The following is a 116,560-nucleotide window of genomic DNA, read 5'->3' as shown; positions in this document are numbered from 1 at the left end:
TTCTGAGCTCATCTGATCACCTACTATGTTAGATGTCCTTTACCTCTATATTCATATCTTTCCTGCCAGGTCATGCACTGCCTGCTAAAATGTGCAGCTACAATTTGGTGCCCTCTTTATTTTACGTGCCGTGCCCTGTGGTAGATATTATTATTATTGGAGACGTGGGCACTAGAATTGGTGCAGGGGCTCTTGAAAGCCTCGTTGCAATCAATGTAGAATGACAGTGAGGCTTTTGGTGTTTTGTTTTATGATTATCTTTCTAGGGTGCGCATGCCAACTTAAGCAGAAACCTTTCTCTAACTGTATTAATCAATAAATGAGATGTTGCCAGTAGAAATCTAAGGGGAACATTAGATTTACCCTTAGATTTAGCATTATCTATTTAAAGTGAAAGGTTAATTGAAAAACAATTAAGCTCTCTTTGCTCACTACCATCCTCAGGGTAGATGTTTTGGACTCTAATAGACAGCGACTGATATCTCTTTAAGTCTTGACTGGCTTTCTCCAAGTTGAGTTGTGTGCATCATTGAGCTTTTGAGATCAATACTGTCTGATTGAAAAAAGAAATACAGATAAAAAGATGGAGTCACATCCCAAACAATAGCGGTTATCTATTTTTTCCCACTGTTGCAGATTGAGGGGTGGTGGTGGTGGTAGACATTTGCTTAATATTTTAATAATGAAGAGGACTTTGGCTCTCCTCTCCCAGAGGCAATGGACTTATGTTCTTTCTCTCTTTTTCTTTCTTCATTCTCTTTCCTCTTCCCCAAGGCAAAAACAGATATTTATTTAGTTAGTGAGGAGAAAAGCCTGACAATCGAAAGGCCACTGGGTTAATGGTGCTGGGGCTGAGCCCTTACTTAAAGTCCTCCTGGACCCCCCCACCCACCCTCCCGGCTCCCCCTCACTCCCCATCCCCTGCCCGAGCATTGTGGGTTCACTGTGCTTCCTGGTTCCAATTTAGTAAACTGGCAGGTGTTGTTAGGCCTCCCACAGATCCCAACAGGCCTCAGTTCTCTCACAACCAGCTTCTTACCCTGCTACTGGGTGGAAACGTCAGGTTGGCTGTTCATATCACTGTTTACCTTCAATTGATGGAGCGTAGGGCAAAGCAAGAGCTAGGGGAGAGGCCTCAGGAAAAACTGTTTTCCTTTAAACCTAGTTTTACCGCTCATAAAGTTGAGGATCAACCCATCTTCTGTCTCCTTGGGTCTATTTCTGAGAGCCGGAAAAAAGCTTGACTGACTTATGAAAGTGTGTTTGGCTCCGTCCTGTTCCCTTCCTGGCAGCATTGCCCAGTTCAGACGACACATACATGATGTGGTTCACAGCGTTCTCTGTTTTTTGCCTCATCCTCTCTGTATATGCCTTCAAGACTAGATTCCCTCCTCTCTCCCCTAATCCTTAACTATTGAGATACTTTGTAAAAAGGCTGATTGTTACACAAGCATTAGCTGAGCCTTGCAGAAAGCAAAGGAAGGAAAGCATAAGTAAAAGAAACAGTAAATGTCAAGGTAGAAAATGCTGATTTGAAAGTAGTTACAGTCTGATCACATGATACTAATGTGAGAATCTATCTCAGCATTTTTCCTAAGTGGTGGATTAATGTGACTCAGGAAAAGGATGACCCACTGAGCCACGGTACTTAATGCCAGCAAATCTGGTTTGTTTCAGAAGGAGATGCCTACTGCTTGTATTTATTGAGTTAAAACACACAATATTTTTATGGCATGCATTTTTCTCTTCACACTGTATATTCTCCGTGATCAGGATTGTACCAATAGTGGTTTTGCCAGCCACAGTACTTTTTAAGAATTTAACCTTCATAATTGATAAAGGATTAACACATTGCTTTATGTTTGTCAGAAATTTTTATTAAGTTAAAAAGATAAAAATTAAATGACCTGGTTGAAAATCATGGGCTTTCAAATTCTATTATTTCTTGAAATTTGCCTCAGATATTGAAAAACAGATCAAGAGCAACCTAAAAGAGACTTTATCCTTCTCATGTTTAAAATTCCATGATTAGTGAGCTGGAGGCACGAAGTCAGATGAGGTCCTCTGAGAACTCAGGAGTTTTCAGTTTTATTATAAGTTTATTACCTGTAAGTATATGTGAAAAATCCTGAATCTGCCTAGTCGAACTTTCACTGAGGAGAGTGGAAGAATTCTGGTGCATGAGATTACAGAAGCCCTAGCCCTGACAGAAAGTTTGCAGGCCTTCTCTGCTCTAACATCTGCTCTAACATTGCCCTTGACTTTGTAATTGCAGTCTTTTCTCTGATTGAAACCTAGTAATACTTCCCCATATAATTCACTTGAATAAAAAGTTTGAATTAGTTACTGTGTACAGTGTAGACTTTCATATCAGAACAGTTAAAAATCTCAGATTTATGAGCTTCAAGCTTTGCCACCCTCTTAACTTTCTTAAATTCTACTAGTGAGATCCTGTTTGAATGGACACAGAGTCCATTCACCCAAGTGTCCTAGAAGATATTTTTTCCAAACCTCAACATTGCAAATGAATTTGTTGCTAATTTCACCTAAAAATTATGCTTTAATAATTGCAAGTCTAAATTATTAGATCAATATTGCATAGAGCTTTAGGCAGGACTATTTCACGCTTAACCTGTTATACTGTGTCAGTGTCTTTATACTGAAATCAATTGAAATATGACGATTGTTGACAGTTTACACTGGCCATTTGTGGACCTTGAACGAAGGACTCACCTGTTCCAGCGTAACATAGGTCCTAGCTGTTGACACTTTTACAAAACCTTCACCTCGGTGAACAAGAATGATTTCCTGACAGGTATTTCACGTAATGTCAAAACAAAATTCTAAGTCACCTATAATCCTTGTGCATCTTTAAATTGTCTCTCTTTTTCTAAACTTGTCTATTTATTTCTACTCTGCACCACTGATGCTTTAAAAATATTTGGCTCTTGAAATTGTGTTCTTCACAACCTCAAATCATGATGTGGGGAAGGGTGAACGTGAGCCACCTAAGAGGTAGTCTGTCTAGAAAGATGGTTGGCTGAGATTTAAAAAGCACTGGTTTAGGAACCAGAAAACCTGGTTCTGCCAAACAGCTCAATAACTGTGAGCAAGTTAGTTTATCTTTCTGGTTTTTAGTTTCCTCATCTGTAAAATGACCCAGTTGCTGGATAGTCTCTATAAACCCCTTCCAACTCTGAATACTTGAATGTATACTGTTTTAAAATACTCTGGAATTTCTTATAAAGCCCTTTCCTATACACTTTATCATTTTATCCTCCAAAAAATCCTTAAAGAACACAAGGGAGATCTTTAGAGGATAGAGATGTGGTTGGCAAAGATAACCTATCTGATAAATAGCAGGACCGGAACACGAACTCAGGTCTTCTGATCTCAGCAAATTCCTGTGTAAACCACAAAAAGACACAAGAGAAAGCAAAACTGTTTGGAATCACTAATTATGCATGCGTTACTTCTACTGGTGATATTTCCTTTCATTACTCAATCCACATTAAACTCAAACTAAAAGTAAATAACAAATGAAAGTAACAAAATGACCAGTGCTCTTGTTGTGATATGAATAGAAGGATAATCATGAGAGATTGAAAGATAACAACCGAGCTCTGGGAAGGTAAATTTGAGGCCAAAATGTAGAGCCAAGTTATGATTCAGTTATGGCCACTCCTTACCAGAAATGTAGGTAAAAGTTACAGGGGAGAGTAGGGGAACAAAGCCATGAGGAAAGACAAAGAATTGGGAAACTTTCACTACTTAGGTGAAATGAGAAATCCATAGACTAAAAATATTTGAAAAGGAATAGCATACAAAAAGCATAAATATGTACCATGTTGGAAAGAATTAGGAGTGGGAAAGGATATAAACTAGATGATTAGATTTCAATAAAAAAGTGTTTCTGACTGCAAAATTACACACCAAAAGGAGTGATAGGATTTAGCAAATATGCACTGAAATATTAAAGGGTAAAAGGCACGATGTATGGAACCCATTCCCAAATAGTTCAGAAAAAAAATGTGTATGTATGTATGTATGTATGTGTGTGGCAAAATGTTAAAAATTTATGAATCTGGATAAAGGATAGTTCCTTCTACTATATATATATATATATATATATATATATGAAAGTACCATCTACTATTTTTACAACTTTTCTGTATACCTAAAATTATTTGAAAATTAAAAATTAATTAAAACGGGGTAATAGAAACACAGTCACTTAGGAATCATACAATGTAGTAGGACTCTTAATAGGGCCGAATCAGACTTCACATTATATTTCATAAACAGATCAATGGATCTGAAGTATAGTCTACATTTGTCCTCTAAGTAGCTAAGCCATCTTGGACGACTCTTTGGAAAATTGTAGTTTTGGAATAAATCAGTGATTTTAAGCCTGTTGTGTGGAGTCTAGAAAAGTAGTGCAGGCCCAAAAGAGCAAAGCAGTTGGTACTCTCGGCCTGCCTTGCATCTCTACCCGTTCAACCAGAGCAGCTTCCCTTTTTTTGGATGTACTGTGTAGTTGTATTTGAAGAAAAGTTTCCACTGCTTCAAAACAATTTTTTCCCCCAAAGCCACCAAACTAGGTGACTTTTAAGAGTGATCTCAATTATGAATTCATGGGCTTCAATTATTTGCGGGGTAAACTGTTATTTAAGAGGTAGGCAAAGCAGGGCCTATGGGCCAAATCCAACCTACATATATATTTTTTTTTAGCACCCACGAGCTAAAAAATGGTTTTTACGTTTTTAAATGGTTGGAAAAATAAAAGAATATTTTTGACTCATAAAGATTATATGAAATTTAAATTTCAGTGTCTGTAAATAAAGTTTGATTGGAACACAGCCATGGCTATTTGTTTATGTTTTGTGTATGGCTGCTTTCACTTACAAGGGCAGAGTTAAATCGTGAGACATCAAGAGAACTTACGTCTAAGGAGCCTAGATATTTATTATTGTATCCTTATAGAAAAAATTTGCCAACTCCTGTGTTGTATCCAAACCAATGTAAATTATAAATTTCAGAAAACCCTGTGACTTCTATGTAGATAGTCAGTTCAAAAGGAAAGTGACCTTTTAGGAAAGTTCGGAATTAACTAAGGTAACCCTTGAATCAAATAATGAGGTGACCATGAGCTGCATGTACTCATTGTAGCATTATAGGTTTCATTTTGGAAGTTAGTCGTGATTAGATGGTTAATCTTCGCCCCTTCCCATAAGATCTTTGGCTCTTCCCATAGAATTGTCAAAAGGAACTCGGTATCTCCTCGAAGGGATATTTGTACTGTAGAAGAGCTCTACAAGAACCCTTTTCCAGGGGTGGGAATTTCAGGCATTTTGGCAGGACTGTGAAGTCTCGGGAGAGCGTGATATCCCTGGCGTGTCCGTCAGATCTCCCCTTTTCCATATAAGGTTGGCCTTAGGTCCACCTCTCCCTTGACAGCCAATTAATGTACAAACCAGAATAGATACTTTCTGCTTTCTGTTGGTATCTGATGCAATTATTCCTGATTGTGGAATAAACCCCTCCCTCCCACAACCCCCATTTCCACAAGAATAAAGGAGATCAGCAGAGGTAACAGACGGAAGGTATTAGTGATGTTTCTGTCCTTGTACTTGGTCCCATACTTGAGGGTGATATAGGCTAATCTCCTGTCTGGCTCAAGGTTTCTGTGAAGATCAACAGAGTTAATGAATGAGAAAGTACTTCCTAATGACAATGAAATAACACAAGTAAAAATGTTCCTCAATTGTGGCAATATGACTATAAAGTATACACAGTTATTAAGTTAAAAGCAACACAAAGTTGGCATTGAAAAAAACTCATCAAATCAATAATGTTGTTTTTTTATACTATAAATACATAATGGAGAGTTTAACTGCCCTAATCCTGCTAGATACTACATCCCCTGCTGTTTTCTTTTCCTAATGATTCATGAAGTGGATTACTTTGCTAGGACTGCCCTAACCAAGTATCACGAGTTCTGTGGCTTAAACAGAAATGTATTGTCTCACAGTTCTTGAGGCAAGAAGTCCAAAATCAATGTCAGCAGGGTTTGGTTCCTTCAGTGAGGCAAGGATCTGTCCCAGGCCTTTTACCTTGACTTGTATGTAAATGGCTGTCTTCTCCCTGTGTCTCTTCACATTGTCTTTCCACTACGAGTGTCTATGTCCAAACTCCCTCTTCTTATAAGGACACCAGTCACATTGGATTATGACACACCCTAGTGACCTCTTTTCAACTTGATTACTTCTCTAAAGACCCCATCTCCAAATAAGGTCACATTCTGAGGTATTGGGGGTTAGGACTTCAGCATATGAATTTAAGGGTGACACAATTCAACCTGTAACGTGAAGGATAGTTTATATTGTGAATTTAGGTATAAAGCCCTTTTCTTGAAGACCTAATTCTTCAATGACCCATTGATTTTAGTGAACGATGCTTTTTCTTTTCTTTCTCAATTTCAAGCAAGGAATGTCTCATTTTCTTTGCTGAATCTATCTCATTGAAATGGAGAAGAATAAGCTTGCCCTCCACAATATTGCAAAGAATGGTCAGTAAATTCAAAGACCTACCACGTGGACTTCCAGTCCTACCCAACTCGGTATTCTACTCTTTCAAAATACAGATTTTCCCCAAGAACTTAGGAACAATAAGACAGAACACACCTTACCACTTTCTCAGCATAGAAAATGAGAGAGGTGGGGCTGGGGTTGAAGTCAGACTGCTGGCTTAGCTACAGAATACAGTGTATATAACCAAAAAGCCTCCAAGAATTGGAAAATCAAAAAGAATATACATATTTTAATACATTTTTTAAAAAAGTTATTTTATTATTTTTTTTGAAGGAAGGCGCAGCTCACAGTGGCCCATGCTGGGATCGAACCGGCAACCTTGGTGCTACCAGCACCACATTCTCACCAACTGAGCCAACCAGCCACCTGCGAAAAGAATATTTTTATAAGGAACATATCAGTGATGGAACACTTACAAATACCAGATGTCACTAAGTTCTGCTGGGGAGTACACTGTTTAAGAAACACAAGACATTGGAGGAATCTCTCTTTTTGTGGCTGGAATATCTATAAATCTGAGAATTCGATTATAAAGTGTAAGGATAATAAAATCTTAGAATTAGATTAAAAGTTATAAAGTTAAATTAGAGTTATAAATTCTATTTATAAGAATAAATTATTACTTTTAAACATTAAACTAAACTTATGTGCTGTTTTAATAAAAGCATCCCAGCTAAAATGTTAATTGCAGCAGCCAGCATTTTCCATTATTCCCTGAGTGCACCCTCAAAGTTTAAAATATATAGTCTTCATTTTCATTTGTCATGTACTAACATGTGCTGTACACATCTTAATGCTGGCAATTACTGAAAATGTCTTTGATGCAGTAAGACAGGTTCTGCCTAATTCTCCTCTTCTGACTCTGCAGGGTTCAATAATAAACTCTGGAAGTGAAAAGAAAAAAAAAAAGAAAAACCTGTTTATGAAACCGAACACAAATTTTGATTCATGCATTGACCAATTGAGTTATGGGCTGTAGGCCTCTGCTGCTACCCACAATTGCTAAATGGTAGTGAAAGCTGTGTAGGAAACTGTCAGCGACATGTACCAGCTCAGAAATAATCATTAGAGAAGACTGAAAAATGTGTGCTGTCTTCTTCATGCCTGTGGCAGTGTGTGGGAGCAAAGGCCTGAACGTGAAATCCTGTTACCTTTGCAGGAGCTCGATTTCCAGACCATGCGTTTGTTTATTTATGAATGCCTTTCCACTGTGCACGAGCTAAAAGTGTACCTGATGTCCTTAAACCAACAGTAAGAAATGATGGTGACAGTCACTGTGTCCCAGCTGAATTGAATTATTAGTACGATGAATGTAATGAAAAGGGAAGAATCTAGCGTTTCCTGAACACTTATTCTTTGACCAGGTCAGCACTTTGACAATTTTACTATGCATACAACTCACCCAGGACATCTTTTGGGGGAGGGGAATTACTTTGCCATTTTTTTCTTTATTGAGGTTTAAGTGACATATAACATTATGTTAGTTTCAGGTGTACAACGTAATGATTCAATATTTGTATATATTGTGAAATGATCACCACAATAAGTTTAGTTAACATTCATCACCATACATAGTTACACAAAAAATTTTTTTACTCTAACAAGCCTTTTCAGATTGAGCAGAGATTCTGTATTTTTAACAAGTTCTCAATGACTGCTAGTTTCTGGTCCCAGACCATATGTTGTGTAGCAAAAGACTAGATCCATCATATTTAATATACAGAGGGTTCCAAAAAATGTATACACATTTTGAGAAAGGAAAACTGTATTAAAATTGTAATATTCAATATATACTGATAACAAAAGATGGAATACTAGTCACATTTGACTTCTGCAATTACAAGAGGTATTCAAAATGGTTGCCATCAGCGTCCAGACACTTCTGATTACAGTGAACTACTGATTGAGCAACGTTGACCAAAGTGTCAGCTTGTATGCATTTTTTTGGTACCCCGGTATACAATAAATTTGAGAGTTGGATATTATTATTACACTTAAAACAGGCATTGAAGGACAGGTCAAAAAATTCATAAATGAGGAAGCCGGAAATGTGTCTAATAGCAAAGTTCCTGCTTTTTCCAGTACGCTAATAACACCCCTTAGGAATAACAGATGCTTTACTTTATTTTTTAAACGCGTGTCTCAAATATGCCTGACCACCTGTGACATTTATCTAAAATTCAGATCCTCAGGCTCTACCCCAATCTAGATGACATGCCTAAGAAGAGGTATTTTAAATGGGTACCTAGATGATTTTTGTGGTCAGGAAAGTTTAGGAAACAATGGTCATCTAGGTCACACTATAGTTTTGAAAACTTAAGTAAGGAGTATTGATGTGCTGTATTTATTAGGGAGCTTGGGAGAACATTGTCTGCTCAGGCAAAGAGAATCTCGAAACCCCTGTAATGCATTTCAGCTTCAATGAAAAGGTCTGCTGGGACACATGGAATGAAACTTGTTGGTTTCATGACGTAAGGGATAGGTTTAAACCTGCATCTTATAACAGGGTGCTAAAGTACAGTGTCTAATTATGTCACTTTTAATTATTAGGTGAAAGCAACAACACCACAGAGTTTTCTTGCCTTCTTTATCAAGTAAATGATCTTTGTCTACCAATCCAATTATACAGCATCTGTATTCAAGAATCAAAGCTCATCTGAATAATATTTTCCATATCCAAAGTCCATAATTAAATTTTTTAGTTGGAACTGTCAATGATATCAGATTAAGGTTGGTTATTTATCTCTGTTTTGAAAGGAAAACTTTGCACCAAGGACATTATCATAGATTTTCACTATAGTTCTGAATGGTAAATAAAGAGCCAAAGAAGTAGACTTCTTAAAGTAAACATTGAGTAGTTCTTTCAGATTACTGATATTTTTCTGGCTGAAAAAAAACACATTTAGTGTATGGCAATAGTATACATTATTAAAAGGTACTGTAGGATCTTGATATAGTTAAGTTAATGTACTTATGAAATATATAATTTATTAGTTTGATGCATTCTGTTACTAACAAAACCTAATAACGTAATAGACTTTGGATTTTCTTTTATATTTCTATATTTTGAAGGTAATATAATTATATATGCTCATTTTCAAATGAAATATCACACTTCCTCTTAAAATTAGCAGGATATTTCAAATATGTCAAAAGACTTGTGTACTGAAATCTCAGTATGACATAATTCACTAAGGGTAGAATTCGTTGCAGAGTAGGTCAACCAATATAAATAGTTAGAAATTTGGAGACAGCCCAATCAGAGTTTGAAGCCTAGATCCAGCCAGCTACTTAACTTTTCTGAACCTCCATTTCCTCATCTTTAAAAGACTAAAATAATATTGAATGTCAACTGTAACTGAAAAAATAATTAATTAAAAATAAAATAAATAAAATAGGGACATTTCCTTGTTGAATTATGTATTAGAGTAGGGATGGATGACTGGGCAAGTGTGTGGTAGATGATTACTGAATGAATGGTAATTACAAAACAGGGTAAAATTGTTGAACTGACGAAAGGACCTCCTTTTAATGATTATCACTCATAAGGTAATCTCAAAGAATGAATTAACTCCCCCATCACCTGTTTAGCAAAGTTCCTGCATATTTACTTCCTCCATTGAATTACAGTGAAGTCACATGACATCTACATTTTGCTTATTCAAATTCAACTTCATGCGCTTGATGAGAAAGAAAAATAATGGAAAGAGGAAGAAAATTCAACACTTTAAAATTATGTAGGCATGTTAGCCCAATGTTCCACTGAATGAACAAATACTCTGGGCATAATATGAGAAATGTGACTCTCTCCATTGGCCTCGATTCCAATGGGCCTCTCAAAGGATAAACATTGTGCTGTATAAAGTATAATTCTGGTATCTTAAAATATATATTTCTGTACAAAATATTCCTAAAGCACAAGCCAACAACTACACTTGATCTGCTGCTCAACTAAAGAAACAATGCTCTGTTTCAAAGCTAGAGGAAAAACTGGCTCTGTTGGCCTTATTGAGAAATATTATCTCTCTCTCTGAAGTAACAACTTCCTGAGGAATTTTCCAATGCAATTTTTAAAAATATTTATTTTGAAATAATTTTAGACTTGCAAAAGTAGCAAAATAGTTGCAAAAATCATCCAGAAAGTTGTCTACCCTTTACCCAGTCTCTCTAATGTGAACAACTTACATAACCATAATATAATTATACAAAGCAGGAGATAAACACTAGTGCAACATTATTAAACTACAAACCTTATTCAGATTTCACCAATTTCCCCCCAATGTCTCTTTTCTGTCCCAGTATCTGATCCAGGATCCTACCTTTCATTTATTACTATAGTTACATTTTCTTAAGTCTCTTTCAACCTGTGACAGTTCTTTGTCTTTCATGACTGATCTGTGACTCCATGAAAGTAAAGCAAAATATATCAAGTCAACATTAAAAAAAACATCTTAAGTAGATATTGCTTTGTTAGGTAATTGTGTGTAAATCCAAAACAAAGATATTTTCTACAGTGGATGATTTATTAATTTGTCATTACAAGTCACTACAAGTGAATGTAGCATATGCCATTATCCGAATGAACATAAACTGCCCGAGTGACAACAAAAAGAACAAACTGCTCTTGCTTTTGGTTGGTTACTATCTTATAGTAGGAGCAATTTCACACACTGGTGGAATGTTCTGTTGTACTTCATTTCTAACACCGTAGATGGATTGGATATTCAACAATTCTGACTTCAGATGTCATTACCATTGATTTCTTAATAATCTTTCTGACTTTATTCAAAAGAAAAATAAGCTAAAACGTCTACAAGTAAACGAGTAAGAATCACCTCATATAGAAACATTTTTAAGGGGTGATGAGTTAAACAGCAGTAATTATCTTTTTGGTACCAGTGTGTTAAAAAATATCCTTCGATTATAACCATTAAATGGGCATTAACTGCAAAGATAGCATCTTTTAAGGATTTTAAAGTATGGTAACTAAAATGGAAAATAATAGTTGAGACCTGGGAGGCTTAAAAATTTTAACACAATTCAAAGAGTAATAGTTATCAATAGCTACCTATCTACCTATCTATCTACCTATCTATCTATCTACTGATAGATGTATTAGAGTAGAGATGGATGACTGGGCAAGTGTGTGGTAGATGATTACTGAATGGTAATTACAAAACAGGGTAAAATTGCTGAACTGACGAAAGGACCTCCTTGTAATGATTATCACTCATAAGGTAATCTCAAAGAATGAATTAACTCCCCCATCACCTGTTTAACAAAGTTCCTGCATATTTACTTCCTCCATTGAATTACAGTGAAGTCACATGACATCTACATTTTGCTTATTCAAATTCAACTTCATGCACTTGATGAGAAAGAAAAATAATGGAAAGAGGAAGAAAATTCAACACTTTAAAATTATGTAGGCATGTTAGTCCTAAAAATGTATACACATTTTAAGAAAGGAAAAAACTGTATTAAAATGGTAATACTCAATGTATACCGATAACAAAAGATGAATACAAGTCATGTGCGTACATTTTTTTGGCACCCTCAGTATAGATAGACACACATACTTGTTAATTAATAAAAAGGCAGAATTTTCATTGCACTTTTGAATATCAGTAGTAACATTTAAGTTCCCCCCCCCAGCTTTTTTAAGGTATAATTGCAAATAAAAATTAGATATATTTAGGGTGTACAGTATGATAGTTTAATATACGTATACATTGTGAAATGATTACCTCAATCAAGTTAATAAGTTCATCACCTCACATAGTTACCTTTCTGTGTGTGGAGGTTAAGTCTAGAGGACTTCCTGCTTTTAGTTTTTTGTTATTTTATTTGTGAAGATTAGAAAAAATATTGCAGTTTATTTAGATTCTGAGTTGTGTGATTACCTATTTTTTAAAAAATAAACCTTTTATTTTGGAATAAATTTATTTTTACAGAAAAGTTGCAAAGCTAATAAGAGTTCTCACATACCCCTCACCAGTTTTCCCTGTTGTTAACATCTTACATTACCATGGTATTTTGGTCAAAACAAGGAATCAAAATTGATACATTTCTATAAACTTTACATGATTTTTTTGGATGCCACCAGTTTTCCTGTTAATATCCTCTTTCTGTTTTGGAATCCAATTCAGGGCTCCACATTGCATTTAGTTATCACGTCTCCTTAGTCTCTTTCAACATGTGACGGTTCCTTTACCTTGTCTTTCATGACCTTGACACTTTTGATAAGTACTGGTTAACTGTTTTGTAAAACACCTCTCCATTTGATTGTTTGCTTTTTAATTAAAATTTATTGGAGTGACAATGATTAGTAAAATTACTTAGATTTCAAGTGTACAATTCTGTAATACATCATCTATTTATCACATTGTGTGTTCACCACCGAGAGTCAGTTCTTCCATCACCATATATTTGACCCCATTAACCGTCATCTACCATCCCTTACCCTCTGGTAACCACTAAACTGTTGTCTGGGTCTATGAGTTTTTGTTTCTTTGTTTGTCTTCTTCTTTTGTTGAGAACCATATGATTTCACTTTATATGTGGGATCAGTTTGGTTTTGTCTGAGGTTTTCTCATGATTACATTGAGGTTATCCATTTTTGGCAAGAATTCCACAGACACGATGCTGTGCCATGTCTCAGGTGGTTTCAGGTGGTTGCTGTGCCCTTCTGAATGCATCCTATCAGGGACACATGATATCCATATACTCATTTGGTTAAGACAGTGATTGCCAAGTTTCTCCAATGTAAACTTACTATTTCTCTCTTTCCACCTTCTATTCTTTGAAAGCAAGTCAGTATCTACTCCACCTGCAAGAGGAGTCTGATTAAGCTTTACCTCCTGGAGTGGGGCTTATTTACGTATATCATTTGAATTCTTCTATAAGGAAGATTTGTCTATATAGGACTTTTAAAATCTAACAAGTTATCCAGTTGATGTTGAAATAATGCTATTTATTTATTGCACGTTTTCAGTAGATACCAATAAAGTACAAGGCATACTAGGTCCCTGCCCTAGTGCAATTTATGTTCTAGTAGGAGAGAGAGATTAAAAACAAACAGCAAATAAAACATTGTATGTTGGGATATGTGTTTCAAAGATACTCAGTATGTCATGAGAGAATGTGGTGGTTCTGGGGGAGGCCATCTGGGCGAGTGTTGTTTGGGAAGGTCAGTTAGAGGTGTTGACATATGAATTGAGAACCGGAGAAAGAGAACAAACTAGTTCCGAGAAAAACCTTACGAACAACAAAATGAAATCAGGAAATCATCCTGTGTTCGTTAATTTCATGTGTCATCTTGACTGGACCACAGGGTGCCCAAATATTTGGTTAAACATTACTCTACGTGTATCTGCGGGGATGTTTCTGGAGAGATTAACATTCATAGACTAAGTCAAGCAGATTGCCCTCCCCAACATGGGGAGGCCTCATCCAATCTCTTCATGGCCTGAATAGAACCAAAAGGCAGAATAAGGAAGAATTCACTCTCTTTGCCTGACTGTCTTTGAGCTGGGACATTGGTCTTCTCCCGCCTTCAGACTCCGGCTTGACTAGAATTGACATCATCAGCTCTCCTGGTTCTGCGGCCTTAGGCTCACACTCGAGCTACATCAGCTCTCCTGGGTATCCAGCTTGCTGCCTGCAGACAAAAATATATGTCCCCAGAACAGAAAGGGGGCTGGTGTCTGTTTGCTCAAGTGCAAAAATAAATTAAAAAATGATAAACTGCTATGAGAAGGAAGAAAGAAACGTGAAGCCTGCCCCAATGGGGCCTTGAGGACCATTGTGAGAGAGGAGTTTGAATTTTACTCTAACGGTTGTAGGAAGCCTTCAAAAGATTTTTAGCAGGAACATTAAGTGCTATATTCCATTATTAAAAAACCATTCTAGGGCCCACAGATGGTGAGGGGCTGACATTATGAGGCCACTGCTGTAGGCTAAACCAGAAATGACTGTGTGTGGTCTGGGTGAGTGTGTCAGCTCATGTGCACAGAAGTGGAGGGATTAGAGAAAGAACTGATAGGCCGCATGTATCATGGAGTGGTTTCATGTGGTTTTTTATTAATTTTAAAAGAAACAGACCACATTTTTAAAGAATTTATGTTCGAGTTGTCCTAGGTGCGGGTGGGATCAAACTTCTTAAGAAGGGCACAAAGGTATACAGTGTACAAGGATGTTCGCTGCAGCAAAAGATCAGGAATAATTCATGTCTATCAATATGGAATTGGTAAAACAATGCATCTGTTAAAAAAGAATGCAGTATATTTTTGTGCATGGAAGAGAAATGATGTTCAAGAGATACTGAGAGAAAATACCTGCTGCAGAAGAGTCTGCATAGTATGATCCCATTCAGGTGAATTAGAAATGATTATCACTATGTCCACCCGATATTAGTATTATAAGAAAAAGTCTGATGAAGTGTATCAATATACATGTATTGTTACCAGTGGTTAACCCTGTTAACCAGTGGTTATCTCAAGGTGCAATGGAGGTTATGGGGGATTTTCACGTTGTACCTGATACTTTTACGTCTTATTAAAATGTCTTAAACAATGGATGAGAAAAAAAGAATTTGTTTTATCCGAGTCACAAGCAGTAATTTTAGGATTAATAAGTACTTTAATGAAGTCTTTGAATCAGATTTAAGAAATAAATCCTATAAATATAATTTTCCTTTATAGAGAGTTTATATTAATTCAAACCAGGAAAATGGAGATTATTGATTAAATTGAAATTACTAACATTTCCAAGATGAGGTCAAGACTGTATTTATTCATTTCCTTCAAATTAACGACAAAAACAATTGTGTATAAAGTTTTTTCTATGTTATTTATTCAGGCAATGCATCTCACAGTGGTCTTTGTGGTTTGACAAAGAAATAGATACAGTAATTTGTGAAATAAAACAAAAACTTTCTTTTAAAATTGTGCTTTATGAAAAGGCTATTAAAGTGTGGTTATCTCTGAGCACCAGGATTATGGATTATTGTAACTATTTCCATTTCTTCATACCTCCTTTTCATATTTTCCAAATTCTTCATAATAATCACAAATTACTTTGGCAATCAGAAAAAGGTTTAATTGTTACATTGAAGTTAGGTGTCTATAAATTTAACACAGTATACCTGACCTAAGTTAATCTGCTTGCACTTTCTATATGACATCAAGTAGTTCTCTTTTTCTCAATGACTAAAGTTTGCAGACTTTATTTATAAACCGGGATCAAATGATTTGTATTGTGATCACATCGGTTCCCACCTCTCTCTATCCAAAATGACGAGACAAAGGCCAACCAGTACACCCTGAGAAGCAACATTTTAAATGTCATTACTAAAGTGACTATGCAGGCTTTTCATTAGAACTACAGAACCACAAAGAAAGGTCAAAGCAAAGAGAAGCTGACTGTTAGAAAAACTCCAGCTTCTTATACCTTCTCTTAGCCGCAGTCACATGGTATGCAGCAAGTATTTTTAGGTTACACTGAGAAAGCTTGAAAGTGTGTGTGTGAGAGAGAGAGAGAGCGAGAGAGAGAGAAAGAGAGAGGGTCTTTATGACAATTTAAGTTTTTATGCAAAAGGATTGAGATCCTTGGGTGAAAGTTATTAAATATTGCATGACAGGTATATTGTACAACAGTGTACCATAATTATAGTTTGCTTTCAACCATCTGAAGACTTTCTGTGTTTTCTGGTTTTAGCGTCTGAGCCTTGTAAATTATTTCTGACTCATTAGCTTTACACCCTAGGGGCAACTCACAAGCTCCATAAAAGTGTGCATATTTTTCTTAAATCTCTTTTCTAGCAAATGCATTCATTTGCTTTTTAGCCTCACAATGTAGATTCCCACAGTGAAAAGCAACTAAATGACATTTGTCTCCCTCTTATATCCTCCTTTCTCTAAAAAAATATCATTTATAATGAAAAGTACATATTTGAAGACCAATTCTTTATTATAACTGGAGACCTTAAGCTGAGGAGGGATTTGGGAGCAGGATGGTATAAACACTACTAGACCAAAGTACCCCAATTTTGGCCCAAATGACACTTTCGGGTGGATAATTCTTTATTGTGAAGGGCTGTGCACTGTAGAATGTGCAACAATATCTCTGGCCTTTACCCACGAGATCCTGACAGTGCAGAGCTCCAATTCCCTGATGCGACCACCAAAAGCATCTTCAAGATATTGCCAAATACCTCCCAGGGGACAAAACTGACTGCCGATTGAGAACCACTGCCTGAGGCCAAAGACCTTACAAAATCAAGCTCTTTGTGCCTTTGCCAATTCAAATTGTTCCTTTGACCCTATGGTCAACCTCTAAGTACATAGCCACCCACCAATATGAAATACAGGCAGTCATGTATACCCTCACACTCTTCATGTCGATGACCTTGAACCGTATGTGGCCCATTTGGGTAGGAGAGAAGCAGGCAATGATAACTTCCCTACCCTTCACTGACATGGGTGTTCATGCTTTAATACATGTAAGTTCATACAGTCTTGACCTTGGAAGCTCTAAAATGCCCTGAGTTTCTTTATCCACTAGCCACACTCTCTGCAACCCCACGCTCTTCCGTGAATATTGTTTCAAGCACAATTTTATTTCATTGAATATGTTTAGTCTGCCTTGCAACTGTTTTTGCACTTAAATATAAAATTATGATCCAGCCTCAAAATATTTATTTCCTGAAATCATCTTTGATTAAAACCTATTAATTAAAACTGAGGGAAGGTTATAGAATTAAAAAAAAAACAAGAAACAAAAAACCCTGCTTTCCCTAATTTATCTCACAACAAAATAACACATGAGTTTTATTTTTATGCCTCCTAATATATTGAAGGGATGTTTATTCTCCGTACACCACGTTGTCTTCGTGTTTGAAGCACCAAGGCAAATGGGCAGAAGGAATGATTTCCTCTGTGGAAGAAACATTATTAATGAATTCTTTTCTATGGAAAATTCTGAAAAGTGGATCTACCATTACTAGATTCATAATCTTAAGTAAGCACCTTAGTCTCTGCTGGCCTGTTTCATCTTTGGTAAAATGAGAATGATGATACCTACCCTTTAGAGCAGGGGTGACCAAACTTTTTTCAACGTTTTTCACCAAGGGCCGTATGCGGTAAAATACAAACAGCCGGGCCACTCACTTGAGGTGAAGTACATATTGCCTCACCAGGTTTATTTAAGTAAACTAAATATATTTTTGGAATTTGCTGCGGGCCAATAAAAAATGGATTGCGGGCCGCAGTTGGCCCGCGGGCCGCAGTTTGGACACCCCTGCTTTAGGGTATATTGAATGAGACCATCTGTTTTAAGCTCTTAGCCCTGTGTCTGACATACAAGTGTTTTATAAGTATCATTTTCTATGCCACTTCTCCTCTTTGTTCCCAGCACTGGCTAAATAATTTGTGAGATCTAGTGCAAAATGGGAATGCAGGCTCCCTTGTTCAAGTAAGAATTTCAAGATGACAATAACAGATCATCAAACCAAGCGTGGGGCTCTGTGTTGCTGCATAGGTGGCACACTAAAAAAGCCAGCTCTGCTTCCTCCCCTAAGGTTGTCAAGGTTCCACTTGTCTATTCTTCTACCAAATTAAAAGCCACTCTTCAATTTGACAATTGACAGGGAAATAAATGAAATAACTAAAGAGGGCTTTATTATGTGTGTTGCTTTTCAATGCTGGCTCACTTTTACTCAAGCTGTTGAGTGTAGTGAGCCTGTGGCTCTCATAAAGAAGCAGTTTTAATCTGCCACGGCATTTCCATGGTTTGTATCATTCTCAACATGGAGGAATAAAAAAAAAAAAAAATGGAAAAAAAACCCTATTAGTTTTCTATGAGTAATCGGACCCTTGATGATAGCCCAAGAGGCACTTAGTGGCCAATGAAGCACTTAATTCAAAAGCTCTTTAACTAGACTTATCAAATCGCATTCACAAAGAAAGCAGCATAGCTCTAAATCAGTGTCTTTGATCCAAAACTGGAGACTTTTAGGGAATTGGTCCAGATGTTTAAGAGTAAAGTACCCAAAGAGGAAGATTTGGTCTCCAAACCACGGAGCTCTGGTTCTCCTGTTATTCCTTCTCCTTTCTGGATGTATCAACGTGTCCTTGACAGGTTTTTTCAAGGTTCTCACATCCATATTTATTAATGTAAGAGCAGAATCTGTAAAAAAAACAAAGTATGTTTTTGAATATATGTATATATGGAGAGAGAGACAGAGAGAGAGACAGAGAGAGAGAGAGAGAGAGAGAGAGAGAGAGAGATTTCCTCTCTAGAAACACAGAAGGCATCTTAACAGAAGGCAAAGAGACAACATTTATTGAGCATCTTTTAAGTGCCAGGTGTGTTATATACATTGGAATATTCAAAGTATATGCTAGTTTTCGTTTATTCATTCACTTAATCTCAGGACATTTAAAAAAAAATTTTAACAGTGGAGAAACTGAGGCTCAGGGTAGTTATGTAGCCTGCCCAAAGTCACACAGTTAGCAAGTTGGTGGGTCTGGATTGGCGATTTGATCGGACTCCAAAGCTCACGTATTAAAATCCTATTCGGTTTAGGCGATTACAAATTCAGGGGTCCAATTTGGCACAGTCTCTTTGAATCAAACAACAAACTGAATGCAATAAACTTTAACATACTTGCTAATCATGTTAGTTTACATGGCCGCCTTGCTCTTACCATAGTTTTCACCCTTTCCCCCACCCGCATCACCATAAATCGTTTGGTGTCTAAAGGGTTAGCGATTTTACTAACAGTTGATGGGGAGAACAGGCTGGCTTCCGAGTAAAGATAAAGAATGAAAATATGTGTTGTGGGACAAACTCCCAAGGCCTAAAAAAACAAACAAACCATCTGCTTGGGATGACAATCCATCACTTCCGGCCTCGACTGGGCGAGAGGAAATCTCCGCACGTGCATCCAGGCGATTCCCAGCCCTCGCTGACCTCCGGGCAATTGGCTAGTCGGCCGCCCGGCCGGGATCCTGCCGACCGGAACGGCTGGGGGCGGTCGGCCCACGGTTTCCCTGGAGACCGGGCGGAAGCGGCCGGAAGCTGCGCTGCGGTAGGCCGCAGCGGGATGCAGAAGCTGGGGGTGGGGCTAGCGGAGGAAGGCTTCCGCGACGAGGAAGAGGACGCAGCTCGCGCCATGGAGCGGGAGGAGGCGGGGGCGGCAGTCGGCTCGTGGGGTGCGCCGGAGCCTGAGGAGCCTGGCCGCCTCCCTTGGTGTAAATGAGGAGGGCGGGGCGGGCGAACGCCCGGGGCGGTGGCGGCGGCCGTTGGGGTGCGACCGTCCCCGCCTCGCATGGTTCCTTTCGTTTTCCGGGCTCAGCCCAGAGGGCTGCCCTTCGCTGCCTGTTGTGGCCAAGGACCCCGAGAGGGATGGCAGCGCCTAGTGGGAGCAGGGTGGGCGCGTCACTTTGGCCGTCGAAGGTGCATTAGTAATCCCGCAATCAGCTTAATGACAGCCACAGAGGCCCCCGGGCGGTTAATGGTTGCAGAAGTAGAGGACCTCGTCCACTTGTTAGAGTTCGGGGCCTGGCCTGAGCCTGGGCTGCAAGGACTGGCTCGGCGCGGAACCGAGGGCAAGGCACGTCTGCAGCGGCCTGCTCGCTGGTGACCCACTCCCAGCCTCTGGGCTCTACCTTGCTTGTATCGCCATCCAGGGCCGGGGCCAGCGCTCACCTTCCCTGCCGTTTTTTTTTCCCCTCTCCTTTCAAACTTTTAAATTTTGGATTAAACTTTTAGATTTACAGAAGTTGCAGATATTTTTCCCTAACGTTAATATCATACGTCAGCGTGGTGCATTTGTCAAAGCTAAGAAGTTAACCTTGGCGTAATATTATTAACAAAAGTACAAGCTTTATTCACATTTTACCCTTTTTTTCCCCACTGTAAATTTCTGTTCCAGGATCCAGACCAGAATATCACTGCATGTAACCTACCTTGTTTTTAAACTGGTTTTAAGGGCTGAAATCTCGTCTGTTTTATCCTCTCCCACCCAATTCCCCATGACATGATCTATTTTTCAAATCCAAAAAATATTTACTTATTGTTTCAATTTAGCGAGTATCTATTGCTAGTCTGTTATATGCCAGGCACTGTTACAGGGATTCAGCACTGAACGAGATAATCCTGCTTTCATATGGGAGCTAAATATAATCCTGCCTTGTGCAGTTTTGTATTTATGAATTTTTGAAATTTAAGGATATGCCACTTAGAATAATTTTTAAATTGGTTGAAATCAGCGTTTACATTTTTCTGCTTCTTCCAATTTACTCTAAGTTTTACTCTAAACTTCCAAGTGGTAGGATTACCCATTGCTGATCAAGATTTCTTTCCATCAAATTTATTACTGTCTTGAGAAGTACAGTTCACAAACAAATGCTAAGTAAGTAAACAGGACTGAAGACCCTGCTGTAGATGGGGTTGCTCTCATGTCTAATTTTAAGATGCTTTGACAGACACAACAAAATCCAGGAAAAAACTTTTACAATTACTTTGCACTCTTTCTCAGTTACCGTATTTTAAGGAACAACCAATTGCTCAGAGATGATAAGCAGCTTGAATATATGTTTGTATTTCTTTGCATATTGTGCATCAGTTCATGATCAGGTGGTGCCAGCAGGAAGTCCTTCATCCAGAGTTATAGTACACGTGGATCTGGATTGCTTTTACGCACAAGTAGAAATGATCTCAAATCCGGAATTAAAGGGCAAACCTTTAGGTAATTATGGACTTTGATAATATGTTCATTGTATAATAGGATTAGCTACTCATTTATTAATGTCTATTGTGTTCTGATTTATTTATTAAAGATTTTTGAAGCAGTTCTTAAGGTGCTTTATAGATAAAATCTTTGCTTCACTACCAGGTGTAAATTTTATAAACTTCATTTAATAAATAGTGAATTTGACACAATATAGACAAATGAATAAATGAACAGAAAGACCATAATAAACTTTTAGTCTTTTTCTCAGTGTTTGAAATTTTACATTCCTTTTATCTCAGAAACAACCTCTTTTGTTACATTTTAATAGAAGATTTCATCTATCCTCCCCCCCCCCTTTTTTTTAAGATTTTTTATTGGGGAACAGTGTGTACTTCCAGGACTTTTTTCCAAGTCAAGTTGTCCTTTCAGTCTTAGCTGTGGAGGGCACGGCTCAGCTCCAGGTCCAGTTGCTGTTGCTAGTTGCAGGGAGCAGAGCCCACCATCCCTTGTGGGACTCGAGGAGTTGAACTGGCAACCTTGTGGTTGAGAGCCCACTGACCCATGTGGGAATTGAACCGGCAGCCTTTGGAGTTAGGAGCATGGAGCTATCCTCCCCTTTTTGAAATTAACTCTTGGTTTGTGACAAAATAGTTGCATTTTGAACAGAACCCTAAGTATTCAGGGATATAAAGCAAGCTTTCCATAAAAACACAAGTATAAATAAAAAGCAAAGAAATTCTACACTGATAATTTATTTTTAGTAATGTTGCCTTGTTTTAGCTTTATTATATCATAAATTGAAAAACTAAATTTCCAAAAATTTATTTTACATGTGTAGTAAGGATTTAAAGAGCAATTTTGGTTTACCTGCTGCTACCCTTTGCCTAGTTTGGTTTTGGTAAACCCTAATTCAATCTAGCTTAGTTGATTTACTAAAGAACCAAGTTTTTGGTATGCTAAGGTCAGTTTAGGATCTTTAAACTTTCCTAAGTGTGTCAAGGAATTAGGATTAGGGACCTAAATTTTCTCCTAAAAGCATTTCAGTTAGTTGCGTTGTAACACATGATGCTCTGTAGATAATGCTTAATAAAAAGATACTGTGTAGTTAAGACAGGGATGAATGATTTGGGAAAGTGAAGGATGTGATGTTGAGAGTTTCTAGGAGAAAGCAAAATAGATTTTCATTTATACTCAAATACATGACTACTTAACTTGGGCTGGTGACATATTAGTGTGAGTCCATATAATTTAGTTCTGCAATTAAAAAACTACTTTTTTGTTTAAGGGAGTTACCAATCTGATTTTGTAAATAGTTCACTGATGAATCTTAAATTATTAGGGGCATTATCTGACACATCAAAGATCTTTGTGTGAAATGTTTCTTTGTCTTGTTTATAGTATCAAAATTTAAGAAACAGTTGTCTTCCATTAGGGGAATGGACACAATCCTTTTTTTTCCCCACATGTTTGTGTTTTACATGTTTTAGATGGACGTTACTTTTACAGTGGTAAAATCAACTTGTGTAAAGAGGAAAGCAAATTTTAGCAATCTTAAACCACCAGTAAACTAGCATTTTTATACAGTCTGTAGATGATGATAATTTAATTATTTGGATAAGGAGAGGTCCTCATAAGTCCATCTCACCGTCTGATCTTTTCTGCAGGTGACTAGGAAGAATAATTCAATATTTAGAACATTTATTGAAGGGAGATCCTGATAATTGCTGTAGGTTGGCACTTAGAACATTGCTTTATATTCATTGGACAGTTACTCAGAAGATAAGAGATTTTCTAGCAGTAACAGTTCATTGTACTCAGTTGTTTTCATCTGCTCTATTTTTGGTGAAACATAGGCTTAGAGTAGAGTTAATTCAATATAAATTAATCTGGTTTTGTCTGAGAAAAATTCTAGAAGGATTTTATTTGTATCTTTTTATGCTGAAGACTCCATAGAATATATTGCTTTATGGTAATTTCTGTGTAATTTTACTTTATAGAGCTTTGATGAATGGAGGTTATATTTTTTAAACTGAGATAGACCTTTTTATTTTTATCAAAACATTGCATTACAATTTACAATTGTAATACGGCATTAGTAAACTACATTTTAAGATTTTTTTTCAGTTCTGCTCAGTTTTCTCACAAAATATTTATCTTTTATAGGGGTGCAGCAGAAATATTTGGTGGTTACCTGTAACTATGAAGCAAGGGAACTTGGAGTTAAGAAACTTATGAATGTTAGAGATGCAAAAGAAAAGTGTCCACAGCTGGTATTAGTTAATGGAGAAGACTTGACTCGTTACAGGGAGATGTCATATAAGGTTACAGGTACAGATTATGGGCAATATGCTTTTAGTATTAATTGTTATATAGGCTGCCTATTCATTACATGAATCTTTAATAAATGTAAAATGCCATAAGTCAGTACTTTTTTGCTAATAACTTTATTTTGGGTCTTGCCCATTTAAAAAAAAAATTTATATGAGGATGACTTTATATGTTATAAGAAATGTTGACCAAAAAAGTGTAAAGTTGGAAGGAGTTTGAAGTCTGTTGTGACTGCGTGTCATGTGAATATGAGAAAAAAATGTAAAACAAAATTTAAAAGTGAGAAAATGGGACGATATACCAAAGAAAGCCAAATATTTTAAATTTAAATGAATTATGATGAAATATGCTATACTCCCATGCATTAGTGTTAGTTGGGAGAGGCTTCTGTAATGTTTAACATAATTAAAAACTGATTTGTTAAAAACTATTAGCAAAAATAATGGGTATATTCTTTTTTTAATTTTTATATATACTGAATAGTATAGTGTAGGTAAACTCTTCCGTACTAAAGTTTGGGTTTGAATCTTAGTATTTCAGTAAATTATAGGAAAAATGAAAGCTTGTGTACTCGAAGATTGCAAATATATAATTTAAAAAATGTATAAGGATTAGCCTTTATCTTTTCTGCTACTGTTTTTATTTGTTCTTTTATTATTTGTAGCAGTTTTCAGATGAAAGTGTTAAATGTCATACATCCAAAAGCTCTTATAAATTAATAAGGAAAAAAATCTCAAAAATGGACAAAGGATATGAATGGGCAAATGACTAAAAAGGCAAACACAATGTCCAACAATTATGTGGAACAAGAAAGTGCAACTTCATTATTGGCTAAGGAAATTTGAATTAATAAGATGCTATTCTATGTCCATCATACTTGCAAAAAAATAATGTGAGAAAAAGTAGAAATAAAGTATTACAGCCTTTTAAAAAATCGAGAAACATTTTTTGATGTTAAAGATATGTATTATATCAAGTGATATAACCTCTGGGAATTTATCTAAGAAATAAAATCATAAGGAAAAAATGTGTATTGTAGCATGGTTCATAATTGGTAAAAATAGGGAATGAAAACAAATGTTCATCAGGATAGGAATAGCTAAATAAACTGACTTCTCTGCATTGGAATATTGAATAGCCATTAAAAAGAATGCACTGGTGCTACCATGTTTCCTGGAAAATAAGACCTAGCCAGACAATCAGCTCTAACGCGTCTTTTGGAGCAAAAATTAATATAAGACCTGGTCTTACAGTAAAATAAGACCGGGTGTTATGTTATGTTATGTTAAAGACCCAGTCTTATAGTAAAATACAATGTCCAACGGAAACATGGTATATTTTTGACGCATAAAGATAGATATACCTTGTTGAGTGAGTAAAAGGCAAGATGCAAAAAAGTGTATCACGTTTTCCAGATGTATAAAACAATAGCCCAAATCCCTCTCCCCCATGTATATATGAACAGGAAGAGAAACATGAGAGGATATGTACTAGGTTTTTAATATTAGTTGCCTTCTGGAGGGGAAGAGACAGTGCTGTAATGGGAGGGAAGGGGACGAAGGGATAGCAGAAAAGACACTGTACTCCCAAGTAGCACTTGTGCGTCTATGTAAAATTGTATGTGTGTCTGAATATTAAGAAGTTAACTTTTTATGTACACAGAAGAGGTTATATAATACATAAGAGTTGAGCATCTTGCCTTTGTTCTTGGTGATCTTTCATATTATTCATATAGTCCTTCCTTATTCTTTTTAATGCCTGCGCAGTATTTCCTTGTATTTTGTTCCATACTTTTTTAACCAGTCCTCTAGTGATATGAAGATAGCATGTCCCACTTTATGCCTATTATCCCTACATAATTATTAATAGCTCCTTTTATTTAAAAAAATGTCTTGTTTTGAATGATAAATCATATAGTTTCTCTGATAGTGATGAATTATTAGGCTGGTACCAACTTTTTTCTCTTACAAATATATGCTTCAGTAAACATTTTCATGTACAAATTTTGGCATACTTTTATGGGGGTATCCATAAGGTAAGTTCCTAGAGGTTAATTGCTAAATCAAAAGTAATTTGCATTTAAATTTTTGAATACTGCTGTATGTTGTACTTGAGGTTGTCCTGACATATTGCTAGTATGTATGAGAGTGTTAGATATTCTCATATTGTAAAGATTTTGCCTGATAGGTGGAAAAAATTGTGTTTTTCTCCATCCAGCTGGTATCAATAGGTGATTCAGAGAGAAGTGAAAATTCTTCTCAATGATTTCAAAGTTGTTAGTCTTAATCCTAAAAATGAAAATTGATACTGCTCTTAAATTTATATCAAATCTTGGTTCGGTTCAATTTAGTAAACATTTGACTTAAGAACTAGGTATTGTGCTAGATGCTGGACGTTCAAATAAACTTAAGTCGTGGTCCATCTCTGCCCTTAAAGAATAAGCCGGGGAATGGCTAATCAAAATAGTGAATTGGCGGTATATTTTGAAAATTAAGTGACTTCTCATTTTGACTCAATAGTAATTGGAAGTTATAAATTTTGTTTTGTTTTGCCTTTAAAAACTCCTATGGAAAATACAGTACATTATTGTTTTTACTTTTCTAGGCAGATTATAATTTATTCTTTGACACACTGTTCAAGATTATAATTAACTATAAGCATTGATGTTTAATGTGCTGTAGATTATAGGTTAGGAGATTGACTAATGTATTGTTATGAATATGTGCCCAGGGAATGTCAATTTTGGACTTACTTTTTTGTAAAAATACTGCCTTTACCCAAAATGTGGTGCAGAAAAAATAAAAAATCCCACTAACCTGAGGACTTTATTAAATATGTTGTAGAAATATAAATATATGCAAAACCTTTAACAACATATTTGATATAAACATAAAATAGTAAATTCATTCTAGTTATAACTTGTTACAGCTGTACTCCAATATTATTTTAGAATTGTTGGAAGAATTTAGTCCACTTGTTGAGAGACTTGGATTTGATGAAAATTTTGTGGATCTAACAGAAATGGTTGAGAAGAGACTACAGCAGCTTCACAGTGATGAACTTTCAGCGCTGACCGTGTCGGGTCATGTATACAATAATCAGTGTAAGTGGGTTCGTATTCATTCCATTTAGTAACTTTAAAGTACATACATTTCTTAATGTTCAGAGAGTTCAATGAGTTGACTTTCTGAAAGATTTTTGGCTTTTGTTGGAGGCATAGTCATATTTCAGTCATCTGTTTAAGATGATGAAAATTAGGTGTTGCTCATGTAGCTCAATGCTCTGTGCACTTTTCATTTCTCTGACAGTCTGTGCATTGCCATTTTTACACTTGATCTTAGCCAAAAGGCCGATAAGTGATTACATTACCCTTTTTAAGAGCCGTACCTCTTTGGGTCATCCTTAAGTTACAGGAGTTGGCTTGATAATACCGTGTTTCCCCAAATATAAGACCACGTCTTATATTAATTTTTGCTGCAAAAGACGCATTACGGCTTATGTTCAGGAGATGTCATCCTGAAAAATCATACTAGGGTTTATTTTCCGGTTAGGTCTTATTTTCAGGTAAACAGTATGCTATTTAGAATAATTTTTGATTGTCCTAAAACTATCTTTAAGCAAAATTTTGAGGTAGACTAAATTTGCCTTTGTTGACTGTTTCACTTGTTCCCTTCTGTTCCCCCAAAACCCTCATGTTGCCCCTTGACTTCCTGTGTTACCCCTTATGGAAGCTTGTCTAGGCTTATGTGACATCTTTTGCAAGCTCATATTTAATTAGTTCAGATAATCTTTGCCAACTCTTAGTGAGAAAGCAGAATGGTTCATCTCTTTCACTTATTAAAGTATAAAGGACTGTTGGTATTTCCAGAGATTTTGCATTTGAAAATACGCTGCAATAAGCTCTACTAAATATCTAATTAGACCTCTAAACATCTTGTGATGCTGCTTGTGACTTCCACATTATACCACACAGAAGACCAGCTACTCTGCTTTTCTGTAATACTTGCCCTGATGTTCTTGCTCCTGAGTCTCAACATGTGCTTCCTCGTATCCTCCTTTTCTGAGAGCTGTTGATTAATCTCCCTTTTAGTTTCCACCTCCCTAATATTAAAGAAAGGGGGGAGAGCTATGGTTCTCTTTTAGACATGAACTTTACCTGTGTCTTTTGTACCTGTGCGCTCCTCACTTACAAAGGCCAAGTAGCAAGAAGATTCCTAATGTGTCTATATAATTTTAAAGCAAACTCAGACTTCATTAGTTAAAACATATTACAGAGAGCTAGATTTCATACCCTAAAAAGAAAATGTCTAATTCTTCACGACTTCTTTCTCCTCCGCACAAGGTTTTGTTAAAAAAAATGTTTTAAACCTACAGAAAAGTTGACAGAATAGTATAATGAGAACACTCATTATGCCCTTCCTTGTAGGTACATCTGTTGTTATCATTTTTTCACATTTGCTTTATTTTGTTCTCTGTTTAATTGATTGGTTCAATGATCGGGGAGCCATTTAAAAATAAATTGCAGGCATCATGACGTTTCATTTGTAAATAGCCCTGAGGAAAAGGACTGTCTGATATAACTTATACTACTTTCACACCTAAGAAAATTTTGTTTCTGTATAATGTATCTACGCTTTTCATAAAAGATCACTTAAATATGTACAGATCTAGAATTATTTTCAGTAGCACATAAAGCTACTACATAAAGTTTAGGTTCAGATCTTTAAAACTGTAACGTTGGCTTTCTTATTAATGTAATACATTTACATTTACGCCTATTTACAGGCAAACATGAGGAAAAGTTTTACTAATATCAGGAATTTTTTGTGAGAGTTCACTTTTCATAATCACTCGCATTATGTATTCACTATCACAGGCCCTTGGAATTCACTCCAGCTGTAGTTAATGTGTTTCCCCGAAAATAATACTTAGCCAGACCATCAGTAATAATACTTAGCCAGACCATTTTTGGAGTAAAAATTAATATAAGACCCGGTCTTATATAAGTATAATAAGTAAAATAAGTTATAGTAAAATAAGACCGGGTCTTATATTAATTTTTGCTCCAAAAGACGCATTAGAGCTGATGGTCTGACTAGGTCTTATTTTCGGGGAAACACAGTGTTTACAGAATTCCTGTGAACATAACAGGTTAGGTGGGTCGCAGTGTGGTGGTGTGTGTGTCAGGGGGTGGATGCAGGTTAAATAAGTCCTGTACCCTTTTTGCACTCATTTGTAAAAAAAAAAAAAAAAAAAAAAGATTTTGTGGTGACTTTTAATGACATTGGCTGTTTTTGTAGCTATAAACCTGCATGACACCTTGCACCTCAGACTACTTGTTGGATCTCAGATTGCAGCAGAGATGCGAGAAGCTATGTATAATCAGCTGGGTCTCACTGGCTGTGCTGGAGTGGCTTCTAATAAATTATTGGCAAAATTAGTTTCTGGCATCTTTAAACCAAATCAACAAACAGTCTTATTACCTGAAAGTTCTCAAGATCTTATTCAGAGTTTGAACCACATAAAGGAAATGCCTGGTAAGTCAAATTGATATATATTGTTTTTATTGTATTTTTTTATTTTAAAAATTATAGCTACATATAATAAATTCTTAGAAACTGTGTACTTGGAGAAAACCAAAAAAACCTAATTTTTTTGGAGGAAATCTGTATTAGGGAATATATGAAAAGTACTTTTCTAGTTTCACTTACTTTTGTGTAGTTTGAAAGTTATAACCTGGAAGCATATGCTCTTTTATTTCCAGTTCCTGGTTCATATATTTATATGGTACATTGCATCTTGAGAGTGGTTTACATGTAAAATATTAGGGCTACACAAGACCTTCCAAAGCATCTAGGCCAAGTTTTTATTTTAAAGATGAGAAAACTTATTTTCTCATGGGGTTCAGTGACCTAATCAGGTCATGGGGCAAGTTTGTATCTTTGAAGATCAAATATGTTTTTATAGACCATCAATAATCAATATGTGAAACTTCATTTCTGTGACATTGCTGAGGAATAAGACCTTGTAATAGAATTCTGTGGAAGTGAATTTTTAAGACAACTGAAACTTTATGTATAGTATCATGTCATCTGCAAATAATGACAGTTTTGCTCTTCCTTTCCCATTTGGTTGCCTTTTATTTCCTTTTCTTGTCTGCTGTGGCTAGGACTTCTAGTACTATGTTGAATAAAAGTGGTAAAACTGGACATCCTTGTCTTGTTCCTGATCTTAAGGGGAATGCTTTTAGCTTTTCCCTATTGAGTATGATATTAACTGTGGGTTTGTCATATATGACCTTTATTATGTTGATATATATTCCCTCTAGTCCAACTTTGCTGAGAGTTTTTATCATAAACGGATGCTGGATTTTGTCAAATGCTTTTCCTGCATCTATGAATATGACTGTATGATTTTTATGTTTCATTTTGTTTATGTGATGTATCATGTTAATTGATTTGCAGAAATTGAACCAACCTTGTATACCAGGAATAAATCCCACTTGATCATTGTGTATGATCTTTTTAATGTATTGCCAAATTTGGTTTGCTAATACTTTGTTGACGATTTTGCATCTATGTTCATTAGAGATACTGGCCCTCTTCTCATTTTGTAATGTCTTTGTCTGGTTTTGGGATCAGGGTAATGTTGGCCTCGTAAAATGAGCTTGGGAGCCTTGCCTCCTCTTGAATTTTTCAAATAGTTTGAGGAGAATAGGTGTTAATTCTTTTTTGAGTGTTTGGTAAAATTCACCTGTGAAGCCATCTGGTCTATGACTTTTGTTTGTTGGGAGCTTATTGATTACTGATTCAATTTCATTAGTAGTAATTGGTCAGCTCAGATTTTCTGTTTTTTGTTGATTCAGCCTTGGAAGATTATATGCTTCTAGGAATTTAACCATTTCTTCCAGATTATCCAATTTGTTGGCATATGTGACAGTCTTTCTTTACATGAATAATAACCATGACTCTTAAATACTTCCACAGTATTATATAACAGGTGGTAAAAATTTAATTTTATCAAGACAGAATTTATTGGTTGCCTCTATATTCATTATATTATACTAGGGCTGTTAGGTTTTCAAAGTGGTTCATATAACTCAGAGGCCTTGAGCAGAAGAAGAACAACCTAGTTCTCAATAAAGTTTGATCTTAGCAAAATATTAATTATGAAATTTAAAGACATGGTTGATATATTTATAATATTTTTACCTAGCTTTATTTTAAAGAGAGAAGCTGTTGTAACACCATATACATTTCTTTTTGTTTAGGTATTGGCTATAAAACTACCAGACGTCTTGAAGCTTTGGGTGTCAGTAGTGTGCGTGATCTTCAAACCTTTCCATCCAAAACATTAGAAAAGGAATTAGGAATCTCAGTTGCTCAGCGTATTCAGAAGCTCAGTTTTGGAGAGGATAACTCTCCTGTAACACCCTCTGGACTACCTCAGGTGCGTGCTAATGATGTTTATTTTAATTGAGTAGTGGTTGTCACATTATTTGAGATAAAGATTTCTAGTTTTAATACTGTGGTTTTACTATTCTAGTTTGCTTGTTAGGTTAGTACATGATCCCTTTCCTATGAGATGGCTAATTTATATTAGATTAATAAATATTCTTAAATTCAATCTAAGAATTAGCATTTAACTCTGAAGTTAGCCTCTTTGATTGAATACTACTTAATTTTAATAGCCTGTATTACGTATATAAGGCAAAATATTATAATTTTTTAAAAGTCTTGTTTTTAGGGTTGTCTAGTAATTTATAAAATGGAGAAAGGTATAATCATCCAGTTCACATTGATTGATTTTCCTTCCTGTGTGACAGACACTTTCATTAAGTGCTTTATATACATTAGCCCATTATCTTCACATCAAACCTTCAAGGTAGGTAGTACTATTGTTTGTTTGTACCTTTTCCCTCCTTTTCTCCCTCCCACCCCCTTTTTTTTTTTAAGGAGGATACTGTACTTTAGGAACGTTAATAAGTTAGTGCCCAAGGTTAAACTTTCAAGTCTTAAGAGATAAAGAGCCTTGCTGTCATCATAGCGAAGCTTAGAGTTGGTACTAGAGCTTTATAATTTTCTTGACTTCCAATGCACTTTATAGTGGAGTACAGTAACTTGCAGATAAAAAGAGTTAATACAAAGGTGAACTAAATGGCTCAAAGCAGAAGAGGTAAAATTAGTAAAGAAGGTGTTGATTTATTTGACATATATTGATAACTGGATATGCTTCTTTGGGTTTACAATCCTTTATTTGTGCTTCTTTGGTAGTCCTTTAGTGAAGAAGACTCGTTTAAAAAATGTTCATCAGAAGTCGAAGCTAAAAATAAGATCGAAGAGTTACTTGCTAGTCTTTTGAACAGGTGATTTTCTACTTTGCCATATCATCCTATATCTTCTGTATGTAGTATATGGAAAGAATACTTGATGTTCTATCTTGGAACTCAGAAATTAACTGGAAAGTAATAGTGTAAAGATAGATCATTTATCACTGATTTTCTCTACATTATAAACTATTGGAAGGATAGTCATAGATGCTCTTAACTAAATTTAATCTGTCTGGTTCCATTGGTTTTTAGTAACATTGTGGTTATACAGTAGATCTTAAGCTACTGACATTTACCTAAAGAGGTTTTATGGATAACTCTAGAATCCCTATACCTATAAATTTGTGATGGTTGAGGATAGGAATTTATTAAGAGCAACAATGATAGAGAAAGCAGAAGAAGCCTTATATCTCCTTTGCCTCAGACATGAAAGAAAATGGAGTCAGACAAAAGAATAGCTAAGTGGGGCTGTGTGTGTGAAGCAGGGAGGATAGTTGTGGGTGTGTGCAGGGTTACTGGTCTATAAGTACATGAAAAATGTCAACTGGAATTATGAGTGTACAAATAGCATAAGCTAAACGAGACATTTAGTTTTCTGATGCTCCTTTGCCATCATATATCTATTTCTCAATACTCCATAGAAGAGTATTATCTCTTTTCCTCCCATTTCTTTGATTTCTCAAAATGGAATGTCAGGGGTCTAACAGTTTTGGGTAGGTGTGCTTCTGTAATGATGCTAAATGATGGCTAAGCTAACTGTGACTAGAGAACAAAGGTTTTCAGATGACTCTTCAGTCTCAGAAAACTGATGAAGTGAAATTTTCTATAACTGCTGTCCCATGAAGTGCGGTTCTTGTGCCTTGAGCAGTGCCATGCAGTTCATCATTTGCTGCATGCATCTGGGGCTGACTCTATGACCCAGCTCCAGTGATATGACTCAGGCTGGTCTCATGATATGCTAGTGAAACTGGGTCACCTGCTTTGCTTCTGCTAGATATAAGACTGTTGCGAAAGGCCTGGCCATTGGAAACAGTTCTGCACATAGAAAAACCACAAGGAGTATACATTTTGTAGGTTCTCTCATTTGAAGAATCAAGCCAGAAATGAGACTGCTCTACACCTGTGAAATAACTATTAACTATCCTTATCTCTGCTTGCCATTCCCTCTTCTATGTCATGGCCCCTTATTTCAGTGATTGAGGTGTAATACCATCTAAGTGACCGGCAAAAGAATAATTGAGTGTGTATGAGTGTATTTTCCTTCTAGAGTATCTGATGATTAATACTATAGGTATGTAAGAGGTACAAAATCTTCTAATTTTTTAAAACGTCTTCTAGACACTAGTTTAAGATTGCTTAGAATATAACCTTTTTTCTAGCATGTCTTAATTAGTTATAGGAACCAAATCATGCTCTTTGAATTGCATAATGACTTAATAGAACAAGTTTAACTGGAAGACATTTAAACTGGTAACTTGTTTACAGGAACCATTTAAGATAGTCATCATTTTAGCAAAGCAGCAACCAAGAAATTTTTTGATAAAGCAGTAAGAGAAAAAAATTATTTACCAAAAAAAATCTAAATTTTCCAATTTGAAATCTTCGATTTGAGTATGTTTAACAATATACAATATTTGTATTTTACATTTATGATTTTAAATGCATTGCCATACATATAAAAAGGAAAATATTATTCTGTAATGGTATATTTTCTCTGGTAATTAGATTGTCTGCTTTTTAAGTAAATTTTCTATATCATTAAAACTTGTTTTCAACACTAAAAGCAACACCATTTAGATATAACAGTTTTTAAGATGCATGCATATGTACTTATCTCCCCAAATATAGTATATAATTGATCTTTCAAGTTATTACTCTAATATGTCACATAATGGTGATATTATTACTGGCTCCCTTGGATGTTTTTTGGGAGTGCTCTTTGACAAAGTTAATCTCATTAAATTTTTTTCTTTTTGTAATCTTATATTTTAAACAAATGTGTAAAAATCTTGTCATTTTTCATGTCTTCTTCCATCAGTGAATAATTCAGTTTCTTAAATTTCATGCTGATTTTAATATGTTGCTTTTAGTTATATTTTGGACTTGGATTATAAAATGGCTTGTTACAATTATATCTTATTTCTGTTCTTTTTCCAATAGCACTCTCTTCTAAGTGAGGCCTGAATGCTGTACGTTTGAAATTTCAGATCTTTAGTGCAGAGACTTCACAAAATTTATTTGGGTTATTCAGGGACCTTTATTACTTACTGCCTAATTATCAACTGTATTAACAATTGTTATAGTTAGTAATCTGGCACCTTTAGATAAATGAGGTGTATTAGACAACTTAAAAAATCTTTAGGTAATACTGTTTCTAATTGCTTGTGTCCTCTTTATTTTTAGAGTATGCCAAGATGGAAGGAAGCCACATACAGTAAGATTAATAATCCGTCGGTATTCATCTGAGAAGCACTGTGGCCGTGAGAGCCGTCAGTGCCCTATTCCATCCCACATAATTCACAAGCTAGGGACAGGTATGGGCTAATTTTCTAATAATTTAATTGGCAAGTTAAACTCTTTAAAAAGCAAACTTTGAATTAGAAATATGATCCAAAGATGGAGGATCTTCACAGGGAGTTAATGAGCTATTAAATTTCTTTATTCCATCAGAAATTTTCACTAGAAAACTTTGTTGTTGTTTTTTTAATAGATTATAAAAGTAAAGACTCAGTTAAGAATGTTTCCCAAGTTCAGAGAAAACAAAAGTATGATAATTATATGGTATTGAGGTAACTTCTTTATGGGCATTTAGATTGTTTCCATTTATTTGGCTATTACAAAAAACGATGCTATGAACACTTGCTGGCAAGTCAGTGGGTGCATATATGCTTTTGTTTGTCTTGGGTAGATTACAAGGAGTGGAACCGCTGGCTTGTATGATAAGTTGAACTCTAAGACACTGCCAAACTTTTTTCCAAAGTAGGTGTAACAATTTACATTCTCACCAACAATGTATGAGGGTTCCTGTTTTTTCATATTCTCGCCTACGTTGGATATGGTCAGTTATTTTTATGATAGTCATTCTTGTTGTTGTGTATGCATAGTGGTATTTCATTGTGTTTGTTTTTCCTTTTATGGATAGTGCTTTTGGTGTCATATCTAAACTTTACCTAACCCAAAGGTGACAGATATTTTCCCCATGCTTTCTTTTAGAAATTTTAAAGTTTTAAGCTTTACACTTAAATTCACTTTGAGTAATTTTTATGTGTGGAGTAAGGTAAGGGTCTTAGTTCATTCTTTTGCACGTGGGTATGCAGTTGTTCCAGCAGATTTGTTGAAAAGACTATTCTTTCCCCCATCAAATTGTCATGGCACCTTTGTCAAAAACTAATTGACCATAAATGTAAGGATTTATTTCTTGACATTCTTATTCCATTAATCTGTGTTTATGCATATACCAATTCCAGCTTGTCTTGATACTTTGCTGTAAGTTTTGAAATTAGGTAATGTAAATTCTCCAGATTTACTTCTTTCAAAATCTTTTTGGCTATTCATGATCCTGGGATTTTGTTTCTATAAAGACTTGAAAATAAGAATTTGATTTCTTAATTTGTTATACGTTTATTCACATTTTCTATTTATTTTGAGTCAGTTTTGGTAATTTGTATCTTCTAGGAATGTATACATTTCATCCAAGTTGTCTAATTTGTTGTCATAAAGTTGTTAATATTTCCTTATAATTCTTCTAATTTTTGTAAGGTCTGTAGTGATGTTCCTCTTTCATACATGATTTTGGTGATTTGTGTATTCTCTTTTTTCCTTTATCATTCTAGCAAATGTTTTATCAGTTTTGTTGAGCTTTTCTAAGATCCAGCTTTTGTTGTAATTGTTTCTCCATTGTTTTTATACTTTGTGTTTTTTATTTCTGCTCTGATCTTTATTGTCTTCTTTCTATTTGCTTTAGGTTTAATTTGCTATTTCCCCCTTATTTCTTACGATGGAAGCTTATGTTATTATTTTATACTTCTTTTCTAATAATTCAAGTTTAAAATTACACATTTCCTTTTAAGAGTGCTTTAGCTGTATGCCATAAATTTTGTTGTATTTCTTTTTCATGAAGTTAAAACAGTTTCAAATATCCCATGTGATTTCTTCTTTGATCCTAAAATTATGTAGAAACTTGTTGCTTAATTTCCAGATATTTGGTGATTTCCAAAATTTCTTTCTGTTGTTAATTTCTACTTTAATTTCATGTTGATCAGAGAATATAATTTGAGTAATTTCAATCCTTCAAATTTATTAAGCCAAATTTTATTGTTTAGCATATGGTCTATCCTGGAGAATGTTCCGTTTGCATTTGAAAAGAAAAGTTAAGCAACACTATCAAACCATTTTACTTAACTAAAATTTATGGAATAGTCGACCAAAATAATATTTTTGAATGATGTTTGTCTGGATATATAATTCTTGACTGTTTTTTCCCCATACTTTGAATATACCATTCCATTGCCATCTGGTTTCCATTATTTCTGATGAGAAGTCAGCTGTTAATAGTTTTATCAGTCTCCTTCCAATCAGGAGAGAATAACCACACAGAAATTTGAACTGGGAAAGTTTAACATAATGATTAAACTGTGATAGGGGATTGACTATAAAGGTGTAAAGGGCTGAGGAAAAGTACCCAAGAAAGGACAAACTTGGAAAGAGGAGTTTTCCTACCCTTCAAAGAGAAGGTGTGGCTGCCGAACACTGGGTGATGCAATAATCCTTTGAGTTACCTGGCCTGTAGTTGGTTCATGGTTACTGGGCAAAGAGAAAACCACCCACTGACCCATGGATGAACTGAGGCTGGTTGGTGGGCACACAGGCGGAGTTGGATATTGGGAGTTTGCTCACGGGCAGGGTAGTGCATGGACTGGGATATGCAGTGGCCATGTTGGGAGGGCTTCTGGTAACAACCCTCCAAGATGCCTGCAAGCTGAGGCTGGTTATGCTAGTTATGCTGAAGTAATCTATATTCTTCTGCTAGCACATAGTTGAAGGATATGGTCCCTGCATAGGAAGAGCTGGAGGAAACAACTCTCTGGGGTGTAGGCAAGTCAAGGCTGTTAGGTGGGTGTGCAGAATGAGTTGACTGTTAGCTGGATGTGCAGAATGAGTTGGGGCACTATTTATGGCACTGGCCTGGGGTGTTCCCTGTTTGAATTGGTAGTGCCATAGTAACATGGTCATTAGGCTTGGGCTGGGGTTTGAGGTTGCTGAGAGACTGAGTGTGCCACACGTGTGGTGTGGCAGAGCATTATTGGATGTCCCCACACATATGTACTGCAAACAGACCATGTAATGGGAGCAAGAAAAAGTAAATAACAGTACATTGGAACCAGGAAGAGAAGCTCCCTTTCTCCTTTAATGGTCTCCTGAGTGCTCACTCTGACAAAACTTGTTTCATGGAAAAAAATTTAAGGAGCCTGACTAATTATCACAGAACAGGTACTGAAGGGTGAATTTGAAGCTGAGAGGCAATTTGTTACTAGGCATAATGCATTCTTGTTCTCGTTTATGCGATGAGTCATTTATCTCTGTCTTGTATAGCAGTTTGTGATATGTCTGAGTGTGGAATCTCCTTGTGTTTGTCCTTCTTGGGATTTATTGAGCTTTTTGATTCTGTAGAATAATTTTTGTAAGTGAAATTTACAGAGGTTTTGGCTCTTATTTCTTTAAATATTCTGTCTTTCCCTTTTTCTTTCCTTTCCTTCTGGGACTTCCGTTACACATATGTTGGTATGTTTGGAAATGTTAGGGATGGCTGGTTAGCTCAGGTGGTTAGAGCGTGGTGCTGATAGCACCAAGGTTGCCGGTTCGATCCCCACATGGGCCACTGTGAGCTGCACCCTTCTTAAAAAAAGAAAGAAAGAAAATGAAAATGTTCTACAGGTGTGTGTAGTTCTTTTTTCTTTTCAGATCAGATAATTTCTATTAAGCTGTCAAGTTCTCTTATTGATCTGTCATCTCAAAACGGTGGTTGCCCATTTAGTGATTATGTTTGTTTGGGTTACTATACTTTTTAACTCCAGAGTTTCCTTTTTTTTGTTTCTTTGTATGTTTGATTCTGTTTCTTTATTGATATTCCCCTTTTCTTGATAGTTATAATATTTTACTTTAATTCTTTAAAATGGTTTTAATTCTTTGAACATATCTGTAATAGCAACTTTGAAGTCTTTCTAAATCCAACTCAAAGTCAATTTCTATTGACTGCTGTCCCCCATCCCGAATATCAACCACACTCGCTTGAGTTTCTTACATATATTATAATATTTTTTTGAAAACTGGACATTTTGGATAATGTATTGTAGCAGTTTGGGGTTCTTTTTCCCATGGATATTTTTTTCTTTTGTTTTGCAACTTGTCTGGACTTAAGCTGCAGAATGTACCTTCCCTATCATGTGTTGCCCTGATTTGTCTGCTCAGCTTTCTCTTTTTTTGATTTAAATTTTTTATTTTAGCTTCTGAGGAGGTTATGCCTGTGTCTGCATAGTTTAGTGGTTAGCAAATGATTAGTCAAAGGTTGCTCAAATGCAAGAGCCTGGAAGGCTTCTTCTGCCTTTTATCAGCAGATATATGTATGTTGGAGAACACTTTAAAAACTTAGGTGATCTCAAGTCTGCCTTGGCTTTTATTTTCTGCTAGGCCCTCTTGCATCCCTGGTGTGCTTGTTGCCATTCCAGTCAGATATGTGGAGAGCTTGCGCCCTCTTTGCCCTCCCCTTCATGTTCATGCATCCTCCCAGCCCGCTGGGATTGTGAGGGCTGTTTATCTAGTCCTTCCCTGGTTTTTTCATTTCCAGACCTCCTGGTTAAATTTATGGTTGGTTCACTGATCCTTCACTCACCCCAACCGCAACTGCAGCATCATGCTAGAGAGCTGTGCGATTGCTCCATTTGTTTCCTACCGAGTTTGTTCATTTTCCTGGCAACCCTGCTGGGTATGAGCTTTTGCCCTCTGCCTCAAATCAGGCCTGTCCTTTCTGGCAGCAAAGCTGCTGGCTTTCACAGCCAGCCTCACCTGGTAGAACTACTGTACCAGCTGAGCTGTGTGAAGGGAGATGTATAACCCCAGGCAATAAGGCTGCTATCTCCCACTTTCTTACATAAATTCTAGCAGCTTTTCATAAATTAGTACTTCTCATTTTATTTGCCTTTGGTTCACTTCCAGATCCTCAAAATGGTTGCTTTTGACAGTTTTGTTCAGTTTTATGGAGGAAATTTTCTGATATCATCATTCTACCATAACCAGAAGTCCCATATTTCAAACCTTTGGAAAACTTTTACTTATTTGGCATTTAGTATTAATGTTGAGATTTCCCAGTTACACATATATACTGTTGAGATGTCCCAATGATATCTATTTAGGATTTTAATTTAAATTAGATTAAACTTTTAATATTAATTATGATATAATATGATATAATGTGTTTAGATATTGTCTTCTTAAACATTTTGTTTAGGAAATTATGATGTGATGACACCAATGGTTGATTTACTTATGAAACTTTTTCGAAATATGGTGAATGTGAAGATGCCATTTCATCTAACCCTTTTAAGTGTGTGCTTCTGCAATCTCAAAGCACTAAATACTACTAAGAAAGGGACTATTGATTATTATTTAACACCATCATTATCAACAACTTCACACTCTGGCAAGCGCAGTTTTGTAAGTACACTGTTACTGAATTTGTGTGGTTAAATTACAAATCTAAATTTGTGTTTAACTGATAGAATTTAGAGATTCTCTTGGGTGATACTGTTTGAATGACTTACATGTATATATTGTGTTTCCCTGAAAATAAGACCTAGCTGAACCATCAGCTCTAAAGTGTCTTTTGGAGCAAAAATTAATATAAGACTGGTCTTATAATATGTTATATTATATAATACTATATAAGACCCGGTATTATATTATATTAATTATATTATATTATGCCTGGTCTTACATTATAGTAAAATAAGACCAGGTCTTATATTAATTTTTGCTCCAAAAAATGCATTAGAGCTGATGGTCCGACTAGGTCTTCTTTTGGGGGAAACACGGTAGTATCTGTCATATTATGGTTGCTATTAAATATTTTGTACTGTGATCTGAGAAGAAAACATAAGCATCAGTGGATAAAAGAGAAAACCATTATGGAGATTCCCTGTTTTGGAGGTTTTGAACTATTTTATAGTGGTATACAGGAATATGATGATAAGCTCAGAAATATGAAAATATTTCCAGATATTGTAAATCAAATCTTTTTGTCTGTTAATTTATAAATTTATAAATAAGCTACCAGCATCCCCTTCAGTGTTTTTCTAAAATATTTAAGTTTTATTGGTTTTGAAATTAAATTGAATTCTGATAACAATATTGATAGAATATGACTACTCATTTTACAATTGTAGAAATTAAGAGTGAGGCAAAGGCCAATCATATGTTCAAATGACTAAAACAAAACCCTGTGTGTGTGGCTGTTTGGCAAACCTCTATTTACTAAATGTGAGGTGCTTTAAAAAAATAATCATCTTTTACTAAGTTGTGCATATCTACAATTAACTCTTAATTTATAGTGTTTTTATTATTTTCTTTATTTTTTATTGTTTTATCAGTATAATTTTAGCAGTATTTTCATTTAAATTTAAGCTTAAAATGGAACAGAATAGTGTTATTAGAGAAATAATGAATTAGTGCTCTCTTCAAATTACTTTTCCCTGAGCCTTTTTATTCCATTTGTTAACTGAAATTTTCAGAGGTGTTTACTTTTTAATTAATCTGTAGAATGAGAATGAAAGGTCCTGAATGCCTGAATGTATAGCAGTATTAGAGAGGTAAATACAAGAGAAAGTACCTTGTATATGTCTGACACTCAGTAGGTGCTCAATAAACACAATGGCCCGAATCTCTTCTTCTCCTTTTACTTTTTTGTAGTTATTATTTTGTTGATGTTTCCTGAAACATATTTGACCTGTGTATACATTTTTATGGTGTTTAAAACTAGAGGGAAAATTTAAGCAAAAAATTTTACATAAAAATTATACAAATTAGAATTGAAGGTGTTTTAAAATTTTTTTATATATGTATATATTTAAAAGAGTGTTATATCTTGATGATGTTGGATTTTTGCCATAGAAGTACTTTTTTTTTTTTCTGTTAAATGTTACACTTCAGAATAAGGATTTCTAGAAAACCAGCCCTTGATGTATGTATGTATGTATATATTTAGATAACCTTAGGTGAATCATTTACTTTTCTAGGACTCCATTGTTTTATTCAAACAATTGGAAGTTTGAATACATGATTGTTAAAATCCTTTCCATGTCTTCAAATGCATACCTACCTTCTCGCTCAGTGCTATCTAGGAAGGAACCTCTTCCTGGAATAGTGGGTAAAATCCACACAATAGTGTGACTAATTGTGATGGTTACTCATATGTAGTTGCTTAGAACTGGTAAAAGGACTGAAGTTATTGATTAGGATAGAAACATATCAGATAATAGGTACAGTCACACTTCAGCAGCATGAATATTTAAAATATATTAGATGCATAAATTATTCTGTTATCCTTGTCTTCTAGAAAATGAAAGACGCTTATATGGAGGATTTTTCCAAAGACAAAGAAACAAATTGGGATTTCCTACCAACTGGAAGAATTGAAAGTACAAGAACTGGGGAGTCTCCACTAGATACTATAAGTTTTTCTAAAGAAAAGGACAGTGATGAATTCCCACTCTGCTCACTTCCTGAGGGTATTGACCAAGACGTTTTTAAGCAGCTTCCAGTAGATATTCAAGAAGAAATACTTTCTGGAAAATCTGGAGAAAAAATTCAAGGGAAAGGAAGTTTGGGTTGTTCATTACATGCCTCTAGAGGAGTATTGTCTTTCTTTTCTACAAAACAAATGCAGGGTAGTCCCTTAAATCCTAGAGAGCATTTGTCCAATAGTAAACAGATACCCTCTGTATCGCCCTGTGAACCAGGAACATCAGGCTTACATAGCAGTCGTTCCTCTTATTCGTCTAGCCAAAAGGATTATTCACATTATTTGGACAGTAGATTAAAAGATGAACGAATGAATCAAGGACCTAAAGAATCTCAAGGATTCCACTCTTCTAATACAAACCCTGATGTATCTATTTTCCATTCATCTCCAAATTTACAGAGTGAGCAACTTTTCTCCAAAAACCACGCTACAGATAACCACAAGAAACTAATAGCAACAGTTTCTCATCATGAAAGACTTGCAGAAAATGGAGAGCAGGATTCTACTGATGAGAAAATTACTTTTCCTTCCAACGTTGACCCTGAAGTTTTCTATGAACTACCGGAAGAGGTACAAAAAGAACTGCTGGCTGATTGGAAGAGGACAGGGTCAGATTTCCACACTGGACATAATAAGCATATTCAGGAAAAAAAGGTGTGAAAAGCAAGGGAAAGACCATTGTTTTCAGATTAGCAGTTTATTAAGCTCTTCTAAATTAAACACTAGTAGATACTCAATAATGTAGAAATACAACACAAAGTGTCCCAAATAAAGCAAGAATAGTTATGAGAAGTAAATTCTGGCACAAAATATAAAAAATTCATAACAGAAGAAGTAATGTAAAATATTACCTTCCTCTTGTTTCTAAAACTATTTTATATTGTTTTTCAATAAAAAATATGGTCAGCATTAGTACATTTTCCATAAATTGAGGGGGAAGATATATATGCCTGCACATAAAAAATAGACTAGCCAAATCATTGCTATGCTATAGCAAGAACTTTCTTTTCTGTGAAATATGGAATGGCTCAAGAAATTCAGCGCATTAGGAAACAACCAAATAAGAAATTCTACTGCCAACTCACCTATTAAAAATGTAGATATCTTTGACTGAAGTACTATGTACCATTTAATAAGTTGATGTTTTAAATACCATAGTATTTCAATTAGTGCCTCTTATTATACCTAAACCCTACCACAATGTCTGCCACACAGAATGTACTCAATAAATACTGAATAAATGAATTGTGTGGCAGGGGCCAGGTGAGGAGTGGGCTGGGAGGGGAGTGTACATATCACAGAGAACTAGAAGGAAATCTCCATGCAGGCAGATTAAGGGAAGGGTGGACACAGCAGTGCAAGGTGGTGGGTCTGTAAGAATGCTAAATAGTGGAAAAAGTCCCTTCTGGCCAGTCTGTAGGGCCTAAAAGCAACGGGTTAGATGTTTTTGCATCTTTTCTACATTTTTGGAGATGAGATTAAGGATGTCATACCCACAACAAATACACAGTTATTAAATTAATGGGACTCCTCTTTCTCTTCCATTGTAATTGCCTCCCATATAAGAATGTGGACATCTTATAATTTGTAAGACATAGAGGATGTTTCTGGAACCCACCAAATTATCCCTCAGCACTGGTTTGGAGAAGTCTTGTTCTCAAGTTTATGACCTTTGCAGATACAGTCTATAGAAAAGATGATAAAAATAAAGTACACAAACGTGAATAAAGAATAGCTTAAAAATACTTTCTTCTAGGTAAGAAGTTTGAACTTAGTTTTAGATAACTTGAAATTTGAAAATTTGCTAACTACCAAGGATTTTTAACAGGAAGTTTGGGGTTATCAAAAACATTAACTTGGAGCAAGAATCAGAACTTAATCATGCAAATAGTGCTGTGGATCAAGAACTATAGAATTTTCTACATATAGTATTCTGATAAGGTAATCAAAATCATAACAGGAATATACTACATTTTTAGATAATTCATTAAAAAAATTTTCAATACTTGTAATTATTTCAGCTAGAAATCATTGGACACCTGGAAATGTTTAAAGGGTTAAGAAAAGTAAGAAAGTAAACAGTTTTGGTCAGTTTAAAGAGAGAATGTAAAATAATACTTTCTGAAATGAGAATGCAAGAATAAATAGCTTGGTATTTATTCTGTGACCTTAGTCTTTCAACATTTTTGTGCCTCAGCATCTGACTTTTTAGGTTATCTTGTATCTGTGTCTGCTTTTAATAAACTTTTCTCTTTGGTGTTCTACAGATTTATTAATACTATAATGTTTGGAAGTGTGAATTTATTTATTTTAGATACATGGTGACATCTTGTATCTTCCAATTCATGTTACTACTCTAAAATTCATAGCCACTAGCCCTTCAACTATTGCTTCTATATTTTTCTAGGACTCGATTTTACAAATGATTGACTTTCTTAATCTGTCCGTCATGTCCCTTAATCTGCTGTTTTTCATTATCTTGTTTATCGGTGCTGCATTTTGGCTAATTTCATCAGTTCTGTCTCTTGTTCATTGATGTTTAATTTTTTCCCAGCAATATTTGGTCTACTATTTAAAATACAACGATGGTTTTAATTTCCATAATTATATTTTTCATTTGATTCTTTTTCTCATCTTCCTGTTTGTTCATTACAGTCTCTTACAAGTCTATTTCTAATTTTTAAAAACTCATAAATATATTATATTTCTGATGATTTTAGTACTATTTTAAGTTTTTACAAGTCTAAATTTTTGGATATTGTCATGTACTATTTTGACTTGTTTCCTTGAGTGTGTGGCTAAATTGAATCCATGGGAAGACAGAAGACATAAATTGTGACTGCTTTTCTTCAGATGTGATTTGCGTTTGCTTCCAGTGAGTCAATGCCAATCCATTGGCACCACGTTAGCCCCTTCTAGGACCTGAGTGAATGCAGTTGTTTGTCTTAGTTTGAACTGTCTTGATCTTGCTGCTGTCCTTACTTAATTATCTCCAGAGGTCAATTGCAGGTCACTGTCAGCATATATCTTCAGGGTAAACCCTACCTTTCAAACTTGTTTCTTGCTTGATGCTTCCTGCTCCTTTCCTGCTTTTGTTTCAGTTCGATTTTCCCCCCTCTGTGAGTGTAGAGGGATGGGGCCTAGAGATTTCTCTTAACATAGTATAACCACGTAATGAATTAAAAAGTCTGTTTTCTCCAGAATCTAGTTTTGTATTGGGAGAATTGCAGTGTAACTGTCCTACCATAGTGTAGAAGTGTAAGTCTGTTAGGATTTATTTTTACTATTTTTCTCTTGTTCTGTGCTGTGCTTCTTTCCCATCCTTCTCCCTTTTCTGTCTTTTTTTTATTGGCTGTGTTTTCTATTACATATTTTCCTTCTACTGATTTGAAATTTAAACATTCTATTTTAAGTACTTTTCATTACCATTAAAATTTTAACGTGCTTCACATCTAAAAATGGTAAATATCTGTAACCTCTTTCCAAATACAAGGATGTTAAAATATACTAATTCTAATCAAATTTCTCTAGTTCTTTATTTTACCTACAAATTGGATAATCTTAGTTTTTTAAATAATCAGTGTTTAGATTTGCCCAGATGTTATCTTTTATTGGCAACCGGTTTGTTTGTTTTTTTGTTTTTGTTTGTTTGTTTTTTGCCTCTCAGACATTCCTTCAAAGCAGAATTGTTCTTTCTGAAATTATGTCTTTAGAACTGTAGATTTAGAATTGATTTCTCTTGAGCTATTTTAAGATAATTCACTTTTATCTTTGAAAATATGCAATTTTTATTCTGTGTCTAGCTCTAAGTTCCTTTGTATCATGTTTTTTATATGTAGCTTCTCACTGATGCTCTGTTCATTTTTTCTTTCAGTCTTGTTTTTTTCTGTTTCTCGTTGGAAAGTTTCTAATTGCTCTGTCTTCAAGTTCACTAGTTTTTCTTCCATAGTTTCTAATCTGTTATTTCTATTCAGTGTAGTTTTCATGTCAGACATTTCATTTCTCTAGACACCTGATGTGGGTTAGTTTTGTATCATCAATGCTTACTTACTTTTTTCTCTACCCTCTTGAACATTTGAAATATTAATTATAATTGTTTTAAGGTCTTTTTCTTCTCTAATTTCATCTATTTGTGTTGATTTGTTTGTGAGTCATATTCTCTATTGTGAGTCATATTCTTCTCTATGCATGCTTGCTAATTTTTAAAATTGTGTGGCAGACATTGTGAATTTCACCTTGTTGGTAATGGTTGTTTTCTGTTTTTTCATAAATATTCATGAGTTCTTGGTTGCTTTAATAAGTTACTTTATTAGGTAAGACCAGAGCATGATTTAGTCTAGGAACAATGTTACCCTAGTACTGAGGCAAAATCCTTCTGAGGACCTAGGTTATGTGCTCTGTGATTTGTGAGGTTTTTTACTCTGGCTGGTCATAACATGAAATATTTCTGGTCCTATGTGGGCTCAGAAGATCGCTCCCTTTGCACCTTTCAAGTGGTTCCTTCCCCACATTTGAGTGACTTCACATGCATGTACTACTCAGTAGTCAGCTAAAGACTTGAGAGATGCAGCTCTCTCGTCTCCAGGACTCTGCCTAGGGAACTCAAGTTGGTGTCTCCAGACTCCCAACTCTTGTCTGCTCAATTCACAGACACTACTATCATAGGTTCTCTCTAGCCATTCCCTTCTAGTACTGCACCCAGGAAGCTTCAGATAAGTAAGGGTGGGTAATTATAGGACCTTGTTTGCAGAATTTTTGTTTCTGCTATTTTATTTTCTAAGAGTAATTTCTTGTTCTCTAAATGTTCCTTTCTATAGCGTCCTATTCTTGTTTCTTGGGTACAGTATTTTCTCATCTCTCTAAAGATGTTAATGATAGAACTTCCAAAGATTTTCTCATACTGCATAATATCTCAAAGTTGCCTTTATTTGTCTGATTAAGAGTGGGGAACTAAAAATAAGACTGAAAGCTCTGGTAGCTGTGTAGGACTTGTCAACTTTGAATTCCGTGAAGGATGATCTGGCCAGGTCATTTTTGGATAAACTCCTGATGTCAGTATCACTAGGCCTTTTGGACTAATTATGTTTCTCAAGGCTGATGTTTGAGATATCTTATTTGGATTATTGATGTCTGGCTGCCAGTGTTGGAGTGGAGGGGTCTGGAAGTTTCACTATGTGATACACATAAAGTCATCTGGTTCTCGTGTTTTTAGTACACTTCCTATGTTCTCAACTGTACTTTGACATTGTCCAGTTCAGAGACAATCTGTTTTACTCTCTAGAGAATAAACCTCTAGTCCTCTGTTGGAACTGGGGAAGAGAATCTAGGGATTTCTTTCTTACTCTTTAGTAAGTCACATTAGTATTACATCCTTAATGTAGCATGATTCCTTTGGGGGGAAAGTAGGTTTTGCCAGTTACATGTACTCCCATGATTTCTGAAAGGTGAAAGTGCAGCAAAATGTACATGATGAAGGTGAGATGAAGTCTATATCTTGCTGCCCCCTTTGACTTTTTTCTGATGAGAAGTAAGGTTGGCAAACATGCGTCATTTTTGTAATAATATTGCTTAGTTTATGCTCCAGTTTCCTGGGAGAGACAGAGAATTTGACAATTCCAATGTAGACTTAGACATAGTATGTCTCCTGGCAGGTTGCCTCCATAATATTCTGGTAGACATCCCTCAGAACCTTGAACCAGACCTTCCCACTCTTCCCATCAGTGCTCTAGGTATCTAATTAGCTGTATTAAATCAGTCTTTTCCTGCTTAAAATACCTAGGTGGTTTCTGTTCCACACTATTCTTAGAAGGACACCAAGTTCTATTTCATTTTCTTAAAAATCTACTTGGATTTATATTATCTGTATTAAACCCATTTTATTAGTCCTGTTTTTATTTTACTTATTTTAACATTTTTTATTCTGTATTAGGTAATACAAATGTTTGAATTCTTTGTCTTACTATTTCTGCTGGCAACTTACTGAACGTGGCCTTTTTCCTCATGTGTCCTGTGATTTTGGAGTGTGGGTTCATATTTGCTGGGCTTTACTGTGGGACTCCTATAAGGTCTGGATACAATGTGTCTCTTCAGAATATATTTGCACTTAATTCTGTCAGTTCTTTGGGGAACCACAAGCTTGGACCATTTTAATTTCTCACCTTGAAAATTAAATCCTAGATCTGGGCAGACTGTTGACATGGATTCTCATGGTATATTCCTATTCCCTCCCCTCACACCATTAATTTGTCTTTTATTTTGTAAGTGGATTATTTTTTCTAGTTCATCATTTTACTGAGAGAATAGTCCTTCGAGGTTCCTGATTAGTCTCATCCCAGTTACCTGGTATGGGTCCAAGTTTTCATCTTCTGTCTATAAACTTAGATTTTAATTATTTTGTTTTTCTTATTTATTATATTTTTCTCTTTTCCATATTACCACCACTTATAAATAAATTATTGAATGGTGCAGAATTCGCTCTCATCCTGTTACCCCACAGTATTATCTACTGTTTTTTTTTTTCCTGGAAGGAGATGTAATCTCCATATATGACCTTGTTCTCCTATAAGGTTGATTCATGCTAATGATGTTTCAGTTTTCAGAGTGCTGCTTTTGATATGTAGAGGTGCTAAAATCCTTTGAGAAAACTATAAACTTTCAAGTGTTTCTATCAGGAAACTGGAATGTCTGTAGATATTTTAAGCAAGAAGAGATTTAATATAGGGAATTAAATGGATACAAAATCATGGGTGTGGGTTCTAGGCATGGACTCCAGAAACAAATCTGAGAACTAGACAAAACCAGTCCACCAGGTAAGTTGTCTCTTTTGAAGTCCTTGGTGACCCTGAATTCCAGATGCTGGAATCCATACGCTGTCACCACTGCCACTTCTTGACATCTGGAAGACTGGAGAACAGTTACCCACAACTGACCCAGTAATCAGGAACCAGGAATCAACAAGGCTGCTCACTCTGTCGCTGATGCGTGCATCTCTTGGCACAGGAGAATCTGGCAAGTGGACACTGGTATAGAAAAACAGCCTCACTTGTCCTTGTCCTTGCTAGCCAGCAGAAACAACAAACAAAAAGGAAAGATGGCCTCTGCCCCACAACTCTCACAACACTTCAGCCAGTGGGTGGAACCTAATTTGCAGCCAGAAGACTAGGTGCAGTGAACCCCTGGGATGCATGTTTTCCTCAGCTTTCCAACCTCTAATTAAAAGCAAGGAAGAATCGAAGTAAGCAAGCCAGTACACAGAATCTGTCAAATACATGTGTGTGTGTCTGTGTGTGCAAATGCACATATACCGTTTCCCCAAAAATAAGACCTAGCCGGACCATCAGCTCTAATGCATCTTTTGGAGCAAAAATTAATAAAAGACCTGGTCTTTTATTATATTTATACTATATTTTAATATATAAGACTGGGTCTTATAATAATGTAATATATTAATACCGGGTCTTATATTAATTTTTGCTCCAAAAGACTCATTAGAGCTGATGGTCCGTCTAGGTTTTATTTTGGGGGAAACATGGAGTATAAATTGCTACGTATTGGATTTTTTTTTTAATTATTGGGGAATATTGGGAACTGTGTTCTCCAGGGCCCATCAGCTCCACGTCGTCGTGCTTCAATCTAGTTGTGGAGGGCGCAGCTCACTGGCCCATGTGGGAATCGAACCAGCAACCCTGAAGCTCAGAGCTTGCGCTCTAACCAATTGAGCCATCTGGCCGTCCCTACTATTGGATTTTTAAAAAGTGGTTACTGCCATATGTTTGTGCCATAGTGGCAATTTCTTTTTATCTCATATTACAAACTTATACTATAATAAATTTCACCCTGCATTTGATTTATCTAAAGTAATGTGGATACAGATCTACTGGGGTAGAAAAATTTGAGACGTTGATAGAAACTTTCATCTATAGACTTAGCCAGACTACAGTATCTAGTTCAGTGTTAGCAGCATTTAGATTATCAGCATCTGAATATTCACTTTCAAATAGTGGTAAGCATTCTAGATGAAACCAAATAAAGTCTCATGAGCTTTCTCAGATCCATTCATCAAAGTATAAATTTGTAATTATTGCAAAATAAAATGTTGCCGTAATTGATCGTGAAAGCTATTTTATGTAGAAAACTGGTTAACACTCCTAATACTGAGTAGGGAAAGGGATTGACAGTTAATATGAATACTGAAAGAGTGGATGCTTGATAACTTTATGATGAGTATGTGTGTATGTGTGTATTCTTTTTGAGTCAAGAAAAAAATGTGTGGTTTTGTGGCATTATTTTTGTAATAGATAACTGTAGGTACCAAAGTTGGTAGCTACAAATAGGGACCTATACAATAAAGAACTTAAAATAATATGGTATTGGCTTTTGAGCAATAGAGAGTTGAGAAAACTGTTCGTAGAGGATGGAATCATGGTGAGGAAACTGTTTTATAAAGAAGCTGCTATGAAACATTCTATACAGCTGCCAGCACTACCTTGGGAAACAAAATTTGCCTAATGAACTTTTGGCTTTGGACAAGGACAGCTCCAGGCAAAATGTAGACATCGCCACCTGGTGGCTTTTAGCGGCATAGGCTGAAGTACTACCAAAAAAGTTGAGCTTAAAAAAAAACAAAACTGATTGGGTTGTAAGCAGAAGTTAAAGGTAATATATGGAGAGCCAGAGCTAGTAAATTAGAAAATAAAACTGTTGTCTTATCTCCAGCCACCACAGCTATCAGTGTCACAGTAAGACATGAGCACACGTCAAACATCAAGATTGTGACTATCAGATATTTTGATAAAACTTCTGAGTTAAGATAGTGCTGAGTAGATCTCAAGTGGACGACATCCTAAGGGTTTGGTCTCTCAGAAGCCTGATCCAAAAGTAGCAGTAAAAAAATCTAGAGAAGAGTATGATGGTACCAGTTATAGGTATGGCTTTGGAGTGTGTAACGGACCGTAACCAGGTACAGAAAGCTCAAAGCAGTAAAGAAAGGTACTAGCTAAAACACCAACTGCCTGACTAAATGATGAGTGAAGCTGTAAAAACGCCTGCTCTGGGGCCTTGACTTTCTTTGGGTAGGAAGTAGCCTGAGAAATTTACTCAGCTGCAAACAAGCGTCATTTCTTCAGAAAGAGTAAAGGAAAGGGATGGGGAAAGGAGCACATCTCAGGTAGTGTCACCAAAAGCTGTGGTGACGAGGGCGTCAAGGAGCAACTCCCAGAGAGCAGGATTGGGGTTTAATCCGGGAACATTTCCCCATTGCCAAAACGGGAGGCCCAGTGGGGTATCAGAATTGTTATGAACCAGTGACTATGTGCTTCCAAGCTTCCCCTTTCCGAGGGGACTGCTTATCATGGTCATCCTCTTCCTTTTCTCTTGTACTGTGTGTGTGTGTGTGTGTGTGTGTGTGTGTGTGTGTGTTGAGGCAGAGGGCAGTGTGTGTGTGTGTGTGTGTGTGTTGAGGCAGAGGGCAGGTAACTTATCTTTTTACTTCATAGGTCTCTGGCTCAAGAGGAACTGCATTAGGACTGACCACATAGCACAACATTCTGGACTTAGGCTGACACTGGGTCCTGACGATACCAAGGGGGGCGTGGGGAAAGGCAGTGCTGACGAGCCCCTTGTCCCACTACCTTGTTTCACCTTGACGCCAGGTGGGAGTGGAGGCCCAGCTCCCCACTGAGCCCTGCCCACACACCAAAGGTGTATTCGTTTCCTACAGCTACTGTAACAAATTACCCCAAATGTGGTGGCTTAAAAAAAGTTTTATTCTCTCACTGTTCTGAGACCAGATGTCTGAAATCAAAGTGTCATCAAGGCCACCCTCCCTCTGAGGATTGTAGGGGAGACTCATTGCTTGTGTCTTGCAGCTTCTGGTGGCTGTTGGTGTTCCTTGGTTTGTGGCTGTAGAACTCCCATCTCTGCCTCTGTCCTCACATGGCCTTCTCCACCTGTCCCCACCGTCTATGTCTTGTAAGAACACTTGTGATTAGATTTAGGGTCTACCCAGATACTCCAGGATCTCATTTTGAGGCCCTTGACTTACATCTGCAAAGATCCTTTTTGCAAATAAGGTCACATTCAAGGTTCCAGGGATTTGACAGGGACATACCTTTTAGGGGCCACCATTCAACATACACAGAGGGAAACCACGGGTGCTAGTTGGGGATGGAGGCTCAGCATCCTGCTGGGCCTTGGTGATCCCAGGGGTCAGGGGAGAGCAGTGGGTTTGGATGGTGACTAGCCCTTCTTCACACTAACTAGTTCCGTTTTGTTGCTGCCAGGTGAGGTGGAAGCTCACTTTCCCACGGGACCCCACTGGTACTACCCCAGCAGGGATATCAGAGCACTGTGCTCATAGATGACAGAAAACCTCCTCCCTGCGTGGTCAGCCTGCACCACCTGGAAGGTAATTAGAATGTTGTCGGCTTCTGCTAGGTAGAGGATGGAAGATTAGCTCCCTGCTCAACCTGGCCGACATCATAGGGTGGGGGTGTCAGAGTACCACCACCTGCTTCTGTGGGACAGGGATGAGGTGGCGGGAAGATCACCTCTCTGCTTTGTCCCACTGAAACCGTACCATGAGGTCAGTGCAATTTTTAGGTTGCTGTTCGGCTGGTGTAGGCTGGGTATCGTCAAAAAGATTTTTGTTCTGTAGGCCACCCTTTTGTTAGCCACTCCTATGGCTAGGAGAACAGGCTTTTTCTTGAAGCTTTTGCTGTTCCTGCCTGTTGGTGGTTCCAGGTTGGAGGCTTCTGCAGCGCCCTGTCCGGGGCCTACCAGAGGCAATAAGGAAATGACTCACCACTATGTCATTTCTCAAGTGTCAAAGGTCCCAGGAAGTTTGCCTTCTTTCCACCTATGCTTGTTTGTTCTGTTCTGTGCAGCGTCCTTGCGAGGAATGAGCTACTGCATGTTGGCCAGAAACCAGAATCGATTCATGACTCATTCCATTTTAAATTCTAGATCTCTTTGGTCATAATTCTAGTGGCATTCTTTTCAAGTTTTACGTTCGTGTTTCCTACAATTATCAATCTAAGCAGTAAGTGAAGGAAAAACAATTTAAAATGTATTTTAATCTTTAATTAATGCTGACCTGACCATACATGCTTTCTTATTGATTCTTTTGCAGAACATTTTCCAGGGAAAAAAGCAAAAGATAAAAGTGCATTAAGAACACTTGTCACTTAACATCATTCTTCTGTGGGATTAAAAACTATATTTAATGCTGTTCTTTTATACAACTATGGGTTCTTATTTTCACCAAGTACCTTCCGTAACCTGTACAAGAATCCTGCCCAGAAGAGTTTAACAGTGTTGATGCATCTTGACTTTGAAGCAAACTGCAGCAGCTGCCACACATGCATTCATGTGGCCTCATTTCTTCTTTGGGAATGATGAATGAGCACAGTGCTGATGTCCGTGTCCCGAGGCAGCTTTGCATGTCTTTATTCCATCTTTTGCATTGAGGATGAAGCTCACTAAATTGGAAGGCATGGTTGCTTCAACTATTGAAGGGGACAATTTGCCTCTCATTTCTGTCTGGACAAACATCACTAGTTTGGAATGTGCCGGGTTCCTGTGAACAAAGGAAGAGGTAAACATACAAAGAGTTTTTAGACTTATCTGTTGAATGTACAAGCTAATAGAAAGCAGACGTCTTGTCTTATTCACTGCTAAGTACCTCCATTGTGCTCATGATAGGATACGTGGTTACTGAAGGAAGGAAGGGAAAAAAGGTGGAGTGATTTTCACTCATAAACATTTTACATAAAAATGTTAAGTAGTCAGATTATTTTAAGTAGTCAGATTATTAAAACTGAAGACTACAGTCTTCAGTTTTAGTCTGCTTTTCCTTTTTGTCATATTGACTTTTTTTTAATTACAAAAGTAATATATGCTTATGAAAATTTAAATACACAATTTTCATAATTATTGTACTTATTCTGTTCCCCAGATAATCTAGTTTTGACTGTATCTTTTCAGATTACTATCTATGTATATACAGATAGCATACATATGTCCATATATGTACTCCACATATACATTTTTTTTACAAAAATGAGATATTTTTCTGCAACTAACCTTATTTTTTTATTTTGTTACTGTTAAAGTTGTACATATTTTTAAATTGATAATGTAATGGTGGGTTTCAAGTTGTTATGGTATTTGGAGTCTACTGGATAGCTTTATAAGCGCACTGTAACAATTTCTAAAAAGTGTTAATATTTAGAATATGTCAAACATTGCACCCTCTTAATCCTATGAAAAATTTTAATATCAATATTAAAATATGCAAGGTGCCATATAGTTCCACAAAATGAGAGATATGACCACTGCTCCAACAAACCACGTGAGCGTCCCTTTTCTCCCACCCTCCTCTGCAGAGCTTAGACTGTTCTTAGGGTGCTGCCTGTGGCTGAAGTGAGAATACTCGCTAGCAGTTTGCATGGTCTTAAATGTCTATTTGAGTTTACTAGGGCTTTACACACTTAAGAAAGCTTTTCCAGTGTTTACCGGAGACTACCTTTACTACTAATAATATGTTTTATAAGTTTACTACACGACTTGTTTACAAATGTTGGCTGTCCAAAATGTTGGGTTGCAAGGAAAGAGAAGGTACAGAAGTATCACTTTTTTGTCAGTGCCTTTTTCTGAGACAATGAATAAGACGACATCTTTTCTCCAGCAGGATGCTAGGCAGAGTTCCCACACTAGACGGAAGGTCTGGATCAGAGCCTTTGTCCCGTTTTTTGCAGTGGTAAGGGAAAGTGGACAGGTGCGGGAAAGCACTTTGCCTGCGAAGTACACTGTCAGGTGTGCAGCTTCCCCATCCGCATGCCTGCCAGCCCGGTTTACCCCGCTGCTTTGGAGTGGTAACCCTTCCCTTGTTTTGCTCTCTCCTTCTGTGGACCATAAAGTCTTGGCCCTAGATTCACACACCATGGTCTCCTGCACTAATGAACCCGTCCCTTAATGCAAATGATTGTGAAGTTCTTGTAGTTCTCTAATTCAGTAGTGAAAACATGAAGAAATGCAAGTCTAAAAATGTAATTTTATTTTGACTACCTTGACTTCAGTATTTTCTTTCTCATATTGAGAGGTTTGTATCTGACCAATATAAAGTTTTTACATCTATTTTTATGTGCCAGCATCTTTTACTGAATATAAAATCATTTATAATAATTAAAACTTAAGGGATTTGTGAAAGGATACACACTCAATTAACGTATATGCATTTGCAGGCTGTATATTGTATGTTACCATTTTATTATCTCTAGGCTGGCCATCTGTAGGCAATGGCTCATCTCTGATTTTTCCATCTCTTCCCTTAATCTGAATTTACTTATTGGATGTCTCATTCTGCAGGTATCTGTTCTCAGTAGTTAGTCTATTGGAAAGAATTCATTCAAGATAAAGCATTCATTGCTGAGAAATGTAAGTGTATTGTAATTCTAGGGAAATTTATTTTTAATTCACAAAAATTCTTTAATAAGTCACAGAAGTGACTGTAATGGAGAAATATGAAACACCAGGTTAAGGTTAACCAGTGTGTGTGACTAGTTCCAGAAACCTCTAATTCCCTTTATAGGGAATTATCTTTTCTGGTTATACTTAAAATGAAAATACTTATAAAAAATTATTTTAAAGATCACATTTAGGGGCATTTTTTTTTTCCCAATAGAATATGCTGGTATATATTTCTACCGATGAGTTAGGAATCCTTTAGTTAACAAATCACAACTTGAACTAAAAACTGTTAAAAGAAATGCAAATAACACTTACTCTTGCAGAGGTGAACATACATAGCCACAAGCATGGTTATAACCACGGATATAATTTGACGATGGAGGAAATGCTGGAAAATCCACACTTTTAGCTAAGTGATTAAAAAAAAAAAATTAAAATGAAACCTATTTCACAAAGGTAAAAAATTCTATTTCCAGTAGCATATTTTTAAAAATGTATGACAAAACTTTTAATTTAACCTATTATCAGCATTGACATTAGTTTTATACATGTGCATATGTTTGTACATATCAATGTGTACACAGGCCAAAACTGAGAAAATACTAGTCTGAGCACAATTGTCCTCTCAAACTTTTTCATGCTAGTATTTCTAAAGATGCTATTACCTTTTCCATACAGGAAAACATGTTAAAAGTATCATTTAATTTCTTTCTGAGATTTGAAGGAAAGGAAGAAATCACACACAAAAAGGACTATTCTATTAGGGTTTATAAATTTTTTTTTGTTGTTAATAATTTTTTAAAATAAAATATTTGATGTATTTATTTGGTTGGTCAATATATTTTAAGTGCTCTTTTCTGCGAGTTCCCTAACTTCAAAGTATAACTAAAAATCAGTAGAATTTGTTTTAGGAGTTATATAGTATAACTGTATTGTATATGAATGTAGAAGGGAGGTCATTTGATTATGGTTAAGTTTATGATAATTATATACTCTTTCTAAAAGTATTTAAAAAATATATTCTGTGCAACTGAATCCTCTTGTCAAATAAGATGGATTTTCCTACTGATTTTAACATAAGCCATCAATTCTGTGGGAAGTACAGTGTTAAACACTAGCTTAAGCCTAGCTTAGGAGACAGATGTGGTTGAATGAATTTTCCATTTTCATGGTCTGTTTCATCATCTCAACAGAGCCTATTAGATTGGCATAATTGTATTGCCAGAAGTGATATTAAAATATATTTTCTCTGTTTAAAATGTGGAGATTATGTTTGTCTTTAAAATAAAATTTGTTATATTCCAAGAACAAATATGAGTCTTCTGGGAGGCATATTGGGTGGTAGTTAGCACAGATTTTGGAAAATCAGAAAGACTTGAGTTTTAATTCTGGCTCAGCTGCTTATTGCTACGTAACTTATTTTCTGTGAACTTCAGTTTACTTACTAAGTGAGATAAAGCATGCAAAACATTTAGCTCAATGCAAGGTTCATAGTAAGCTAAACAAAAGCAAAAGAAACATTAAGAAAAAACTATCAATATTTATTGATAATTCATTCAAAGAAATTGCTTAAAGCAATTTAAGTACTGATCACTGAATGACTGAAAAATTACTACTATTTGTTCATTCTTAACTTCCATACTTCTTTTTTACCACTAAAAATGAGACAGAAATGGTCTGCTTTCAAAACACAGAAAATAACAGATCTATGATTCAGACAGTATTTTATGTTGTAGCCAGTGAATGCATTTTTTTTATCTGCCCTCATTTAAAAAAAAAAAATGAGACAACTAAATGACCACCACATGAAATATACAGAGGGTGCCAAAAAATGTATACACATTTTAAGAAAATAAAAACTGTATTAGAACTGTAATTATACCAATAACAAAAGACGAATACAAGTCACGTTGGACTCCTACAATGACAAGAGGTGCTTAAAGTGGTTACCATCAGCGTAATTTTAATACAGTTTTTTCCTTTCTGAAAATGTATATACACTTTTTTGGCACCCTCTGTATGAGACAACTATAAGGAAGTGACGAGCATCAGTCCTCAGTTATATGCTGCAGCGAAGCTCACCATGTGCGTGAGTGCTACTAGCAGAGCTATGACTCCACCAGGACTCTGAAACTTAGTACTACAGGCATACCAGGGTAACTGAAACCTTGTTGGGAAATAATAATGAATAACACATAACTGCCCCTATCCCCAAGTAGCTGACAGGAGGAATTCAGATAGGAATGGTGAGATTAAATTGAATTCCGGAGAAAACCAGGGCTCTGGGCCACTATCCTACCAAAATTCCTATACCAGACTTATCTTGAGTTGTCGGGGTCCAAAGGTCTTTGTGGTATGAATTGGTTTGTTTTCAGTGAATAATGCAAGTTAGGAAATGGTTGCACATTGTATTTTTACAGAGGGAGACATATTTTGGGGGGCCAAGCATATAGCTAAATGCGCTAAAGAAATATCAGTAGATTTATGTGAAGATTCGGGAATTGTATCAGTACTAAATATGCTCATTCTCCACAATTCAAATATAAAAAAAAACATCTAAACATTACTTTTGTGTCTTAGTAGTTTTTAAATGTCTGCTCCGAAGTTTTAGCCAACAAGAATGTTTGTACTCAGTGCTGCAGGCTATATGCTGCAAAAAGGCCAGTAGGAGCCGGTAATCATTGACTGTGATACGCTAAACGGCATCTCCAGAGTTGGGTAAAACATCAGACTTGTCTATGTTATTATGCATGTATTTATTAATCTCACTAAGCAAATAAAAAAATAAAGAATTGAAAATATACTTCTTATGAAATGTGAGTTAAAGGAAAAACATTTATTAATGACTCATACTATTATAATTCTAAAATGTGGGCAAAATGTTTCAACTTACAACTGATAACATTCAGATTCCCTTCGTAGCGCTTGAAGTACACTAAGTCGATAAAGTCTCGGGGGGAAATTGAGCCCATGGCAAAACTTTGTGTGATGGTATGGCATATGAATGTGTCCTGAAACAAATCAAACCATACAGATTGCAGCAGTTATTTAATCTCTCTTCTTTGTATTCCTCCCCAAAGAATTTCACTGCATAAGTTTGGCCACTATTAGGAAAAAGCAGGGCTTTGAAGTTTTAAACTTATCACCACATCAGCTTGCATTTTCAGTGTTGAAGGATCATTAGACCGATAACTATAAGTGCAGGGCAACAGAAGCAAAAACAAGTGGGACTACATCAAACTAAAAAGCTCCTGCACAGCAAAGAAAAGCATCAACAAAATGAAAAGACAACCAAGAGAATGGGGGAAAATATTGTCAATGATACACCTGATAAGGGGACCCCAGATTTCCTGATTCCCAGTCCAGTACCATTTCTACTACTCCACATTGGCTAGGTAATATATTCTGAAAGGTATATTGATTTAGCACCTCTGGTGTAAGGCCTAAAATTAAATGACGGATATTATGTGCTGACAAGACAACTGGCGGAATAAGGAGGACAAGTTCCTCTCCAGACTCTGTTCCCGCCGATAAGGACCCTTAGCCAAACAACCCTCCTTATCAACAGGATCAGGCACAGTTCCTACTTATCCCCGAGCAGTGGGTTTTCAGTTCCCTGTGAGCCTGGAAAATTATTCTAACAACCAATCGCATCCACTTGCATAATCAGGGTCACCTCAATCTCTTGATACTATAAAGCCTGCCTCGCCGGTTATTCACTCTGTTCCTGAGTGCAACTCCCATGTCACACTGCATGGCATGGTGTGTCCCTGAGAGTCTAGCCAAGCTACTGCATGATTTTGCTGCCTCAGCATCCATTTGGTTGGGCCCAGCAGCCTGCTGTGGCCTTAAACGGACACTCGCCCCCTCGTGCAAGTACGTGCCCTAGATAACAGCCCTAACTCACAAGCAAATGCAGGTTCCTGATATGACTTTCCAACAGCCCTGAGTTCAGCCGTCTCCCATGCCTCCCAGGGCCTTCCCCTGTGAGCCCCTTAGATAAGGTCCTCCAGGGAGCTTACCAAAACCCTGCTCTTTTTGGTTTGAATTGACAGATCAGGCCTTAACCCTGGAACCCCAAAGCACTCAACCCACAGACCCTAGGAAAGGCAGGGCCTTAGGTCCTGCCTGTCTGCCTTGAGCTCCCTGGGTGGCCCCTTGAGGCTTGCTGTGTACTTCCTCCAGGACCTGTGAGTGACAAACTTCTCTATTTCAATTTCTTTTGTTGAACATGGCTCACCATCCGGCACTCTATGCTCCACTTCACAAATGTTAATTTAACAAAGTCATAGCAGTCCTCTCCTGGGCTGTGATTAATTATTAATAAGCTGCTGTTGATCTCACTCGTGGAGTGTTGGGTGTCATGTTTGACCACCGCTTTAATTCTAGAGCAGGAATCCCTCCCTCACCAATGGGGTGAATGAGTCATTAAAACACACCTGATGATGAATATCCACAGGAAGGTAAAAAAGTTCTTTTAGGGGAATGCTATTCAGAGATACTGCGGGATACTGTAAAGGGCCCGGAATTTGGAATCAGAAGATCAGGTGTACACCTGGTCGTACCATGCACTGCCTGTGGTGACCTTGAGCAAGTCACATCTCAAGTTTTCTGATGCCAAGTCTAGTATTCTTTCCATTATTACAGCTGACTTGCAGCCAACAGCAGAAATACCTGAGCTGCTAACAGAACTATATAATTAGTGTCATGCAATCGTGAATGAAACAGTCCAATGTTTGGATTTTCATGTCACGGACCACGTTTCTCAAACTGAATGTTCAAATCCCAAGAGGATCATGATCATGATTGTTTTTGTGGCTAGAACTTCAGCACATCCCTAGGAGACGACACCTCCCTGGGCTTTTTTTACAACCTCTCCCTACTCCCAGACTTTACAATCAGTTTACTAAAAGGAGGTAAACGTTAACCTAAAAAGTTCTAAATAAAGAAGGTGAGAGACTTACTTGTCTCATCCTTCCTCTCTCATTTCATTCATTTTTTCCCTCCTCCTGAGCTTTCACTCTACCCTCACCTCAGACTGACCTTTTCTTCTCCCCACTTCTAAGCCCTACTTGCCTCTATGACTTTAACTTTCTACAATTACCCATATTTTCTTTTCTCTGTTTTTATTCTCCCTGTTTAACTGAGATGATGTATTTAAGTGTTTCTAAAATCACAACCATCTACACGTTATTTCAGACTTTATCCTCACTCTTAAAAGTTACACGCTGTTTGTTCTTAAGTCCCTATAATATGTGTCTACATTGTTCCTGTTACCTAATGTCTTATGAATAATATAAATCTACTGACTTCCCATTAACAAGGCATGCTTAGTCTTTCTTTTCTCCACCTAAAGTAGGAGAATCCATGAGTTCGTCTCCTCACAACCAAAGGCACACCTCTCAAGAGAGCTGACCAGCTTCACTCTGTGATATGCATTTAAAACAGAATGAGGCTAATTGGAATTAAACTCTTGAGTAATAAAAAGATGTCAACTCAATTTGAATCTATAAAATATGAAGTGTCCACATAATACAGGTTTAATAAACTCAAATCACTAAGATATAAAACTAAAACTAATACAGTAAAAGTCCAAAATTAAACAACATATTACCAAATCAACCTTGTGTACCATATTGTACATTTTCAATGCTTTATCCCATGTAACTCTATTTTCAGGTTTGTAGAGGAAATCAGATAGTTTACATGTTGGTTCTGGAATTACGCCTTCAACACGGTATCTATAGTTAACAAAATAAAGAAAATTCAAAATTTAACAAGTTTCATCTAAGTTGACTAATTTAGCAAATAACAGTAAAGAAAACTTGAAGGCAATATCAGCAATTCAAAACAGTAATATTCAATTGGAAGTGGCAAAGTTAATTTAAATATGCATTGCAATAATTAATATAAATTATTTAAAAATTCATTTTTCTGCTAATTTTGTTTATAATGTTTCTATAGTTGTCTTTCCAAAGGGTCTACTTTCACTTAGGATTTTTCTAAAATCTTTCTTATAAACACTTACCTGCTGTATTTATCATAGGTCAACAGTAACTAATGAGAAGTTTGTGTGCTTATGCAGTATCTTGTGGCCCTAATTCCTAATTTGAGGATGTAATGTGGTCTAAATCAGAGGTCAGCACACTTCTCAGTAGAGGACGAGATGGTAAATAATTTAGGCTTTGTGGGCTGCTCAGTCTATGTTGCAACTATTCAACTTTGCTAGTGTGGCAGTAAAGCAGCCATACACAGTATAGAATGAATGGGCAACCTCTGTTACAATTAAACTTTATTTTTAGACCCTGACTTTTGAATTTCATTTATTTTTCACACGTCAGGATTTGGGCAAATAACTAACATTTTTGTTTATCCATCAATGAAGTTGGGTGTGCCTATCCATCAACGAAATTAAGACAATGTGAGAAAACTGGATTAAAATCCACTATTTAGCAGAAGATTGTTATATGCAAATGAAGTCTGAATTATACTGGCTATTTCTCTCTGTTAATCATTCTTTCCAAACTAAGGGAATAGGTTAAATAAAATCAAAATTTTAAACCTCTAAAAAGTTAAAATTTCTGGAGGAAGTGAGGAAAAAAAACAAAACAAGTGCTATTACAGAAAATAGTTGTCATATTTATGTAGAGTTCTTCCTCTGACCCTTTGTTTTTAGATTTGGTAAACAAATAAGGAATTCATTAGACTATTTCTTTATTAATTTCTCTTTAAAAGCTCAGTTGGTCTCTAATTTTCTCTATGAGATATCCTCAAATATTTTTATCTTCAGACATAACTTGGCTGAGTTCAGGGATCCCCAGAGCCACAAACAAATTAGCAAAGGGCTGACGTCTTATTGGCTCAAGAGACTCAAGTATCTCTGACCCATCACCAACTAAACAATAAGCTATTCTGACAACTATAAAATAAAATCATACTCATCGCTGGTGGTCTGGAAGAATGTGTGTATGCCCAAGGTTGTGCCCTCTGAGTAATGACCGGTGACACAACTTCCAAGCCAGCAGTCCCTGGCTAAATGCAGAGCAAAACCATTAAAAAACTCCTTGAACTGTGTGAAAACAGTCTCCAGAGAGGTAAGCAGGAGCTAGAATAGTGCCTTGCAGACCATGATAAAGGGTTTGCATTTTATATCAGACACAATGGGAAGGCATTAGAAGATTTGGGGCAAGGAAGTGACAATCTGAATTATATATAAGAAGTCTACTTTGGCCATTGTGTGAAGAACAGGATGTAGTTGGTAAGGGTAGATACATGGAGTCCATTAGGAGCTAGTGAAATGATCCAGACGGGAGATGATGGTGGCAGGCACTAGGATGGGAGCAGGAAGATAATGAAAAATAAGTTACTTCTCTCTGTACATATCTAGTCAATTAGAGCTTCTATTAGAATCTGAGATCATCCATTATCTTGGCCTATGTTTTACAAGTACGTTCTTGGTCAAAATATTTGGAAAAGTTTGATTTAAACAGTTTTTTTTACTTTAGGATTTCTCTGAATTTTAGAGTGAATCTCAAACAAGAGAAGATAGTCTGGAGTGTTTTGAAAAAGTTATTTGACAATCATCCCATTTGCAGGATTACATTTATCAGACACTAGTTTGGCAAAGTGCATTTGACCATACTATCCATCCCAACATGTACAACGTTTACACTCAGTTGTCCATTATAAATTCATATGCACGTTTCTTGCTTTGATTATTTACAACTCATTAAATAAAACCGTGTAGCTATGTTTTGAAGTACTGGAAAAAAAAATTAAGCTTCCCTAGTTTTTTCCCTTAATTTGACTGCAGTCTCTCTTTCTTCTCACTCCAGGCTGGGGGAGGTAAACTTTCCACTGAGGCAGATCGACCTGACCAACGTGTTCAGATTGATTTCTTTTGTGGAAAGCTAAATATCTGCCATAGCTGATTTAGAATAATATAGATAGTTTGAAAAACACAAACTGTTCCAATCATACTCTCCTTCTGTACATAAACATGGCAAACTCAGAAGAATCAGTGGGTTGTGCTTGAGAGAACAAGCGTGCAAAATTGAGTTTCATGTACCTTTCATCGATCCTAATTTTTAAGCTGTGCTTGATATTCATTGGACTATAGCTCAGTTATAAAAAAGAATTAAGAGTTTGCCTGAACCAGTGTGTAACAGACAGCCTCAAAAATGGCCCCCATTGATCTTTACTTCCTGGTATTCACACACTTGTGTAATCCCCTTCCCCTGAGTTAGGGCTGGACCTAGCAATAAATTTTATGTATAAACTACATAACAAAATTATTCTTATAATAAACTGAATATTGTAAAAGTCATGGGAAGTCACTTTCAAGATTAGGTGGCAGAAAAACTCTGGCCCTCTGTCTCGTTTGCTTTTTCTTGCTTTCTCCTAGAGCCCTCCCTCTGAGGCGAGCAAAGTGCCATGTTGTGGCAGCCCTCTGGAGAGACCCATGTCAAGGAACTAAGGAAGGCTTCCAGCCTAGAGCCAGCAAGGAACTGAGGCCCTCAGTCCAACCAGCCCACGGGGAACCGAATCCTGCCAACCACCACGTAAGGGAGCTCAGAAGCAGAGCTGTATTCAGATGAGACCTACTGCCAGCTGACACTTTGAAGGCAGCCTTGTGAGAATAGTTGAAGCAGAGTCACCAAGCTGATCTACACCTGATTCCCAACCCACAGAAACCATGAGATAACATATGTCTGTTAAGTCACTAAGATATAGGGTAAGACATTGTGCATCAATAAATAACTAGTATTCGGTATATATCAATTTCACTTAAAATGTGAGTGCAGAAAGTTCCAATGTTTTTCATGTTTAGTTTTGCATGTAAAATATCTCTGATAAAAAATTTTTCAGTAAAGCTTTAAACAGCCTAATTGAGGCTATTCTTTGAACAGCTCTAGGCATTTTGTATAGCACTTTGCTAGTAAACACCCAGGAAGTATTTGTAGAATGAATAAATAACTTCCAAGGTTTACTTGATGTACAGGGTACTGTCTACACTGATTTAATATGTGAGGCTCCCAAAAACTACAATATCCAAGCATATTCCCCTTGTATGCCTGGAATTGACCTTACCTCAGCCTATTTTTGAAAGTGCCACTATTAGACTCATAATTTAGATAAAGGTAGGGGTGATATTCCTAAATTTATTAAAACAAATAGGAGAAAGCATACCAGCTCTGTCCTATCGTAAAAAATTAGACTGAACACACAAACACTAGATAGGTAAATTTTAGATGAAAAATGGGCGAGAAACACAAAATGAAGTTGTTGAAAGAAGGAGTGGAATCTTAAAAAAAAATTGAATAATATTTGGTTTCCTTAATAACATGATGATCTTATGGCATTAGTGTGATATCATGAGCAATAAATAAATGAACAACTCTTAAAAATAAGGTTAAAAATGTCAGCATAGTTTCCCTTAGTGTATTTATATTTGAAATAACAGGGTCCTCAAAAATATCCTTAAAAGCAGCTTACAGAAAAATATAACATATATCAGAAAAAGAAATAAATTGGGGAAAGAAACTATGTTCAGTGGTTCATTTATTGGAAAAGTGAAGTGTTTAAAAGACCACAAAATACTACTGTTAGCAAGAAAATACTAATCTATTTTTATAGTAATTATTTCTTGAAGTGGCAATTACCTATCCTAGTGAATTATTCAATAAAAGGGATTTGTTTTTTCTGATTGTCTTCAGGTTTGAAAATGATTAGATAGTACATAATTGCTCTATTTTATAAATATAATTTCAACCTAATAACTTTATTATTAATTTCTATTTCCTGATCACTAGCAAATAATGTGTTATCACTAATGAAGCAAAATTAAATTCTACATACATCAGTGCCACTGATTATGTCAAAACAATGATTGTAAGTAGGAAATTGTACTCACAGATTTCCATGGAATTTTTTAGAAGGCTTGCTGGAAACAGTTACTTTTTTCTCAAAGGGGAACAAAAATCCACAAATAAATTAGCTATCAGATACAGAAAAAAAGGAAAAACAGAAAACAAAACAAAACAAAAATCCAAAGTAAAAATATATGTTTTTGTTGTAAAAAAATATTTTAAAAATGTCTGCACAATGAATTGTTTCTTATTAAAAGACAAACTCTTGAAATATATTTAACTTGTTTTCTTACTGAAATTTTAACAACTTTCCAGCCTGATGTATCTTGATTGTAACCTAAAATTTCTTGAGCAGTTTGCTGGGCAAGTGCCTTATAGTCCATCTACCTGCAAAGTTTTAAAAACAAATAATGGGTAAAAAATGTAATCATACAAAACATTTTAAAATGTTGTATTACATTTTGATACTATTTCTACAGTGCCCATCACATAACAATGAACAATAATTACTTATTGAATGCATGTATGCATGAACCCCTTCCTCCTTATTCAGTCTTTCAAATGAGAAAACAGTGTGGTACACAGAGCAGGCTTTGGAGTCAGAGACCTGGGTCACATCCTGTCTCTGCCATTGACTAATTGTGAACCGTGTTATTTAATATTTCTGTTTCCCCATGTTCTCAAGTTTTAAAACTGGGATGATATTGAACTCTGTGAAATTAATGTGAGGATTAGATGAGATAATGCATTTAAATATCCCACCTATTCCTTGGTACATAATTGTCATTCAATAAATCATTTCTAACAGCTTAATCATGTTTCCTTTCTCTTGTAAAGCATAGTCTGTTGATCAGATGTTCTTGAGAATTAATCTTTTTAAAGTGAGTGGCAGTGGCACTAAATGATCTGACCCCTGGCTTCCTCTCCAAAGGCAACTTTTGTCTACATCTACCACTTGGCTGCAATCATATTGACCTCCTGGCTGTTACTCAAATACACCCAAGCATCTTCCTACCTCAGGGTCTTTATACTTGCTGTTCCCTCTGCTTGTAACATTCTTCCCCAATATTAATGACTGACTCCTCTTCATTGGTGTCTTTGTTTAAATGTCACCTCTTCAGACAGGATACCAAGTTCACATCAATTTAGTTTAAACACATTTACTGAACCCTTACCAGGGGTTAGGGATGGTAAAAACAGTTGAGTAGGATATTGTTTCTGTTGTGAATGAGTTCGGGACGCTGGAATCTCATTGGTCTTCTGGCCCATCATTCACTTTTCAGTTAGGGGAAGCTGGCTGGTATGGTGGAAAGAACGTGACAACACAGAGCTGGATTCAAATCCTGCCTTTGCCACTCACCACCAGCTATATTATTTTGGATAAATTCCTTAATTTTTGAACTTCAATTCTCACATCTAAATTGGGCATAATAATAATATCTATCTCATGGGGTCATTATAAGGATTAAGGGAGTGATCAAAAAAGTTAGTTTCTGTTCTTAAAATGGACATTTAAGGCTACCTTTAAAAAAACTCTCCATAGAGTTGCCTCAATAAACCTTCTTAAATTATCAGAACATGTCTTCCTTAGCTTTCACCTAAAGCGCTTAGGTTGGAACATAAATCTATTTTCTCTTGTTTAGTTCTCAGCAACGAATGACACTTAGTTACATCTAGATTTGAAAAACTTTCTTAAACCATTATAACTCCTCTTTCCTCGTAGATTCTTGGTTTCTTTACCTTTTCTAATAGATTTAGTCCAGGATTTTAATAAGTATTGGGACTTTCTTCCAAATCCTCATGGAGATCTTCATATCTCTTAACCTGTGAAGGAACAAAATGGAAGTAGAATTATTTTGATCCATGAATTAAGTCAATATATCGGCTAATTTCCTTTATATTTTCCCAGAGTCCTTTATTTACAATCTGTGTCCTCATTAGGAAACATTTGCTATCTATACCCCAAGGTGGAAGAAAAGGGTAGCACCTAAGAGAAACGTTCAAGATACTGCCTAGGTGCAGTGTGCATAATAAAAGGTCTAACTTTTTAACTTCATGCCATTAACAACCCTTGCCAGGTCCCTGACCTGGGCTTGTCCCAGCATAAATAACACGGTTCTTTATTTCCTATCAGAAATGTACTTGCTATTGACTGATCTAGGAATTGAATTGCACAGGTGATTGGAAAATAACCGCTAGAGGGTAAACTCCTGCAGGAACTTTGTCTTATTCATTTTTAAATCACCGAGCACTTACTGCCACAATAAACGAACCACTCAACTGAATTTTGTAGCTTCTGGACTTTCTCGTTTGCCAAGAAAAAGGGGAAGGTTAAATTTAGTGGGCTAGAGAGGTTGAAAGAAGAGTACTCAGCAAGAGTACTGTTGTATTACCTGGTGATGTAACATCGGATGAGCTGGAACATATTCAGGTGGAGTAATCAAGAGTAATCAAGGATAATCAAGGACCCACAGGGCCAGTGGAAAACAAACATAAACCAATATTGAGATGGCATCTTTTTTGGATACACCATTTGGCTGAAACTGTATTCTTCGCATCTCATAGCCTGTCCCAGCCTTGTAGACAGGTTCACACATGTTGTTAGTGGGTCTTTACATCTGTTTGTATAATCTCCCACTTTCTGGGCTGCCTGACTGCATCCCCACTCCGTGCTGGGTCACTGCCATTCTTCCTGGGAATCAAGGTTCCCAAGAAGTTTGTTAAATCCCCTCCCTGGCCAAACTCCCCTCCTCCAATTTCGCATCTACTTTGAGTGTGAGGGGCTGGCTGGGAGCCCAGGAGGGCCGAGCTCTGGGATAAAAATGGGGAAGGCACGGAGGAGGGAGGGAAGAAAGCGGTCGGGGAGGATGCCCCCCGCCCCTCTGGCCGAGATGGTGTCTTATCCTGGGAGGGGTGCTCTGAAAGCCGGGAGGCCGAGCTTGGAAGGACTGGGGAGGCGGAGGTGGCTCTCGGCAACCGAAACGTCAGCCACAAGGGCCCCGAGTCTCCCTCCCCACCCGATCCCCTCGCACAGTCCCAGGAGCCCGCCGGAGGCTCAGCGTGGCGTCTGAGCAGACTGGCGGCAAATAGCGGTGACGGAGGTGGGGAGGGCGTGCGCGGCAGCGGCGCGGATATTGGCCAGAACCCCCACCCCCGAAAGCTGGAGAGGGAGAAACTACACTCCCCAGCAAGCAGTGCGACCTCACGGCCCGCGACGCCCCTCGCCCCTCGCCCAGCTCGCCCCGCCGCGCCCGAGCGTCACGCATGCGCACCGCAAGCCCGCGCCATGTTGGGTCCGTTTGAAAGCCAGCGCGGGCGTCGCGCGCCGCTGTGACGGCGGAGGAAGCTGCGAGCCCGCCGAGCCCGAAGCTCGGCGGGGTCCAGGTCGGGGATGCTTTGTCGCGTCTCCAGTCCGGTGGCAGGCCCGGGCTTTCGGCGCGGAGTTGTGGAAGTGTGCACTTGTATTTCTTTTTGGATCTTCGCTGGTGAGTTCGGTCCGAAAAGGGGGGTGTGTTTTCCAGGGGCGTCCCATCCTCGGACAGCACTGGGGAAAGGCTGAAAAGGAAGGGTGGCGGGGAGGGAAGGGGAAGACTGTCCCGGGGGAGGAAACGTGTGTACAGTCCCTGTGGGAAAAGGACAACTGTCGGGGTTGGGCTCCCGGGCCGTGGAGGGTCGCGGAGCGGGACGGAGGGGACCTGACTTGGACCTCGGGGGACTTGAGGCGTCGATTGTAACGGGCGGGGAGGCAGCGGGCCGGCACCTCCAAGGACTCGGTCGGCTCTCGGCGGCGCTGATTCCTGCGGCCTGATGAATGGTTTCTGAGAGGCCAGTGTCTGACTGTCGGGCTGCTAAGGTCCCCAAGGGAGGGCGTGTCCTGGATGTGGGCGGCGGGTTCGAACCCCACGCCCGGAGGGAACAGGATGCTCTGGAGCAGGGGCGCCAGCAACCTTCGTTTCCCTGGGTTAATTCTTTTTGCTGTGGACTAAACAAATGTTCGGTTTCGTAACATAAGTGACAGCTGTTCTTGCTAAGAGTTGTTCTTAAGTTCCCGCGAGCTCTTCCCATTGGTTATTTAACACTGAACGTTCTGTTTTGAATCAAAGGTAGTGGAAATTGCTTGCCGCTCGTTTTACCCTTTTATTCGGAATGATGGATTTCCTTCTGGGAATACGAACGGTTACGGAAGAAATGGTAAATATATGGGATTTGCTTCCGAATAATCCTGTGGGAGAAGGGGGAGAAGTTTGGGTAAGTTGGTAATTGTTTGCAGCAGGATGATGGGTGCATAGGGGCTTATTAAACTTTTTTCTACATTTGTATACTTTTGAAAACTTTCCATAGTACAAGCAACTGTAGATTTTCTTTTTGCCTCCTGGGAGTTAAAATAACAATTATAACCCGCTTACCGAGAACTGTATGTAATCCAACAGCTTTGCCTTTTTAGGTTTTTGTTTTTGAGGTTTTGTAAAATTAAAATCTGTAACCTGTACTGTGTTTGAGTAAGGGAGAAAACGTTTGGTCAAACTTACTTTCCAAGCGATATTTACTTGAGGCAATTTTAAACATCATTAGACAGTAAGTAGTGTAAAGAAAGGACAAAACTGATTTAGTCTAGCCCTCTTATTTATACATATTTTTTATTAAATTTATTGGGGCGATATTTGATTTAGTTTTAAAAGAATGTCATGTACTAAAGTAGTGCCTTTTCACTATCGTATTTCTTTGGTTTTCAGATATAGATCCTATTGCAATATTAAGGTAGACAGAAATTCTCTTAATTTTAATAATGGAAAACATTAAGATGAATACATTAAGCCAATTTCCTAATTATTTGTCTCCTTTAAAAGAGAGGTGGGCTGAATGGGTTTAATATAAGAATTGAAAATAATGAGGTACTACGAAAAATGAAGGTCTGAAAATGATATTAGCAATGTTATTTTAGGAAAACATCATTTTGCTAGGTCATTTTATGGTATGACTTGTAGTTTCTTTATAGATAAATACTGTTTGTTCTTTCAAGTCTTTTCCAGTGTGAAAGTGTTGGCTCAAGTTACATTTTGGCATTTACAACATTGAAAGTGGGCTTTTTTCTCCACTGCTCCTTTTTGTTTCTAATATCTCGTTTGATGCCTTAAAAAATTTATTGAGCACCTACTATCTGCAGTGCGTAGTAGTAGGCTTATGAGCTTATGAATTTAAAAATATTCCATATGAGGGAATATTAGGTATTGTGATGTCATAGAATATGTCACCATAAGTAAAGACTGTACATCAGTAGTTTTTAGGACTTAAAAAAAAATGTGAGTACTATTCCCTTGGTGATTTCCATGTATATTCTGAGATAATTTTTCTATATATAATTCCACATAGTAGATGCTCACTAAATGTTTTCTAAATCAATGATGAAGGAATTCACAAAAAACATACAAAATCTATAATGTGCATTGCCTAAAAAGGATTTATAGATAATAGATTTTAATCTTTAAAGAAAATGATAAAAAGTTTACACATTTAGTAATTTCTTTGCATATAGCTATTATTCCTTTTACTTGGAACCTTAAACTTTTGTTTTTATATTACAGTTGTTTCTAAAAGAAATGAATAGAAATAACCCATTTTGAGGAAGCCATGGCAAAATCAAATATAAAACACAGAGTTTGTTCTCGGGAATCTTCAGTATCTTCTCTGTTAGCAAGCTGCAGCCTGAGTGGTAGTAATTCCTCTAACCCTGATGGCTCTTTTCAGTATAAAGATAAACTGTACAGTTCTGCATCTCAGGCTCTACAGGCCTATATTGATGATTTTGATCTAAGCCGAATGTATCCTGGTGCGAGCACTGGAAAGATTAACATTGATAACTGTTCTGCTGATATACCGGAATTCTCCAACAATATTTGGAAACCAAACAATGGTATGCTTTTATTCTTATTATCTTTTTGTCCACAGATTTAAAGCACTTGAGAAATGTGTTATAGTCTTGGAAAACTAAATGCTTTTTTGTTGTTGTTTTGGGGTAAAAATGACTTACAATATTGCGATCTGGATATTTTTCTTAAATGATTCTGTAATTCTCTGGTTCTCAGGAATTTTCAGCTAAGATCCCCTTTTGACCTTGGAGGGGAAGCTTATTACCCTGTTTTCCTGAAAATAAGACTAGGTCTTATATTAATTTTTGCTCCAGAAGACACATTAGGGCTTATGTTCAGGGGATGTCATCCTGAAAAATCATGCTAGGGCTTATTTTCGGGGAAACATGGTAATATAATTTATAATAGCAGGTGGCTGACCCTAACCCTTAAGCCATTTTATTATAGTGTAATGGAAAGAGCACTGAACTGATGGTTCCAGCTTTCATTGACTAGCTTAATGACTTTAAATGAATCTCAGCCTTTCTGAGTTTATACTTGATCAATTCTAATTAATGGGATAAGACTGTATTAGTGGTCCTGATCTGTTTTCTATGGGACAGTAATATTCACAAGATATTAAGAGTTTTTCCTTAATAAGGCTACTATGAGGACAAGTTTGGAAAATGAATCTGTTGATAACCCAGTTACTGAGCATTTATGAATAGCAGTAGTATGGAAAAAATTTGCATTGGACTCTTAGAAGGATATGGGCACTATATTCCAGAAGAGAATTGGAACATCTGTTTTTCTCTGTGCTAATGCTATTGCAGAATTAGGCAAAAAAGCACCTAATTTAATATCATATTTTTTTCCTGTGGTGGAGCCAGTCTTGAGTGACTATTACTAATGTGAGTGCATTAGTGCGTTGGGTATGTCTAGATGAAAAAACTTGAAGAATCAGTAAATTAAAGAATGTGGAAAAATTCAAGAGGTTGGAGAGAAAAGTGTAGGAATTGGTTAAAACACATTGAGATGTGAGGACAAAAAGCACACCCTATTTCATCAACCTATACCTTTTGTGCTTTTAATCAAAGCTTTAGTGAAGGTAAAGGGGAAGTGGCAAAAATGATTCTTAAATTCTTAATTCTCATTTACTATTGAATATTTTGAAATATTTTTATATGTGATATAGGAAGATAACAGAACTATGCTTTGTTTTTCAGCTGTTGAGACATTTGATCACAAAAAAGGCTCGTCCATACCTTACAGACAACCGACTATTAATGACATAGACTCCATTAGCCTAACAACTGATGATCTATTAAAACTTCCAGCAGATGGATCATTTTCTTTCACTTATGTTGGATCACGTCACCGAATTAGCAAGAAAAGCAAGAAATGCACTGGAAGACTGATTTCTTCAAACACTGGAAAGAATCAAAAGTTTCAAGAACCCTCTACTGCCATGGGCAAGGATAACTTAGTTACTCCAGTTGTATATACAAATATAAAAGGAAAGCAATGTGGTAGGCTAAAAAACCCAAAACTTGTGAGTAAGACTAATAAATGCATTTCTGAACCATCTTTATCTTTTTCCAAGAAAACGTCTTTCAAGGACAGTTCAGAACACAATCTTGAAAAGAATTACCCAAGATGGCTCACTAGCCAGAAGTCTGATCTTAATGTTTCAGGGATAACTAGTATACCTGAGTTCAAATACCCAGTCTGGCTCCACAATCAAGACTTGCTGCCTGACACAAGTAGTCAAAAGACTTATAAAATATTTAAAGAAGATCAGTGTTCCCCTAGACATAGTTATCAGGCACAAAGAACTTCTCGGCTTATGAACAAATTAGATTGTTTTGAATATTCTTTTGAACCCTCAAACATTTCACATTTTTTGAGTGATGATAAAGGATTAGTTAATGAATACAAATGTGATTCTACATGTAGCCAGTGTCAGTGTGAGAATCCACTTCTCCCAGGACAATCCAAAAAGCCATTCAGTGGTAATTGTTCTGTTTTGTTTTTAAAAACCAAAAAACTGCTGTAAATTTGATCTAATATCTAGGAGCTTTTATGTTATATTCTTGATGTAATGATCAGAGGTGATACATCTTTTTTGAACTGTTATGGTCTTCATTTACGTAGCACTTTTGTGACTAGAAATGTCTTCTCTTTATTTGTTTAAAATGCCACATTTTGACATAATTTGCTGTTATAGATATGTATATATTCCAAATTATCTGAATTCTTGTTGCCTTTGAGAGATTTTGCTGTGCTTTGCGTTTACTTTTTTCTTAAAGAATTAACGTAGTTTTTTAAAATAGGTGACAAAATTGAATTGCTTATCCTGAAGGCCAAGAGAAATCTAGAACATTGTACTGAAGAATTACCAAAGTCTTTGAAACAGGACGACAGTCCTTGTTCGTTAGATAAACTTGAAGCAGAAAGATCATGGGAAAATATTCCTGTTACTTTGTAAGTAAGTTATAATGGAAAAACTGTTTTCCAAATGAAAAATATGTGAACATCTAATTTATTTTTTAAATAACTGAATGATAATTAGTAATGGTAATAACATGGTAATTCTATAGAACATAGTGTTCAGTGTTGCCTTGCTTTATATTGCTTTTTTCATTTGTTACCACAAGAGGGTGTAATGTTTCATAATGTTAGATACATTGTGTAACTTGTGTCTTTGTTACATGTTCCTTTTGTTGTACTGTAAAATATTGATATGTGTTTCATGTGAGAAATTAGAAACAAAAGCATCTATTTTTAAATGGAGGAGTGCTATGAAGTTCTTGTTACTTTAATTTTACTTCTCCGTCTGTAATCTTTCAGTATATTAAGAATTATCCATTTCTTTTCATTTATATTTTATTTTCTCTTTATATTTTACTTTCTCTTTTAGTCATTATTTTCCTGAAATGATGGTCCATTTTTTAATGTGGTCTATTGTATATATTTTTATACTCCCTAAGATTGTTTTAATTTGTGTGCTTAACCTTAATATGACATAGTTTCTCAGAATAATCTAAAAAATTCACCGAGAAACTGAATGTGAGCATGGATTAAGGATTGGGAGTTTAGATAGGAAAGCTTTTTTTCTTAGTGCTATTATTGTATCTAGACTCCTTAGAGATGCATTCTTGGTAACCTTGTATCCTGCCTTACGTTCTGATATTTATTATCTTTAGTTTTCTAAACTTTTATTTTGTTAGAGATAGAGTTTATTAACTCATGGATTTTTCTTTTTTGATTACTCTTAATTGAATGGTTTGTTTTTTTTTTTTTAAATACGTACCTGACTATAATAATTGGTTTGCAATCCCAGTTCTGTCACTTCCTCATTAAGACCTTGTGCAAGTTATGTCTACTTTGTACAACTTCTACTTTGTACAAGTCCTTCCACTTTGGGGTTGTTGTGAGGATTCAGTTGATTAGAAAATGTAAGGTACTTAGGACAGTTTTTGACTACTGAATGATCTCTTTTGTAAATTGTAATGGTGGTGGTGATTATCCAGAATATTTTTTTTCCTTTGTTTAGCTTCATTTCTCAATTGTTGGTTCAATGATACATATTTTTTAATGGGTTAATAATTATTATAGCTCATTTAATTCTTAAATTTATCTTTCTTGTTTTTTGAATTTCTTATTTGTTGGTTTGTGTATTTGTAAAGTACCATAGCTGCAATATTTTGCTTTTAGTTGGAACCAAAATGGGTGAGCAAATAGTATCAGGCATTTTAAGAGTAAAATTTTTTAATGCATTCAATGTATTTTGTAATTAGGTAATATAACTTTTGACTAATGTAATTATTATCATCAGTGGTTTGACCCAGGACCTTGCATACAGTAGTTTTTAGAAGGTTGAATTCATATAAGAATAGGTATGTTTGTATATAAAATCAGTGATGGATTGTGAGAGAGGAATAGACCTGGCCTCAGTGTGACATTGACAAATTATTATCAATCTGTCATAAAAATAAAAATCGACCTAGAAATGCACAAGGTAGTATACTAAAAGATTGAACACAACCACAGCCAGATAATTCCTTTTTTGTTTGTTTAAGTTTCTGTAATGGAAAATTTCAAACAAATATAAAAGTAGAACAATAGTATAATGAATCCCTATGTACCCAGCACCTATCTTCAATGATCAGGTAAATTTTTTTGATGATGATGGGTGGATGTATAAACTCTTAGTAAAGAATGGTAGAAAAAACTACTGGGAGCTATAAAAAAACTCATAGTGAATTTCAAATCAAATCAATAATGAAATGCTGCTAATAAGAAAAAAATAGCATATTGATATATAAATGAGAGAGCGATAGAATGAGTTTTTTCTCTGTGACTAATAGAATTTTGGTTTGGGGAAAATTCTTACTTTTGCTGGGACTACCCTTCTACCCCATGAACATCAAGAAAGAAATTAATATTTATGGAGCACTTGTTAAACGTATCAGGTACATAGAGTTAATTTATGCAATACTTCTGTGAGATAAGTGGACTACAAATGTAGAAACTGGAGTTTGGATAATTAAGTTACGTAGGGTCATATAGTGAGTGGGATTGGGATTTGAACTCAGTTTTAATTTCAAAATTGATTTTTTCCCACTCTAATCTGTCCTCTACGTTAGTGTTAGTTCTGGAGAGGGATGTCTGTCTTATTGTTGTGATGTGGAAGAGCATATATAACTGCCATCCCAGTAGAAAATCTTATAAATTTGTGGGGGTTTTGTATATTATCATTGGGTAACTAACAGTGTTTAATTGGGAAAATGTACTGCTTATTTCAGACAACTGAGCTTTTGGAACCTAGCCTATAGTTGAAGGCTTATTTATTTAGTTGATAACTAATGTCTTTAATTTCTTTATAGTTTTTCCTTAAAGTTTTCAAGGAGAAGCAAGGAGATGGGGAGGGTTAGTTTTGGTATCAGAACTAGGGAGAAAATGAGGGACTTACCAAGCAACATCAATAGGAATCATACATATAATGGTCCTTTCTTTGTGATCATTTGTATTTAAATGATAACCATTCAGTTATATACAGTCTAATGTTTATAAATTGGGAACTTAATTGCTGTCTTGTATCTTAAATTCTGTTTAGCAAATCTCCTGTTCCTGTTAATTCTGATGACAGTCCTCAGCAAGCTTCAAGTGCAAAGTGTGCTGAAGCGTTCCCTGAAGACTTTTTAGATAATGATAATCAGGTGGGTGAAGTTAATTTTTTAAACTTATTAAAAGATTACTAATATATAGATATTAATTTCTATGTTATCTATATTCTATGAAATAAAAAATGACCCAAATCCCCTCTTCCCCAACACATCTAGGAAACCATCACTCGTAGAATTATTGATAATTTTATTTTAGTATTCTAAAGTGGAGGGGCCTGGGATATAAGCGATTGAGCTTAAATCGTCATTATAATGTTTTGTTTTGTTTTCTTTTCTGGAAAACATAAAACAGACCATTACAGAGTAAATCATATTTTCCCATAGGGCAGTTGATAATTGAGAGTTGTGTTGCTAAGATAGAATTATAAATTTAAATAATTTAAAATGGGAAAGTTAATGATATATAATTTGATTAAGAAATATAAGCCATGGTGTTAAATATTGAAATAATACTTTTGGGATCTCAACATCTGGAAGATTTGAGAGGGTGAATAGACAAAATAAAAATTAGCTAAAAAATTTAATAAAATGTCTTTTTTTCTCCATTGAAATTTACTAGAGAAAGTTGAGGCTGTCAGAATAGTTCTGACCTTAGACCTCCATATAAGATGCTATAGCAGATGCTGGGTAAGTGTAGCTTAATTATCAAATATTTATTTGACAAACATTTGAGTACCAAGCACTATTCTAGAAATTATATTCCTAGTTGTGAATAAGAGACAGGAAATCCTTGTCTCGGCTTTTCTTTTTTTTTTTTTTTTTTTTTCAATTTTTATTGGGTAACAGTGTATTTTTTCCAGGGCCCATCAGCTCCAAGTCGTTGTCCTTCAATCTAGTTGTGGAGGGTGCAGCTCAGCTCCAAGTCCAGTCGCCGTTTTTCAATCTAGTTGCAGGGGACGCAGCCTACCATCCCATGCGGGAATTGAGCCAGCGACGTTTTTGTTAAGAGCTCGCACTCTAACCAATGGAGCTATCCGGTTGCCCCCCCGCCCCTTTTTTTAAATTCCAGTTGGAGAGAGAAGCAAAAATAGAACATTTAGTATATAAGGGAGTACTATAAGTATTATGAAGAAAAATGGATTGGGATAGAGAAATGAGGGTAGTTTTAGATAGGGTAGTCAGGAATGGCCTGTCTAACGAGGTGATATTTGAGCAAAAACCTAAAATGAGTGAATAAGCCAAGTATCCATGGGGAAATAACTTTACGTGTAGAGGTAATAGTAAGTGCGTGTTCAAGGAATATCAGAGTCCAGTCAGTGTACCTCAGTCAAAAGGAATGAGGGAAAGAATGCTAAGAGGTAGGTGACGAGGAGCCAGATCATGTAGGGTCTTGAGAGCTATGGAATGAAGACTGTACATTTTTGAGTCATAAGTCACTGGAGGAATGAAATGATCAGATCTACATTTAAAATGTAAAATGGCAGCTGTATGGAGCATAGACTTAAGAGGAGCTGGAGAAGGAGCAGAAAAGTTGAGAGGCTTTTGCAGTCTTTCAGGGTAGGGATTGTAGAAGCGTGGAATAACGGTGCATTGGAGGTGGACGGAAATTGTTAGACTTGGGATGCGTTTTGAAGATAGACCTGCTATGATGGAGTTAGAGAGGATTCAAAGAATGAATCCAGGATGTTTGAGCCAAGCAACTAAAGGATTGGGTGGTGCCATTTACTTAAATAAGGAGCACTGGTAGGGGAACAACTTCACTGAAGTTTTTTTAGGTTTGAGATGGATGAGTGTTAAATACCGACCAACCGTCCCTTTCCCCTTGCTCATACACATCCATTTTCCCGTGATCATACACACATAACCTCATTACCAGAGTGTTTTTACTTGTTTGTTTTTAATTTATGTATATAGAAAGTTGTGAAAAAGATACAGATAGTTCCTGTTACCGTTCTCCCAGCTTCCCTTATGTTAACATCTCACCATAATGATCACAAATGGAATTAACTTAGGCACAATACTTACTCTAATTTTACCAGTTTTTCTATCAAGGTCTTGTTTCGGGATCCAATCCGAGATTCAACGTTACAATTAGTTGTCATGTCTCCGTAACCTACTTCAGTCTGTTAAAATGCCCTGTCTTTCCTTGTCTGTCATGACCTTGACACTTTTGAAGAGTACTGGTCAGTTGGCTGTTTTGTAGATAATTCCTCAATTTGGGTTTGTCTAAAGTTTTCTCATGATTAGAATGAGGTTTATGCATTTTGGCAAGAATGCAGCAGAAATTATGCTATGCCCTTCTCAGTGCATCAGATCAGAGGGCTCATGATCTATTGATCTTAGTTTGTGCCACTGTAATAAATATGCCAGAGACTGGGTGGTGGCTTAACCAACAAACATTTCTCATGGTTCTGGAGGCTGAGAAGTCTAAGGTGAAGGGGTCTGATGAGATTCTGCTTCCTAGTTTGAAGATGGCCATCTTCTCCATGTGTTCTCACATGGCAGACAGAAGAGAGGAAGCAAGCTCTCTTGTATCTGTTCTTAAAAGGGCACAAATTCCATTCATGGTGGCTCCACCCTCATAACTTAATTACCTCGCAAACACTCCTCCTCCAAATACTATCACATTGGGATTAGGCTTGAACATATGAATTTTAGGGGGACAAGCGTTCAGTCCATAGCAACATGTTAATACAATAATATAATAATATGAGATGTGATCAAAAAATATGGTGAATGTTGCTGCTGAGTGCCATCCAATGGAAAGGCAGGGATCTTCAACATGGGAAGTGGCACATTGAATCTTAGTAACAGTGTGTGACAAATTTCAACTTGTTTGGTGCAGTCAGTCAGGTGTAAGCTATAGTTGAGAGAAGGTGTGTTTTAAAGTATACTCTAAATCATTGATCATGAACAATGTATTAACAAGAAATTTTGTTTTAAACTGCAAAAAAGTACTAAAGAAACACACGAAATGTTAAAATTAGTTTATGGTGATGCTGCAGTGACCATGAAGACGGTTTACAAGTGGTTCGAGTGATTCGTAATGGTTGTGAATTGATTGAAGACAGGAGAGATCGGGTCATCCTTCAACATTAAAAACCCAAGAGAATGTTGAAAGAGTAAGCAAAATGATTTGATCAAACAGGCGATTGACTATTAGGCACATTTCTGAGGAGCTGAACATCTCTTATGGTTCCTTTCAAAGCATTTTAACAACAGATTTGAACATGAGTGCGAAATTTGTTCCACACATTTTGACTGTGGAACAAAAGCAACATCATTCGTTAGTGTCATTGGAGTTACATGATCATGCCACTTCAGATTCCAGCTTTTTGAGACATGTCATCACAAGAGATGAAACTTGAGTCTACGAGTATGGTTATGATCCTGAAACCAAGGTTCAGCGTTCTCGATGGAAATCACCCAGTTCTTCTCATGCGGAAAAAGCTCATCAGTCAAGATCTAATATCTAGGTGATGTTAATCGTGTTTTTTGACCTTGATGGAATTGTGCAAGCTGAGTTTATACCCAGAAACACTATGGTGAACTCTGAAAATTATAAGGGCCTATTAGAGCGCTTAAGAAACGTTATGCATAGAAAATAGCCCGAGAAATGGGCAAACAGTTTCATCTTCCCTGATGACATTGTTCTGTGTCACACATCGCTGCTGGTACAGCAATTTCTGTCAAAAGCATTACGGTATGACGTCACGTTATTCACCGATTTGGCATCAGGTACTTCTGGCTCTTCCGCAAAGTCAAAATGACCATGGGAGGTAAATGTTTTGAATCGATTCAGGATATCGAGGCAGCCATGACAGCACAACTAAAGATACTCACAAAAGAGGACTTCCAGAACAGCTTCAGAAAGTGGCAATAATGATGGGATAAGTGTGTTCGAAGCAAGAGGGAATGTTTTGAGGGGGGGATTAATGGCAATGCGTCTTTTACTGTAATTTTTTAAAAGTGTAAACATTCACTGTATTTTGTGATCACACCTCTTATATAAAGTTATAATAACATGTTAAAACTTGTTCTGGTGATCTTGAACACCTGGTATCTACTGGCTTTCTCTCTAGTAAAATTACAGTTTCCCCTTGTAATAGTAAATATCTTAGGGGACCTACTTAAGACTATACAAATGGTCTCAAACGTTCATTCACTGATTTTAGTATCCATTGGTGGATCTTGTCTTCTACATTATCAATTGAAATTCTTGTGTAATGAAGAGTTCCTTCTCCCCCATTTATTTATTAAATTATATCAGGAGGGACTAATAGATAACTATTCTAGATTGTAATACAGTATTATTATTTATTTATTGATCAAATTGTTGCAGTTTAGGCCATAAGGAGTTTTTTAGGTTGGCTCCTCACTGTGTCCTTACATGGCCTTTCCTCAAGCTCTCAGGTTTCTCTTCTTGCAAGGATACTAATCCTTTGGTATCAAAGCCCCACCCTTATAACCTCGTTTAACCTTAATTACCTCCTTACAGCCCTGCCTTCAAATACAGGCACATTTGAGGTTAGGGCTTCAACATGAATTCTGGGGACACAATTCCATCCTTAGCATCATATCAAAGAATCATATATGTCCTCTGTGACTGGCTTATTTCACTTAGCATTGTGTCTTCAAGGTTCATCCATATTGTATCATGTGTCAAAATTTCCTTCCTTTCTTAGACTGAATTGTATGTATATACCGTGTTTCATTTATCCAGGCATCTGATGGACACTTGGGTTGCTTCCACCTTTTGCTGTTGTGGATAATGCTGTTATGACCTGGGTATACAAATATCTGTTTGAGTCTTTGCTTTCACTTCTTTGGGTATATAATCAGAAAGGGAATTGCGGGGTCATATGGTAATTCTATGCTTAATATTTAAGGGATTGCCATAGTATTTTCTATAGCAGCTGCATCATTTTACATTCCCACATCATTTGTTTCTTACATCCTGTTCATATAGCTGTGGAGAGTGGCTTTAAAATCTTTAGCCGCTATGCTTAACTTTGAATCTCTTCACCAGTGAGAACCCACTTCTAATATTCTTATGCTAGTCAACAACTTCTAGATTTGAAGTTTAAATAGTACACACATTACATTGCCTGTGTGGAAATATGTTAAGTTACAGACATCTTAAGCTTAATTGTCACTTTGTGGATAGTCGTCAGAACACAGCAACTCATTTGAAAGATATAAAAATTATAGGTTGATAGACTTTTTAAAAAGAAGGTTAAAAATATCCCTTACAGATTCTCTTAAAAGAATTTGGACTAGCTTTTTTGGCTCAGTGCTATTTATTGCCTTCTTTGGATGCAGGAAAGACCAGTGATAATTGAGGTATGAGTGTTTTTTGGGGTAGCAAGTAATGTGTGGCCAGCGTTGAAGAAGTGGAAAAGCAGCATTCTCTGTGTGAAAACATTTAAAAGTGTGCAGAGAATACTGTATTTGAAATTCTAGTCCTTGCTCAGCTGATAATCAGCTTCATCTACACACTTGAAAAGAGGATGTTGGCTTATCTACTCTCTGGGAACCTTTCAGTTCTTTCTGAAAATCTATGATTTTAAACATGCTAAATGGATGCAATTGCAAATGTAAACATGTACTATTTGTTTTAAAAGAGCAAACAAAGACTAGAAAGAATATGCCAACCTGTTTATAATGATTGGCTCTAAGTAACTTCATCTTGGGACTGGGTAAGGGGAGGTGATGAGTTACATACAATTTTTATTTTTTATTTTTATTAAAGGAGGGCGCAGTTCACAGGGGATCGAACCGGCAACCTTGGTGTTATTAGCACCGTGCTCTAACCAACTGAGCTAAATGGCCACCTCTAATTTTGATTTTTTAAAAACACTTTATTGACATGCATTGTTTTCATTTTTGCATTAATTTTATAATGGGGGAAATAATACAAAATACAATGTTTTGCCCCCAAATTTGGGTGGTTAATCACTCATCTGTTTTAACCTTAGAACTGTACCCTTTCTGGAGGAAAACATCATGGTCCTGTTGAAGCCCTAAAACAAATGTTATTTAATCTTCAAGCAGTACAAGAAAGTTTTAATCAGAATAAAACCACAGAGCCAAAAGGAGAAATTAAGCAAGTAAGCACAAACTTGATTTATGAATTGAAATCTGTGAAGAGATAAGATTTCTTTTCCAGGTCTTTTTTAGTTAGATCTCTGTTTTTATGTTAATACACAACACATACTGTAGAGTTGTACTATTTTTTTCCGAATTGAGAAAAATTGTACTGTTTTACTCAAATTGAATAGTATTACTGTATTGAATATTACTGTATTGAATTGAATACTAGGGGTATACTGTAGTTGTATACCCCTGAATGGATTGTTTTATTTATGATTAGAAATACAACATCTTATTGAGATATGAAGATAATATTGTACAACTACAGTATGAAAGGATTGTCAGAGTTGTTTTTTTAATGCCCTACAAAATTATTCTATATAGTCTAACATATTTACAATTGGGGAGATCTGGAAATCCTTTTCAACATTAGACGTCTCCATATACCTTTGTCATCTGAAATTAAATTTTGTTACCATGTGTTTATTGACTTCTGAATACAATTAATGTAAAGTTTTATCTTAAAACCATTGTATTTTTGTATATTTCCTACGAATTTGGAAATCTTTCTGTTTTGGGCTGCTATATTGTAGGGGTTGAATTTTCTTCACAGTGGCATAGTATTTATGAATATAGAGTTTATATTCTCCCAAGTCTGATTGTAAGTTCTAATTCTGCCACTTACTTGCAAGTGCAATATTTGTATCTCTTTAAGTTTAATTTTCTCTTCTGTAAAACGAGGTTGTTGAGAAATTGAGATAAATTATGTAAAGTGATTATATTATGGTGTTTGGCACCTGATAAAAACTTAATAAATACCTTATTGTTAAAATAATTATTTTCTAATAAAAACTTACTAAAATTAAATAACAATACTTAAATTATTTAAAAATAATACCTTAAAAACACTTAATAAATGTTTTTATTGTTATTGTTTCTTTTGTTATTGTTATTCAGTAGAGCTTTATGAAATTCAGTTTTATTACAAATGAGTAGGTCAGCTCTTGGGAACTATCATAGCCCGCTCATTTGAGTTGTATTTCTTAATTTTTCTCTTTATATTCTAATGATCATAACATTAACATACAGCATGTAATCTGTCCTTTTCCTTTTAAACCTTATTGAGTCATAACCTAGTTCAGTAAAGTCATAATTTTAAGTCAAGATTTGATTTTTTGACATACATTTAGAAGCATACTTTAGGACAATTGAAAGATGAATCTAAATGGTAGTTGTATTTTTAGAAGAAAGGGAAAATAAAAATATTACTGCTTCACTGAAAATTATTTGCTAGAATTATTTCATTGGAAATGAAGATGATATTTTTAATGTTCTTTTAAATCACATTAAATAGCATTTAAGTTTATAATTATATAATATTTTCAGTATTTTGTTGTATTTGGTATTTTTAATAATAGGTTTCAGAAGATGATTTCTCCAAATTACAATTGAAGGAAAACATGGTTCCTATTACTAGGTCACTTCAAAAGTAAGTATTCTCTACTAATTTCTGAAAATATGGATACAAATCCATTTTAGCCATCCCTTTGATTAAAATCAGAAAGTTACAGGATGGAATTAAGTAATTCTAAGGATAGAGTAGGTATATTTAAGCTTCTTGAAACATATTGTTTAGTTCTGAAGTTTTCTGTTAGACCCGTGCTCTTTCCTATTTAAAATGTTCTTAGGACCTAATGAGATAACCTTAGACATCTAAAATATAATGAACATGAATGGCCTAATGAGATTCTCTTTTCATTTCTGAACAATAGCAATAATTTGAGATAGTATTGTAGTGGATATTCTGGAAGAACAACTTGTTCATGAAATGTGTTTTCATATATTTCCTCTAGAATAAATATAATAATTATAAATATCATTTGACATATTTCCACAGAAATTTTAGTTACTATTTCTTAGTTATATTATCTGAAGTTAAAAAATGGGGAAGAATACAAGTCTTTCCTTATTGGCAGAAGGGAGGGGTATTATGGGTTTGGTGTATGAATTTGAAGTTCCCTCAGTAGATGGTGTACTAAGCTTAGGAAATGATAAGATTAAAATTTTTCACTTTTCTAACACCATTTCACTTGGCTGTAAGTGGGGCTAAACAAATCACGTCTACCTTTTTGTCCTTTCAGAATTTGCTTAGGATTCTGTTATCTAAGGAAGCAGTGGAAAAGTGAAACATTAGATGTAAACTAATGAGTAATTGTCATGGTATATACATATACATACACACGCACATACACACACACACATATATGTAGTTTTCATAGTTTAAAAAATATATATCTGTATGATTTTTCCCTCACCACTTAATTTATAGTCTGGGTAGAAATAATGGATAGTTTGCCATAGTAGTTTGATGTAGTGCCCCATACCTAGTAGGACTCAGTAAATAATGATAGTAACTAATATTTATTGAACATTTACCAAGTGTCAGTGTTCTAAGTGTTTTTTAATGTAATTCATGTGCTCTTAACCCTATGAGGTTAAGTACTACTATTATAATACAGATCAAGTAATAAAAAACAATCAAGTAATAAAGTAAATTTTGTAAGGTTACAGACTGTATTTTGCCGTGTATAATGTGCACCTTTTCCCCCAAATTTATGAGGGAAAAATAAGGATGCACATTATACATGGGTAGCACTAATTCCGTATCTATATAAATGTTTTTAAGTCTTTTATTTATGCTTATGAGTTAAAAGTGTAACTCTAGAAATCAATAATGATATCTATAAGCAAAATAATACCCTGGAATACAATAATAGCTTTTGTTGAACTTACGACAAGCTTGCAATCAAAATAATCTCGGCCAACAATTCAACAAAATGAAACGAAGAGCGATGTATTGTTGTCCACAGAGTGACTCTTGACTTGATAAGAGAGGTGATGCGGACTTTATTACCGTAGGGTGAACAGCGCGACATTTCATACACTTTAGGCAGGAGCTAGCAATCTAGCTGATATTTTTACAAAAATCGTGGAAAACCTTTTGGAAAATTAAAATGAAAGATCCTTTTTTCCCTGAAAGTTTGGGCAAAAAACGTGGGTGCGCATTATACACAGGAGTGCTTTATACACAAAATACGATAGCTACGGTAGTAATAAGTAGGACTAGGATTCATACCAGACAGTCTGATTCTATAAGCTGTTTTGCTAACACTTATTAATGGTAGTGATGCATTATCCATTTATACTACCGTGTTTCCCCAAAAATAAGACCTAGTCAGACCATCAGCTCTAATGCGTCTTTTGGAGCAAAAATTTATATAAGACCCGGTCTAATATAAGATGCGGTTTTATATTATAATAAGACTGGGTCTTATGTTAATTTTTGCTCCAAAAGATGCATTAGAGCTGATGGTTCAGCTAGGTCTTATTTTCGGGCAAAATGGTAGATGCAGAGCCTCAGTTAATTAGGATAAAAATCTCATTCTGCTATAAAATTTAAAGTAGATGACCTCAAGCTTTCTATTGCTCTTAAAAGCATTGAAACTGAACTTGTATCACAGACTTAAATGTGTTCATTACAGTATATATCCTGGACGATATTTTGCTTGGTGAAAATGAACACTGGGCCTTAAGTAATTAAACGTCGAAAAAAATTGATACTGATTGTGGGTGCTTTTACCATTTGCCAGAATTTTTTAATAGTAGTTTCTTTTTTCTAGTTTAGATAATCAATTGTCTTGCCTACGTATAGAATGCCATTTTTAGACAGGAAGATTCATATTTTATTGATGGCTTTTAGCATTGATTCTGTTCGATTAGCTGAAGCAATCTTAACTTGACTTTTACTTTACATTTCATATTATGAATGAGACATTTGTACTGTCATGATGTAAGTTTAGGCATACAAAAGCATGTTAGTACATTTTTTCACTATTTTCAGTCTGTAGATTGAGATTTTGTAAAGGACAATTTAAAGTCAGTTCAGTCTCAGAATTCCTCTTTCTAGACTGCAAAATGTTCTGGGTAGGTTTATGATCACCTTTTCGTATTTTAAAATAAATAGACTCAGCTTCTTCAAAAGGTAGATTATTCCTTAAGTGCTTGCTTTAATGACCTTTCCTAGGGTGCAAGTCCTATTATGTCTCTCTCCATTTCTCAAATAACGGTTTTTGTTTTGAACAGTTTGGATTGCTAAGCAGTTTTAAAATATCTTTCGTTACCCTTGGGAAACTCCAAGCTCTTATTATGGGTTCTGTTTTCTCCCTTGGACACTCAGTTTTCTTATATTCTTCCATTAAAAATAGCTGTTCTCTATACTTCATTGGACCTGAAATATAAATGACTGATAGCAGCTTAAAATGTTATTTTTTCCAGAGGGATTTTGCTTTAGTAGGAATCAAAACTATAATTGTTCCGCATCCCTATAATACTTAGCTTTATTTTATGCATTTATATATTAAAACCTCAATAAAAAGTTATTAACTGAAATATCCATAAGAGAAATCTGTTAAGTGTATGAAAAAAAATTGTAGTTTTTGAGCAAGGGTCTTTTCTAGAATCTTTTATTGTTTCATGTAAGCCATCAGCCAAGGCTGGTTTGAAGAATGAGCAGTAGTATATTGCTCATATACAATAAAGGTAAGCAATAGTAGACGATTGCAGAATCATCCAAAAATAATTTGTATTTGGCTTTGTGATGTGTTGTATATATAATTTGGAAATGAAGGTGTAAGATTTTGTAATTCTCAATATTAAAGGCCATGATTTGAAGACGAAACTTGATAGCTAGAAAGTTGCCGTTTTTTATCAGTTCTTTTTTCCTGCTTAATTTTCTGGTCTTCATTCTATAGTAGAGAGAGAGAAAATTACCTTTCAGACTTGCAAAACAACCTAAAGCAAAGATTTTTTTTTGTTCTAATGTACTCAGACTTTGCTTCATAGAGTGGTAGGCAGTTTGTTCTGAAAAGTTTTTTCATTCTGTTCTTCCTGAGTACTAAGCTGAATATAGACCAGTAAATAGTATTTAAAGAGAGTAGTCAGTATAGTAGTACTGAAAGGAAACCAAAGGCAAAATACCAATAAGTAAATTAAGATATAGTTTAAATTGCTTTCATATGTTCAGTCTATTATTGAGTTTCTTTGGGTGGATTTGTATTTACTTTAATGCTCATCAATAAATTGTCACAATAAGAAATGAGTTTCTTTTATTTCATTTTTTCAGGTAAATGACTACCCAGTGTTGTAGCATAACTCTTAAATTGATGTTTTCCCCATTAGCCTGTTTTTTTCACTTTTGTAGAGAAGAAAATCAAGAATAATTTCCTTCTACAATTTTATCCTCCACGTCTCCCTACATATGTCTTTGAAATAGCAGTCACTTTTGATAGCCTCTTCTCTAAGTAGATTGTTTTATTTTCAGTAAGGTAGGTAAAGGTTAAATGAAAGGAACTGCCAGCTGATTGTGTAGCAAGGTAGGGGGACTGAAATTTCATTTCTATTTAGCTTTTTTTCCCTTCCCATCATTCCACACTTGACCTTTCCCCTCTTCTCTCCTTTCTCCCTGACGTTGTTTTTTAAAGGCTTACAATAAACTACATAGAACTGGAAGGGAAATTAGTTATATTGAATTATAGTTATGAAAATATTAAAATAAATTTCTGATTAGTAATATGTGGTTATTAATCCGTTTAAAATAAGACAATACATTTAAGATACAGGCAATTTTTAATTTATTTTGTAAAAACATAATTTGTATGAAGGCCTTTTTTACAGCTTGAATAAAAACATTAACCATGGTGTGGGCTTTTACTTACCTTTCATATGTTGATCAGACAATTAGAGAAAGGGAATATTGAAAAGAATTGATGTCTGAGTCACCAGTGAGACCTCACTATTTAGTGGATGAATAACTAGGCTTAAAGTTGTCTGATAGTTGGTCAGTTATGTCATAGAAACTTTTGGACTGTAGACGGAAAGACTTAGATTACGTATGTCCTAGCAGTGGGTTTAATATCTATTACAATTTTGAGCTATAGTCTAAGTATAAAAGAACTTTGAGATTCCTGCAATGACTATAATATGATATGAAAATATCTGATTTCTGTGGCATATGAGGTCATAGATTTTGGTGTGTTGCTTACATTCATAATGGAAGGAAATGCTAATTTACAGATAGCATTTACTGAAAATAAAGATGAGGATTTTTTTCCCCCTCATTCAGTTTCATAGACCCTCTAAATCCAAAGGATCTATGGTCCTTTGAGTTGTAAACATGAGATTCTAGCCACTTGCCTTTTCTTTCTCTTGAATCACAGGTAGTTAAACAACAAACCTGAAAAGAAAAAGGAAGATGAGTTTCCAAGTATATTTACAAATTATCTTTTTTCTCATAAGTATGTGTCTCTAGGAAGAAAATAGTTCTTTAGGTAAAGAGCTATTACTGAAGGATGTAGAAATGACAGGGTGTAGTTAGTTTTAGGGAGTAGTTAGTTTTACCCCTGATTATTTAGTAACTGGGTGAGTTGTCATTTAGTTAATGGAGATGAGAATCTCAAAAATTAATTGAAGTTGCCAAAAGGGTGGCAGAATCCATATTCTTACTACGTTTGAATAAAAGTGTCCAAGAAAGAGAAATGGGAAATAGATATAATGCAGTAATTAACACTGCCGTGTTTCCCTGAAAATAAGACCTAGCCAGACAGTCAGCTCTAATGCGTCTTTTGGAGAAACAATTAATATAAGACCCAGTCTTATTTTACTATAAGACCAGGTATAATATAATATAATATAATATAATATAATATAATATAATATAATATAATATAATATAATATAATATAATATAATTAATATAATATAATATAAATGTAAGACTAGGTCTTATATTAATTTTTCCTCCAAAAGACGCGTTAGAGCTGAGTGTTCAGCTAAGTCTTATTTTTGGGGAACCACAGTACTAGTTTTCTCCACCTCTTTATACTGAGTAAAGTGAAAGATGTATTTTATTTGATATACATTTATTGAATCTGTGTTAGAGTGCTGTAGTTACTACCTTTCAGCTTGCCTTAGAAATAAACCATTAGAGATTACTGCACACATTGTTACATTATTTCTATTTTTCTTGGTCTCTTAGTAGAGATCTGAAATACGATTGATTGAAATTTTTTGAGTGGCCCTGTAGGACCTGTAGGGTAGGGGAGAAGAAAAACTCAAACAGTCTTTTTAGAGGAAGACTAGAAAGTTAAGGGTCTCTCTCTCCCTGTTTTGTTTGAAGGATGATTGAATTTTCTCCACTGATACCTGACAAAATTTTAGATTTATTTTAGAGAAAAACCAGGTTGTTGTTATACTACATTATTCAACATAATTGTCATTTGTTTTCTCCACGCTCAGTTTCCTCAGAACTGTAACTTATCTTTCAGTGCTGTTTGTAATTTTGCTATCTTGAATGTACATGTTAAATGTGAACTATGTACTTTATTTCTTAAATGATATACACAGTATACCAAAAGAAAAGCTATCATTTCACAGATCTGTTGTGAAAATTATGTGAAAAAAATATTTTAAATGTGATACAAATGATACCTATTATTGTTCCTTATTGATCTTACTTGGCAAATTTTGAAAAAACAAAATAACTTGAATGTCAACAATATAATTTTTACAGTAAGTGTTTATAGAATTTTAGATGAATTGTTTTAACCCTCAATTATTCAAATCTCAAAGTTTTAGAAGGAAAAATTCTCCAAGTTTGATACTTAAGTTACTCTATAAATTCATTCCTCATACTAATTTTGAAAATAAACAATGTAATCACCATATTTTCTGTCTGCGTTGCCTATTCAGTACTTAATATTGGTTTATAATGTATTTTATACTTTTTAATGAAGGGCTTTGCATCATTTATCTCGCCTGAGAGACCTGGTTGATGATACCAGTGGAAAACAGTCACCGAAAATGTGAAGAGGAAAATAAAAGTCTAACCAATAAATAGTCACCACAGAACAAAAATGTGTTTTTTTTCCTATTGCTTAAACTGACAAAATAATAATTATAAGCTATACATTATTCTGATTGGTTCAAGTATTATACATTTAAAAAACAAACAAACTTGAAAATGTCTGTAGGTTTTGTGACCTAGCCTTACTTTGTGCCAACATACCTGAATGTGAACCGGAAGGACTTACACCATGTCCTACAGTCTGACTTTGGACTCAGGTCAGCAAATGTCTAATATTCAGAGATGGATGATTTCTGTTCTTGGAGCTCACATGGACTTAACCTTCAGTCCTCATCGTTTTATCACCTGGTTCTGGATCATCAAGAAACTCGCACTGGTTTCTATCCAAAAGCTCTTAAGTTGAAATAGACTTTTGATATAGTCAGCATCCACTTTTGAGGAGCGTAAAGGACTATCAAAATTGTTATGGTGTACCTTATCGATATAGAAGTATGTAAAGTTTCATAAATCAAATATTTAAGATATGTTGTGTTTGCAGATAACAATTATGGGGCCGTTCAGTGCTAAAAGAAATGTGGTTTTCTGTTGTAAAATCCAGGAGAACCTCATTTAATTAATGCTTTGATTTTGATTTTCTGTAAGATAATCTTGATAATACTTGACAGTGTACAAAACATTTGGGGGGGGATATTTGAGAATTTAGCATTTTAATATTATATTATTTCCCAGATTTTAATTTTGGGGTTAGCTCGGACTAGTAAAAACTATGAGATCAGTGACCAATTGCTTTATGAAGTTTTGTAACTAAACTTAAAGAAAGTGAATATGGGAAATCAGAAAGCAACACTATTTTGAAGCTATTTTGTTAAGAGCCGAACTAACTAAAGCAATCTGTAGTCTAAAGTATGTCTCTACTTGAAAGTGAACAGAACTCTATAATTTTGCAGTTTCTACCAAGTGAATTTCTAGTAAGCAGGAAACATGTTTACCAAAAAGCTAAAAATTAAGTTATAAAGTGTGACTAATGAAGCATGTTAAAAAGCCTGATGAAATTAAAGAATATCTATCTATATATGCAAATACTACAAATTAACACTTTACCCAAATGGCAATATCTTTGCTAAGTAGCTTTATTGTCAAATAGGAATTTCTAAGTATATTGGGCCAAAGAATTTGCTTTTTTCCCCCCTCCAATTTGAAAGCACTATATGAGAACTTTGTTGTAGAACTTGCATGTCAAAAAACGTAGAGTGAACCTGTCTTGTTTCTTGGACAGTGAGTCAAGAGTCGTCATACTGTTCTTTTTGTCCAGTTTGAGAGTCACTACAATTAAGTTTGTTTTATTTTCTCTGTGGAGGTATTTCTGCCAGTGCCACACTATTTTCTGACTGAGGTCTTCTGCTTCACAGCTAATAGTTTGTATATAATTAAACAAAGCTTTACTTTGATGATTAAAATAAGGCTAGCTGTTAAAAATGCGGATTTTAAGTGGGTGAACATTAGGTGAATATGGTTTGATCGCTCTCCAGGCTTAGTGAAATCCACTATTAGACAGATTCTAAAGAAGGCGGAGAAGATAAAGATATCAGGTAATAAACTTCTAGTTACATATTATATATTGATCAGATATAATATGTAGTGTACTTAGAAAGCATCTCCAAAGGGATTATGCTGTAATAGCTCTGAATAGCACTGATTTGTAAGAATATATCTCCATACTAAAGAAGACAAGCCTGCTCTAAAAATTTATGTTATAACTAATGTTTTAAGAAATTTGATTATATTTACCAAAGGAGTATTTTCCTGTTGTTAAATATAGACCTTTAGTCTTTTACCTAAAAAGGGAATAAACTTTTCAAATGATTAATTTTAACCTTTTTAAAAAAATACGTAGAGTCAACTAAGAAAAAAACTTAAATGATAAATATTCAAGAAATTAAAGAATTGATGTAATTAAATGTTACGTATTTCAGTATTTTTTATTTTGAGATTTTCAGGGGGAAAAAGGAGACTACAGTATTGAGACTGCTGAATTGGGAACTTAAAGCAGATAATGAGAACAATTAGATTTTAAAAATTGCATTGTGAATATAAAATTGTATCAATCGTTTTCTTTTAGATATATTGAGAAATAGAAAAAAATATTTTAATAAGATTTAAAATTTTTAATTGGGTGTGAAAAACATTTAACAAACCTAATTCCAAAAATTATTTGATATCAAGGGATAAAAGTATGGTATATATGTGAAAATTCAAAACTCAAGTATATTTTCTTTATTATCAATAAGAACTCTTAAGTTTTTTTTCTGTGAAAATTCATTTCAGCTTCATAAAGATTTCTGACCAATTTGAGGAATTTTGTCTTCTTGGGTTTGAGTTTACGTCTCTCGTTATTTCTTGTTGAAATAAATGAATGTGGATTTTTTTGTATTTTGTATATAATGTTTATGATACTATATTGTTATACCAAAATTATGTATAGTACCAAAATGTTGCCTGAAGGTAAATCATGAAAAGATTCCTTTCCCCCACCTGTATTTTGAATACATGAAACCACACGTAGATTTGAATTTTTGTTTCATTTTTCCTGTTGTACTTTTCACTGTGTCTCAAAACCTATTTGCTGGAAGTGCTACACGAAGTGAACTTGCCAAAAGTCAAGTAGCATGAAAAGGAGACAAAAGAAGCCACAAAGCCAATAAAATTGATATTTTCTGAACAACTGAAGTTCCTTCAAATGTGAAAGACTGTGTATCATTCCATTCCCCTATTACTTGGATGTTTCATACATGATGATTTGTTGTGTTGGATTGCAGTGCCTATCATATAGGGTCAACCTAGGCCTGAACTTGAACACGTATATAGCAGATTATATGGTCAGATGCTTTTCCTATGATATTTATAATTCTTCCTTTCCTACTTCTCTGCTCCCTGTCTTCCCTTCTTTGTAGTCATCTGTGGTTAAGAGTATTTTCCTTTTTTGAACAAAAAAACCCTTAGCTTTTTACCCTCCCAGTTTAGTCTTTATTGTCCTTACCCTAGACCTGACCTGCCTAACAACGGTTCTCACAATGTAGCAATTTTTATCACAATGTAACAAATGCAATAACTTTTATACATCTTTCATCACTTTAACTGAGAACAGTCCATTTGCCTCCTAATATCTATTTCAACCTTAAACACTCCTCCCTTCACTTTCAGTCCTTCCACTGAAGACAGGCTGACTGGTCTTTGCAAGACACTGTTGTACACCACCACTGTCACCTTACTGACTTATTTCAGCAGATTGGCTGTAGCTAAATTGCTTTACTCAGTTTCTCCCAAACTTTCTAGGAGTATTCTCATCTTTGTGCGTATTATTTCCCATACTTGAAACACTAGTTTTTGTTTTTGTTTTTCATTTCGGTTATCTAAAGCTTACTATTTTTTTATTTTTTTTTAAAGCTCTGACCCAATACTGTATTTCCTTTTTCAAATATTCTAACCTTCCAAACTCTGGTAGGTTGGCTTTCCTTTTTCTTTCCTCTGTCATTCATTTAGCTATTTGTTTTTTTTATTTATTTTTGGAATGGTTATTTTTTGCTGTTGCTATTTATCAAATAAGATCAACATTTGTGTAAGCATTTTGGATGACTTAGCTGTAAACTTTCTAACCCCTTGAGCCCTCAAATCTTAAGATTTTTGAACTTTTGTATATTTTGCATTTCATCAGATACAAACTATTTTACACATCTAGAACTAAGTGTAGGAAAACTTTCAGTGGCTGGTATTCTTTGTGTTGCTTCTTTGAGCCTGGCTTGGTGGGAAACAGTCTGTGTCCAAGCTAGAAACAAACCCCACATTAATTTTAAACAAAGGAAATTTAATACAAAAAAATTTTAAACTATGACAAAAGAGATAAGGCATAAAGAACACAATAGGGTGCCCCTGAGCTGAGAGACAGTATCTAAGGAAGGACAGACTTGGAAGAGATCCTCAGATTTGGGTTCAGACCCTGTTGAAGCAGTAGATATAGCCCACTGGATGGCAGAGAAATTGACTTGTTTTTCCAGACTAACGTTGGTCTTCAGTCACCAGGCAAGTAGAAAGCCACCCTCTGAGGTTCAGAGAAGCTGCAGCCGGTGACTGGATGAGTGGGCGGACATGCAGAGGGAGTGAACATCCCAGGGCTGTCGGGGTACTTGGAGCATGAGGAGTTGTGTGGGATCGAAGGAAGGTGATCACCAGCCTGGGTCTGGTCTGCGAGGTTGCCAAGTAGAGCCATACATTCTGGAATTCTGACTTGATTCTGTCATACTCGAAATAAGCCCACCTTGTTTACTGGTGGTGCAGCTGCCAGAAAGCAGCAGGAGAGCCCCTTCAAGGTGAATTTGGAGCTGAGAGACTATAATTTGAAAACTGGCACAGAAACTGATGAGATTCTGGAAAGGTTTTGGTGGGATAGATCATCATAAGGGAAATACAAAAATGCCTCACCTATCTACGTCTACCCTCTATGTTCTGCAGCATATTTCATAGCTTATCCAAACCAGGAAGTGGGCATAAAGGTACGATGCCAAAAAAGTCAGGTCACTTAGAACACAGTCACAGTGAGAAACCTTGGGCCATTTTCAAAATCTAAGGAATTGGATAACTTTGTAAAATAGTTCTGAACTAGGAATCGGACACTATTATAAGTTTTCTGGAATTGTATGAATGATACCCTGAATCAGAGTATCAGAGAGAGCGTGCATTCCTTCCATTGCTTTTCATCAAGGTGGCCATTTGCTTTTATAGGAATGTTTCTAGAAATGGAATTTTTCCTGTAATTGAAATTCGTTGTGTTGTATGCTTAATTTTTGCCTCAAGCCACGGTTTGCTTTTCTGTTCCACATATTGCTCTTAATTTTGCCTTTCAAGACAATCTCACATGCACATTTCAGTCGTCCTAATATTGAAACCACCAAAAGCAATGCTCCTTCCATCTTTCAGGTTAAGTGTTTCTAGCTTCTAAATTATTTCTTTGGACAAAGTCTTAATGTTTTTTTCATTCTTGTCTCGCTCACTCTTTGGATTCTCTCTAGGTTTCAATGTTTTGGTGTTTAAATGTACATCTTTATTTTACAGATAATCAGAGCCCTGATTAACAGCAAAACTAGAGTATACACTTTGTTTTGTTTTTTCTTTTTTAAAACTGAGATAAATTGATATAATTTTAGGTGTACAACAATGATTTGATAGTTGTGTATATTGTGCAGTGATCACCACAATAAGTCTACTTAACATCCGTCCACTTTATTTTTTATTGCTACCTTATAGCTTTTTTTCAGCTTTGTAGAGGTATAATTGACAAAATTGTAAGATATTTACAGTGTATATCATTATGATGTGATATACAGCACACTGAAAATATTCCCTTCATTAATGTATCCATCAACTCATATTTTTCTTTCTTGGTGATCAGTTTTCATTTCTTAAAAATGTAGGACCAGGTGTCCAAAATGCATAGAGTAAAATGGGACTTTACATTTTATTTAATAATTTACTACTCCACTCACCTAGCATTTATTTGGCTCCTGGCACTGTACTAGATACGTGTGGAGCTGGATGGAGGAGAAGGGCGTGTAGGAGTAAGAGAGGTGATGACGAATGAGAAGGCATGACGCATCATGAACTCAATGGTCGGGATGCAGAAATGGATACTGTTGCACTACAACCCGGTAAGTATTGTTTCAGGGAAATGAAGACAGAGCAACTGCCATCAAGGCACAGGAGATGGCCTGGGAAAAAAATCAGGAATAATTTTACTCAGAAGGGAATACTTGAGTTGATCTAGGAAAATGGACAAGTTTGCCTTCAAAGAAATTGAAAGGGTATCTATAATAGGCAGAGGGTAATATGTGCAAAGACTTGAGCGGTAAAAAGGTCTGATACAGAATTTATTGAGTGGGGAAAGGTATGTTTTTTGTGGTAGTGGAAGAAGCCTCCTTAGTATCTGGCAGATTTTGTAATTCCACCATTTATCAGCTCTTTATTGTGAACAAGCTACTTGACCTTGCCTGAGTCCTGTTTTGTTTTCCCTCCCATTTTTTATTTATTTATTTATTTATTTTTTTAATTAGTTTCAGGTGCACAAGACAAAGCAAAACTTAGAAGTTTATCATTTATATCCCTCACACTGTGTTCCCTCCCATTTTTAATTGCTGCTTTGAAATTTTGTTTAGAGGATTAAATGGTATGTAATGCTTGGCTCATACGACCTCAGTAAATACTAGCTGCAAATATAATACATCTGGTTGGGAGGCACTAGCAATAAGACAAGGCTGCTTCTACCCTGGTGAGGCACCAGGCACCCATTCAGATCTCCACACTATACCAAGAATTATCCTTTAAAACCATGTCCCATAATGTCACATCTCTTCTCAATATTTGCACTGGCTTCCCATCTCAGAGTAAATGTAAATCTCCTACTATAGCCTAAAAAGCCCTGCGTGGTGTGCCAACGCCTCTCCTCTCACCCTCTCCAACCCCAAACCAGAGCATTTCCTCCCAGCCCATTTGCTTTCGGAGCCAGCCACGTTGGTCTTGCGGTTCTCAGATAACTGCAAACATACTTCTGCCTCCAGGCTTTTGCTATTTCCTCTGTCTGGACCGTCTCCTGAAATGCCCGATGATTCACTGTGTCTGAGGCCTGCCCTAACCCCCACCACTCTCCATGTCGTTCTGCTTTCCCCCTTTACACCTACTTTGTTTTGCTTCACTTAATATTGAAGGCAGGGACTATTGATTCACTGTTTTAGTGAACTAGAATAGTGCCTAGTAGTAATTTAAAGTGCTATATATATTATTCTCTGAATGAGGCTGAGAAAGTGGTTTGGCGTCCCATCTAAATCATTTAGTATGGCTCAGCTAAGACTTTTGTATTTTGTAGGCAAAAGGGGACCAATGGTTTTGATGCAACCTACCTAAGTGAATGTTAACTTTTTTTTTTTTTTTTTTTTGGTTACTCCCTGCATTTATTTGTTTCAGTCAAGTTGAACTCTTTTCCAAATACTAAAACCAGTCATTTTCCTTCCTTCCAGTAGTTAGTCCTTAAAAACTGCTACCCATAGCATTAGTGCATTTTGTTAGTTAGTTCTTTAGGTAGTAAAGAAAGCTAGAATGTAAGCCTTATTTAGTTTTTATTTATTGAGAGGTATAGAGCTACTTTTACTGGGGTTCCTATTACGTTTTAGTGTATAATAAGTTCCCAGAACGTAGGTCTTATGATAATGTTTGGAGGGCTATTGATTTGCCTTAGATTGCAGTAGTGGATGCTATTTAATTTACTGAATGATTAAGTTGGGTTTTTGCACAAGAGTATGAACAGAAGACAACAAACAAGCTCAAAGAAGTCTCTTGGAAGGGGACTCTGAAGCTCTAACGAGAGTGGAATATTGTGCATAATTTGGCTTGACCAGGGCTGGAAAGAACATAACACCCCTGACTAATAATTCAGCACCCCTCCAAATCACTTAAGTCCACGATTTTTTTTAGAGAGACCTAGGGGAAATATGAAAAATTTTTGTTCAGAAACAGATTTACTTATTACTGCAAGTTAAAGCAGAATCGATGTTCTACTAAAAATGAGCCAAATGTAGCAAATGTTTTCCAATTTCTGCTGTCTTGTGTGTGTATGATTTTCAGAGATTTCTAAAATTTAAATGTTTTCCCCTCTTATTAACTGGGGTGCCTTGGTCAAGTTACCGCTTTAAATTTTAATTCATGAAGCAGAGATAATGGTACCTACTTCACACAGTTGTAGGGATTAAATGAGGTAATGCTTGTAAAGTGCTGGCTTAGCACACTGCCTGGCACGTAGTGTGTCAGTACTTGTTTTCAGAATTTCAGCTGATTATAATTGTTGCCATTTGGCTGCCTGCATGTGGATTTTTTGCAGAAATAGGTACAGGTCAGTGTTTGTAAGGACTGTTTAAAATATTTTCCCAGTAGAGGGCACTGTCTACTTTGGCAGTAACGAGATTAAGAAACTGCTGGATTGGTTTACTACCCCTTAATCTGCCTTTGAGCTCAGCCTCTTGCATTCCTTTTCCAGTTACAACTCCTTTTTTTTTTTTTTTTTTTTAAAGATTTTATTGGGGAAGGGGAACAGGACTTTATTGGAGAACAGTGTGTACTTCCAGGACTTTTTTTTTCGAAGTCAAGTTGTTGTCCTTTCAGTCTTAGTTGTGGAGGGCGCAGCTCAGCTCCAGGTACAGTTGCTGTTATTAGTTGCAGGGGGCACAGCCCACCATCCCTTGCAGGAGTCGAACCGGCAATCTTGTGGTTGAGAGGACACGCTCCAACCAACTGAGTCATCTGGGAGCTCAGCGGCAGCTCAGCTCAAGGTGCTGTGTTCAATCTTAGTTGCAGGGGCAGAGCCCACCATCCCTTGTGGGACTCCAGGAGTTGAACTGGCAACCTTGTGGTTGAGAGCCCACTGGCCCATGTGGGAATCGAACTGGCAGCCTTTCGGAGTTAGGAGCACGGAGCTCTAACCACCTGAGCCACCAGGCCGGCCCTCCAGTTACAACTCTTAAAGGCTGTGCTGGAATATGTTAAGAAATGCTCTTTCTTCTCCTTTCCCACACAAGGTATAACTGTATTATGTTTGGAGGAGGGAGAAGCATCCCTTTCCATTCTGGGGACCAGATACATTTTTCAGACTTAAAACATTGTGATTCGGACCCCATTTTGCTTCCTTCTCTTCACGCTTCAGCCCCAGATTCTGTGAGACCACTACTGGGCTTGCATTGCACCAGGTCTCTTCCTGGTTACTCTCCTCGCAGTTGCATAATGGAAGGTGTTAGGGCCTTGGCACGTGCTTTTGCCATTGTTAAGGAGTGGCCCTTGAAAGAATCATTACATTAGCTTTGGGTCTTCAGCAAGACATTGTGAGCTGGGCGTGGAGGTTCAAGGGCAGCACCTGGTTGCTTCTCATCCTTGAGGCCTCTTTTCCACACGTACGATTAAAGCAAGCAATAGACTAATGGCTGTAGCCTCCCTGACAGCTCTCATTTTAAGTCAGGGGGAAAAGAAGGTGTGAGGCGAGGAAAGAAAAAAGGTAGCAAGGGGCAACAGAAGGTGAAATACAAACTGACAAATCACTGTTTTGAACTAACAGATCCTGCTTAGGTTCATCTTTTCATGGATGAGTAGACGTCTCAGATTCCTACCTGGTGACCACACCACAAAGTCACTGCAGGGCATGTTATAACACCCAGTCCTCGTCTTATTGTGACTTATTGTTTTCGTCCTTGTTTCAGTTTGTATACAGTGGAAAGTCAAGATGAGGGCCTAGTTGCTATGTCAGGCCTCCACTTAAGCCACAGCCACAAAGGGGAGCCCCCGACTATGAGAGGGTAAGTAGGACATAGAGAGAAGGGGTGAGGAGGAGAGCGGAGGACCTGCCAGGATGCCTAGGAGGCTGGGGATCCTCAGTGCCCAGTGGAGATTAGAAGGGGGGCTCTCTTTTGAGTCACCTTTGAATTTAGATTCCTGAATTGTAAAACTAGGAGCTGGGGTCCCAGTAGCCCAGTTCTCAGTTTAGAAATGTTTAGATTTTATAGCATAGATTTTATTTCATACCATTCTTACGATTCATCGTCTCAGACTCAACTGAAGAAATCCAAACTTACCATTAACTGTGTAGCAGGGGCCTCTCTGGCTACTGGAAGGCCTTGCTTCTCAAGAATGGCCCAAACCAGGGCTCTGGTTCAATAATTAGAGCTGTATCTTGTCCAAGGACCACATATCCTGACTTCCAATAAAAAAGGGGAAAGGGTAGGAATGCTTTTAATGTCCGAGTTGAAGGGTGAAATTAGAGATTTAAACTAAGGGGTTTCCCAAAAGCTACTAACAATTAAAAGTTAGCAACCACTGGTTCTACGAGAACTACACAATCTAATAGAAAAAAAATCATGCTTTTAATAAATCAAGATACACCCTACCGGGAAGAGAAGCCAATAAATGGTGATTAACTGTTTCTTATCACACGCCTTTCTAGCTTTCTAGATGATCCTAGATCCTGAATCTGCGAGTGAAGAGAAATATCTATTCTAAAGCAGGGGAGGGCAAACTATGACCCACAGGTTGAATTTGCCTCCCACAAGCTAAGAATGTTTTTACATTTTTAAATGATGGAACAAAATTTCAAGATGGATAATAATTTATGACACAACCATAAAACAATACAATCTACATCAACATTACTAGACTACACACATTACAATATTTCCCAACTCACAGCAAAGTGAATCAATTAGGAAAAAAAATATTTTCATCACAGCAGAATTTCTTGACAAAAATGAAAAATGAAAATGAGGCTGAAGCTACAGTAAGTTTTGAGTGTCTTCTTTGTTAGTCAAATAAGAAAAAAGTACTGATAATGGGTTATTTAAATTGCGGTTGATTGCAGTAACTGAAGGAACGTGTCCAGAGAAAACAAACGTGTTTAACACTACTAGCCTTTTGGGGAGAAGAGTTGACCAAAGAGTGGATGACATTGAGAGCAACATTAATAGTCAATTAAAAATCAGGGCAAATTATTTCAACTTTTTTTCTTGGTTCTTGATGAATCCAAACTATGTTTCTGATACCACTACGTTGTTTTTTTATTCCAAAAGTCAATGCCGACTTTGAAGTGAAAAAAGAATTAGCCTCTATGAATAGTTTGCATATTACAACTAAAGGGTAAATATTTCAAAGAAGTTGAGAAAAATTAATCAGTAAATATGAAGCGGAATCTGTTAAATGTATTACAGCTTACACTGATAAAAGTGTGAAGCAGAAAAAAACTCAGTTCACAAATTTATAAATCTTGTGAAAGTATAAGATGTTTAAAGCTTATTCATGGTATTATGTCTTAGCAGGCGCTTTGCAGAAAATATTTGAGTCTACTGTGTATTGCTGAAACAGTCGTGTCAGTGGTGAACTTCATTTGCTCTTGTGGACTTAACCTTCATCAGTTCTGTGAATTTTTGTCAGAAATAGAAGCTGACTCCTCTCTCTTCCCCTACCACACATCAGTTTGATGGCTCAGCAGTGGTGATGTTTTATTGTGATTTTTTTTTAACCTTAGGACCAAAATTGAAAATTTTTCTTAATGAGAAGAACAAGCCTCAACTATAGTGGAATGCTGAATGCCTTTGGAAATTAGCTTTTGAGGCAGACTTCATGCCATTTCTTAATGAATTCAACCTAAAATTGCAAGGCAAAACATCAATTATACATACAAATCTTAAATTGTGGTAAAGTCATTTTGATGGTATCTACAATTGCTAGTATCTTAAGTAATGGCAAACACTTCCCATGCTTTCAAGTGTTAAAACAAGAATCCAGATCTCCCTTTGGAGTGGATTTATTTTCCAAGCTCAAACTAGTTTCAGTGCATTTTTTTGGACCTCCATGTATGTATAGAGGAGATTTCCAAATTTAAAAATCCACTTGATTGTGCAACTGAAGAGCTTTCACCTTACCTTCATTTGGAGATGATTAATGATATGTTTAAAAAGGCAAATTTCAAAAAAAGAATTTAATAGAATTTTATAAATGCTTTCCAAATGATGAATATGGGGACAGAGCCAGGAGTGCAGTTTCCAGGCTCTCGGCCTCACATGGGAAGGTTCTGGCTCAGGTAGTAAATGGCCATCAACTGTGATTGGACAGCCATCAGTGTGGCTAGTTGGCCATCAGCTGTAACCAGTGAGCCATTGGCCACTAATATAACTGCCATGGCTATGCTAGCAGAAAATGGGGCTAGCAAGAAGATGATGGCTGAGCTAGCAAGCGCGGATTGAAGAGAGGCGGATTGCAGCTAGCAAGTGGGGTTGGTTGACAGAGACGTGGAAGACAGTTTGCGAATAGTGTGGCTCCTGCTTCCTGTGTCTCCAACCCAGCCACCAGCGAGAATATAGTGGCATAACTCCCCTACCTATGGCTCTGTGGGTGTTCCTTTTAGGCCTCACCATATCCTGCGTTCTTATGTGGGGAGCGGGACCAGAAATCCCACATGACACCCTGCATGACAGTAACCCTCTAAGTACTGGGCAGAAATATACATTGAATACATATAGCCTTGTGGGGACTCAATTGCAGCCTAAAACCTAAATTCCCGGAAGTAATTTAAACTGCAATTTCAAACTAGTGTACCTGATTCTTTTGGCCACTTTAAATGGATAAAATATATATCAATACAAGGATTTAAGAAATATGTTTAGAGTTATGGTTCAACCTAAAACATCGACACCATGACTTCAATTCATTTCTGTATTAGATCCTATACTTTCCAAAAGTTATTGTCATGCTTCTTTTGATAGGCTCCTAAGGTTTTAATATTTTGATTATTACCCAGATTTTATCACTTTCATGCGCTGTTGCCTGAACTAAGTATCAACAATTATTGGTTGAGATATTGGACCTGCTTATAGGAGCATGAGGTGGAGTACCGTTTTTTTTTAATTGCATCATGAGTTTTACATTTTATATCATGAGACTTTAAGTGCTTATCCTTCATGCAGATTTTAACTTTTGAATCTTGTCATTTGTCCCAGAAATAATTTGATCTTTACATTTTCCATGGCCAGTAGTGCCTGAGCCATTTTCCCATTATTATATTTTATTGACCTGGTGTGTTGGTGTTTTTAAAACACATACATTCCTTAAAGAATTTTATTGTAGTTAGTAGGACCATCTAGAATTTTTTTTGTTCTCCTAGGAGCTGAGGATTGGCTTTAGAATTATCCGTTCTCTTTAGAAACTTAGCTAATCCATCCTTTTGGAACACACATTTGAACCCTTCTTCTCCATGGTAATTGTATATAACCACAGGTACTGATTAACTGTTGAGCTCCTCTTCCTTCCAGTTATTATATGTGACCTTTATTGTTCCAGTTATTATATGTGCACCTCAGTCCTTCCTGGAATGGGTAGTTTCTGCTTTCCCCAGGATTACTCAGCTCACACACAGTTCCCTTCCCTATGTTTGCTGTGGTGTTTACACAGAAATAAGTATATACCTATAACTTATAAATAGATATATGATAAATGTTAGGTTGGGGCAAAAGTAATTGTGGTTCAAAAGGTTAAAAATTGCAAAAACCGCAATTACTTTTGCACCCACCTAACAGAAGAAATAAGATTCCTATAGATTAATACTCTTCTACTTATTAAAATCTATTAATTCTTTTATATTACAGTTACTTTTATCAACACTTTATGTTACTTTTTATCCTTTGAATATCTGTATGAACTTACGCGTAGAGCCTTTTACAGGTAAAATATATTGCAATTAGCCACAATAAAACGATTATTTGAGGTCCAAATGATCACAACGTGGCTTGTGGGGGCCTTTGAAAGCCTCCTTGGTGTTGACATTCTTGAAAGCATCATTGCTTCCTGGCAACAACAGGATGTTCCAAACCCTCCTGATTTCTTCTCGTCATAAAATATAGTCATCGCCTCCTTCCCAGGAACCAGTTCTTGTTCCTCATAGCAGAGGACTGTGTGAGTGACCAAAGTCTGCACGCCAGAGCACAAGAGAGTGGATTGAGGGCAAAAGTGCAGCTGCTACAGGTGCTATTGTTAGTAGTGACAGAGCTGGACATGTCTACAACTTTACGTTAATATTGCTTATTTATTTAACTCATCATATTGCTATACCATATTTTATTTTATTTTATTTTTGCTTATTTTTTGTATCGGGTAACAGTGTGTTTCTCCAGGACCCATCACCTCCAAGTCAAGTCGTTGTCCTTCAATCTAGTTGTGGAGGGCACAGCTCAGCTCCAAGTCCAGTCGCCGTTTTCTGTCTTAGTTGCAGGGGTCACAGCCCACCATCCCATGCGGGAATTGAACTGGCAGCCTTGTTGTAGAGCTCGTGCTCTAACCAACTGAGCCATCTGGCGCCCCCATAACTTATTTTTTAAAAGAACAGTTTCTGTATACGATTCATGGATCACTTATAGATTTTTCTCTTATTTAATAGCATTCTAGAACGGGTAAGATAAAGGGAAAGTGATGAAGGTTGGATGCGTTGGTCACTAATTGGTAATGGATTGGGGGAAGTTGATGTGGTTGTATTGAATATAAAGATTAGGTAAGAGTCAATCGTTTATTCATGTAGGCCTACTAAGTGCCAGGCTTTATGCTAAGCTTTAATGATGATGTGTCTGCTCTATGTAGTTTATAATCTGGAAGTGAAGGCATTCATGTAATAAATAACTTTACAGTTAACTGAAGTGATGACTTCAAATGAAGCATACAGGGTATCCTGAGACTGTGTTTATTATAGGAACACTTAACCTCATCTGGGGATATTAGAGTGTTTAGATAAATGGGAGGAAGGAAATGGCACTTGGTAGGTGGCTGGTAAAGAGCAGTGAACCATGTTTAGGAGGTAGTTGCTGTAGTTAGAGCTATTTATGGACCCACATAGATAGGAGATGAAATTGTAACTATAGTTGGTTTTAAAGAAATTATTTTTCTTCCAAAGCTTTGTGAATTAAAAAAAAAAAGATGAAGGTTCAAAGTTTACAAACTGTGTTAGTTCAGACTAAGAATGCAAAAGAGGTGAGAATGTGCCACCGTAGTGCTTGGCTGTCATAATGTTGTGTTTGTCAGCAAATATGCAGTGACTGTTTAAAACACGTTCCCCCACATGTGTATGATTGCCTCTGCGGTGCGGGATTCACTCCCCATGGTCTCACATCACAGTCTGGGGGCATTAGTGGGCCAGGCATTGAAATGGTACAGAGGTTTTTGGGGTACGTTTATTTCCCCCACTCAGGTCAGCTATGAAAAATGGAAAATTTCTGTTTTTCTTTTTTAAATTTAAATGTAAATCTTTTCAACTACAGTTGACATTCAATAGTATATTACTTTCATCACTTTATTTCTCAAGAGTAAGAATCGTGGTGTATGTTTTCTGGTTTGCTTCTTAGCCTCTCAGCACACGGCTTGTCATAGCACAGCACTTGATGTGTATCAGTCGCTTGGTTAGTTTGCTGTCATGGCTTTGGCTAAGGGTGTCCGTCCGTGGACGAACCCTGGCATGTAGTGATTTACTTGGTTGCTTCATTCTTAACACTGTGAGTTTTTGCTTGTTGCCTATTAAAAATTTCCATCTGTGGTAAACAGGTTCAGGAGAGGACGTCAAGAGAAGAGACTGTTGTAGGTGTGTGAGGCCACATGAAGCATAAAGTATACTTTATAGTCACCTGGCTTTGAGTAGATGGATCATCTGGCAGAAGGATTAGCTAAACACTCTCACATTTATGTAAAGGATAGATCTTAACACATCTTTCTGCAGTGGACCAAAAGCAGATAGGATAGGTGAAGGCTGGAAGAAAATGATCTGGAATTATTGTCAGGAGTGTGAGAAATCTAGTGTATTTATGTATATTTATGTACATTTATTTCTCTCTGAAGGGAGAAGGCCTATCAATTTTATGGTGAGTGTAAAAGTTTTCTAAAGCATTTTCTCCAATATCTCTTTAAATTTTTATGAAAACCTGAGAAGGATTGTTGGAAAGGGCTTATGAATTTCCCCGAGGAGTAAGTTAAACACACAGAATTTATATTCCTTGTCTATGGCACATAGCTTGTCACCAGTAAAGCTGAAACTAGCATAAAATTCCCTTTTCTACAAAATTTTACCAAACTCCAGACAAGGACTATTCTGATTCCCTTATTAAAATTGTTCCCTTCCCCTGCTTTTTTTCCCCCATAGCACTTATCACTTTGTAATTTAGTATTTAAGTTACCACTTCTTGTTTGTTTGTTTGTTCCAACTCTTCTACTAGCGTGTAAGCTGCACATGGGCAGGGAATTTTTGTCTGTTGTGTTTATTGATATACCCCAAGCATCTAGACCAGTACCTGGCACCCAGTGTTTGTTGAATGAATTGTACGTGAGGGGTGACAGACGTTGTCTGCACTTGGACTCAGCTGGTTTTGTTGTGCATGTCACCACTCAGGGGCCTTCCTGGAGTTAGCCTTCTCTTCTAATATGCGGTGGACTGGCACTGTAAATTACATATGAAGCACTTATTTGGGGAAATAAATAGCTGGAGTGTTGACTATCTTGAATTATGTCAATGGACACACACAAAAAAAGGGAGATGGGAGTGTTGAGGAACAAATAGTTGAATGTTATTTCTCAAAATAATTATATCCTCAATTCAAGTGGGTAGAGCTAGACAGTCTTCAGGCTCCTTGAATCTAGCCTTAATTTTATACACACGAGGAAACTGACTTAACAAGGTTCAGGAACTAGTCTGAGATGAGATTGCTCAGAGCTGAATGCATAGAGTATTTTCATTTTCTTAATTTCACAAATTCAGTGCTCCTTCCCAGTGTTTATGACAGTTATTTTAGAAGCCCATCCCAACCTAACACCCACAGGGTTAGAGTTCTTCCTAAGAACATTCTAAAATGGATAGCAGTGGCATGTGGGGTGGTGGGAATATTTACTGAGGCTTGTCCCACACAGATCTGGAATTTAAATCTATGGCATTGATTCTGAGCTAATAAATATTTAAAATAACTCTCTACGTTTTATCTGTGGGGCCAGTAAGGTGATTTTCTCATCTTGTTATCCGGGTACCATAAAACACAATGTTTTTCCTATTTGAGTTTCCTTGTGTATTTGTTAACTGGAATGAATCATGACGTTGTAAATTCTTTGAGACAAGGATCTGTGTCTTCTATGATTTTCAGTAACTCTCCTCAGTGTCTGGTGTATTATATACCTTCTCATATACCTCTGTTATCCAGTGGTCATCTGAGAGTTGAGTAATAGATAAGAAACATTTGTATAATGCGAGCATTGGTCAGTCTTGTTACTGGTAGACATGTCAAAGGAAGTAATTAGAAGGAATTGGCCAACATGGTCTCATCAGCGTTTTCCACCTGAATGATGATACGAGGCAGGTAACAGAGATGGGGGAGGCTGGGGAAATGTTCTTACAGGAAAAATAGATCCACTTCCTTTTCTCCCTACCAACATGGCATAAAGGAAGGAACGGGTTGGCTCAGTTATTCCTTTGTGATTGGACGTGTTCCAGGAAAATAAATTCAAGTCATTCAATGAAGAATTATACCTTAATATATATTCAGTTTATCCCTTAGATAAATATTAGAATTATTAATAGCAGCTCTTAGCACTTGCCAAGTTTATTATTAGCATACTCCTAGCCCTCGTGATGGCATAAACATTTCAAATAAACCTGGCAGCCTACCTTAGTGGACGTAAGGGTTAGAGAGGGTGTAAATATACTTGTTTTGGTTTATGGTAAAAAACAGACAGCCCAAATATAAAGTGGTGCAATAAAACAGAACTTTGTTACTTGTTTATGTGAGAGTTGGAGGTGGGTGTTCTGGGTTGTCAGGTGAATTTCCTCTGCATAATGAATTGGGGACCTCGGCTCCTTTGTTCTGGTGGCTCTACCCCCAGATGTCCTCCCCCAGGACATCACTGTATCCAGTGGGTGAAACGGGGAGGGGACCTGGTGGGGAGTTACTCTCTGTTTTTAAAGTCTTAGCTTGGAAGTGGTGCACCTCATTTCTGCTCATATTTCATTGACTAACCCTCGGTCTTATGGCCACATCTAACTGTGAGGGTTGTTGGGAAAGATAAACTAGTCGTGTGCCCAAGAAAAAGGGGTGATGATGTTTCTCAGGATTTTCCTTCTCTCCTCCCCTCCTTACCTCTCTTCCCCCTCCCTCCTCCTTCCTCGTTCTTCCTTTTCTTTTTTTCTTTCTCTCTCTCTTCCCTTTAACTTTTTATTTTGAGATAATTTTAGATGTTAGACCTTAGACTTGTGTGGGGACAGAGCCAGGAGTGCAGTTTCCAGGCTCTCGGCCTCACGTGAAAAGGTGCTGGCTCAGGTAGTAAATGGCCATCAACTGTGATTGCATGGCCATCAGCTGTGGCTAGTTGGCCGTCAGCTGTAACCAGTGAGCCATTGGCCACTAATATAACTGCTGTGGCTACGCTAGCAGAAAATGGGGGGGCTAGCAAGAAGATGGTGGCTGGCAAGCGCGGATTGAGGTTAGCGAGGGGAGTCGGTCAGTTGGCAGAAAAGCGGACAGCAGGTCACATGTCTGGTGAATCCAGTCTCCAGTGACACTATAGTGGTGTGACCCCCCCCACCTATGGCTCCGTGGGTGTTCCTTTTTGGCCTCACCATGTCCTGTGTTCTTGTGTGGGGACCGGGACCAGAGACCCCGCAGGCCACACCACACGACAACTTGCAAGGATAGTTCCTGAATAAATTTCCTCCAGCTTCTCCTTACATTACTATCTACGTAACCATAGAACAGTTTTCAAAACCTGGCACAGTACTATTAACTGAACTACAGACCTCATTCAGATTTTACTAGTTTTTTCTATAATGTCATTTTTTCTGATTCAGGATTCCATCCACTTAGTTTCCTTAGTCTCCTCTAATCTGTGACAGTTCCTGTCTTTCCTTTTATGACCTTGTCACTTTTGAAGAGTCAGTGGTTACTGGTCAGTGATTTGGTAAAGCGTCACTCGATTTGGGTTGGATGTTTTCTCATGGTTAGATTGAGGTTGTGCATTACTGAAAGGGCTTCCATAGACTGGGGGTGACCTGCCCTTTTCGGTGCATCATGTTGGAGAGTACGTGATATCAGTATGTATTGTGGGTGATGCTAACCTTGATCCCTTGGTGAGGGTGGTGTGGACAGCATTCTCCATATAAAATCACTACTTTTTCCTCAGTAATCATCTAATATTTGGGAGACATACTTCAAGAATATGGAAATATTCTGTTTTCAGCTTAACCATTCAAACAGTCATTTAGCACCCATCAAGGGATCCTGCCCGCTACAATTATTGTTCTGATACTCTAATGGCGATTTTCTGTTTTTTTTTTCACTAAAAAAAAAAATAGATTTTTGGTGGATATCCAGTGGTTACGTAGATATGAGGGATTCCTGCTCTCTTCTCAGCACCACCTGTTTTAAAGATTAAAGCGATCATGGTTTAAATGATGTTAAATGGCGAGAGGGTGTATTAGAAGACAAAGGGGTGAAAGGATAAGGGATGTACTGCCCCAGCTTTGTGGTACCTAGATGTGGTCCAGATGGGAAGCTTCCCAGAAAAGCAGGAAGGAAACCTGGGTTTTAGTTACAATTCTATTAGCTTAATACGTGCAGGTCTTTTAATTCTAATTTTCTAATTTGTAAAATAAGGACAATTCTATAACTCATTCAAGGTAATGTGTGAGGACATAGTACTTTGAATTCCTAGGAGGGGAAATAGGTGGCTTATGAATTCAGGGTGTCCTTATCGCATATTACAATATGCGTATTATTGAAGTAGCAGGTCTACTTATGCTTATTAAAAAGGAACAGGCTAACGTTTATTGGGCATTTACCATATGCAGGCGCGATGCTACGTGCTTTACAGAGATGAACTTATGTAATTCTCTCACCTGTATGAGGGTTGCATTATTAGCCCCATTGTCTAGATGAAGAACTTGAGGCACAGAGAGGTGACATAACGCCCCAGGTCACACAGCTGGTAAGTGGCAGAGTTAGGATCCAAACCATGGTGGTCTGGCTTCAGAGTTTGTGCTCTTAACCACTCCACTATGACCACGTGCCCTCGCCAAGGCTAGCCAGATACCAGTCCTGCCAGTGGCTATGACCAATAGCATGGTCACTGGCAGGACTGATATTTATGGAGCTAGCACTCTCTGGTGTGGCCACACTAACTAACTCCTTCCGTTCTGCCTGCTCGGTGCCTGTGCCTCATACGTTGTTAAATATTTGGGTATAAACCTGGCCACTGATGGATGAATAAATATGTTTGTATTTGCTAATCATGTTTGAATTGAGCAAGGATTGTATTTGTCAGCCTAAGTGAACCTCGGGGAATATTTTCAGGTATTCGTAGTTATGATTGGAGGCACAATAGCTTAAACATTTTGAAGTGAAAAGTATTGGGCATGTATTTGTTAGTTTTTCTTACCCGTTTTGAGGCATGAACCCCTGTTTGTCTCTGGCTACAACATATAAGTAGAACTTTTCTTGTTTAGAAGTGAGGTGTCATTTAAATAAATGCTAAACAGCTCCCAGATACTGCTGTTGGCAGAGGGCTGTGTTTTTCTACTTCCAAGAAAAACAGCAAGACACGAAATTGTATAAAACTTGCTTTGAAAGTACATATAGTACCATTTGCTGGTAAAACTGAAGAAAAGTGTCACACTATATTTCATTGAGTCTCAGAGACCATTCATTGTAAAACACATTCCAGCTAACAAATGCACAAGGAAAGTTATGTTTTATGGTACCCTGATAAGAAACTGAAGAAATCATCTTACTGGCCCCACAGACAAACAGTCATTTTAAGTATTTTATTACCTCAAAATCAATTCCATACATTTAAGTTTCAGGTCTTTGTGAGGAAAGACTAAATTGATACGATGCACTGCTGTGTCTCTGATTTGATGAGATCTGGTTCGAAAGCCACAAAGTTAACTCCCCGTCACTTGAGCATAGATTAACCTGCAGCTTTGTCAGCACCTGAGCTGCCGGTCTCAGATCGAGTTTATGTTTTTGCCACATGGTCTGTCCCAGAGCTGCTTATAGACAGGCCAGAAATCTGGAATTAACTGTGATTGGCTAAGTGTGCCTACCCTGTGAAGCCGTGTTAGCACTCAAAATCTCTGCCAAAATTGTAACTCCAGAGAAGCCTTGCTTTGTCTCCCATCTCAGACAATCACTCCCTTCTCTTTCTCCTCAGGTCCTTGTACATCTATCATAGCACAGCACTTTTTTCTGATAATTTACTTTCTGTTTCTCCTACTAGATTATAAGCTATGGAAAGTCCTCTTGGTGTTGTATAGAAGTGGCATACAGCCTGTAATGGTAGCCAGGCTGAATGAATATTGAAGGAATAAAAGTGGAAAAATAGAAAGGAAAGAAGGATGGATGACTGTGGATTTATAGTAGTAGTTTATAGATTACTCAGGCCACGACCCATTACCAGGAAATATGATGCAAATGAATTTTAAATAAATATTTAACTTTCAGGTAACAAACTACATAACTTTCAGGTATTCATTAAACCACATAGGAAGATCAGACACATTATTTACAGGCAGAACTGATTTATGTAAAAAAGGACTGTACTTGACTAAGCCCCCACCCTGAAACTCTGCTGAGAAGCAGTGTCACAGAAGACTCTTTAGATAAAGGGTGCTTTGCTCTGACATTAAACCTAGCTGTGTGATTTGGGGCAATTCCCTTACCTCTCCATCTTCAGTCTCCTCATCTACCCAATGGGAATAATCATAGTACCTGCTAGGACCACTATAAGAATTCAATCATAAAATGTATATGCGGCACTTAGCGCAGTGTCTGGAGCATAAGTGAGAGAAGGAAATAAATAGTAGCTGTTACTATTATTATCTGTGGATGCGTCATCAGGGAGCCAAATTGGGGACCACAGGAAATGTTTTATTGGCCTCTGATTTGGCAATTATTTCTAGGGTTTTTTTTTTTGAACCAAGATTATAATTTAAGAGACAGCTTCCTTATTTCCTTAACTTCCAGCTCTATATAAGTGCTCCCTCACTTAAGACTTTTCATTCTTCTCCTCTCAGGGATCTCAGGGATCTCCTCATTTGCTAAAGCTACATTTCTCCAGTTTTCTTTTTCGGTGAATTGCTTTCCCCTTTTTTCAATGGACAACGCAGCATTTGAAATGCATGAAGGTGCAACACAGAATATTTCACCTGTGGGGAAGACGGACACCATCTTCAGAATGGTAAGGTGGGGGTTTACATCTTGAGATGCGTTCCCCCCAAAACCCTTATGCAGAGCTCAGGAAAGAATCCTCCTTAGACCAGCTTTCCCCAAGTGACCCTCTTTCAGCAAGGTCGCGTCTCTTGCTCTAAATATTTTCTGATTTGCCTTCTTGCTCCTAAGATCTTAACTCACACCTCTTTTAGCTCTTCCATGGCCCAACTCTCTATTAAGTGTAAATCATAGTATTCATGAGTTATTTATTGTTTTATATAACACCCCTGTACAATGTTAAACTGAATATGTTGATAAATAATTATGCGATACACCGTATGCTGTTTAAGAATGTGAAAGTCCTAAGAATATCTATGTTACAGTCATTAGTGGTCCAAGCTATGCCTTCTCAGAGAGGAAGGCCAGGAACTCAGAGGGCAGTGGAACAAGAGACTTCGACATCAGTGCTTATTGATGTCCTTTTAATTGTCAGAGGATTGAGGGCAAATTGGTCCAAAGATTAGGGTGTGTATTGTTTAGGCAGCTTTCAATAATGTGGATGGAAAGTCACAGCAATAATGCTGTTGTTTTTAGCATATGTTTGTGACGTGAAACCAGGAAACTAACATAGAAATACATGGAAATATTTTGCTCAGACTTGGTAGATGGGTTTGTCGCTCATATGGAGGGAGGGTAGTTTAATGAAGCATTTAAACGAAGGAGGGTAGAAGAGAGACTGAGACCTGTCCAGTCAGTTGTATATAGTATGCTACTTATGTCCATGCATGTACCTGTGCATGTAAGTGGATATGTACATTCTGGAACAAAAAAGTTCTTAGAAAATGCTCTTTATAACCGCTTTAATTTTCAGGTGAAGAAACTGGTAAATGGGGCTGACTGAATTGGAATGCATTTTATGTACATAACTGGCTACTTCATTTTCTGCTAACTTGTTATGTGCCCCAGTTCCTCATATGTTTATTTTTATCCTTGTTTATTTGGATATCAGCAAAGCATATGGGTGTGTGTGTATTTATTGACACTCGTATTTATGCATGTACTATTTTACTGAGTGTATTTTTCCTACAAATGCATCATTTTTTAAAAATCAAAGAGAAAATAAACCAAACTGACAAAGAAGGCAATATTTTTACTGCATGAAGAGTAGAGAATAACGGCTGCATAATTTCTCCTAGGAAAAGAAGAGGCCGTGGTCGCTGATGAGTATTTTCCTGGTGTGTCTCTTGGCCTGCACCGTTACCACAGCAGTGGGGGTACTGATTCTCTCCCTGGTTTATACCAACAACTCTCAGCCCCATTTAGAACCCAAACTGCCAGCAACTACAATTCCGATACTGCAAAAAGACGTTGATCCAAAATTCCAGTTTCTTAATCATTTACCTAAATCCAAGGTATGACTCAGACATATTAGGAATCATCTATTCTACGTGGCAATTTCAAAACAAAGTTTCCACTGTGTTTTTTTTTACTAAGCGTTGTTCTCTTTACATTAGAAGGAACCAGCTGTGGGCTACCTGGATGAGGAAGGGATGGGAGGGATAGAGGAGAGGGCAAGTTGGGTTGATATTGGCCCCAGGCAGAAATTTTCTTTAGTAGATAGTTCTATGTCTGGCTGGAGGGGAGAATTGCAGGTGGGCAAATGGAAAACCCTCTATTCTCTTGTTAAGACAGGCATTCTTTTTTATGTCTAACAGGGGCTAGACTGATAGCATTGCTTGTGCTACTATTGTCATTCCTGGAGTCTCGCAGACCTGTCCTTCCTTTTCCTTTCTGGAACTCTAGTATTCACTTCACCACCACTACCTTTTCTGTGTTGCCTTCCTCTTACTTTATAGGCCGTGGTGGCCTCTTGGTCCTCGGGAGATTGCCTCCAGGGTGATGGTTGGTTGCTTTCTTACGACTTTTCAGGTGTTTGAGTTCTCTGGTGGTGCAATCCAATGGGCCCGGTACAGGAACAATGTCAAAGACTACCTCAGCATTGAAGAAGAGGCCTTCGGGAGCAGTTTGAACAGTCAGAGATCACAGATGACTCTGGGAACCCTGAGAATAAAAAGCAATGGCCTCCGGGCCCCTCATTGGCACTTCAATGCTAACGAGCATGGCTATCTTGTACAGGTATGACGAGTTTCCCACCTGCACTTAAGCATTAATGTTGGTGTGTCCTCAAGCTATTATTTTAGTTGTTGCAAAACCTACTTAGGTGATGGACAATACCCAGGCTTTGGCTATGTATTCAGGTAGATTAGTTAGCAGTGTCTTGAAGCATTAACCTGTTTGTTTTAGTTATTCTTGGCACCACTTTGAACTTTCTTCAGTATGAAATCATTTTTCATATAGTATTGTTCAAATAAGATCACTGTTTCATACTCGGAGCCAAAGCCAAAGCTGGTGGCTCTGATCTAATGATCAAAGAGATGGCAGCTTCCCTCTAAGGAGAAAAGCAGAGACTGGAATAACAAACTAGGTTGCAGATATTCAGCTGGGAGTCCCTAAGGTCAGGCCAATTGGATGCCCTTTTGTGGTTCAGACCTTTCAGAATTTTCTGGAAGTCAAGTGAAATAGAGCTGGAGGTGAAATGAATGTACTTACTGAATTTCAAATAAGTCATTAATTCTGAAAGGTATTTCTTGGTTGCCTTCTGTATTTCAGACTGGAGAACCAGTAGTGACTAAGCCCTCATAGAGCTTTCAGAGTTGGTCTCACCATAGTGATCTTGTTACTAGACCAGCCAATTTTATGTGACACATTTCTGTTGTTAATAAAACTCCTTTTTTTTTCCAATTCTTGACAATTCATTCAATTTTAGAATGTACAACCAGAAGAGAGGTTAGAGTTTCATCTATATGAGACCAAATTTTTCTTATTTCTCGTGAGAGAATAGTCTCAGAAAGACTAAGTGACTTTTCTGAAGATAAACTGTAGTTGTTGGCTATACTTAGACAAAGTCCATGTGTTTTGACTTCTTGTCTTTTTCCACATGTGTAAAATATGTAACAGGATAATCTTCAAAATATTAGTTTCCATGGCCCTGGTTGAGAAGTGGCAGAGTGATAGGCAGGAAGAAAGACAGTTAAATGGTCTTTCCTGGAGGGGGCCCCCTAAAAAACAAATAGCAAGCCAGGAAATTAGTCTGGAGCATGTTGCAGTAGGTAACAGGCCTGGGATCCAGCTCAGCTTGGGTAGGCTGTTCTCTAAGTCCAGAGAGAATTTATGCTCTGAGCTTTTACATGTGGGCTAGAAGGTGGTCAAAAGGTACAGACTTCCAGTTATAAAATGAATAGGTCAAGGAGATGGAATCTACACAGTGGCTATAGTTAATAATACTGTATGCTTTATTCGAAAGTGACTAAAGAAGGAAAAAAACAACTAAAAGAGAAAAAAAATGTAAAAAAGAAAAATATGCAACAACAGCAAACAAAGAAAGAGAGTAGATCTTAAAGGTTCTCATCATACAAAAAATGTATAATTATGTGTGGTGATGGATGTGATCATTTCACAATAGATACAAATGCTGAATCTTTATGTTGTACACCTGAAACTAATATAATATTGTATGTCAATTACATCTTAATTAAAAACATATAAAATAATTTAACTCTGAAAAAGTAAAGTGGGTGAGAATATTCTCTAGATCCCAGGAAAATTGTGGGATCCCTCACTCTCACAATCAGGCTAGGGAAGCAAACAATAGGATGTGAGGGAAGTCCCTCCACAGTACGTCACCCCGTGGTGATTGCCTTTGTTTCTGAGTATCTTCACCAAAGCTTTGGAAGGAGTGTCCCTGAGGGGAGCAGGGCAGCGTGTGTGGCCCTGCAGTGAGTGTCCTATTGGCCACTATGCTGTCTCTGCTCTGTGTCTGGAGTAGTTGATGCCCTGATAAGAACAGGTGCATATCTATTTCTGCTGTTCCTTGCATGTGGACTTGGAGAGAGCTCTTTAGAGGTTTACCTTTCCCCTGCATCTGTGATACCCATTTGGATCCAAGTGATATATGTTGTCTGTGTGGACAGACCGAAGACTTCTTTTTCATCCACCCTTGTGGATGTTTCTGCTATAGGACCATGAGTCTCTGGTAAAACAGAAATAGCGGTACTTGCTCTACCTACCTCACAGGGTAATACTAAGGAACAGATTAGAAAGTGAGAGAAAGGATACAATTCTGTAGTCAGCAGAATCAAAGTATGATGCAGTATGAATTAAAAGCATAGACTTCCCCCCAGTCTCTGGCAACCACCATTCTACTTCCTGTTTCTGGATAACTTGATTAAATAATTTTAACTAGGTAATTTGACTAGATAATTAAGTCTTAGAGATCTGTTATATAACATTGTGTCTCTGACTAATAATACTGTGTTGTACACCTAAACCTTTGTTAAGTTGGTAGATCTCATTTTAAGGGTTCTTACCACAATTTAAAAAAATGTGTAGACTTTGGAGCTGGACTGCTTAGGTCCAAATCCCAGCTTTGCCACTGATGAGCTGAATAACCTTGGGAAATTATGCATTCTGTCCAGACTTAGTTTCCTCATCTGCAAAATGACAATAGGATTGATGCAAGGAATAATTGAGTTAATCAGATAAAATACTTAGAGGAATACCTGGACACACCGTAAAAGCACTAAGTGCTATTATTATTTAAATTGTATGCA

General features: G+C 36.5%; 4 protein-coding genes across 16 annotated transcripts in view; 3 read left to right on the top strand and 1 right to left on the bottom strand.

Annotated features, from left to right (window-relative positions):
* The first annotated feature begins 19,661 nt into the window (after positions 1-19,661).
* On the top strand, positions 19,662-53,022 carry POLI (DNA polymerase iota). Of its 6 annotated transcripts, none has more exons than XM_074339949.1 (10): positions 19,662-19,680; positions 21,220-21,342; positions 23,491-23,655; positions 26,606-26,758; positions 28,956-29,192; positions 30,926-31,104; positions 31,929-32,020; positions 34,388-34,518; positions 39,489-39,694; positions 41,592-44,061. In XM_074339949.1, the coding sequence occupies exons 2-10, from the start codon at positions 21,306-21,308 to the stop codon at positions 42,435-42,437; spliced, it is 2,046 nt and encodes a 681-aa protein (XP_074196050.1). In that variant the 5' UTR covers positions 19,662-19,680; positions 21,220-21,305; the 3' UTR covers positions 42,438-44,061. The 6 variants fall into 6 exon arrangements, with proteins under 6 accessions (XP_074196050.1, XP_074196052.1, XP_019577472.2 ...); XM_019721898.2 differs by lacking the exon at positions 19,662-19,680 and adding an exon at positions 19,687-19,843; XM_074339948.1 differs by lacking the exons at positions 19,662-19,680; positions 31,929-32,020 and adding exons at positions 19,687-19,843; positions 31,481-31,539.
* Positions 52,833-68,512, bottom strand: STARD6 (StAR related lipid transfer domain containing 6). 3 transcript variants are annotated; one of them, XM_074339959.1, is made up of 9 exons: positions 67,507-68,350; positions 66,854-66,937; positions 66,289-66,410; positions 65,407-65,500; positions 65,158-65,207; positions 60,859-60,985; positions 58,138-58,255; positions 55,560-55,653; positions 52,833-53,352 (listed from the first exon to the last, which is right to left on the bottom strand). In XM_074339959.1, the coding sequence occupies exons 4-9, from the start codon at positions 65,494-65,496 to the stop codon at positions 53,151-53,153; spliced, it is 681 nt and encodes a 226-aa protein (XP_074196060.1). In that variant the 5' UTR covers positions 65,497-65,500; positions 66,289-66,410; positions 66,854-66,937; positions 67,507-68,350; the 3' UTR covers positions 52,833-53,150. The 3 variants fall into 3 exon arrangements, with proteins under 3 accessions (XP_074196060.1, XP_074196061.1, XP_074196059.1); XM_074339960.1 differs by lacking the exons at positions 66,289-66,410; positions 67,507-68,350 and adding an exon at positions 68,386-68,512; XM_074339958.1 differs by lacking the exon at positions 66,289-66,410 and having other exon boundaries at positions 67,507-68,349.
* On the top strand, positions 68,460-92,829 carry LG09H18orf54 (linkage group 09 C18orf54 homolog). Of its 6 annotated transcripts, none has more exons than XM_074339957.1 (9): positions 68,460-68,598; positions 69,217-69,304; positions 70,696-71,024; positions 72,186-72,431; positions 73,293-73,443; positions 76,079-76,181; positions 82,067-82,198; positions 83,600-83,670; positions 90,032-92,829. In XM_074339957.1, the coding sequence occupies exons 3-9, from the start codon at positions 70,742-70,744 to the stop codon at positions 90,102-90,104; spliced, it is 1,059 nt and encodes a 352-aa protein (XP_074196058.1). In that variant the 5' UTR covers positions 68,460-68,598; positions 69,217-69,304; positions 70,696-70,741; the 3' UTR covers positions 90,105-92,829. The 6 variants fall into 6 exon arrangements, with proteins under 6 accessions (XP_074196058.1, XP_019577523.2, XP_074196055.1 ...); XM_019721964.2 differs by having other exon boundaries at positions 72,186-72,971; XM_074339954.1 differs by lacking the exon at positions 90,032-92,829 and adding an exon at positions 84,323-88,906 and having other exon boundaries at positions 72,186-72,971.
* An 18,904-nt stretch (positions 92,830-111,733) lies between these two features.
* Positions 111,734-116,560, top strand: part of LOC141573141 (oxalate decarboxylase OxdC-like) — a 15,297-nt gene continuing 10,470 nt past the window's right edge. Inside the window, exons 1-3 of the mRNA XM_074339947.1 lie at positions 111,734-111,918; positions 113,087-113,302; positions 113,820-114,026. Of these exons, the coding sequence (XP_074196048.1) occupies positions 111,835-111,918; positions 113,087-113,302; positions 113,820-114,026 (507 nt within the window). The 5' untranslated portion in view covers positions 111,734-111,834. The remainder of the gene's footprint in view (positions 111,919-113,086; positions 113,303-113,819; positions 114,027-116,560) is intronic.

This window comes from Rhinolophus sinicus, linkage group LG09 (assembly GCF_036562045.2).
Source record: "Rhinolophus sinicus isolate RSC01 linkage group LG09, ASM3656204v1, whole genome shotgun sequence".
In the NCBI taxonomy this organism is placed as follows: Eukaryota; Metazoa; Chordata; class Mammalia; order Chiroptera; family Rhinolophidae; genus Rhinolophus; species Rhinolophus sinicus.
Note: the sequence above shows the minus strand (reverse complement) of the source record. Positions and strands in the feature narration are given on the sequence as shown.

Coding starts and splice junctions, on each gene's coding strand:
- POLI (XM_019721898.2), top strand. CDS start 19,696: ATGCAGAAGCTGGGGGTGGGGCTAGCGGAGGAAGGCTTCCGCGACGAG. Junction 21,343..23,490: donor ATTAAAGGGCAAACCTTTAG/GTAATTATGGAC, acceptor TATCTTTTATAG/GGGTGCAGCAGAAATATTTG. Junction 39,695..41,591: donor ACTCTGGCAAGCGCAGTTTT/GTAAGTACACTG, acceptor CTTGTCTTCTAG/AAAATGAAAGACGCTTATAT.
- LG09H18orf54 (XM_019721964.2), top strand. CDS start 70,742: ATGGCAAAATCAAATATAAAACACAGAGTTTGTTCTCGGGAATCTTCA. Junction 76,182..82,066: donor TTTTAGATAATGATAATCAG/GTGGGTGAAGTT, acceptor TTTTAACCTTAG/AACTGTACCCTTTCTGGAGG. Junction 82,199..83,599: donor CAAAAGGAGAAATTAAGCAA/GTAAGCACAAAC, acceptor TTTTAATAATAG/GTTTCAGAAGATGATTTCTC.
- STARD6 (XM_074339960.1), bottom strand. CDS start 65,496: ATGGACTATAAGGCACTTGCCCAGCAAACTGCTCAAGAAATTTTAGGT. Junction 65,208..65,406: donor GGAAAGTTGTTAAAATTTCA/GTAAGAAAACAA, acceptor TTCCCCTTTGAG/AAAAAAGTAACTGTTTCCAG. Junction 55,654..58,137: donor GAATCTGAATGTTATCAGTT/GTAAGTTGAAAC, acceptor TTAATCACTTAG/CTAAAAGTGTGGATTTTCCA.